General features: G+C 48.9%; 1 protein-coding gene and 2 long non-coding RNA genes across 3 annotated transcripts; 2 read left to right on the top strand and 1 right to left on the bottom strand.

Annotated features, from left to right (window-relative positions):
- The first annotated feature begins 33,924 nt into the window (after positions 1-33,924).
- Positions 33,925-71,839, top strand: LOC147600158 (uncharacterized). The gene is made up of 2 exons (XR_015258897.1): positions 33,925-34,055; positions 71,528-71,839. It is a non-coding gene; the product is annotated as an uncharacterized LOC147600158 (long non-coding RNA).
- Positions 71,840-76,599: 4,760 nt separating this feature from the next.
- Positions 76,600-112,794, bottom strand: KCNJ3 (potassium inwardly rectifying channel subfamily J member 3). The gene is made up of 3 exons (XM_086750953.1): positions 112,117-112,794; positions 108,564-108,780; positions 76,600-78,266 (listed from the first exon to the last, which is right to left on the bottom strand). The coding sequence occupies exons 1-3, from the start codon at positions 112,792-112,794 to the stop codon at positions 77,683-77,685; spliced, it is 1,479 nt and encodes a 492-aa protein (XP_086607079.1). The 3' UTR covers positions 76,600-77,682.
- A 541-nt stretch (positions 112,795-113,335) lies between these two features.
- On the top strand, positions 113,336-117,863 carry LOC147600159 (uncharacterized). The gene is made up of 3 exons (XR_015258921.1): positions 113,336-113,606; positions 116,697-116,849; positions 117,557-117,863. It is a non-coding gene; the product is annotated as an uncharacterized LOC147600159 (long non-coding RNA).
- The last annotated feature ends 4,033 nt before the right edge of the window (positions 117,864-121,896 follow it).

The raw sequence follows: 121,896 nt of genomic DNA on the forward strand, positions 1-121,896 counted from the left end.
AAGAGGTTCTCCTGGGGCAGTACCAGAAGCGGCAGTTTCTGAGGGCTTTGGCTCTTTTCCCTTCTGTGTCGGATGCTCCAGCACACGTGCAGTTTTATTTTGCTTTTACAATCCTCCTCCTCACAGTCTGGGCATGACAGCTATGTCAGGAGGTAAAAGACAGAAGCCGTAATTTAAACTGATGTCTTCTGTTTGATAGCGTAAGCCACTAAAGCAGATGCTGATAATCAAGATAATCAAATCAAGATACTGAGATCTGAGGGTTTCAGACATGCAGACACGTTGAGCTAGATGAGCAGCCCTGGCATTCATTCTGCTGACTTCAGGCTGGCTAGATTTTACAACCTTTTCCAGACAAATTATTGTGGGGCTAGAGAAAAAAAATGTTGTGAATAGTAAGGCTGATTCTCAACAAGGGTCTAAGCTACCCCTGAGCTGGTTAATCTTCTTTGACGTGGCTCAGTGGAGGCAGAGATTCACTTCAGCATTGTCCTCAAAAATGCTGGGGAAAAAAAATAAATAAAAAGATGCTTTTCACAGTGGCTAGAAGTAGAAGGTTTTATGGGTCCTGTGGTGTTCCTGGAGTGTCCTGTGCAGGAAATCGTAATCAAAGAGACTTTGTGTTAGGAACTGGCAACTTCTAGGAACAACTGTTTTGTTCCCAGAAACTCCACTATGTCCATCACACCTGTAGCATTGCGAGCTGCGGAGTCTACTCTCCAGAGGGGAATGGCAAATCCCCCGAGTCACCCACCAGCCAGCAGCTGAGCAGGCCTTGGAGCTGCTCACGGCCATTGCGCCCAGCCCTGGGACACGCAAGAGTTTTTAGACAGAGCCTTAAATGTTCCTTGCTTAGGTTACTAGCATGATATAAAGGAGGTGCTAACCTTGCAAGCACCACAAAGCACAGAACCCTTCCAGTTTTTCACCGGATTCTTCCTCCAGCCTGGCAGGACTTCTCCCAGGCTGGTGCGCAGCAGCTTGAACAAACAAAACACCAGAAGAGTTGTACAAATCTTGGCCTTACCAGTGGATTACGGCCAGTTCATCAGCCTGATTAGTTTAGCACTTTTCCCATGTATCCATCAAGAATGTCTCTTTTTGCCGATGAAGTTTGCTGCCGTGGACCTACTGAAGTACAGGGTGCTATGTCTCTGCATCCAAAGCAATACCACACGGTGCACTTTGAGATCAGGATTTTAGCCAAAAATAATTAATAGCCTGAGTCCAGTAACCCTTATCCCCTGGTTCCCTTCTCACACACGTGCACACACAACCGGTTATGGGAGGAAATGAAATCTTGAGTCGGGCCAAAGTCTTGACTCATGTTTTCATTCCAGTGAATCTCCAGAACTTGTTTTTCCACAGTAGTATAGTTTCATTATTTCATGCTTCGTAAACTACACGTTGGAAATAATGAGTAAGTGAACAGTCTACCCTGTTTACTTGTTCAGCACACAGATATCCAGGATAGTCGTACGGCCAGGGGAAGAACGTGGAGCACGTGGGGAACGCACATCCACGAGAACAGCAAACGAGTAGGGATCTGCTTTGCTCACGGATTTGCCAAGAATGCCTCCGTATAATTATTTATAGCAGTTCAGGAAATGTTCTTTTGTATGTTTTGATGAAATAATGAAGTTTTGCTAACAGGAGAACTGGCTAGAGGACTTATCTCCTGGCTGAGAAGGGGCCACGAAACGTGGCGGACTGGCCCTGGCAGACCTCCCTCGGCAGTGATATCGGAGGGGAAAGGCATAAAGGCCAGATGCTCTGCTGACGCAGACTAGAGTCGTTCCGCAGCCTTCAGCACTGCAACTCAAACCAGGCAAAGGACTGGATACAGGTCTGGTTTACATTTTAACACTCCTTTGGTTTATGTGCAAGTTCAGAGACCTTTCATGCTCTGCCTGGTGGAGTTCCCCCTCCCAACTAGGACTGACAGAGACAATGTTGTCATCTTGGTTGCATGGCATATCAAATCTAGAGGAAGTCATTAATTTAGGATCCTAAAGCTTGAAAAAGAAGACAAAAAATAATATTGCATATGTCGTTCTTATCCCTGTTGTTATTTAAAAAAAAAACAAACAACACTATAACATGAGTTTAGGAGAGTTTATGTTAAATGAACTTTGTGACTAGACCTATAAAACAAAACTTTTGGTATCTGCAAAGTATTACAACCAATGAGAAATGAAATAAAAGCAATCAACAGTCTTCAGCTGCTGGTTCCCTCCCCCCCTGATTTTCCCAGCAGGCTGAGCAGATAGGCAATGAGATGCACCTGCCCATTGCTGATGTGGGGGAAGATCAACGTAGGGCAGCCAACCAGATCTCTGCTTTGCCATCTGATGGGCTGCCAGGTGCACTATAAATGTTATAGACCCAATATCCTGGGCTGTCAAAGCAGGATTTGTTCTTCTGGCTGTTGTCTTAGCACTGGATGAAAGGTACAGTATTGGTGGTGTTCCCATGGAGGTGGTGGGTGGCCAGGAGTGACCTAACCTTTACCATATGAGCTTTTTAATATCACTAGTTAGGAGATTTGATGCAAGTTCTGCCCTTGCTGTTTAATAGCATCTTTCTGTGCTGGTTTAAAAGCAGAGAACAGAATTGAGATGATTTGAAAGCTGTTGTTTCTGAACCTTGATCTCACATTGGAAATCTGTTGGGTTTCAGTGGCAGTTGTGTCTTGAGACTTCTCTCGCGAGTGTGAGTCAAAATTGATTCAGAGGGTTACCACTGAAGCCTTCAGAGGGTCAGAAGGTCGTTTCTCCTAGGTGGCTCTGTAATTCTGACGCTGTTTGTGGTTTTTTCATCCCACAAACCCGATCCCAGATGATGAGCAAAGAAAGACCTGCATAGGAGTAACCTCAAGCACCCTGTTACTCTTCTCCTCAGTGTAGAGAAGTGGTATGTAAAAGATATTTAATGATTTCCTAGTCTTGGCAAAAACCCAAGACAAGCATATGTAATGGTTTTTGAGAGGAATATCTGATACACTAGGCCAAATCAAAGCATGATATTTCATTTCTTCTAACATGCTGCTTTCTTCATATCTTGGTGTTATGTACTGTCTGAAGGTAACCAGAACATTTAACTCTTTAAACTTGAGTGAAGTTTATGATAGCTTATCTAAAAAGCACAAAACAAGTGTACCTCTAAGGCTGTACCCCGAAGAAGGACATTGCCGTTTGTCAATGTCCGCCTGGAGTCCCACTTCAGTGGTCTAGGCTTGGTGTTTCAAGAGGTTGGATGATATTTTGCTGTATTTGTTTGCTATTGCTTTAAGTAAATCAATGGAGTCAAGGTAACCAAGTAGTGAAAAAATCTACAGTCTTACTAAGGTAAATAAATAGGAGTTTCACTTGGGATATTTATTACCTTTATTATCTTTCCTTGAATTGTGGTTGAACTTGAAATGATGAACATAAACTGCAGTAGGCTTCACCGGACTGCAGGCCATTTCTAGCTCTTCTGCTGAGATGCTGAAGCCAAGCCACGGCTGTTCCTTTTCTCTTCAGCCTTTCTGAAATAAGGCTCACAAACCTGGCATAAGTTGGTAGGAGGGGCTTATTTAAAATAAACCATCATCTTGTCTGTGGGCAGAGTGAGCTTTGACCTGAAGTTTTCTGGGTTATAACAGATATGGGAGACAATGGGTTTTTGCTTTGTTCTTCAAGTGAAAGACTGAAATTTAACAGGAAGAAGTCTTATGTAGTGGCTTGGAAATTCTATAAATGTCTTTCAATTGGTCTTCATTGGTGTGCATTGGCTGGACATTGACCTTCTGTCCATGCAGCTGGTGTGGTGTTTTTATGGAAAAATGAGCTCGAAGCACTTGCTGGCTGGTGGGATCTGCCTAGGAGAGATGCAGGGGAAGCATGGGGATGTCCCCCATGGCACAACCCGGGAGCTTCGGTTGGGACAGTGGGCTCCCATGGCGCTCTCATGCCCCTTCCACCATTTTCTGAAAATGAGTTGAACTTGTTGCGTTGAGGCTGGTGTGAAACTTGTCCTGACTTGCCAGGCTTGGAGTTAGGAAGTTCTTGTGCTCAGAAGCAAATCTGTAAGCCAAGGAGATCTCTAACCATGAAGACTGACAGCTGTAAGGGTTTTATATTCAAAACTTGTGAGTTCATAAATATTTACACATTTACATGATCACTACTGGCAGCAGTTTGCCTTTGCTAGCTTAGAGGGGGCTGAAGCTCAGCTCAGCTGCTGGGATGTGAGTAGATTAGCACGGCTGTGAGTGAGGAAAATTGCTCTGGCTCTTCATCTAGACCTCCTCTTCTTAGCTTGGGGGGGCTTTCACTGTGTTTGGTGGAGAGTTGTGTACCCTGAGGCAGGTGGGCACATTCAGGGGTGATGCCTGTGGCTGTGCTGAGCCCCTGGCAAGGAGGTGGTTAATCAATTCATTAGATAAAAGCATGTCCATATATTTTTTTTTTAATTTTTATTTTATTTTTTTTCCCTAAAGAGTAAAGAATTAGCCTCCTAATAATCATAGCTCTTTGAGTGTCTAGGACCATGTTCCTGTGTACCTACACATCGGTAGGTTTTGAAAATGCGTATTCCAATTTAGAAAATGAGGCCTCCACCCACAATGCACATTTCCAGATGTATCGATCTGCCGATATAGACCTGCATGGCTCGTGGTCTTATCCATGTTGGGTGTCTGGAATCAGATAAAGACAAGACAGGCTGGATGATGTAACAAAAAGAACGGGAGAGGGTAATATTTTGACAAAAGCGTCTTTCCAGCGATCCACCTGAGCGAGGTGGAGGTGTTATGGCGTGTCGTGCTCCCCCAAGGTACCGCCGATCTTCAGTCGTCATCCAGAGAGCCAGCGGCGCGCGGGTTCTGGAGAGCGTTTCAGTATGTAGGAGGAAACCCACGTCGTGTTGGAATTTGCATTATGTCATTTTACATGTGGTTATGTCTTGTGCCTAGTGATGCAACATAACCCGGCGTAACCCGAGTTGACTTCACGCAACGGGAGTGTCTCCTGTGCCATTCACCGCAGAGCTGCGGAAGGAGGCGTTCGGGGCTTGGAAACAGATCTTTAATGGGGGATTTGGAGTGGACACCTACTATGATCGTTTGGTTGGTTTTTTTGGGTTTGTTTGGTTGGTTTTTTGTTTCATTTTTGTTTTTTTGTTTGTTTTTTTAAAAAAGGCATTTTGACTTATGGCTCCCCTTTTTGTTTTTTTTTTTTTATTTTACTTACATACAGGATTTTTAGTATTTTTTTTGAGGTATTCACTGTGCAGAGTAAAGTCGTAACTATATTTTCTACTTTATCTCCGTATTTAATTTGTCTGGCAACAGAAAATGGGGTCAAATTATCTAACCTAAGTGTGCTGTTACTGGCGACTGGGATGGGCTGCTGGTGTTGGAGGGAGAGCGCAGAGCATCCCTCTGTGCTGTTGAGCATCCCCTCCATCGCTGAGCATCATCCTCTGGCTGCATCTTTGTCATCCCTCCTGGGAATAACACCCTGGGCAATGCACGTTCGAGTGGGCACCCCGCGCTTGGGGTGCCTTCGGCCCTGGGGATGGGGCGGTAGCCCTTCCCCTCCTCGCTGCAGGCTCTTCCCCCCGACCCTTCCCCTCCTCGCTGCAGGCTTTCCCCACAACCTTTAAATGTGAAAGGTCGCGATGCTGCAGTGGGAAGCATGCCCAGGCTTGGTGGCGGCTGTGAGCACCAGAGATGCCTATAAATAAATAAATTAAAAATTAGAATAGCTTCTGATTATAAGGGACAACTCCGTGTGAATCTTAATTACTGTAATTGGCTCTCAGTTACTATGGTGATTGGTGGGCGCTCCAGAGATGCCTTTGATGGGTGATAGATGTTTACTTGTAGGCGAATTGTGGCTGGTAGAGCGCAGCAGCCCCATCAGAAAACCAACGTTTACCCAAAACTTGTACCGGGTGCGGGAAGGTACGCTGCATGCTGACGGCCACTGTAAAAAAGCCAACATTCCGGCTGTCGTTTGCTGTTCCGGGCAGAAACTCTGCGATGGCTCCGTGGGCGCAGCCGTCCCCTCTCTGAGGGTGGCCAGTGCTCCGGGCGGCACGCGCCACGCTGCCCGCGTGAATGCCGGGGTGGTGCTGCTTATTAACCGGCGTCAGCACGAATGATTAACCGGCTGGTCAAGATGAGATGTTTTATTTGTTTTGTCTGAGGAGCCACCCCCAATCGCTGCTCCTGAAATAAGGAATTACTGCCCGGGGGGAGCTGCCGGGGTGAGGATTTTGGCCTGCACTGGGAAGTTCCCAAGCAGCAGAACCTAAAATGTCATTTTCTTATAAGTAGGGATTCCTGTGCACAATCCCTCATTCCCTCACTCCATTCCTCTAAGGCAGAGCATGAACACACAATACTGTTTTTAAGCAGAAATGAAGTTTTTAATGAAAAGCAAACAGAACGCAAGAGTGGTACTTTTACTGTTAAAATAATTCCCAACACAGTCTGACAGCAGCTAATTCCATACGTGGTTTTTATTTGCGTGCAGCCCGTGACAAATCTTGAAGTAAAAATAAAAATCTTCAGAGTGCCTGCACAGAACTGGTGTTATCCTGAGCTGAACCGCAGTTAATAAAGGGGCACCAAACGATGCCGCGGCAATGAAAACTCCGATTTGCGGCGTTCGGCGGAGTGAATGCCATCAGCCCGCGGGAACGGCCGCCGGTTTCGCTTGCAGTATCAGGGCTGCTTAATTTCTGCTAGGGCTGTGAAAAGCTGTAAATAAATAACGCAAAACCATCCGGATGATTTTAAAGGCAAGCAGAAGATTTTTTTTTTCTTTTTTTTTTTTTTTTTTTTTTCTGCAGAGAGATTGACAGTGGTGTTAGCGAAAAGGAAAAAGTTCTGACTGCAGCTTGTAGGGTAACCAGGGATTTGAATCCTGGGTGACCCTTTGAAACAGAAAGCAGAAATGGCAATTGTACAAGTTTGTTGCTGGATCACAAGTTTTTACGTAAATAAAATCAGGTATTAGCAGCAGTGAGTTATGTCGAGCGCAGACACTTTCATTATTCGTGGATAATCGGCTGGAGTGGGGATGCTCCTGTCGCCGGGATCAGGCAGCCGCCTTGTTTCTGTTCTCACTTACAAACTGCACGGGGGAAGCCTGACAACTCAACACCGTGTGGTTTTCCATCATGCTTGCACCGAGTGATCAAAATAAAGATTTAAAAGAAGGAATTGAGCAACGTGTCTCGTCTTGAAAGCATCTTAACCTTGCTGAGCTCTGCAGGGATCTTTGTTTGGGCTGGCACAAACTGCCTGCTAAAAATCCACCAGAATCAGAATCTATTTCTTCTAGAAATTGCAATTATTAGAAAAGCGAAAGTCGCTTTTTTTCTTTCTTCTGCTTTCTAGCCCTGCCAATAGACAGCTTTTGACGTTTTTCCCCTTTCCAGACGCTGTCCCAGCTCCCGTGTCCCACCCGAGCCTGGGCGACGGGAGCGAGTTCACCCACGCGGCCCCATTTGCCTTCGCAGGAGGAGCCTTGACAAGAGAGATTGCTCTCTCCTGCACACCCTTCATCATTTCAAAGTTTATTCCAAAGGCTTAACTCCGTCGCTGCCTCCCCCCGGCCCCAGCCGCGCTCCTGTTGTGGCAGCCGAAGGTACGGACACACAGCATCTGCTGGGGGCTGGGGAAGGGCTGCCGAATCGCGGGGGTTAACGGCACACATCACAAACCGCAGCACAAAAGATACTGAAGAGAGGAGGGGAAGGGGGAAAAAAAAAGCAAGCCCAATAAATCAGCCGCCTGCGGAACGGCAGGAGACGCCGCTGCGGCCGCGCGGTCCGCGGGTGCCCAAACTCCTTGCGCTCGAAAATCCCGCGAAGGCAAGCGGCGCGGTGCAGAGGGATTTGCAGTGATTGTTGTTGGCGTCTCTGCCACCTGCGCGTGTTTCCGTACATCCCAGGCGCGGGAGTACACATATTTGTGTGTTTGCCGTACGCACGTATCGCAGAGGGAGGCATTGCTGTTGAGATCGCTGAAATTCTGCTTTTAGCCAGACGTCGAGTCGCAGCGATGCTCGCCCACAATTGAAACCGAATTGTGAAGTCATTCAGATTTAGTTGTGACTTTTATTCTGTTTTCTTGAATGAAATAATTGAGCTTAGTCCCTGATTATTATTATAGGGCAGGAAAGCGATGATTATAGAGGCAGCGCTGGAAAACAAAGGCGCCTTTATGTGCTCAATCCACTTGAGGAGAAGGGTTTTCTGACTACTGACCTGGTCTGGTTGCTCTTTTAAAAGGACTCATTTTTATTTTATTTTTAAATAGGAATGTCAGATAATCTGATTTATAATATGGAGCATTAGTGGAACAGAAGCATAAAAATGCCCTGTGCATGCTGTGCGTGCTGTTGCACCACGTCATCTTCTCGTTAATTAGTGCAGAGCTGCCGGCCGATCGCAAGCACTAACAACCTCTGCTAAAAATCAAACGCACTGTGTCCTGCACAGCTTTAGCATCTAAACCGAACTTTTTCTTTGAGATGGTCACCGATACACAGAAAGATAAGCACCCTCTGCTTTATTTTTTTTTTCCTCCCCCTTTATTTTATTTTATTTCCAGAACAACGACTGCCAGAATACAGCAAGCAATGTTTTAAGGGGGGAAAAAAAATCCTGGCTGTAAATGTGCACAATATTCCACATTATATACATGTCATTTCTGAGCACCATTGGAACGATGCAGTGTCAAATCTGTATGACAGATTGAGGTGAAAGCTGGGAAGAGAGAGCCTGCGAAGAAACAGCCCTGACTGAGTCAGGCACCCTATAGAATTTATCCTGCAGGCTATAAGTAACCGGTTTCCTCACATAAAAGGAGGAGAGGAAGAGGGATAATTGTCCACTAATTTGGGGCTGGGTGGCCGCCGGTCTAACAATGCCACCTAGCGCTGCGGGACCCCCACCCAGCCCGGAGCCCCCAGCCCAGCCTGGGCCGTGTCGCCCCGGCCCCCAGCCCACCCCTGTCCCCCCCAAAAAAGGAGGGCATTTGCCTGCCCACACCCTGCTATGCATGGGGGGTTTCCCCAAAAAGGGGATCTGTGCTCACACCAGCCTTGGCTGTGCTTCTCTGGGCTGGCAAAGAATAAAATAAATAAAACCACCAAAAACTTCTCAAAGAACTGATTTTTGGGACGAGATTCCCACTGTGAGGCAGCATAAATTACCAGTTCATACAGAGATTTTCTGCCTTTATGGGTCAGTAAGTACCCCGAGCCCTTCTCTCGAATTAGGAGCCTCAAAAGAAGGCAAAACAATGCTTTTTTTTTTTTTTTAACACATTGTTAATTGAAGTGTAATTTGTGTGCATGCTCGCACTTCCTCCTGTGTGCGCGGGATTTGCAAGTCGGCACAAGTGATGTTTGTCAGGAGATTTATTTGGGACTGAAAGGGGGGAATCACACTGGGAATAAAGGGAAGATGGCCAGTGGACCTCGCTGCCAAGGAGCGTGGGGGCTGCAAAGCGGTCTGCAACTTTCCTCCGTCAGTATTTTCTACTAGTTTAAAAAATGCTTAAATTTTCTGATTCCCTTTAGTAATTTTTTCCTTTGCTCCTGCTCAGTAGCAAAAATCTTATGATAAAACATCCAGGCTTTGCAGATGTGGAAAACGACTCCCGACTGACCTCCCCTGGGAGGAGGAGAAGTCCCCGGCTCCCCGGGCGAGGAGAACCGTTAACGCCTGGCCTCCGCATCCCGCTGGGGCTCAGCCCGGCCCAAAGAGGAGGGGGTCTGAACGGAGCCTGGGTGCAGATGGGGACAGCACCAGAGGCATCCGCGCGCCACGTGTATTGTACAAGAGGATTAAAAAAAATTATCTTTGTTAAAGCACAACAGTATCCTCATCCCAAATTCTGGGCAATTTGGGCCAAAGCAGGCCACCACTGGTTACATTTTTTGAATTCTGGGCTCCTCCGGCGGTTGGCGTGGTGGATGGAGGTGGTTGGCGCCGTGGATGGAGGAACCGCCCTCGATGAGCGGTTTCGGTGCCCACCCCAGCGCTACCCTGCCGCTGCCAGGGCATCGCGTGGCCCCTACCCCTGCCCGCGGCTCCGCTCGGCACGCCCCCGTCCGGGGAGCAGGATTGCACCACTGCCACCGAGCCGCTGCCGGGGACGCTCGTGCACGATGCAGGCCGAGACCGGTTCCCTGGCCGGAAGTGAGCCCCGCAAACCTTGCCCTGTGTTTGCTATGGAAATGAAAGAAAAAGAAAAAAAATCTACAGGCACCAGCAAGCGTGGGAGGGCAGGGAGGAGCAGGAGCGAGCAGCTCACGTCCGCAGCGGAGTGGCTTTTCCTATTGTCGTGTTTTTAAATTATTTTTTAGCAACAACAACCTATAGCTGGGGCTGTTACACGCGGTGACGTAGCGTGCCCCCTCGTTAACGCAGACGTACCTGTGGCCGGCAGCAAGGCTCTCCCGGTGCCGCAGGCAGCGCGGCCGCCTCTTCCTCTGGGCCAGGTTTTGGGAACGGGGCCGCGGCTGGGCCCAGCTTCCAGCGCACGGGCTTGGTTGAAAACCCAAGCCTTTCCTTTGTTTAAGTTAATTTTTTTTTTTTTAAAGAATTTACAATATTGATATGTGTTGAAAACTTGAACAAGCAGCACCGGGCTTTGTTTTTTGGGTTTTTGTTTGTTTGTTTGTTTGTGTGGTTTTCTGGTTTTTGGTTTTTTTTTTTTTTTTTTTTTTGTGGTGGGGTGGCGGCGTTTTGTTCTGTTTTTACCAAAATCTGTAGCGTTTGAAGCAACCATTCTGGCAAGGCTGAAACATGTCATTCCTCTCAGGAAGGCTTGTACACCCAAACACTTTTACACAGGGAGCAAACAAAGGAAGTTTTTTGCTTTTTTTGGTGCCATCTTACGAGGCCGGGTGCTGCCCTGCGCCGTGGGGCTGGTGAAACGCAGCTGTGGCTTCGGATGTACTGGGTGATGTGGGGGCAGAGCAGGGCGACTCGGAGGGTGTCCCGGGAAATCTACCTGGGTCTCATCAGAGAGAGGCAACGAAAACCAGCAGGTCCCTACAAGACTTCTTGATTTCATCCAGATGGCATTTTTCTGTTGGAAAAATGTAGCATTTAAAAAAAAAAAATTAAAATCCTGATTAGTCCTGTAAATACTAACGGTTCACAAGCTCTCTCCAAATTCCTGCCACTCGTGCACGTCCGCGCGCTGCCGCTGAGCTCTTCCGGTGAATATTGTGCAAATCATCTCTACAGAAGTGATGCGAACGCATCGAAACCTTCTCCGGCGTGCTCTTCTGCAAAGCGGCACCAGCTGAGTGCGCGGCAGCGTTATTTAAAATATTCTTGGAAGGAATAAATCATGGGCTCTATTAATCCATCCCGAGGTCAGGGTGAGGACGTAGCCGGAGCCGTGTTTGTGGGGGCTACGGTGACTTCTTTTGGCTGTCTTGGAGGAGCTGGAAACAGCCCGGAGTTTGTATTGCTATTATTTATTATTTTATGAAGGACTTCAGAGGTACTGCTTCCTCGGAGAGGTGGATGGATAAAACGATGCTTAGAAGTGCCCTTAAATTAATTAATGTAGCTGTAACAACTTTATTACAGAAACAGCGAGCGAAAGGCTGATACGTACCGTTGCTTATCACGGAACACTTCAGCTACAGCTGTAATTGTTTATGTGAGCATCAATCTTTCCTACAGGTTTGGACTTGGTTCAATTCTGCAGAACCTTTACTTCCCTGTGGTTTTTTGTTGGGTATTTTATTTTATTTTTTTTTTTCCTATCCCTACCATTAACTAACCCGGAGAAGGCTGACAAAGCTCTCCCCTCTCGCCATACACAGCTCGGCAGCCCGGTGATCACGGATGTGCAGCCGGGGAGGTGCGAACCCAGACAAGCGATGTTCACTCACCCGCTGCGTTTGGCACAAACCAGTGGTCGTCCTGCACGCCAACTGTCGCAGGGCGGATCCAGGACGCTATTTCCTAGAAAAAATATTCATCATTTGCAAGAAAAGTAATTTTGATTAAGTTTGACGTTCAAGTGAATGGCCTTGAATAGATGGAAGAAGGCGAAGACGCATTAAACACAGTGCTAGGATCGTAGGCAGCAGGCCAATAATGTTAGCCGTTGTATTTGGTGGATATATCCACTCGAAGGCTAGAGTCCTTGCCGTTCCTGGTCAAAACTGGGGCTGAGGTGGGCTGGACACCCGCTAGCAGCTTGGCAGAAAACTAGAAGCAGATAAATGTAGTAACATGTAATACGTTTGATCTAAACTCATTTTATTAATAAGTTAATATTTACGATCAATGAGAGGCGCTGGCACTTCTTTGTCAGCGCTCACCGCGCCGCAGCCACGTGTCGTTATTAATTTACCGATACCTGCGTATTTTTAGAGCCCTGGTTTTTCTCCCCCTTGCACAATGCTTGTGCTGGGGGTGGACCGATCGCCGTGCCTGCCTGGTGTCACGGGTTCGTGTGGTGGCACCGCGCCAGTGTCGCAGGCTGTAGCCCAAGCCTCAGGGCAACTGCGCGTGCACAGTGCTCGGAGTCCCGTCTTTAACGGCTTCTTTTGCTGGCTGAGTGATGACCAGCACTGGGTCCACATTCACAAGATCCTTTGGAGTCAGGGTGCGTGCTGGTGAGCACCGCTGCTGGAATGGGTGCCGGGGCGGGCGACATCCCCCAGCACTGCCGTTATCCCAGGGTACCGCCCATCTGTGTAACCATCTCCTTGGCACCTTGGCATGCTTCCCGGCTTTCCTCTGCTTCTTGTTCTATCAGCTTACCCACCAGACCCTTTGCGCTCGATGTTACCTCCATGGCCTCTCCGGCCCGGCCTTCCTGGCCAGATCTCTTCCCTTGGCGGTGTCCGGGGTCAGTAGGAAACTTCCGGACCAGCTCTGTGGGCTTTCGTCGGGTGCTGGCGGCTTTTTCCCCACCACGTTTTCACACCTGGTTTGACCACTTCTCGAGGTACTTCAGTGGCCACATCTTGTGGGCTTACGACCAACTGTGTGCCCGACGGCTCCCAGTACAGAGGTTCATCCTCGGCTTTGTGAACTCCGTCGTGCTGAGTAGGTCCGGAGGGTTGAGGCTGGTGGGATCTGTGTATTGCACAGCTCTTCTCAAGCAGTGCACAAACATCAAAGAAAAAATGTTATTTAACTTTTTATAGCACCCTGTGCTTTTGCTCTGTAATGATATTTGTTTGTTGCCTCCATTTATTCTCATCAAATCAATCGTGAAGGACAGCGCAGGGATGGAGCGGGGGCTGCCTGCAGCGCCCGCCGGCCGCATTCCTGGTGCTGCAGCTCCATCTAGGCACGGCCCGCGGAGGGGCTCGGACACGGACACGGACACGGGTGGGAGGGGAAGCGGCCCTGCAGGGGCCCGGCCTGGGCTCAGAGTCCTACGCAGGATGGGATGTGGGATGCAGTGGGATGCCGCAGGATGCGACGGGATGTGGGACGCGGGATGCTGCATGATATGGGATGCAATGGGATGCAATGGGATGCAGGATGCTGTGGGACGGGGCCATGGGGTCCCAGCGCATCCCCAGCCACCAGCTGGCTTTCCCCTCCCCGCAGTCGCAGCGGTCTCATCACCCACTTCTAGTTGAATACAAATTGCTGGAATTAGTCCATATCTCCTTTTTGTTTTCCTTTTCCAAGTTTGTGGAAGTTTTCTGAAATACCAAGCTGTGAGAAAGCTGTGCGATGTCGCACACTCGGGTAGGCACAGAAACAAGCTGCTGGATCTTTTTTATCCTCCTAATGTTACAGATTTTTAGAAAGAGTTTCTTCCAGACTGTGAAGAGAGAAATTAAGAAGCCCTTCTCATCTGCGTCAGAAACGCACAGGCACAGAGTGTTGGCAGGGGCTGCGCAAGTCGTTACCGCTGATCGCTTTTTTGCAGCAATGTAATTAGCGTGTTTAGCAGATCACTGCAAGATTTAAATTCAGATGTCTTATAGAAAAATTGTATCGGGTGCTGCTACAGCGCCGGAGTAAAGGACAATTTAACCCCCCGTCCATCCATGCTGGCATTTTCACCGCCAGTTCCCGCTCCCTGGGTCTGAATTTCTTTTGCTCGGTGGAATAAACATGTAAACAATCTACTCTGTAAGGCGCTGTGAAACTTTCTATACATTAAATGATGTAATTCAGTTTAAATATCAGTTCATTATCTGTTGCTCGGTAATATCTTTATCACTGGCAGCTGATGGGAGCTGATTACGACGAGTCGCAGCTCACTCTTATTAATTGCCGTTGATTAACGCGGTTTGGTGTTACAGATCCCCGTTCTCTGCCGCTCGATTTTGCTGGTTTTCAGCAGCTCTGAATCCAAGGTACGTGGGGAAATACCTCCCTCTAGTGCCAACGTCCGCCTTTCTTTGTGGAATCAAGCACAGGGTCTTCGATGGCGCCCAGGCTTCTCGGGTCTGGTCTGGAGAGCGCTGAGATTGTTTTTGATGCTATCTTCTCAGGCTGGACTCATACAGCCCGTCCTGAAAGGGCTAATGCTGCTTTGAAGTAAAATGCCACGAACTTGAAAGGCCAAGGGCAACGAAGGGAATGGGGATGCGTACGGAGAGAGTTATCGGAGATTAGCGTTGCACGTCAAGGAACGAGAAATACAGGACACCAGAGCGGATCTGGAGGGAGAGAACTGGTGTTCTGTTTCAGGCAATCGGAATTACAGTTTAATGTTTTCCCAAACCAGTCACTTCCCTAAGTAACTTAAGGAACCGGCTGGGAGGAAACACAGGACTTTCCCAAGAGCTCACCGTGGCCGAGGGGGGAACTGGTGGCACTGGGGATGGGTGGGCTGCTGGCACCTCTGCCCGTGGAAACCCTCAGGCAGCAAAGCGTTAGGTCTGCAGCTCAGCAGCCCTCCCAGCAAACGAGAAGCCACTCCTCAGCGGGATGCGGGCACCCTGTGCTTGCTCACATCCCTGCCCAGTTCTCGATTGAGCAAAGCCCTCAGACAGTAACCACCCCAGATGGTGCCAGTCCAGCCTGCTGGGCTGGGCTTACAAAAACCCTGCGGCAAAAACTGTGGACACTGCATGTCTTAAACTTGACATGGCTTACAAACTTTTGGTATGTTCGTTTAAAAAGTTCTAATATATGTGGGAGTTAGGAAAAAAAGGGAAGGGGATGATTGTAGATGACTGTAGAGCGACTCTTGCCTGGCATTAATTTCCAAAGTTATTTCTTGCTCAGGATGAAAATGCTTGCTATGTTAGCACTCTAAGTGAAGTGTCTCAAATGTGCATTTAATTTGGATTTAATAACGCCATTTTTCCTTCCGAAAACTCAGTCAATTATTGAAAGCGTTTCTTGAGGTTTAGCAATTATTTAAGAGGTGCATTTACAGTAAAGTGATTAACTCAAATGGCATGTTCATGGAAATAGTACATTTAAAACAAATTTAAATATTTGTTAGCAGAAGAAAATATTTTATACTGCTATAATTTGATCTTCGCCATCATTGTCTCTAAAACTTTTTAGTACCATTTAGCAACCTGATGGAGAATTTCCAAGAGCCTTGGGGAAAAGGCTTTTGGGGATATAATACTAATAGGTGCTTTTATATGTGATACAAGTAATACAGAATTAGGGAAAAAAAAAAACAAACCATGATTGGATTCAACTATAACCAGCTGTCCTTGGCTTTTTTCTAAATTGTTGAGTTTTTTTCCTTATAGGAAAAAAAACCAATTAAATGAGAAAATATGAAGAAAAGGTAGAGAAAAAAACAATCAATAAAAATCTCAATAATTAGTTTTACAACTATTGGACACTCATGAGCAGACAATGACCCTTTTTCTGAATGGTCATTTCCTTTTATCTTCTTTCCGCCATTTGCCCAGTATAGGAGACAAGGCCTGGGCTGAGCGGAAAAGTTGGTACGTTTTCCTAAAATCTCTGTGTCGTGCCCATTCCTTTGGAGGCCTGCGGCCGAGAGCCCCACTCTCTCGAGAGCGCTTGCCAGAGGGGCGGCCCCGGCCTGGCCAGGGAGGGGCCCACTGAGAGCCCCTGGGTTTATTCCTCTCCTTTTGGGGTTCGACCTTCCGTTGTGTTTGCTCTGTGCCATCACGAGTCCTCCTTCATCACTGGTGGGGTTCAGGCTCCTCCAGAGAGCCGCCCGCGTGGAAACAGAGCGGGCAGAAGCAGTGCAATCGCATTTTTGAGCTGAGGCGCAGGAAGAGCCGTTAGCAGGAGGCCAGCGTGCCCTGAGCGAGGGGGACGGCAGGAGGGGAGGCCGGCTGCGGTAAAGCAGGCATGAAACGACCTATTAGGGAGATTAAAATCAACCCACTTCAGCACAATGGGTGTCGTTACAGCATTACATTTATTGGGCTTTACATTTATTATTAACAGAGATATTTCTCACCACTGCCTGCAGACCTAAATGAATTTCTCTCCTTTATCCTTCTAATTCCGGCATGCCTTCTCTTATGGTGTCTTCTGCTGATTAAAAACAAAAAAAAAACTCTTGCTGACAGAATTAAAATAGGTGTCTCAAATTGCTCCCCAAAATTACCTCAATTGGTGCAGAGAGGGACGCTGAGTTCCCAGTTGAAGTTTTAAGGGAAGCACCAAGCTGCAGCTGAAACCATCATGGTCCAGCGGTGGGGCGAGCTGCAGAACTCAGATGTGCACGTGGGATGAGTGGACAAGGAACCCAGCACTGCCTTAGCAAGGAGGGTTGGGACATCACAGATGGCAGACGTTGACTCGAAAGTAGTGTTGGGACGTCATGGATGGCAGACATTGACTTTAAAGGAGAGTTGGGATATCAACAGGTGTTGACTTTAAAGGAGGGTTGGGACGTCATGGACAGCAGACGTTGACTTGAAAGTGTGAGGCGTCTGTGAGGACTGACTCCCAGGAGCTGTAGGACAAAGCAAGCCTGGGACCAAGGGCCCGCAGGAGGCCGCCTGTCAGAAAGTACAAAGGGTTTTCAACCCACAGGGGCTGGTGTTCAATGTAGATAAGCCGCAGTGCAGCCCGGCGTTGGACCTTGAGGGGATGCGGCACTGAGGGAGCGGATGGGGCGCTGGGGACAGCCGTGCCCACCAAACCACCGCAGCCAGTCCTCTCCATCAGTCCGAGCCTACCCAGAGGCAGCTCTTCACCAAAAACCCAGCCAAGCCTGTTGTATCGGCTCTGTCCCTGCCGTCAGCAACCCCGAGGGTATCTGGTGATTCCTAAGGGAAGAAATATTCATAAAATAATTTTTTTCTCCATTCTCACAGCTATGGCACAGCGTTGCAGGTACCTCAGTGCACACACGTGAGCCATTCTGATGCTGTTCCATGTGCTAAAGACCAAAGCTGAGTCAGGCAGCGCGAGCAGCACGTGGCTCGGCATCTTGGTTGTGCTGCCCACGCTGCTTCCCTGCCCTTGTTCCATGGAAATGACCGTGGGTTGGGGGTTGCTGCTGCTAGGAGCTCACTAATCCGTTCAAATGGCAGTGACTAATTACAGAAGCAGCACAAGCAGAGTTGGAAAGAGTTCCTTACCCTGTTTGAGGGTTCATTGGAAAATACTGAATTATTCACCCGGAGCTGGGCAGTTGCACCTGTAATACCCAGCAGCTTGATCCCAAAAGGTTTTTTTTCTTTTTTTTTTTTTTTTTTTTTTTTTTTTTTCCCCGAATGCTGCATCTCATAGCAGAAATGTGTAATGGGTTCACTTGGGATAACCTGCGCAGGACTTCCCAGCCTGGAAGCGGACAGTGTTGTTAGCTTTCTGGGAATGGGGTAGGTGCCACAAAATATCCTCTGTGGTGGCTCTGGAGCCTCTGGGGCTGGTGACAACCCCAAGCCCCTGCGGCAGCCCCGGGAAGATGGACTTTCCGAAACACTCGTGGGCCATTGTGTGGCCCCGGGGTGCCTTCAGAGCCCAGCGAGGGACGTGTCTGCTCGCACGGACCTGGAAGGAAAAGGCGTTCAGTGAGGGCGAGGACCCCCGAGCTCCCCTGGGGCGATGTCAGAGCATCTCTGGCTTCACCGGCCACCGGTGCTGAGCCGACCTTGGGTCCAGCCGTGCGCCTTGGCCCCGTGTGAGGGCTGCTGCCCACCACCATGCCTCTGCCCATGGGGCAGGAGACCTTCCCGGGGGCCGGGCTGGCTGTCCCTCACCCGCTGATGGGGACAGTGGGGCCAGGGTGTCCCCCCATAGCAACCCACTGAGGGGAGCTCTAACCACAGCGATAAACCCTGAGCTGGGAAGGGATTATTTTTTTTTTTTTGTCCACATTTTTTATATATTTGGATTAATATTTTAGTCTTTAGAGGACTCTGCAAATTATGTATATATTTGTACAGCCAGTTTTTCAAGAAATCTTGGGTGGTGTTTCCTTGTTTGTTTTGTTTTCCCCTCTCTCTTTCAGCGTAGAATTTAAAGACGATGCCGTTTGGGAGTTTTCAACTTTATGTGAACAATAAAGCAGCAAATCTGGAGGATGATCCTATCTGAGGCTCCCCAGAGCAGAGGCAACATGCAGTTCAAATAGCTTCACTTAGCAATATTTAGGCCGTGACCCTCCAAACGTAACCCTCATGATTTTCCATCCACCACCGTGCGGAGGGAAGGGCGCTGGGTTGGGCTGCGGAGGGGCTCCTGGGTGGGGATACCTTCTCCTTGGGGCATCGCTCGTGGAGCTCCTCTCCTTGCACAGAGCAAGGGCGTGCCTCCGCCCTTACGGGGCAGGAAGGACTTTCCTTCTGGTTTGAGGGTTGGTTGCAGTGGGGTGTTTATTTACATTTATTATGTGTGGTACCCAGAACAAGATGCGGCTCAGTGTCTGGTGTTAGAAAAGAAAAAGGCTTCCTGTATAGTTTCAAGGTGACATTGGAAACTTTCCCAACGTATTAAAAGTGTGTGTAGGAAGAAACAGAACAAAGTCTGCCTGTTCACAAGCTCTGGCTGACCATGAAGAACTGTGTGGTGTTTAAAAAATCCTGTTCTTCCCCCAGTGAGTCATGAGAGCTCTCGATATGCATGGAAACATTTTTAAGAAGGTTCAGGGTTTGAAGCTGGTTAGGTGTAGCCATGCTAGCATGTGAGCTGCTCAGAGTCAGAAATGCTGTGCTGTAGGGCTTTCATTTTTGCTCTACATGCTTATTTTTAGAGAGCAATTTGGAAACAGTGTCGGTTTTATGCTGGTTTCACGTGGGGGGTTTTTCAGAGGATGCTTCTCCAGGTCTGCCGCACGCGCACCACGGCACTGCAGCCCTGGCCCCCGTGCCGGGGTGCACGGACCCTGGCTCCTGGCATCCCCTGCAGCCACCCTGGCCCCTCCTTGGCAGCAAAGCACCAACCCCTCACAGCATTTTGGGTACCAGATCTATTTTCCCTGCTCCAGCTGGCCGCTGGATGCTTTGTCCCGCTAGCTGGGGGCAAGGCAGTGCAGGCTCATTCCAACTGGGAACTGGTTAGCCTGACCTCTGAGAGCAGGAAAGATGATTAAAATCAACGGAGAGCAGAAACCTGACCCTAGGGTTCCTCAAACACCATTTTCTCTTGTGTTGTGGTGAGCCAGCGTGCATCCTGCAGACCCTGCGTGCGTGTTTTGAATTTACTTTCTCCATCATTTATGTAAATCTTCAGTGTCGGTCCTTGTACTGGTTTGCAAAACCCTTGTCACCTCGCTGCCTGGAGAGCCTGATCCTGCCTGGCAGCATCTCTCCTGCCAAAGGGCTTGCTGAGGCTGGGAATGGAGAGAACCAACACCCGAAATTCCCCAAAATCTCAACATTCCCTTTGAGACATTTGCTGGTCCCGAAGCAACGGTACCAGCTCATCGCAGGTATCTACAAAAGCAAAGAGAGAGACCAGCCCGTTGCAGCAGCAAGGAGAGGAGCAACACTGGGGATGCTACAGGCTCAGCCTCTTGGCTTACCTGGTACTAGAAACTGAACTGCACCCCTGAATATCCCCATCTCATACTTCAGTGATCAACAGCCAAATCTGCGCATTGTTGGTTGAGAAGGAGATTATGGGCGCGACGTTGCTGCCAGCGCAGAGCCCTGGGGTTGCTTGCCAATATCTCTGTAGGTAACCGGGCACGGGATTAACCCGTGATAACGCAGCCGGGCTCACGGGACAATAACTTATGGATTTGCTCTGAATGTTAGCAATTTGAACAGTCTGCAAAATGGCAGAACTCAACCTGTTCGGGGAAGGTTTCAGAAAATGCCTGGAAAGGACAACTACCAAATGTACATAAATGAGGACCAAGGAGGCATCCCAAGAGAACTCCATTTCAGAGCTCTCCCCTGGCTGGCGTTCGCTGGCGTGTCCTTGCGGGGTGACTTCTGGCCGCTCGCAGGGCTGGCACGGCCGCAAGCGCCCGCGTTCCCAGCTGGGTGTTGAAATGGCTGGGGAACACGTGCAATAAATAGCACATATTAAGGCACCCCGTGTTACGCTGCAGTCAGTAGCAGAGCCCGGTGTGAAGTCCTCCCGCCCGGTTTCAGACTCCATAGCAGCCCAGGGCTGCCTGCACACATTTTTTAATAGAGATATATTGATAAATATAAAGGAAAGGGTATTAAGGGCCCAGAAGAAGCCAGAGTAGATTAAGAAATGCCGCACTAAAATTATCTGTGCAACCCCTTGTACGTACAGGGCTTGGCACCGGCTGCAGCTCCAGGCTCCCGCGTTATCTTTCCGGCTGCTGTACCCGCTGGTCCGCACAAAGTGGCGCAGAGATAAGCGGCCAGGTCCTTCACACGGAGGACATCTTCCCGTCAGCGCTTGGCTGGCGTCGGGTGATCTCTCGTGGCCTTCAGGTTACTGGGAGAAGGGGACGGGAAGTAAGAAAACGGCCCATTTCTTGGGGGAACCCCCCTGCACCCTTTCCGGAGGGTCCGGCGCAGGCGCGGATGGCCGGGCAGGTTGCACTACCAGAGGACGGGGCTTCTGCTGTCAGGTTGGGCAGCCAGAGCCCCCAGAGCTGCAGGGGGGTGAAACAGAACTGGGAGTTACTGTGCCAGCTCCGTGGGCTGGAAATCTGGTTGAGACCTCCTTGACCCATGAAATGTTATTGATGGTCATAGTTGAAAATTCAATTTATTCTGGTGGAACAGCTTAAAAATGGCATCTTCTTTCCTCTAGTCCAGAGGGTTTTTGCATACTGTAAAATGTGTTACTCATTTTACAGGGCCATATTTTACAAAAAGCAAGAAAAGTTTTGGTTCTCTGAGGACCAAATTTTGCTTCCAGTTTTCCTTTGCTCTTGCTAGGTTTGGCCAGAACAAGGATCTCTGATCTCCCCAGGACCGGTCTAAGGGGTAGAAGTTACCTTCAAACCCTTACCCTTACTGCAGGTAATGCCTTTCTTGTAGGGCTCACTTTTAATTTTAAATTTTGAATTTCCTTTTTAAATTTGGAGGCGGTTGTTCTCTTGAGTCAGAAGTGCTTCATCATCAGTCAGCAGAAACGAAGCTCGGTACAGCAAGAACAGCTGAGTCTGTCTCACCATCCCCGGAGCGCCGCGTTGCCGGGTCGGCGGGAAAGCAGCGTGGGCAAAAGCCGGCACGCTGAACTAGGAATTTTCCACTTGAAGTACCTTGTTTCTAAGAGCATGGTTTGGCTGTGGAGTACTTGCGTTATCCCACGTTAAAGATGGATTTTTGTTTCATTAATTTTGCTGGGAATTGCACCAGGCTCTGCAGAAGCTGGAGCTGCCCTTTTGCATCTTCTGCCTTTTCTGGTAATGCACTTGTAATTAAGCCTTATCTAAACTGCTCAAGAGCAGTTCTCAAAATTATTTACAGGGCATCACATGCTTCCTTACGGGCTATTTTTGTCGTCGGTATCCATGTACAAGCCGTTTTCTGCTCCGTGTGCGGTCCGTAGCCAGGGTGACCCAGCTGGGGCCAGGGACACGGTGGCCGTGCTGAGGGGACATTCAGTGTGAAGCCCAGGACACTTCCCCAAAGGCCTGGCAGGAGCGGTGCCAGCTGGGGCGTAACCGGCCAGCAATCCCAGCTAAGGAAGGGCTAAGAAAGGAGATTTTATTTCTTTGTGGCCGTTTCTTCCACGCAGGAGCCATGTCCAAATCCCGTTACTGGAACAGCTGCATGACAGCAGTCACCCTCAGTTACAGCTTCACTTTCCCTAATCTTTCGTGGCCTTCCAAGTGACCTTTGCAAAGCAATTTTTACGGAGAATAGCTTCTTTACCTTTTCTGTCCTGCCGCCATGCCCCTGCAGATGGCTCTCAGCCTGGCAAAGGGGTGGCTCTGGCTCCTGGTCGCCCTTTTCCGGGGACCCAAAGGGGACGATGCGGTCCCCCTCGCCACATCGGCCCCTTCACCCCAGAAATGCTGGGCTTCCCCTTAGACAGCTAGTCTTGTCTTGGAGGTCATATTAATGTTGCTCCTTTTGTTGAAAACTAGTGTTAATTAAAGCGTTAATGTAAAGTAAGAAAAAAGTCCCCGAACAGCAGTTGCCTGGTTAATTGTATAACTCCATCCCAACTTGCCTACAAAAGGGTACATCCCCATCCCACTGCAATTCACAGAAATTCCTGGGAGGTTTAGATTGGATATCAGGAAACACCTCTTTCCAGAAAGAGTGGTCAGGCACTGGAACAGGCTGCCCAGGACAGTGGTGGAGTCACCATCCCTGGAGGTGTTCAACGAGTGTGTAGACGTGGCACTGCAGGACGTGGTTTAGTGGGCATGGTGGTGTTGGGTTGACAGTTGGACTTGATGATCTTGGAGATTCCTTAAAGATTCTTGATTCTATGGTGGAAAAAATGACAGAAGTCAGCTTCCCAAAGACATTGAAGACGTTTGCAGTGCTTTGGGGTGTGGAAGCTGGGACAAGCTGATGGATCATGGCTTGTCTGAGTCCTCTCCTGTTCAGCACAAGGACGTACGGCCATCCCTCTGCCCGGGGACAGGGAGGGGAGCAGAGCCGGCAGCTCAAGGCAGAGCTGCCAACCAGTGCTCTTCACCAAAACCCCAAATACTCTCGTTCAAGGCTCTTTTGCAGTGTTGTAGTTTGCCAAATATACTTTTTCTATAGTGAGTAATATTGATGAACTTCATCTGACTGTGACTAAAATAACATTTAAAATGTGCTATACATAGACTTTTTTTTTTTTTAGTTACTGACTGGAGCAGTGGTTTCACAGGGGGTTGGTGGAAGGATGCTGGAGCTTCTGAACTCTTACCATGCACTCCCCGTTGGTGCCTGTGTTGATGCGTTCACTAAAGGGACCTCCCGGCCGGGCGCTGCCACACCACGCGCGTGTGGTGGCCAAGGCGTTGAGAAAGGCTCTGAAGGGGCTTTGGGCTGGGTTTGTCAGAAGGCACAGGCCAGCCTTAGGTGGGACGAGCACCGCAGGGAGCTGTGCTTCGGTCGCTACAGAGAGGCCGTTTCAATAACAACAGTTCTGGGAAGGACAAAAGGGGCGGCAGCTCTTCATGTGTATTTATGGTGCTGCAAACGCGTGGCAGATGGCACTGCTTTTGTGTCTTCACACTTTCAGCGATGTTTAATTACAGGCCTATAAATAGCTGGGTTTATGACTTATGGTCAGATGCTCTTTCATCATGGTAGGAAAATAAGTAATAACAAGCACATCCAGAGAATGGCTTTTTTTTTTTTTCCCCCCCTTCTCTTCAGGCAAGTGGGCCTGTAAGCGTGACAGAGGATTTTCAGAAATGGGGATTTTTGCCAAATTTCTGCTGCACTCTGCTCTTCTCCAGCCATCCAAATGATTTGATTACAGCGGAAGGTTCACAGACCAACCAGAAAAATTATTACGCAGAAAAATTCTGGGTTTGATGAGATAATAGCTGGGCCTGTGCACCCTTGGGTCTTACCTGAAGATAACCTGTGTGGCAAAGCGAGAACAAGCTGGATATAAATCTAGTGCTTTGTTTGTAAAACGCCATTGAAGACTTCCCTGGTCTGCCTTCGCTCTGTAAAAGAATGGATAAATTCCTTATTGCCTGATCCCGTTAAATCTCATTCAAATGAACCCAGCAGCTTGGCTTTTGTCAGTGAAAATTGCAGCCTCCTTGCTATAATATAATTTTGAAGGAAAATTGTAATTGATAGCTTCTCTATGCTCACAGCCATGTGGAAAATATGTTTTTTCTCAGAGAAAAAAACCTTGGGACAGGAAAGAGCAAGAGAGTGGAAGCAGATCTCCAGGTCAGGAGTGGGCAGAGGGCAATCAGCCCCAGAACACCTCCTGCTTTGCTCTTCCTCCTCTGCCATCTGAAGATCAAATAACTGTAATTAGGGGAAATAACAGTCAAAGCAGCCTCTTCTCTGGAGACATCTCAGCTTTGTCAAAAATAATACTTGTGCTTCACAGGGAGGCTCATTGCGGCAGCAAACGCGACGGTGCTGGGGCAGGCGGGGGCTGCCGGGGGCGATGCTGGAGAAGTGGGCTTGTGCGCTGTGAATGCGCTGTTAGAGGTGAAATGAGCAGCGCTCGCACAAGGCACAAAGAAAATCAGCTGCTGGAATAAAAGTGATGTAACGCTTCTTTCTGAAAAAGCGGGGAGAAAGAAACAAGTTTAAGTTAAACGGGAAGCCAAATATAAAACTAATTTAAGCCCAACATTGAACTTTTCAAGCTGCTTATTTCTCATCGCTGTGTAAATCTGAACGTTGGGTAAAGCACGTGTAAAATCAGCTGTCCTGCTTCGGTGGTGACAGACCGGACCAAGGATACAATGCGTTGGCGCACCAAAGGTCCGGTGCAAACCACGGGGCTGGTGGTTGTCCCAAAGGCGATGCTTCGGCATCACGCATCCCTCGCGCTCTCCCGGACCAGAGCCTGACTGGCCCCTCGTGTTTGGTGCAGGGTAACACGTGCTGAGAGTAGGAACAGGTAACAGCAGAGAGGGAGATGTGCAGTTTAATGGAAATGTCCTCTGAGCCATGAATGGCAACACGCAATTTTTGAGATTTTTATCTATGAGTTTACCCATGTTTATGGAAGTCTCAAAACCTGAAACAAAAATGACTGAGTTACAGTTTCTAAGCAAGTTTAATTTTATGTTCTGTGTTTCACTGCAGGTAGCCACAAAATGTTTCCCAGTGAGAAAGGAGCACGAGGCAGGGCAGGACTGTGAGAAGTGCAAAACGAGAAGTTTCCCGTTGAGCTCTTACCTGAGGCTTTGCTTCTCCATGGGCAAATATTGCCGTGCAGCCTATTATGTGCTCATCTTTCAGTGTCTACAAAACTGATGATAACTCACATTGGAGAGAAGGTCATTACTGCTCAAGAGCGTTCACGTTCTCAGTGATGCGTTGGTAGGAAAGATCACAGGAAAATAACGAATTCTCATACCAACTTGCGATGACAGTGAATAAGGCACAGACCACGTGAAGGATGATGTTCCTACAACATGCAATGCCTCGTGCTGCACATGCCACCATATAAGGTGGATGAGAAATAACGAGGTCTCTAATGACGTCTTCTCAAAGGCTGCTGTTGCAAACTGATGGGGTCTTCACAGGGCAAAGTGCGAGGCCATGGATTCTGCTAATAGCTTAGCAAAGCACAGTGCGTTGGCTTAATTTGTTGGTCAGACTTAGTCGATACTTGACTTGTAGATATTGACTGTAGAGTAATTACGCTAAATCCTTTGTCAGAAGCAGGAAGCTTTAACAGGAGGCTGTAATTATAAATTGTCGGCAGCCAGGTCTGGCTTAGGGAGCCCTACCGACGCCGGAAGTATGGTCTCCTCTTGCCCTACACGTCTGGTCTCCTTCCTGCAGTGGCCAGTATTGAAGATCCGTCCAACTGAGTATCTTTATGATGTTGATTCATTTATATTGTTTTGATTTCTTCTGTTCATAGATCTCTCAGATTTATTTTGTTTTCTTCTATTTTTTTTTTTTTTTGGACGATGTAGGTTTTTTACTATCAGTAGTCACCTAGCAGCTGGTGCTTGGCTAACTCTGTGACCATCATTTTCTGCACTTATCTTCCTATTCCGGAGAGAATCTCCTTCACTTCTGGTCTAGTACAGAGACGATGTGTTTATCAGAGCATTGCAAGAAATCATATGAACTACTCCACAGGGAGGAACAGCTGAAGATTCAAATATTATATTTAGTGAAGGTCTGGCTTGGATAGCAACCTACTACTTAAAACTCCTAAATCTGTGTTTACGAGTGCTAAGTCTGTGTGATGGACCTAAGCCATCCCCCGGCAAGGTGTTGCCTTCGTTTCCATACCCATTGCCTCACTGGGACTTACTTAGACAGTGCCCAGCACCCTTCCATTATGTCTTTGGTTTTTAGTGAACATGCACTAAGAAGTGGCACTGTTGTGCTAAAATAAAACCCCTTTAAATGCCAGAGGTCTGCTTTGTGCCCTGTTGGGTACCCAGCCTCTGATAAAGTAGAAACAGGGAGGAAGGGTCGACTTTGAGTGCCATCAGTACAAATTGCAAACTGGATTTCTTCTGTTCAGTTGCTAGTGGAGCAGCATGACCCGTTGGAAAGGTCATGTTTGAGGATGAGCTTCAGCAGAAGACTACAGCTCGTGAGTATAATGAAAGAATCATAGAACCATAGAAGGGTTAGAGTTGGAAGGGACCTTCAAAGGTCATCTAGTCCAACCCCCCTGCAAGGAGCAGGGACATTCCCGACTAGATCAGGTTATCTGTAGGAGGAAATAGAAATTGCTGAAAATCCTTGAAAGACAGGACAGCAACCATCAATATTTGATTTGATGAAATAAATTTATTTTCTGGAGTTTGTTACACATGAAAACTAACCAGAAGTTTATCTGCTTCCTCAATATTTTATTTCTTTTAAATAAGAAAAAAAAATTACAGTGCCTTTTATAGAGTTATATTGCCCACCTCTTAGTGCCTGTCTTAGTCTATGGCAGCTCTAGCACGGTTTGCGACCTCCACTTTGAAGACCGCTGCTCGCACCCTGTCAGTACGTGCGCTGCTATTTTAGGTAGCTCAGAGTGAATATTCAGCTCGATTTCATGTCAGTGTAGGACAGATCGAAACCAGAACAACCTTCACCAACAAATGCATCGACGCGGCTCGGTGCTCGACAAAATGGGTGTTTGTCTGAAGCGGCTGCGTAGAACAGCTGAGAGCCGGGAACAAAGGAAAAATGTAAAACATCTCTGTAGTGATTAAAGTGACTTTGAAATCTTAAAGTAGTCTCCTGCTAATTACAAGAGGCCACAAATTGCATTGGCCTCCAAACCTGTAATTCAGAGAGAGGAAGCACTGCAGGACGTGTTCAAGGCGGTACGAGCTAGAACATAACGTTTATAGTTAAGGAAGCTGAAATGGAGCAGTAGTAAATACAAATATATCAGATATACAAAGATGCGCTAGCCTCACGCACACAGAGATAAGGAAAGACTCGCTCTGCTGACCTCCTGCGCTGGCTGAAGCGCGAGTTGGGTGGATGCTCTGGGAAGCCCCGGCTCTCCAGGAGGTGTGGGTGCAGCCTGACACCCCAAACGCACGCGCCAAAGCCGTCACACCCGCTCCCAAAGCACAGCAATTCCTAACAATGGAAGCTGCGCACTTTCTAAACAAGATAAAAGCTTTGTGAGCAAGGTATAATTGAGTTACTAAAGAGTAAGGACACATAAAAAGAATTTATAGTATTATTTTCATGTAATTTCCCTGCGCCGAGGTATCGGCGTGTCCTTCCCTAGGAGTCATGCTGCTTTCAGACACGCGCCTTTTTAGACACAACCTTGGTCAGGTACGGCACTTTGCAAAGCAGAGAGGAGAAAAGCAAGGACGTACGATGCTGAAATTCAGAGGTCAGGAGAACCTCAACTTCTACATGATAGAGAGGTGGGTTTAAAAATGATAGAGACCAAATGAAAAAAAAAACCCCAGCATTAATAGAATAAATAAATGTTAAAAATAAACTAAAAATAAGTTTTAGAAAGAGATGTGGTTTTTTTGAACTTGACATTTTAAGGTGTCGTCTCTGCTGTACCGTGGAGGGGAGATGACAAACTTGCCCTACTCTGTACTTCTCTCCAGGTTTTGTAGCAGCTCAGTATTGCCCAGTAGAGTTGAGCACAACGCAAGCGAGACAAGAAATTGCTGGCAACTTGACAATACAAATGAACGCCCCAGCCATGAATCGACTTGGGAAGCAAATTTTGATACCAGATTGCACATTGAATTGACGTCCTAAATAAGCATTTAACAAATAATTACAACGGATAGCTGTTGCTGGTTTGCTCAATAGCGTGAATTGTTAATAGCTGTATTATTTGCTGGAAAATTGATTGTGCTAAGCGTGCGCGGTGCAAAGAAAGGCACAAAGCCGGGGTGGCCGGGGGTCGGTAGCGCAGCATTCCGTGAGCAATGTCGCAGTCTAAAAAAATGACGGTACCTAGAGGAGAAGGGTTTCTCGCTGGAAATGAAGGCAATCAAAGGAAGGCAGGGGAAAGGAAGGTTGCATGCAGCCAACCCGTGCACCGCTGCTGTGTCATCAGGCACCACGCTTAATAACGAATGTGCCTGTTAAGCAGGGTATCTGGGGAGGGAAAGGATGGCTAACATGTGATGGCATCACGTAAATAACCGTGGCTTATTCTCGTGTACAGAGGCTGGAAGATGGGTCAGTAGTGTTTAGAAGTGACATGTTGCTATCGCTGCATCTGCCAAGCCATCCCCATCATCGACTTCAGGCTCTGCTCATCCTCTGCTTCTTGATCTCTTTCCAATGCAAAAGCACTTTAGTCTGATATTATATTTAGTACAACATATTTAATACAAAGATATTTGATCTAGATATTAACAAGTTCTGTTTTGCAGCAAAGCAATCTCGCTTTGATTGGATTTGATTGGTTAGTGCTTTCCCTTAGAGAAATTCTATTAATCGCCTTGTTAAAATAATTTGGAATGCTAATTGGTAATGTTTTTGTATTTTGAAGGCACAGCCCAAACCTGCATGTCTTGCTGTCCCTGCTGATGAGCTGATCTCTCTGGCTCGGCAGCGTTTCAAGGGCAGGGTGTTTTGGTTAGAGAAAAACAGCCTGATTCTCTTTTTCCTAGAAAAATCAGACTTCTAATTGCTCTCAAAAGTAATTACTATGCTGGGTTTATCAGCATGGCCAGTTGACATTTCAGCTGCGGCTCTGGCTCCGGCTCTGACATTAATGACATCTCATGGAAATGCTAACGTGCTTGTAAGAGATATTCCCGCTTATTAAACCATCTCCCTGATTTGCAGAGTCTGTTGTTGAAAACATGTATTGCCCTGACCAAAGATAAATGTATTTTACCTGCTTTATATGGCTCTGCTGCTAATCAAAATTAATCAGGGCCAGATTTTTTACTAGGGTTTTTTTTTTATTGTGGATAAAATCAGGCTAAAGAGGAGACCCTAATCTTTAAGGTATGTATGTTCATTTCATGCAGGGTTACTTTTAAATGTATATGGCTGGATTTTCCCCTGGTTGTTTTAGCAATAAATTTGATAGATGTAGCACCTAAAAACTGCTAGATGAGAACCAAAAATGCACCTGGCCCACTCGCAGACGATGTGCGACCACTTCACAGGTTCCGGTAAGTTCAGTTGTGTGAATTCCCTCAGTGTCGTTAAAGGACTTGGGTGGGATCTGAGAGCAGGATGTTATTTTATGGGTGTTAGCTTAAAGGAAAATTCCTAACGCATTCCAAAAGGCAAGTGTTGCCATCAAACTTAGAAGGATGCAAATCCCAAATGATGGCACCTACCATCTTACACAGTACGATGGTACACTACGATATGATGATACCTACCATCACATCCAATGCAATTACAGAACGGAACATATTTCCTCATGAAATAATTTAAACATTTTTTTTCCTCCTGTAAACTTGCAAGTTCTCAGCGGGAATGAACAATGAAGCAGATGATCTGACAGCAGCTCTGTCCAGGTGAACCTCACCGCTGATCCCGCCAGTGGGAACACAGAGCCTGCTTCTCACAGGGCAGCTCAGCAGAAAAGAATTGCCCGCAGCGGAGAACAGACACATGCGCCAGTTTAGGATATCATGGGGTTCCTTACTGTAGGGGAATCAATTTTTATTCAGTCGTGCAGCAAGGTGGAGGAAACTGTAATGATTTCCTATAGTTTAGCTGTTTCTCTCCTACTGTTTTCTGCCGTGGAGGAATTATCATATTGTGTGCTGGAGCCGGCAAACCTCGCAGCAGAATCATTAAAAGTGGAGTTGCTCCAAAAGAATTTGTGTCACCTGATCTAATTAAGTGGTCAGGGCCCATTTAAAAAATACATATCTATTTTTTCAGGTGAAATGAAACATAATTCACTAAAATGGTTTGTTTGTTTGAGTTGGAATTGTCTGGGTTTGGAGTACATTTTGTTGTATGAGTCAAATCTCAACTAAATCTATAGGGATTTTTGCTAAGTATCTGATTTTATTGCTCCTAAAATATTTTTTTTTATTCTACTAAAACATGTTCTGATTTTAAAAATAATCAGGTTTTGAGAATTTTTTTCTTTCTCTGGCGACATAGCTGGGTGGCCATTCTGTTTTCTACTAACCACTAAGTCCACCAGCATCATGCATAAAATGCAAACAGAAAATAGAAATAGTCCTTATATATACATATAAATTATTATATCTATATAATAAATAGATATATATGCACATATCCCTTAATGTAGCCGTGTAGAGGGATGTCTAAACAGCACAAGATGAAGCAGCGTTGTCACGGCAGCGTTGCGTTATGTGGGATTTGGGAACTACTAGTTCCTGGTGTCTGGCAGCTCCTGGCAACTGCTACAGCTGTCTCTGGCAGCTGTCATCCAGAGATTTTGGTGGGGCTGACCACTAAATCCCTTTTGGGAAAGAGAACAATACTTGAAACAATGTATCTTTGATTGTTAATTACCATAGAATCACAGAATGGCTTAGGTTGGAAGAGGCCTTTGACGAGGCTGCGACGGGCCCAGCGCCTCCTGGCAGGGTGATGCTCCATGCAGGCCGTCCCTCTCTTCTGCGACCTGTCGGAGTCGTGGATTCCAGACTAGCAAGCCTTGGAAAGGTTCGAGAAGTGAAATACAGCATGTGTCAAGAGTTTAATTAAACAGGGAACGATGCAAAGTCCCTCAGTTCATTTAAACAGTAACTCAAGGGGGTCTTCTCTTACAACAGGTAATTATAAAAACATTTCCTTTATGTATTCCAAAGGAAAAAAAATGAGTGTACTCATCTATCACCTGGTTAATACGAAGGTTTGTAATAAATATGAACAAGTAATTACCAGGGTGAAACATGATTGATATCTTCTCAACTCTTTAATCATGAAAATGAGTCTTTCAGAAATCAATCTTGCTAGGTGCTTCAAAGCAGAAATATCTCAAAACGTTAATTACCTCACTCCAGTGTAAAAATATCTGTACAGTACAACTACAAACCTGAAGATGAAAGAATGGGATCTGCTAAACAAAAACCCAGCAGCGCACGGGTTAGCCAGCCTTCTTTGTACCAGCTTGGATCAGGGGCAGCAAACGTGCTGGATTTAAAGGGGATAAAATGCGTTTCTGAACGCAGACCTCACAGCGACTAGTGATCTGCAGTGTGCCCTTCAGCTCCTAAAAATGGAGAGCAACAGAGAAGGACGTCGTTAACCCGGCCAGGAAGCCAATGACTCCACACCCTTTCTGCTTTGCTGCCAACCACCCCAAGCCAAGCTCAGGGAAGTCAGGGACGGGATTAAGTGTCCCGTGCTGCCAGCCCGGCCCTGGGATCCCGCAGAGTAGAGACATCCTAGAAGCACGCTTTGATCCTAAATCGCAGCTGAGGAAGGCTTTTTGGCCATCTACTTTTTAATTTTTTTTTTTAATTAAAAGTTTTAGTGTTTGTACTTCTTTCCTAGTAAGACATATTCAATATAAATTTAAATACAAGTGTATAAATGCTTTACATGGATCACAACGAAGAATTGCACACACAGCTATTCTGCAAAAAAAAAATCATACCTGGATTATTTTTCCCCCTCAGTGAAAAAAGGTGGCTATATAAAAAATATGGAAGTCCTGAAACGTGACTTGCAGAACACTAATATTACCTATTCATGACATAGCACACCACGCTATCGCCTCCGCTTGCTTTATTGCAAAAAGGCGACAGGGCAAAGGCCAGCTGCCAAACACACTTGCAAGCTGTACCCCTGAACTCCGTACCCGAAGCCCTGCTCCTGCTCCATTTCGTTCGCTGACACTGTGTTTACGGGGCCGCTTTTAAGGTCTTGTAGCATGGGCTGTCGCAGACCAGGGTGAATTTTGCAAATACGGGGGAAACAGAGCATCGATCTCTTCTGGGGCTGCTGGCTGCCTTCCTTCTTTATTGCCGTTATGATGAAATGCTTTAAGAGGTCTATTTTTCCTATTACTCAGTTAACAGAAACCATAAAGTCTATTTTAAATTACACTATTATCTACTTCTTTTACTCTTGTCTGGAGAACAAATGCTTTCAAGTCGCAGACGTAAATTAAAAATTTCACCGCAGCTTCCCAAACGCTGTCTGATTTCTGTTTCCAGCTTCCTCAGCGCTCAGCGCGGGAGCCTCACGCGTGTTCAACACACCTCCTCGACGTTGTTATTGCCCAGGGAGATCCATCTCCGGCATCTGTGTCACCAGTCCTCGGAGGTGCTGCTGGAAAAGGAAAATTTCGCTGCGCAGAGCTGCCGCGGGGGCCCCCTTGGCAAGGCGCACCTCGAAGCCGTGCCAGCGTCCTTCGGGTTCATTGCTCAGCCACAGCAGCGCCCAGATTTTGCCATTTCTCCATCCCAGCAGAAATCTCTATATTAGCAGCTTTAACCAGCTGAACCTTTCTTTTACGTCCTTTTCCTCCCCATTTTGGTGCGGAGAAAGCCTAATTAAAGTTGGCTCCAACTGCGGCTGGCTGGCGCTGGAATTCGGAGTGGCTGCCACGGTCGCTGGTGGAGCCGTGGGCACCCAGCCGTCCCCACGTCCCTGCTCCCGGCCGGTCCCTACCTCTCTGTGCCACCACAGGGCTGAGTGTCCCCTGCCCCGGAGGTCCTGTGGTGACACCAGCCTCAGCAGGAGCTGCTGCAATGCCGTGGGACACAGCGGCGTCCTCTCCGGGGATGCGCAAGCTTAAAAACATTCCTTCTAGCACTGCAGACAGGGGATCCACGCGTTGTCGGTTCAATCACACAGCTATTCCCCAAATGACCTTAAAAGAAATTATATTTTGCTCTTCTGGCTGGAAGACGCAGCATCCCGCGTGGGAATAAACCAGCTCCAGCACGCGGCAGCGGAGCAGAGGGGAGCAGAGTCTCCGGTGGGGAAGCTGGAGCCGCAACCCAGCTCTGCAGGGCTTTGGTGGGCATCCCTGAAAACATTGTCGTACTCACTACTACCGCAAAATAACAACAATAAATCCTGTCATTACACCTCTGGTGTGGAAGAGGAGTGAGTGTGATACCGGTACCACAGCCAGGGGTGGTGGAAGGGGCTGGGGTCGGGGACTCATTTCATCCCTGAACCCCTTGAGGTGTTGCTTGGCCTCCATCCCACCTACTGCGTTGGAGCAAAGGGTGCCCAGCGCGACCCTCCATGGCACACGCCAACAAACAGCAACCGGGGAGCCCCATCCCCGGGCAGAGCCGTGCCGGCGGGGGCTGCAGGCCCGGGGAGCACCCAGCCTGGCAGCCAGCCTGGCGCAGGAGGGAGCCCAGTGAGCCCCGGGCTGGGCCGATGGACCTGATGGGTCCGGAGGAGGTGACAGATGTGGTGGCTCCCATCTGGAAACCGCTCAGCTTCAGGGGCCGCGCTTTGGGGTTTTGAGCTGGCAGCTCAGGCATCACGAAGGGAACAGGGCTATATTTAGAGCTATGAATAATTCCGCGTTACGAACGGAAGAAGATGTCGTGCGAGACCCGCACAGAAAGGCACTCTGTGTGCGAGTACTTTCCTCCACTTGGGCGTTGGGTTTCCTTTGGGAAACAGGACTTTTGTTCATTTTTGCATGATTCATCCATATGCAAAAAAACCTCTATAAAGGTAAAAACCTCTTATTCTCATACATAGCTAATGAGCAGAGAAGTTATAAATACTTCATGATATTTAGATATTTCGTACATTCATGGCTTAGCACTTCTTAGTCTTGCGTTTTTCTCCTTCCAGTCTTATCTCAGCCGTTTCCCCGGGAGTACAGGGGCTGTGCTTGGAAAGCATGAATGTACTTAATTTATAAGACGTCAGCTAAAAAAATATCGCTCAGGATTGCCGGGGAGAATTGTTTAATGTGTGTATCAAAACTAAAGAATTGAAATGAGAGGTATGATGACTTTGCAGTTAATTCACTGAGAAATATTTTATGTAACGGAATGAAGTTACGGCCCGTCAGGAGAGAGATGTCAGGAGAGATTACAAGAGACTTGGCTAGCTAAATTCAACGTTGTCTGTCGTTCATAAGTCAGCTTCCCATGACAGAAGATGTATTTCGGGATTTCTCTTAGCTGTAAAAAAGTAGGAACGGCATCATAAATCAGGCCACAGGTTCCTGAAGTCTGACTTGCCGTGATCGCTTCGCACAGCGATGATTTGTTCTAGAAAACACTGAATGCAAACGATGTTCCCACGGTGCCCGTGGAGACCTTGCAGCCAGCCTCTCCCGAATCACCGCGCACGGGAACCAGTGTGGCTCCGACCTTTCAGCCTTGAGAGACGTTGTCTGATTTCGCTTAGTGAAAATAAAAAGTTTTAAGAAATCTCTTCCCAAGGCCCATTGTTCTGGTTTTAATTTTTCACTCTCGTAGTATCCTCATGCCCAGCACAGACAGGAAAGGGTTACTGCTCATTAGCTAATTAGCTGATTAGCTGAAATGCTAATTAGGAGCACATGCCTCTCTTTAAATTCAGGCCCAGGGGTAGAAGTTGTCCTGGAAGGGGCAGTCTGGGGCAGCTGGGCTTGGTTTGAGCATCATCCTTGCTGCTGGCATAGGGAGAAGGTAAGTGTGGGGTGTCTGTGGGATGTGAGGGGGTGGCAGTGTGGTTTTGGGAAGGGGCTTGGGTGGCTAGAGGTGGGGTTAGTTCTGCTCAGTGTGGCCTGGGAGCTGGGGGTGATAGTGAAGGTGCTGCAGGCCCTAGATCCATGCAAGGAGGTGAACCTCGTGGTGGTTTCTTCTAAAGCTGTCCCCTTCTGGCTTGTCTAATGTTTGAGATGAAACCCTTCCAATGGCTTTTGGTTCTGAGAAGAAGTGCTGTGTGCCTCAGTGGTACTGGGAAGCACTCAGGAGATGGAATCCTGTGTGTAAAGTTCTGTTAGAGCTATGAGAGCCTTGCAGTGTAGCTTCATGGCTTCATCACCGAGTTTGCAGACTTGCTTCACAACGCAGTTACATTCACTTTTTGGGTGGTTATTTGTGTTGTCTTGAACGTGATTGGAGCTCTGCTGCAAACCAAGTGAACTCAGCTGACGATGCTCTGCTGTCACAGAGGTGTTGGCAGGTTGGACGGGAGGTGAGGTGTGAGCGATGCGGATGGCCGGTGTCTGAGGGCGCTGGTGGAGGTTGAGTAACTTCTTGAGTGAGGGTGACATCCCATAGCTCTAGTCCTCTGGAGAGCAGGCAGAGCTGGAAGTGGCTGTCTTGCCCGTGTCACGTGTTGGATGGAGCACTCGTGGTGCCTTCAGGTCAGTGTTTGCTATGAGTCTGAGGGAAGCGATGATGGAAGGAAAGCCTGAGAGAGTGGAAGGCCCTGCCAATGTAGTTTACCTGCTTGTGTTGGGAAACCTCATCTTTGTGAGGTTGTAGGTTTTTGGGGTTTTTTTTGCCTTGTTTTTTCTTTAAAAACAAAAGGAAATATCAGTTTTTTTTCTTAACGTGTTCAAGTAAGTATCTGGGTGTGAAATACCTGTATACCTCAAGTTACATCTGTCTCGCAAGAGCTTAAATGTACTTGGCCTCCTTTTCTTCTAAACCATGTTCAACACTTTCCTCTCCCTAGAAACTCTTCATTTTAAGATGAGCAGGCTATGAGTGCAGCTGTGGTGTGTGGGGTCCCTCGTCTTTTTACAAACAACAGAATTACCACCAGGATATTTGAGCAGGATTGCAGGAAGTGTTGCTTTCTTACAAAGGCTTCTTTTTAAGGAAAATCCATCAGAGCCGTCTAACTGCTGACAGAAACTCAGCTTTTGCAGTGTGGCGGCAGGTTTGAGGGTGACTGCTCAGGGGCGTGCTGCAGTTTGGGGAGGTGCGGATGGAGACTTAGGGGTAGAGCAGCTGCTGGAGGTGAGGCTATCCCAGTGCCCTTCCCACGCCGCTGGCCCTTCGGCTGCGGGATCTACTACGGGCTTGGTCTTGTCAGGACCTGACTGGAGTTGAACTTTCATGTAGAAACTTTCACATCTGTAGAAACCCTACGGCTGGCTGGCTGGCTCCTCTCCTGTTGTCTGGACCAGGAGTGTGACGTGAAGGGCGTGTTTATGGAACCTTGAGCAGTTCCAACCCCTGGTACTGGATAAACACATCTGTTCGTACAGCTTCCCCAACCTGTATTAAAGGATTGCTTAACCCTCACACAGATGGCTTTGAAAAAAAAAAAACTGAAAAATCTCATTATTTTGTAGCATATGGAATCATTCACATCAAAAATGACTTGTCTAGAATATTTGCTGAAATTTCCAGGTATAAGTGGAAAACATAATTACCAGCTTCGTGTAACAAAAAAAAAAAAACCACCAAAAAACCACTGTTCCACTGTTTAGGCTAGAGGAGATTCAATCTGTTGAAGTACATTTCAATCTCCATCTGATGCGAAGTAGCTATCTGCATTGCAGATAAAGCCGTATTTGCATGCAGACCTGGATGTTGTCATCTCTCTTTCTGCAATTGTTTTGATTTGAAGTTCCTTGTACAGACTCATTAGCTGCCTAGAATATCTTAGTCTGTAAGTATCTCTCTGGAGGCGATATTCAAGATCTCTTGAGGACCTTTGATTATTTTTACACAAGTGTTTTTCCTGCTTTGATGGAGCTTACAGTCTTGGTCAACTTGATTTAATCTAAAACAAATGTAGCCAGTGTAACTTAACAGGGAGGTGTGAGAAAGGTGGGAGAGGGGAAGGATTGTAGGTTTAATTTCCAAGCAATGCAAATACAGTTGAATATACCTGGGGAGTCTGAATAAAAGTGCTTTGGACAGTTTATAGGCTTTAAAAACAAACAGAAGAACTCTCCTTCTCCATCTCATAACCTTTCCATCCTATGTGCTTCATCATTTGAAGAGCCCAGAATCTGCAATTAAGCCCAGAAGGACTTTAACCCTTTGCTGTTAAGGCAGGCTCCTTCTGAAATGTCAGTACATGTGCATAAAGATTTTTCTGAATACTTAAATGGAAATTAGGGAGTGAGTTTTCTATTTCTGTGATGGTATTGGGTTCCTTGATCTTGCACTCACAAGAAAAACAGACACATTGGTTTTGGATAAACCTCCGCTTCTAAAATGAATGACTCCAAGCGTATTGCCCATAATTCACGGCTGATTTATTCCACTTTCCCACTATTTGGACATACATGCTAACCGAGCTTAAAGTTGGTTGTGCGCGTAGACCAGAGGCCTAGGTATTAGAGGGGTTGTCTGGGTTTGTGGTTTGGTTAACCTGAGCAGTGAGAAAATAATTGAAATAGTTAAAGTATTTGAAATGGTTAATTAATAGTTAAAATCATTAACTATCCCACTGTTAAGTGATCCACATCCTTTCATGTTTACGAATTGAATGCATTTCTGTGGTCTTGGCTACACAGAGTAACCAAACGGACAGATCATCAATTTAGCCAGTGTTGAGGTTTGTTAGCAACACTGGGTAAGCTATACTTGGACATCTTCTGGCTCTCAAAATGGTCCACAAACTACTTAAAATGTCTATCTTAAAATGTGAACCTGCATATATTCCCCTTCTCTTCAGGTTCAGTACTCTTGACACCAATTACGGAAACAAATATAAGCTGGATTCATGTTTTCATGGCGAAGTTAGATATCTTTCTATGTTTCTAGTGACGGGTTGGTGTGAGGATGCTGGGGCCTTACCTCAGAGCCTCTCGTGCCTGCCCGAGCTGCTGTGTCACACCCCGTGGATGCAGGCATTGCTGGTGCTGGCTAAGGGAGGAGCCATTCTGCCTCTCCCTTGCCATGTTCTCCAGGTGTCAACGCTGTAAGGAGATAAGAGGAATGAGGACATGCTCTTTGGGTTAAAATCCCCTGTCAGCAGCTTCTGTAACAAGAATTTTTCCCCTTGTCTTCCTCTGTGATTAACTCCGGACTGTAAATGTTGCCTACAAATACTCAGAGCATCAGCTCGCCTCCTGGGCTCTGTGCTGAACTGTGGCGTGTCGCAAACCGTTAACGGAGGCAGGCGGCACACGTACACAACTGTTCTGGAGAACGTTGGTAATCGGATCAGCCCGGAAAATGCTGGCAGGGCTGTGTCCGTTAGCAGGTAGCTCTTTAGCTGAGTAACGAGGGTCTGTTTGTTAGAACAGCCCTTTGATTCAGAGTATGATGCTTCCCGGTGAACATCCCCTCTACAAACAGGAGCAGTGCTGGAGCAAATGGGATGGCTCATTAGTGCCAGAAGGGATTAAAGCAACTGCAGAGGTTAATTGCAGTGAAACCCTTTTGTGGTGAGCTCCATGGTACGTGAGAGCAGGTGGGGACTGGGGATTCCTAGTGAGCTCTGGGACTGGTTTCAAGGGAGCTGCCTCTGCAACCCAAACCTGAAATGAGCCGTGCCCACAAGACGCCCTTCTCAGTACTCAGGACAATACATGGATTGATGTCTAGTCACTTAAACGAGGCTGAAATGCCTCTTATGCTAATGGATTTTCTGGTTTATTATGTATGTATTCATGTGAAAAATGTTGTTTTATGATATTTTGACATGATGGGTCTAAGTGAGAGCTGCGGATCTCGGGAGCTTATTTAGTCCTGAGCAGGTGGCTGATTCTGCTGCTAAAAACCAGCTCATTAATGGTTCAAATTAAAAAAGGAACCAAACACCCCCCACTCCTGTCCCCCCCACCTGCCCCGCTGTAATCACGTGTCTTGAGCAGGACCCCCAGGATGGTTGATCAGACCTCTCAAGGCCATGCCAGCAGGACCAAGCTACTCGGCACCTTCTTGTCTTTCCAAGGATGAAGGTGCTGCACACTCTATCCTGGTGTTTGGCCACTCTCTTGGCGAGAGGGTTTTTTCCCCAATATCCAACCCGTCTCCTATACCCTGTTTTTCCTGCTCCCCCTTGTCCTCTCGCTGTGTACCTCGGGAGGGATCTGGCCTCATCTTCCCCTGCCCTCCCCTCCAGCAGTGGAGGACACAGCGAGGTTCTGTGCTTGCTCCCAGGCCACACAACCATCTTGGTGGGGATGGGCTGCTCAAGAAACGCAGATGAAAGCTAGAGCAGACTCCCTAAATACAGTCTACAATGTACATGTAGATGTTTATCCCTCTGCCTTCGTGTCTTTGGAAGATTTGTGCCTGTTCTTTCTTTAACCAAAACCAAAAATTCTCAACAAGCCTGAAATCACTGGGGCCCTGGACCGCTCCACTCTGCTAAAAACCTGGTGTAAGTGAGACAAAGTGCAAGTGAAGCACATCAGCACTATGGCAACATTTCCCCCCCTCCTGCCCCCACCTTGATGCTGTATTTTCCATGCATGGTCAAAGGCGGCATCTGAGCTCCGCACAGCTTTGTATTTTGTGCTGAGCAGCAAGTATGGGAAGCTCAAAACAACTTGGCATGCGTTTTCAGCAGGATTTGGTTAAAATAGTGAGGAACTTGATGTAGGCTGCTATTATTCACTCTGTTTCTAGTCGGCTTGCCATCTATGAAATGAAGGTAATGTGCTAATCACTATCAGCTGAAGCTAACAGACCTTACAAAGGAAGCAGTAATTTCTGCTGACTGCAAAGGGCTATTATCCCTCAGATGAAGACCAGCTAGCTGCAGCTAATGAACTCTATCCCACGTAATGTGCAGGATGAACTCTTACTACAGCTATACAGAGAGCTGTGGTTAATCTTCTAATAATTAAATGAATGATATTATTCCCAATAGCATGTAATTTTGTGGTCAAGCAGATAATTATCCTTCTTGCCTGAAACAGTAAGAATCTTTGGTGTAAATCAGCATGTACACTTATTGACTTCAAGAATGGATGGCAACTCATTTCTCTCTGTCCTTGCTTATCCGTGAACCAAAGCTGTGTGGCTCTGAGTTGGGTTTCTCCACGGCTTCTGGTGCTCGTGGTAAAGCTTGTCAGATTGACCTCAGTCCTGTCTTATTTGTGCTATTCCTGATGGACCCAACCCTCCTTCCCTCTCTGTTTATTCTTTCCCTCAGCAGCCATTTTCTCCTGGACATAAATTCTTAAAAATCTATATAATTATTAAGGTCTTTATCATCTGTGGTAATAACTCTTTCCTTAAGAACCCTATCTGTGGAAGTTACTCATTGTGAGAGCTCTGGCACTTAGACACCACTGTGTCTCAGATGCAAGATGCTTCCAAGGGTTACGGAAATGCTTTGAGGAACATGAATGTACTACTGAAATGTAGAACTTTGGATCTTTTTGAGCAAAAAGGAGGAGGTGGGGCCAGGGAAGTGACTGAGCAGACAAACTGAAAGCAGCAGCAGCAGCCAAGCTTTGATACCAAGAACCAACCAAGTGCCCAGTGAGAGGATGCCCATGGTGGAACAGGCACGGTGCACCAACGGGACTTATGGACATCTGGGAAAACGCTATCACTTCGTGATAATTCTATATGGGCTAGACACACAGGAATTGCTTTGGAAAACTGGTGTTAGACTAGCTTTTGGCAAAATGGAGCCTGAAACAGCTGAAATTCAGGACTGGAGTACTTTGCTACTCACCACATACAAATTGTGGAGGTGGTTGATGACAGCTATGTACGTGCCTTGCATGGGATGGGTGTGTGCTTCGTACCTGTGAATGGGGCAGGGAGAGGAGGGTGGAGGCACTGCTTTGAGCCTTGGCTTGGGGAATATCGTAGAAGGCTACTGCTTTGGCAGCTCAGTTTGGGGAGCAGGCGTAGAGCAGGAGCTGCTGGATGAGTTCACCCTGGTTTGCAAAGCCAGAGGTCATACCCACTGCCGTGGCCATGGGAGATGCTCCCAGAGCTGCCTGTCACTTCCTTGCCTACAGCTGGGCTTGGGCCTCCATTCTTCAGGATTTCGGCTTCAGTGCACCTTTGCCGTGTCAGATCGGGACCTGGAAAGTCAGGCTGCCCTTCACAAACGCAGCTCCCACACGCCACAAAGAGCCAAGTTCTCTTTCTACATTCTGTGCTAATTCAACAGAAAGGAGAAAAAGGCAAATGGCTGGTTTGAGGTGCTCTGTCTGGCTGATAAACTCTCCCTGGGTGCAGGTGTCGTGCTTGCTGATGCACTGTGAGCAACGATGTGTGTTCCCTGCTGCGGAGCAGGGGGCTGGGAGAGCAAAGAGCCTTCCCCTTACAGGAGCTGGCTGGAGGGGAAGGGGAGGGACATGCCATTTGGCTCCAAAAGGAGTCACCCCCTGATTAAACAGCTGTTTCAGACCTCCTACATTTGAAATCAGCAGTCAGACTCTAACCACATGTCCCACCGTGGCTCACGGGGAATCCCACCACTTCCGAGGCTCGCTGGCTTTGCTCCTCCCCATTTCAACCTGACTTTAAGAGCACTTGCTCTTCAGGAGGTGCTGAAAATGTATGCCTCCTTGCACTATGCAGTTTGGTCTCGTTGACCTAATTGGTTTGGTTTTAGTTAGGCAACCGCTGACTTAATCCTTATTAAAATTTTATGCTGCTTATAAATAAGAAATGGGTTTCTAATAATAATCCCTTTCTTTGCTTAACTAAGGTATTTTTGTTTAATGACTGCTGAGTGTTTCCTGGTTTGTTTTTTAACGCCTTATCTTAATGATTATATAGTTTAAGAGATTACACTCAGGAGGAGGAATAATTTCCTTGTGCCAGTTAGAGTCTCTGGAGACCGTGCCGTGAGTGGCGATGCATGAGGTGTCACCAAGGGCTCTCCCCGCTAATGAGTTGCAAATGCACCCAATGAGTTATTGAGGGAATGTGGTGAAAAAGAGAGGCCAGAAAATAAGGGTAAATACAACCTAGGGCGGCTCAGCAAACGGTCTAGCAAGGGATCGAGCTGCTGCGTTTATGAGTAAATCAAAGGGAGGGAGAACCAAAGAGGGAAAGCTAGCACCTTGAACTAAGGGATTGTACCAGTCAAACACTGTAGAGCGTTGCCTAACATCTCCCAACAACCCTTCTCATGAGCAGCAGGCACACCATTGCATGGTTCTGCTGCTTATTTTATTTAATTCCCTTTTAAAAATACAACTCTGCTTTAGAAACAGATAACTAGAAGATAACACTTCTGTAAATCTATCAATGTAAACACTAAGAAAATTTAAAAAAAAAAAGAGGAAAAAAGAGAACTTGCAATTAAACCATAGGTAAAGCAGCTATTTTTCCGTGGCTAGAAGTGTGGCATGTTCCCACAGACCTGGCCAGCTGCGGTGGCTGTTCCTCTGAGGAATGTCAGCTCAGGTTTCCACGTGCGCAGGGGTGGATTGATCTCATACAAGGTGCGAGAGAAGCACAGGGCTGGGCTGGTGGGCTGATAAGATGCCTGCCCATGCTGGCCTTAGCTGCAGAAGCTGTGCCCGTGGCTCCAGGCTGGTGCTGAAAGCCTGGAAAGATGAAATTTGGGTAGCGCCGACATTGGCATTGTGGTATATCTCCCCCATTAACACAAATGCTGATGGTGATGCTATGATACAGCTGATGCTCTGAGCTGTAGGATCCAGAGCAGTAACTTGTTCTCCTACCTGGAAAGAAGAAATTTTGCTTTTTCTAAAAAACCTGAACACCAGATGTACAAAATGGAACATTCTGAACTTTGTAAAGGCAGACTCTACCTCCCTGTAGCACACTTTATCATCTCTGTTAATTATACTGTTATTTCCACAATCTCCGTTCCCACTGGAGAAACACTGAAGACTTTGAATAATACTGTCTAGTCTCTGTATTTCCAAAAATCCTATTATGGTTTTAACCTGACCTCAAATGATCTCTGGTTGGTTCACGTTAGGCACGTACTGGGAAAAAAATATAATCTTTCTCATCATATATTTTATTTGCTTACTTCTCTCCCCAAATTCATAAAACCATAAACTGGTTGGTTAGCTGCTCTGGTGCACAGCCAGGTCACGGCCCGTGAGATGGGGGTGGGGTCTCTGCTGTCCAAAGCCGCTTGTTTGGGGTTTGTTTAATGCTCATCAGGCAAGTGGTGACATGGTGAGCCAGTGCTGGGCTCAGGAAACTTTTTTTTTTTTAATAGCGGAACAAAATCCAAGAAAATACTTCAAAAATCTCAGTTAATCTTCGGTTTTGAAGTAGGAGTTGTTAAAGGCATTATTGCTGCTCTCAGGATATTTTTAATAGAATCTGTTGCACCTTGTATTCCCACTGTGGTACTCATTTGGCAAATTCCTGAGCTAAGATTTAAAGGTGATTTTGATAACTTTTTGCTGACTTCACCGTTTCCTCAGGGTGCAGGCACCCAGGTCTGTAAACTGGCAACCTCTGGAGCTCATCAATGGGTACCAGAGATGAACTTTTTTAGGATTAAAGAGAGTCTTTTTTCTTTTCCTAACAACAGAAAAAGCTCAACAACAAATGAATAAAATCCTGGACTAATATTTTTAACTGAGAAATAGCCACAGGAGGTTACCAGCCTGCAAATCCCACAGCAGGGTTCCCTTAGCAGAATAACTCCCACACTGTGCAGCGGCAGAGCTTCAGCCGTGCGTGCTGTTATGTTGCCTTTAGAATAAGGTAATATTCAGCCATATTAGAGTGAAATAGCCTACAATGTGGCTTGAACGTTGAACAAAATAAACCCTGTTTCCCACAAAAAAAAGACAATTCTATCATTTTTTCCATAAAAGTTCAAGGCTTCAGATGGTTTGAAGGCAATATAAACACAGGCAGTGTCTTGCTTTTCTGCCTTTCAAATGCAAAAATGTTGGTTCAACCACAATCCCACCTGCAGCAATGCTCAGGAGGCTTTAACCCCTGGGCAGCTCATGAATGCTGTCCTCCTTCATCTCTGCCCATCCCTGACACTGACAATGTTTCCAAGTTTTGTTTTTTTTTTTCCATAAATGTGAATTATTTTTTCTTTTTTACCAAGTGCCATCTGCCCAAAGTCAGTGTGGGTAGGATGTCTGTGTATTTGTCACATCTCCCCCATGGATTTCAGCTGGAACACAGTGAGACCTGATGTGATGCTGCTTTGTGGTGGGAAACAACCCTTTCTAAGCCAGGTGAATGTGAAGGCAAGAAATAATCTGGGGCCTGGGGATTCCCAGCAGGTCCCTTGGCCCTTGGTGGGGGCTGCAGCCTTCTGTGCCTGCTGAGCTGCTGATGAATGCCAGGGTTTCGCCTCGAATGCTTATCCTGTGATAGAATCACAGAACGGTTTGGGTGGGAAGGGACCTTCAAAGGCCACCCAGTCCAACCTCCCCTGCAAGGAGCAGGGACATCTCCAACCAGATCAGGTTGCTCAGAGCCCTGTCCAACCTGGCCTTGTGACGGAAAGTGCTATTCCCCTCTCCCAGCGATAGTCCTAATGCCAAACTTGACACGTACCTGGCAAAGCCCGGTGATTAGGGGACATGTTTGGGAGAGCTGGCCCCTTTTGGACATCTCTAATTGTACCCGGGAAGGAATTGTACTGACCAAAATATCTCTTTCCCAGTCCAAGAACATGGCTGGGCGGTTGCTTTCCAAAGAAGTGACTCATCTCTGCACCGCAAGAATAGCGTTTTGATGTTTTTCTATTTTTAAATGTAACTTTCACAGAAATGTGTAATTAAGAATTACCAAATGTAAGGAATATTTTCCCCAGAAAATACAAATACTTGAATCCTTTTGGTGGGGAAGACTATCAACTAAAAATTTTCCCTTGGTCTCTGAGTTGACTGGAGAGAGTACTTAGGCTTCTGTGTTCCCATCTTAAATTTATTTTCGAGCTCTTAAAAGTTTACCGAATTATTTGCCTTATATTATTATCTATATTAGAAGAATATGGCAAATGAAGACGGGTGTGAGTGGAGCCCTGCCCAGCACGCTGCGTGATGCTGTACACTCCCACTTTGCTCTTGGCAGGCGTTTACCCGCGTGATGCCCAGGGAGCCTGGGCACCGCTGAGCACAAACGCTTTCTGCCCCCGTGCCAGGAAATTTCTGCGTAAGCAGGCTGGCTCCTGCCAGCCAGACCCCTACGGGTGAACGTCCCTTTCCTTTCCTTTCCATCCCCCCCCACCAGCTTCACGGTGTGCAACCGTTAATTAAAAGTTGTGTGCGTCAGAGCTGGGCGACTCTGGGGGATGTGGGCAGGCTGGGGCAGCAGATGCTGCCGGACTCGCTCACGGTCAGGTGGGTGGCGACCAGAGGAGACAAGAGCAGAGCCACCCACGTGCTTTAAAGACGTGTTTGCAAATGGAGGAGTAATACAGAATACACAGCGAGCATGCGGCGGTCCTGTCTGAGAGAGCTGCTGCCTCCAGCAGAGGTTGCTGGAAGCTCTTCCAGCATCATTTTGAAGGACAACTGTGCTTTGAGGTTCTTGAGCTTCTCTAGTGTTGTGTTCCAGAAAGGGTTTGGGTGCAGTGGCTTTGTTTGGGCCCTGCTCCTCAGGATTTGCATTCAACTCCAGCTGCAGAAAGCCCCATGGGACCGAACGACCACAAAACCCACGCGCGTGAGCTTGTGGCACAGCCTCACGTCCTCGTGGGAGTGGCTGGAAAGCTGGGGCCAGCCCTGGGGAAAACCTGGCCCAGGTTTGAATTCCTGCTCCTTTCTTTTAGAATCTGAGAATTAACTCACTCAAATCTATGGGATATTTGCTTTGAGTGTAAGAATATGGCTTTTCTTTTTTTTTTAAGATAACATCTCAGCAGCAACTTTATTTTCTTATTGCAGACGTTTAACCAAATGATTGTGCTGAATGAGGTCGGGAATTCTGAAACTTGGTACAGCTGGTGAATCTTTGCATATAAAAAGGAGGGAAGATTTAGCTGTAGCATTTTGCTAACAAAACATGAGAAGCCGAAGAGACTTGGTGTCATTTTTCAGAATTTGGTTATTCTCCAGTCCTTCTCAACGCATCTCTCCCACAGGCCATGCAAACTTCCAGGGCCTGCACCTCCACCCTGTAAATTAGTTTAGTGATGGCTGCATTCACATTTCACCTGTTTTTTCCTAAAGGAGCAAATGCTCAGAAGGTTTATGAAGTGCTCATGCTCTCACAGGAGGGATTTTGAGCACCCACTGCTGATCCTGAATTTGGTGCAGAAATGCCCTTATGCAAAACGAAGGCCCCAGGAAAATAAAGCAGCAATTTTCAGACTTCTCCAGATTGGTTGGTGTAATTCAGCATGTAGAACAGGAGCAGCACTTCTAAAGGAAAACAAGTATTATAATTAAGAGTAAGGATTACATATTCCAATTTTGAAAATACAGTAATTGCAATAATGATGTAAATAATAAAATGAATTAAGAAATGGCTCCCAATCCCGATGTCCCCAGAAATTCAGCCCAAAAGACTGCAGGAGTAATAACTGCTGTCGTTTTTCTCTAATTTGTTAGATTATGAACCTATTTCTACAGGGAAAAGTAAGGAGACGATGCTGTCGAGCAAATGACAGCAAAGGCACCTGAAATGAGTGAGCAGGATATCTAAAATGGTCAGTGTCACAGAGACGACAGTAATATGAGAAACAGGAGACGTAAAATTCATGTGAAGCCCAAGGGAAGATGCAGAGGAAGAACAGGAGCTGTCATCCTCTGGAGTGGACTTGCACAACTCATTGCCCCAGCAGATTTGTTTGAAAGCCAAATTTTATAAATGGTTTAAAATAAGTATATAAAAAGCAAACAAACTGAGGTTGCTCAGCCTCAGTCTTTGAGCTCCTGGTGAAGCTTTTGGGGCAGCTGGTAGGAAAGAGAGGGTGAATATTTGGGGAAGGCCAATGGAAAATAAACCTTTAGTTGGCTTTATGTACAGAGGGCATCAAAAGTTGTGGCATTTGACTTCATCCTAGTTCTTCATTTATTTTCTCAAAGGCCAAAGTTGGGTTGGAAATACATTTCAGGGCTGGAACAGCTTTCAGCAAGAGCACATCACGAGCCTGTAGGTACAGTGTGGGTGAGCTCCCTGAGAGCACACGGTGTGGTTGGTGCTGCTCGAGTAGATGGTGGAGACCCAGAGGAGCCCTTGGACATCCCTCTGTGATGGTGGGGGATGGCATGGGAGGGAAGAAGTGGGCAAAACTTGAGATAGCCTTGCAGGAGAGATGCAAGAAGCTCACTTCATGGTTTATATGTGTCCCAGGTATTCATTTCGGGTGGGACCTTCCTCTTGGGAAGGCCCTGCTCATGTTACACGGTAGTCATAATTAAAAAGAAAAAAAGGTAATCCCATTTTTGGGGGAAGATGTGCATGTCAAGTGCAGTTGTAGTCAATAGTGCTCTCAATTGCTACTTTAACTCTTATTTTATCTGGTGCTGATAGACTAATAATATTTCTTCTTCTTTATTTCCTGGGCTTATGACTATTCATTAAGTGAATTTTAACTGCTGACAAAAAAAAAAATCAATGTTGCTTTGATGCATACATGGCCTATCAGAAAATGGAAAACATGAATGCTGAAGGAGTCCAAGGAGATATACTGAGCTATCTGAGCAGGGTCTCTGGGATACAGAATCATCCATTGATATCTTACGTTTTGCTTTGCTAGCAAGCCTCAGGAACTTCAATACGTGGCCTGTATCTTGACTAAGAGGTATTATTGCTGATAACTCTGGCATTTTTGGAGGAGTTCTTTCTTTCTCCTGCCCCAGTACTGTGTGTTTTCATGCGCGTGGTCTCTTTGTGCCTATCACCCCAAAGGTCTGGTGGTGGTGGTCCCCAGACCCTCGGGCTGTCCATGGCCATGTGGCTGCAGAAGGCTGAGGAGCACTTCACTCTTGCTAAACATTCTGACTGCACAAACTCAAGCATTTATTTTTTTATACCAATGCCTTGTTTTACTCCATAGCACTAAAATCTGGTGCAGCGAAGGGCCAAAGGGAGCAGCAATCCCCGTGGAAGAAATGTCACTGCAGGCAGGGTCCCTCACTGGCTTTTGGGCTGGGTACTACGAAGCGTGATTTTCCAAAGGGAGATCTGGAATCTAGTGAAGGGCACGAACACAGGACTTGCATCACATGCCAAATATGCCCCTGTATAAATGAGCGCAGTTCGCTGCAGTACTTCACGCTAATGGAACGTTAAACACTGTCCTCTTAAAGCAAGGTTGTTTCTATGGCAACCGGACACAATCGCTGGGACCTGGCGTGTCTCTGCTCCGCGCGCTGATGGTGGGAATTCTGTTCTGCTCGTTCTAGCACTTAAGCAAGCAGTGTGCTGCAGTCAGTGCAAGGGAGGGTGACAATCCTGGAGCTCCAAACCTTTTCTCTTACACGCTCTCCCCGTTTGCTCATGAGAATTGTCTGATTTTTGGATGTAGAAACTTGAAATTCCATCGGGGGCCGATGGTTAGTTGTGTGTTTGAGGTCTCTGTTGCACCTTGCCATCATCCATCTGGTGCCCCAGTCCCTGCAGCTGCAGACCTCAGGCCCTCTGGCCACCGCTGCCTGCGCTAGCCTCCAAAATGCCCAAAGCTCATTTAAACACAGCGAGGCGAAAATGCTTGCAATAGCCCTCTGTTTGCCACGCGCGTTGGCTTCTGGGTTCAAGACCGACCCAAAACAGCTTGAAAATGTCTGTAGACTGCAGGTGATGGTGCTGGACTTGGAGCTGGTGGTCCCTGTTCAAAAGGGAAAAGTAGAAATGATTATTGAATGGCTTAAAAGTTCCTGGTGATGAGACTGAGCTAATTAATGAGTGCAGTATCCATGATGCGCAGTAAGAACAAAACTATAATTGTTGATTACAAAAAAGCCTTTAATGAGATTTTGGGGCTGTAACGTGGCCACAATGGCACCAAATGCGGTTCCAGGTGCATTGTCCTTCATCACTTTTTTAACAATAATGATACGGAATATGTGTGTGACTACTCTTCCTCTTAAAAACTTGGCAACAGAAAAAAATCCTTCCCTACTTTCTGTGGCTTTTGAAATACGCTTTAATCAGGATTACTGAAGGGCTGTGTATGAAATACAGCACGCCCGTAACGAGGAGTTATAGATGTGGAGCCAGGCTTTGATAAATCGCCGCTCCCCTTTCTCAGAGGGCTGAAGAACGCATGCAGTGTGTAACTATAACGGGTTCTCCCTACGGTGGGTGCTTTATGGTCTTGAAATGGAATGTGAATTACCTGCAAATACCTAATGAGCCTCAGCCCATGACCTGCATTAAACAAGGCAAATAAATCTTTCCCGAATAGCAGGATTTAAGTGCCTGCTGGAGTAGAGAGCACTCACGCAGCTGGCAAAGTTGAACGTGTGGTCATACATATATCTATCTACATGTATCTATATATATATCTATCTCAGCCTCTGTGCTCGCTCTTAACTCGAATTACTCGTGCTAACTGCAGTGTGGCTTGGGTGCCAATGGTGGAGCTTGTCTTTGGGGTTTTTCTCTTTAATGTAAGATGTAAGGTTTTTCTGGTGGCTTGGGATTTTTGATTTTTTGCATAAATGCATTTCCATCAGTGGTCACAGTCAGCACTACTCTGCAGTGAAGCCGGTCCTCGATGCCTTGCGGATGCGGCCCCCTGCTCCACCAGAGAGGTGGGAGACCGACGGCAAAGCCACGAGGTTATGCAACCTCCTTACAAACAGTCACTAATTAGGCTCATCCGTAAGCCACAAATCTCAGTGGATTATAATTATCCAGCATATCTAATGCAGCTTGTTGTCTCCACGTCTTGGCCTTTTTTTCCTCTCTTTTCCAAACCTTTTACTGAATCAGGACAGACCTGTCTCTATAGAAACAGATTCTGGGATTTCTGCAGTTATTTCTAAGTGTTTCATTTAATAAATGTTCTGAAATGTAAAGGCGGGGGAAGACATAGTGAGGAATAGGGAATGATCAGTTATGAAGATCTCAAATTGATGAATTAAGGGGAAGTTTCACCCTAACAGAGGTTGGGAAAGGGGAAACAAAAATAGAATCATAGAATCTTTAAGGTTGGAAAAGACCTCCAAGATCATGAAGTCCAACCGTCAACCTAACACCAATATATAGGTGAGTGGGTTTATATATATAATGAGGATGGGTTTATATATATACACTTCATCAATATTTTAATATACTTGAAAGAATGGGAGTCTTTAAATGACGTTTCAATCAACAGTGACCATCTGAAATAACCAAAATTTAATGGAAAATAAACACAAATTTAAAAGATCATCAGTCACTGACAGATTTATCTCTGCTGTTGGTGTTTCCCCTCTCTGAAGACAACAGTTCAATGTTGCTTTGGTCAAACCCTCTGCTCCTTATATCACACCGTGTGTTGTCTCGAGTACTATCAGTTGTGGATTGCCTGCTCGCTTCCCAGAAAACGCCAAGGTTCGTTTCCACACTCTGCCGCGGGGGGAGCATGTACCAAACGCTCATTTTTCTTGGGAAGCGGAGTTAAACCGACCGGCTGTTGGCTCAGCCTTGGGGATGCCCCCGCTCTGCAACGGGAGGCTGGAGGGGAAGATCTGCGAGGACTGGGACCAGAGGGGCTCCTTCTCCAGTGGGACCCCACTGGGACTGTCCCTGCCGCTCTCGCCCTCCCCAGCACGGCAGCAGCCGTAATTCCACGTAGCGATTTTATCTCCTTGGAAAATACTTGGCTAGCACCTCATCTATCCTCCCTCTGGGAGCAGATGCCATACAAATATACATTTCTTTGGCTTAAGTTCCTAGGAAATTATTTTAAAGTGTGAATTGACTATATCTTGATTTAGATTTATTTTTTTAGGGCAATCTTTTAGCAAGTAATAGAAATTCTAATAAATGCTTGTACAGTCTATACTTTCAAACTACCATGGAAAAAAAATTAATGCACTATTCTAGCTATGACATTAGCAGGTGCTGTGTAGGCAGTTGTTTTACAGAAACAGTAGCAATCTCTTTAATAGCATGATGAAAAGTGAAATAAAAAATAGTGTTTTTACTGCAGCAAATGACTAATTTTTCAAAGTCTTTGTATGCTGCGTTCACTTTTGCAGACAGAAACATCTTCTCGTCAGAAGACTTTGTTATTGACAAAAATGTCTAAAATAAACCAGTTAGTAAATATTTAAAGTATTCATATAAAGTTCAGTCTAGAAAGTCATTTCACCCTGAAGTGTGGTCTGTTTCATCTGGAGTAATGCAAGTGCCTTGTTCTCGCTGGGTTCTTCAGTGAGAAGCAGGTCCCATCCAAAATAGCTCATGGGAGCAGAAACCCTTCACCTTTCCTGGGGTAAGAAATAAAGCAGCCATTTAACTTCAGTTTTGGCTCTACCAGACTCTGAGGAGCTGGTGCTGCCTTTCACCCCCAAGTGACCACACCAGCCTGCGTGCCTGCCAACTGCCTTGTCCTGATGTCCCTCTTTCCCAAAAAGGCTTTTGGGGAGACAAAATGAAAATCCATGTATTTATTGATAAGGAAGTAAGCTGGGGAAAAGAAATATTGCAGTTAGAAATGGGTGAAAAAACCAAACCAACCTATTGATTGTGAGTGCTTTTTAAAAGAAATTTCTAGAAAAGTCTAAAGACAATTCAGAAAACAGCAAACCAAGGAACTCCAAAGCCTTCCCGACCCCGTAGGGATCTCAACAGCACGTACGCAGCAGTCTGGAAGTCCTTGGTCTGAGCTATTTCTCAAATTACTGTTATTATTCTGGGGATGGGAGTTGATGATGTGGCCATCGGAGCCTGTTTCAGGGAGGATGAAGGGCTCCTCTCGCGCCAACCCGCCTCTCTGATCCGCCTGCCCAGAGCTGTGGGCTATCTTGGTCCAGCCGGCATCTCCGCCCAGCTTGGGTGGTTTCACTTGCTCCTTCCTGAAAGCTGTGATTTCTCTCAGAGCAAGTGAGCTCATAGAGAGTATACTGTAAGTTTTGAGATGAAGTTTCTTCTCCTAGAAAATGTATCCATCTATCAGAATAATTTACCAGGAGAAAATTGCCCTTGCTATCAAACCCGTGTCTGTATTTCAGTCCTGAAATTATCTAGCTCGCAGCCACGCGTCACCTTGTTCTTGTTTGCGGAGCTGAAGAGCCTTTCCCCTCCCGTGAAGCTCTTTGCCTTCCCTTGGATGAAATCTGGGAGGCTTTTACGACAAAGCCAGTTTTTCTAAAATTAGAAGTCATCCTAAGCCAGCTTCCTTCTGGCGCTCCTTTAGATACATCACCTTCTGCTGCAAGCCAAAAAACCTGCAGACGACTTCGCTTCAGAAATCTGATTTTGCTCTCTATTAGGGGGTGCTATAATCCCGTTGTGCTCTGTAACCTCTTGGAGACTTGTGTAGACTTTGAGGTGCAAACCTGCTGAGGCATAGCCTGTAATTGCTTCTGGCTGGTTTGGGGCATTTCAGGGCTTAACTTTATATACTTGTGTTCTGGTTTTGTTGGGGGGGGGGGGGGCGGGGCTTAAGGTGGCAGCTTCTGTAGGAAACTGCTGGAAGTTGCTCCCCTTTGTTCAGTGGACTTGGCCATTTTTTTAAGTAGAGTCTGTTTTGCCCGTGACGGTAACTTTAAGGATTTCTCCCTGTCCTTATCTCAAACCTCGAGCCGTTTTTCTTATATCATCTCCCCCTGTTCTCTCGGAGGGTGGGGGGAGAGAGAGAGAGACTGTGTAGTCTGGTCCCGATCGGGGCTGAACTACGTCAACTTGGTTTCTATATTATAACATAAAAATAGTTGCTAATGGATAATACTCCCAGTTTTTATCTCTGATTTGCTGGCAAGCTCCAGTAGATGAGACTTACCACCAGCACCGTTTTTCCGCAATGCCGTGGTTGAGGGTTGAGCTGCTCTCTTCTCCGTGACAGCTCTATCTCAGCAGCTCAGTAACAAGTTCTTGGTGTAAAAGCCTCTCCTTTCTCAAATGGCTGGACATTTGTAGAACAGGAGGAGGTTTATTCATATTATTCATTGGTGCCATCAGTGTACTAGCTCCTCACTGCACGTGATAGGATAGCATTGGCCAAATAACACCCTTCCTAAGAACATTTTTGGTGTCTAGAGGCACTCTCATCCTGCTGGGACACCCCCAGGCTGGGAAGCCTTTGCCTCTGAAATAGATGTTGAAAATTGCCCGGATATCCTCTCTGACTCCGGTATTTGTGGAAATCGCCAGGATTGGCTCCTATGGTGATTAGCTAATGGCTAGCCGGAAACCACTGTCTGAGTGAACGTGGTGTTAACAGTGGTTTTCTGGGAACTCTGGTGCTTTCAGCAGAACTTGCGTGTACAGTCAGTGCGATGAAGGCACATCTTCAGAAGGGACTAATGCCTGTGGCAGCACCACAGTAACACGTTTACCTTTCTTGATGTCACTTTGACATCCAAAATTGAAATCCTAGTTTATTTATATTTTGCTACATTGTACTGAATATTTTACTTTCCATTAAGAAAAAAAAACACATTTCCATAATAAATTTATTTCTTACTGGACAATTTTTTCCTTGGCTCTCACAGAAAACATTAACACCTCTTCAGATTTTTTGTTTGTTTGTTCTCTGGAGGATATCTCATTCTTCATGTTTTTGTAATGGACTTTGTTCACTTTATTACATGTACTGGGATTTTGTTCACAAGCCCTAAAAAATTCCTCCAGGGATGATGGTGGTGATAACATAACTCCAGAATAGCATAATGTAGTTTGTTAAACTGTCTTCAGTTTGCTACAAAACAAAAAGAGTGAGGTTTTTTCAAAGGAACTTCCAAAAGACAGGTCTTAGGACTAAAGTCCTGCTCTGGACATCCACGATGTGCCATCTCGTTCAAGCTTTGGCAGTTCCAGCCTGAAATGACCCTGGGCAGGTGCTTCTGGCTTGGTAGGCTGCGACAGCAGAACTTGGGTGTTTCGCTTCCTCTTAAATACTTCAGTGCATTGATGTCTGCAGGGAATTAAAAATGTACTTGTGATGTCCCAGTCTATTCTGGGGAAAATGTTGCTCTTTCTTTGCCATCTCCTTTACATGCTTAGATTTTTAAAAAACAACGCGTGGAGTTACCACCATGCATGCAAAATGGCATGGGCTCTGCCCTGGAGCAGATTCCTGAATAGCCTTGACTTCAAGCCGGGCTCTTAATTGTGAGCGTGGGGTTCTGGTGGCTCAGAGCACCTGCGGAGGTAAGAAATGACAATGCTGGGCGAGTTGCAGGCGGGTAGTTTTATGTTCTAATTACTGTCCTGTCTGCTGGTTTTCCCCATAATCCTTACGATGACGGTTTCTGTTGACTGTGCGTCCTGCAGATTTTTCTGTATCCTCTGTTTCAAGCAGAACTTCCACAGAAACTTCCAAGGCTGCCATAGCCAGAGATGCACTGGTTTATCCTCCTTTGGCATGATAGCATAACAATGAAAATGCGGTCGAGTCATTGTAGTAAAAGCAAGAATTTATCTTTTTAGAAGTAAAGCTTTTTCTAAGTGTGCAGTCCATACAGAAAACAAGGATGTTAATGAGATTTCTTTTGGATCCATCTCAATGGTGGAGAACCTCTCTCCTGCCCAAACAGTTTCACCTGTTTCTCACATCTGGAATCCAGTGGTAACTAAAGACATGAATGAAGTTCTCTCCACATCTCTCATGGAAGTCAGTGTTTCCTCTCTAAATTAAATTTTCCAGTATGCATTTTAAAAGGAAACACTCCATTTTTGTCTGGCACTTGCAGGCTCCATTAGAACTTGCAAGCTAACATTGCCTTCCCCAAAGGAAACAAATTTTGTTTGTATGCATCTAACAAAGCTTGAAAGGACAAGTAAATAGGCTTTGGCCTCATATACATTAGCACCTTTTACTATTCCAGACATTACCACATAATAGCTTCATAAAATTCAATTAGATATAATTTGTGCAACTGGAGCAGGCACAGTAGATGCAAATGACCAATAAACTAAAAGATTTAAGATCATCCTTCTTCGAAGTGATGGATCTTGTGGAGTCGAGTTCTTCAACAACCCGTTACATGTAGAAGGAAAAAGATGCATGGTTAATGTCGGCTTCACTCCTCACAGCTCCTTAGAGAAAAGGAAATAAGAACGGAAAAAATGAAGTTAAACAAGTCTTCTCATACACTGCCTTAGTCATTATTATTTTTACCAAAATATATAAACCATCCCTGAAAATGTGTATTCTGTTGTATCCCATAAATAAAAATGGGGGATAATGTATATTAATGTGCCCTGGAAATGAGGGGAAATAAAACTCGGAACAGATCTTTACAGCTGGCAGTGGGAAGTCCAAATCGTACATCAGGGTTTCGATACTTATTGCAGACGTGCGCCAGGGCGCTGGCCGTGACAAATACCCCGCCAAGCTCCCTGAGGAGGCTGTAACAGGCCACAGGCAGGAAACTCCAGCTCGTAAAGCATCTAGGACGAAAATCTTAAGTCTTGGGCTTTCTAGGTAACAGACCTACTTTTAGCAATAAAACTACTTTACATTTATTTTTACTGAGAAATTGTGCTCAAGTTCCCTTATGACACTCGGCCAGGGTCAGTGGCGAGCCTGTGCCTGTTCTGCCCTGAGAACTCAAGTCATTAAGACGTCAGGGGGAAATGGTAAAGAAATATTTCGACTAGGAAAAGCGTATGTATTTTTAACAAATACGCTCTATTCCAGCCAGCAGAATCAATTCCCAGTTATACCTCCACACTCCAAATATGACTCACAGAAAATCCATAATTAACTTCTTACTCTACTCCAACCTCACTTTCCTACCCGGGGCCAAAGCTGTTAGATAGAGAAAGAAATCTCCAATGGAAACGCCTGACGGAGGCACACGGAAAAGCTCTGAAGGCAAGCAAGTGCCTGCCAGGTTTGTAACGGCTCCCTCGAGGTCAAGCCCATGTTTCTGGTGGGTAAGAAACAAATCCTTGAGAAGCCTGGTTAAACTAAAAATCGTAGAGAATAAGCTCTTTGGCTCTCCGCCCGCTGTAGTTCTGTTCTGCTGGCTGCTCAAATTGGGGGGTGGAGGGAGGGAAGGGGCTCAGGAGATGGTGCAGAAATCAGGAATGCTGAGAGCGCAGACGTGAAGTCATTGAGGAGCCTTCCTCAACATCTGCCATCACCATGAAACCAGCGGTTATTGAGGTTGCACAGCTCTCCTGGAGGTTCCATCATCGAGAAGCCCACGCAGGGCTACTCCTATCCCATCGCCCACGTTATTGACTATGGCTAAGCTTACTGGTAATACCAAAAATATTTTGCTTTCCCTGAGAAATTCCAGGGCTGTGTTTGCAGCTTTATTGAAAACTAACGAGCGCATCAGTAGGGCACAGCTCTTTTGTCAGTTGGACGTATTGCACCAGCAAAGCCCAGTGCTGGTGTGGCAAGCTGGAGGGACGAAATGTAAAATACCAGTTCAAAGTTATTTCAGGTGTGTTTTTTGGCACATGTAAGTGTGACAGACGGTTTGAGTGGGTATGCAGTGGGCTGGTGTTGGAGGTCTGTCAAGGACTAAGCGCAGCTGTAATCATCTGGCTCAACAGGGTTTTTAAGGTTTATTGAGGATTCTCTTTCCCTAGTCCCCAAACACAGGCTTTCTAGACTCCTCTGAAGCTTACACTCAAATTTCAGTATGAAGGTTGTTGCAAGGAATATCATCTTGCACCTGTACAAATTTGCACATGGGAACTTTACATTATTTTTCCCTCCATTACAGTAAGAGCGAGGAACTGCTTTTAAGCTATGAGAAGAACAAAAGGAACTTGATGACCCAAGTATTTTACTTTTCCAGCCCTAAGTGGTCATATTCCAGAAGATCTATCAGTGATGCATGGTTGTATTTTGATAGAGCAGATGGGAATTTTGCACCTTTAGGTGCGTCACCACTGGTGAATTCACTATGGTTTTTTTCCTGCTGTTGTAATTTTTAAAGGGCACCTTATTTTCACCGAAGTAACTCATATGCCAAGCACAGTGAAAATTTTTCTGTGACACCAATGGTGCAATACTTCCATTGCTCACTAACGCACACATTATATTGAAAACGCGTTAAATTGTGCGACAAAGGAGGAAAGAGGAATGTCCCAGGGTGGTCTCCTGCCTGAGAGCACCTCATCCCGTTGCGTTTGCTGTTAGAGTAAAACCAATGCCCTGTGTGAAGTTAAAAATCTGCTGCTACGTGTGGATTTCCACGTTCCTGGGTCAGCAGCTGGGTGTGGGTTGGGGAGTTGGTGCTCGGCTCTGTCCGGATGCCCCCAGCCGCCCCTGAGCCGGAAAACACAGAGGGGTCAAATCCCCAAGGGAGCTCTTCAGTTGTTGTTGGAGCGTGAACGGTGGTAAAGGCAGGGAGGCCACACCTTATGCTGAATGGATGCTGTGTGTCTAAAGATAATGGGAAGAAAAAGCCTTTTTCAGCAGAAACATGGCTTCTTCCTTCCTGTGTTCAGTGCTGGGTGCAATTAGTGCCCACCCTGGTCAGTGCTGGATCTGCCTTGACAGCCAGAGATTTGGGTTAAATTGCTTATCTTGCAGCTGGACTGCGTATTCCATGTCGTTAGGCTACGCTGCTGAATTTTCACCAGGAAAGGCTTTGTCCTGATGTGTTTGTGCACGCTTCCTTCCAACCCAGGCCTGCAGCCCAGCCCCACCGCTGGCGAATGGTCCTTCTGTCCTTCTGAGCCCCGTAGAGTAAATAAACAGCAAAACCGAGTTTTCACTATTTAACTGACGTTCAAAACGAAGTCAGGCTCTCGTTGCAGCCAGCGGCCAGCGCGTTCCCTGGCAACAAGCCTTGACCTCCTCCCCGATGATATTTCTTGCAGTCGATGTTGAGGAGCGGCGGAGCACTGGCCTGCGGCAGGCTGCTGGAGAAGGTTCCCCACACCGCGACCGGCTCTGCCGCTTGCCCATCGTCGTGTTCCATGGCTTCGGCCCCATCTCTGTGCGTTTAGCACCGGCATGGATGGTCCCGCTTGGCTCCTTGGTGCTGTTCGGGTCCTTTCAAGTTGTGGGAAAATTTCTAAGGGGTTTATGGTAACAAACTTCGTAACGAATTTTGGGAGGGAGGAAGGAGAGTAATAGAGGAAAGGGGCTGCACAGGTTCTGCCTCCCATCCCGTGGCGGTTCTGCTTGCCCGCTCCTGCCCGCTGCCGTCTCCCTCTCCCGTGCTGCTCCTTGGGGGCTGGGGAAGAAAATTTCAAACGTCAGCGTTTTGCTTGTACTCTTCCAGAATATGAGTTCTTATTAAAACAGAGCTTAAGTACTTAGAGGGAAAGCAGTCATCAAAATTTCATTTAATATGATAACGATTATAAATTAATAACAGTAGCTCAGCTGTTTTGGGAGGATTTGGGATTGTCTTTTATTTTTTTAATTGCAAAGTTTAAAAAAAGCATGGAACTGGTGCGGACTGGGCAAAGTCTGGTGGTGGGGCTCGGGCGGGGTCTTTGGTGCCCCCCTGGGCTCAGGCGAGGTTTGGGTCTGGGGTCAGTGGGAGGGTCTGTAGCAGGGGTCAGGGTTCGCACCGAGGGATTTGCGGGGTGGTTTCGCAGCTGGCCTGAGCGCAATGAGCACGGCAGGGCTGCGAGATTTCTGGAGTAGCTGTTGTTTGGCTCAGAAATGAGCACTGGGACAGTGTGGACAGAGTGGCTTTGTTATTTCTGACCTTTACATCAGTAAATCTGGGAGGAGGAAAACAACAACAGGCTGAGAGAGTTGTGGCTGTTCAGCCTGGAGAAGAGGAGGCTCCGGGGAGACCTGACAGCGGTCTTCCAGTGCCTAAAGGGGGCCTACAAGAAAGATGGGGAGAGGCTGTTCAGTAGGGCCTGTTGTGATAGGACAAGAGGTAATGGTTTTAAAATAGAGGGGGGTAGATTTAGATTGGCTATTAGGAAAAAAATTTTTACAATGAGGGTTGTAGAACACTGGAACAGGTTGCCCAGAGAGGCGATGGAAGCCCCATCCCTGGAAACATTCCAGGCCAGGTTGGCCAGGGCTCTGAGCAACCTGATCCGGTTGGAGATGTCCCTGCTCCTGGCAGGGGGGTTGGGCTGGGTGGGCTTTGACAGTCCCTTCCCACCCAAACCATTCTGTGATTCTAACAAATAAAATTCTGCGGGTTTTGGGTTCTTGATGATGCTATTTGAGGAGGAAGGACTCTTTGTGGGAGCTGGCTGCTGGAAAAGGCACAATCCAAAAAGGAAAAGAAAGGATGTGAAAGAAAACAATAAGTTAAGGCAGCGACAGCAAGAGGCGGGATGTAAGGGCTGCGGTGTGCTCTGGGGACATCTGAAGGGATGCGCTGAATGGAAATCAAAAGGTTCATTGTGAAAACAATAGCTTTTTTCTGTTGCTTATTTGGAGAATGGATAATGCAATCTTCAGAGAGCTTTTTGTAAATGGCAAAATATATTTTTGGGCAAAAGAGAAGGAGGGACCGCATATGGGCAATAAGCAGGCGGCAGATGGGATGCAAGGGGCTGGGCCCGGCCTGACCGCGCGTCCTTCTGCCATCAGCATGCTCGGGTCAGCAGCACGGGGTGGTTTATGGGTTTCCTAAAGGGAAAAAAACCAACATCTTGTGTATACACACAACCCAGTTGTACTGCAAATGCCTTTCTACTCCTGCCTTCCTGCAGGTCCCTGTAGAGCGATAACCAACCCTCGCCTTCTTGCCGCTCTTTGTCCTGGGCTGCAACTCATGTTAGCTGCCCCGTGCTGCAGGCTTCCTTGTCTCTCAGAAGTCCCAAAGTAATTTTTTTTGGGACACTGCTTTGGCATAAGCAGCCCTGGGACGCAATGTCCCACTCCGATGCTGGGTCCCAAATGGCATTTAGGGTGCAGCCAGCACCCACTTCATCCCTTGTCCTAATGTTGAAGTGCCCGCGGTGTTTGCCATCCCTAAGGTCATCACACAGCTGCCCTCCCTTTTTTCTTCCTTCTCTCCTTCGGTTCCCTATCAGCTGAATTCTGTCCCCATTTATTTCGCTCGTTCAGCTCGTCCTGAACACGGCACCGCAACAGCGATAGGCTGCTTCCCTGAGATTTCATGTGAAATAACACGGAGGCCACTTCCTGACTTTAATCTTAAACTCTTTGATCTTACTCACACACCGCGCTACAACTTAATGAGTTTCAGTCTATGCTATGTCCCTTTTTGTTTCAGTAAATAATGTCTTTTGGAGCGCCTATAACCAGAATTCTTACCCACAGATGTAGGACCCAACCAGCAGCCTTCGCTCACACAAGTTTCTTTAAGCTAAAGTGAATTTTTGTCCAAGTGAGGACTTCAGATTTCAGCTACAAAACATCAGGCTCCAACTTTCATTCCTTTTTCCAGACAATGATGTTTTTTGGCAAGAGCAGGAGCCGTCGGCGCCGTGTGAGGGTTGCGCTGCAGTACGCTAACAAAGCAACGTGTGTTTTTAAAAATATTGATACCTGTTCCTGTTACCCGGTGGCGTCGCCCGCGCTGTGCGGTGCAGGTTCTCAGCAGCTGCCGTGAAGAAAGCGGCAGGAACTCTTTAAATCCAGTGCCAGATAAGCCTGGCTTGCTCATAGTGCTCTTTAGGGGAGTAGATGACATATTTTATTTTTTTTTAATCTGTAAATACACTTAGGATGCTGAGGGTCAGGGCAACAATACTGCTAGGAAGAAAAAGGAAAAAAAAAAAGACAGAAAACCTGACCACGGAGCTGATCGGCTTGGAGCAGCGCAGGGGAGGGCCCCACGATGATGGGGAAATATGAATTTTCAAGGACAGACCGTCTGCGTCCCTGCGTTTTTACATGACGAGGTGCTTGCAGAGGCTGGGTGATACCGTTGTCTTCAAGACGACGTTTATATGCTGAACAAACGCAATAAAGGTTTATTTAAAATACCGCAATGCTGCTTCCGTCGAAACAGATCAATTTAATGGTTATTTAGTAGAAATAAATTCAGTCTGGCACAACGGAAACAGCAGCAGGAGAATCTAAATATAGCAGCTGCAGGCTCTGGCGTACCGTGGTTTGGTTTTTTTTCCTAACTGCTGTGTTGTTTTTTAATGGGGTGGGAGACGCTGTCAATGCTGGGACAGTGGGATTGCTCCTGTAGACTCCCCACCGGCCCAGCCTCAGAGTGGTGGGGGCGTGGGAGGAGAACAGATTTGGGAAGAAAATGGTCAAAACCAGTTGCTTCACAGAGAAGATGTGTCCTGGAGGAGCTGATCAGCCTGAGTGGGCGTAGGGATGGAGGAGGCAACCTCAACGGGGATGGAATGGTTAGTCGAATAAAAGATAGAAAGACTTTCTTAAAAAGTCTTCTAAATTAGAATTATTTTTCTTTTTTAGTATTTGTAATTTACTGGCTATAAACACACTAACAATCAGAATTGTTCAGGTTGGAAAAGACCTTTAAGATCATTGAGTCCAACCGTAAACCCAACACTGCCAAGTCCACCGCTAAACCACGTCCTGAAGCACCACATCTACACGGCTTTTAAATGCCTCCAGGGTATTTAAAATAATATTTAAAATAAAATAATGTAGGGATAGTTTAGGTAAGGAAGCTGCTAAATTAACTGTGAGGTGGCTACGTGAAGAGCACGTGCCTGTGGCTGGCGGATGCTGGTACCCAGGGCCGCGGGCTGGCCCCGTTCCTCGGCCTGCTAATGGGCACGCTCTGCCATCTCCTGCCTTGGGTCCTCTGTTTCTGCACTTGATTTTTTTTTTTTTTTTCTGTAAAATGCTTAAATTGTCCCTAATGCTCCAAACTGCTGCAGGACGTGGCTGGCAGCAAACGACTGCTGCACCGCTCCGGGCTGTCTGGCGAGGGACCGCTGAGGAACGAGGAACGCCAGCGTTTGCTCTGCGGCGTGGGCGACGGCGTTGACCACATCTGCTCCTGTCTGAGAGCACAAACCCCACCCCGCGCCCATGTCGGTAAGGGAAAGGCAGCTGCAAGAACAAAAAGCACATTTTATTTTTATATTCCCATTTTTCCACTGAGGGTGGTTGAGCAGTGTCCCAGGTTGCCCAGAGAGGTGGTGGATGCCCCATCCCTGGAAACATCCCAGGCCAGGTTGGCCGGGGCTCTGAGCAACCTGATCCGGTTGGAGATGTCCCTGCTCCTGGCAGGGGGGTTGGACTAGATGGCCCTCAAAGGTCCCTTTGAACCCAAACAATTCTGTGATTTTATTTCTTTCTGAGTGCCCCAATCTGCACACGGACAGACCCGTCCTGCACCAGAAGCACCTGGACTGCAGTTGCAGCAGAGCCCCTAAAGGCAGTGGTTCCAGCCCATTAAGCTAAATTAATTTTGTATTATCATTACTACGTTACCTATTGGAAGAACAATTCTCCCTTCTTTGTGAAGGATGGATTTTATTTCTGCCAAAACATTTGCAGCTCAATGAACAGAATTAATTTATAATTTGGCAGTTAATGTGTCCGCAAGCTCTCATGAAAGAAAAAAAAAACTTATTAAACTTAATCGGGTTTTAGGTTTTCATTATTTCTGCTCTAATAAACACAGGAAAGCATACCGCAGGAGTGCGGAGGCTTCCGAAGGGAGGGCTGCGAGGGTCCGGCACCGGCACCCCGAGCGAGGGGTAACCCCTGAGGGGCTGGGACGGCTTCCCACCAGTAACTCCCGCATTCCGAATTACTGGAGCCAGCTCAGTGCGACCCCTTCCCCGTTCTGCTGTGCACATGTATGCACGGACACATACGTGTGTGGTTTTATGTCTGTGGAAGAATATGCTTGTAGCAAACAGATTCTATTTTTATATCTTATATATATTAACAATCTAGTTACATATAAATATATATTTAATATATATATATAAAAAGCTGATGCTGTTTGCTAGCATTGCTCCTTTCCCAAGCAGCTGTTGATGTTCAGGACCTTGCTAATTAGTTTCACAGTCAGAGCTGAAATTAATGATGCAGAGTCAGATATTTTAAATTCTCGCTTTTTCTCCCGTTTTTCTCTTTTCCCCCTGCCCAGACACCTGATGTGCTACCTGAGGTGGGTATTTGGGTGTGCGGGGCGCAGCCCGTGGGCACCTCTCCAGCCCGGAGAGCAGGCAGGGTCCTGATGTGGTGAGGGGCGCGCAGGGCCAGGAGGGATGCGGTGGCCCGGTGCTAATGGAGAAGAGACCTTTCTGAGAAGAGTAGAAAAACTATTGTATCTTTTTTTTTTTCCCCTAAGTATTTTGCAGCCTATGAATATTTTTAAAGCGATCCTCTGCCTCACATCTCTCTTGGATGGCTGCAGTGTGGTTGGCCGTTGCCACGGCAGCGCTCAGCATCTGCTCCTGCCCAAGGAGCCGCGTGCTGGTCTCCATCTGCCGCCACCGTGGCCCAGGGCTCCCCGTGCCAGCCCAGGACCCCGCACTCCACCCGGCGCGTTTTGAAGGAGGTTTTTTTTTCCTTCTCCTCTTCCTGTGTCGCAAAATCTTTCTGTGCCAACGCATTCATTTAGAGTCGCTTCTCAAGCCGCCCTCCTGCAGCGCAGACCGAACGTCACGATCTCAGCGCCCGCCGTGACTTACAGGTCTCGGGTGCCTACGGAGAGTGGTAGGGTAGGGATGAGGGGGATCCTGAGCTCTGCAGAGCTCAGAATGATGCAGATGTGGTGCATGTAGGTATAAATACCATCATATGTCTATGTGTACATAGGCACACCCACAGTTATTAAAAGCCATACATTAATGACTTTTAATAAATTTTTACATTGATTTTCCTCCTTTATGAAGAAATGGGAGAAAGTATGAGATGTTATAGGTAATTTTAGGTAATAAAAAGATATTTTTTGGGTGATCTACTGCTCAAAGAGAAATATATTACTTAGCGTTAAACTGAGGAGGGACGTGCTTTTTGCGGGAGAGTGGTGCTGGTGGAGTTGGGGAAGCGGTGCAAGTGCCCAGGGTGGTGAAACAGGGTTTTCACAAGACAAAATGCTTCCATTTTCCCACAAAAACTTTGTTACGCAGCTTCATCCCAGTTCTTGCTGGAGGGACGCGAGTGTTGCTGGATCTTGTGCAGCCCAGATCGTTCAGTAAATACATTTGAAGTTGCTTTCATATTGCCATCCCCTAAAACATTTTATAAAAAGCTGACCTGCCATTTTCGAGGATGGGTTAAGGAATGAAAATATGAAACAGGAAAAAAAAAAAAGGCAGCAAACCTCCTCATCCCAGGCGTCCCACCAAACCACCGCTTCACGCCATTCGCATGTCCAACAAGTCAAGCTGGAGCGGCGCCAGCCTGGCAGGCTCGGCGGCCATGGGGAGGGTTTCTAACGACGGCGATGGGAAAGAATGAAGCGCCCAACGAGGCAGTTTGGGGAGATCGTGCTGCTGGTCCCGCCACAGCAGCATCATTACTGGGACCTGGGAATCCCATCCCAGTGACCATGGCCACTGCTCAGAGATGCTCAGACATGCTGAGAAAACAAACACAGTGGGATGATTTTTTTACAGCTGTAGCAAATCCTTAGTAAAATGTGTGTTGCTATAAAAATCTCCCACCTCACAGGGAAACGGGGATGGCTAGCGTGCTCAGAGTGCAGCCCCAACCGCTCTTTTGGAAGAACGGTTTCGGAAAAACCATTCCCTAATCCAGGTCTCCCCTGGAAACCCTGGGAAGCTCTTTCTTCCCGGATACCTGTGGGACCGAGGAGGATAATCTCCTTTTTGTTCCTGCTCTGCGCGGAATAATTAATTTCAGGACGCAAAATGGAAAACACTGAGGGGGGAAGAAAAGGGGAGCTGTTACCATGGCACCGCAGGAGGGGCTGGCTCCATCCTTCCCGGCGCACGCTGCCTGTCTCGGCAGGACCGGCTCACTCAGCACGGCTCGAAAAAAAAGTCTGCGATTCAGCCTCGAAAGCCGCTGCGAGGGCTGGCGGTTGGATTTCTCTCTTCTCTCCCTGCAGTGTTGCAGCGGTCAAGGGCTTGTGCCCGGTTGCTGCGCGGCTGCAGCGGGCAGGGTGCCAGGGCTGCGCGAGGATAAATTCCCATCCATAAATAAGGGATATGCATGAAAATTCTGTACTATGAATAAAATACATTATACCAGTCTCTTAGCTGCCATAGTGCGTAGGTCGCACACGCATCGCTAACAAACCACACTCCTGCTTTTCCGTAAGCGCACGTACCGTGCTCGCTGCTCCTCCGCTGCGCCTTTTAAAACTTCCATCTGGTATATTAGCATTTCTTCTAATTAACGTCAGCTCGAATCACAGCCACCTACATAAAAACACAGCCCCGCACAAAATACGGGGAAAAGCTCTTTTACCGACAGCGCCAACATTTCGCGTTGGCCTGGCTGCGCGTGGCAATGCGCCCCACAGAAGCTTTTATGGAGAGGAGGAAAAACTGGGAAGTACGCGTAACGGTTCATCAACAGGAAACGCTTGCTACTGCTTTCCCCTGCTCACAGGCCGGGATGAGAATAAGAAAACTGGGAAAGGGTTTTAGGAAGTCTAACAAGGGTTCAGTAGGTTTTATTGATTATTGATCACTTTTCCCACGCGTGTCCCGCCTTCCCGCCCTGAATACGTGATTTATACACAATAATGTTGACTTACAAGATCTTAGCAAAATATTTGTGAGAAACACCCAGGTAGGACCAAAGAACGGGCACCTTGTAGATGTAAAGGCGGGAAAGGGTGCCGGTGCTCAGCTGTCCTCTCCTGCGCATGTGCCAAACGCCACCAGCAACTCTGTGCTGGGCCTCGACGTACTGTTCCTCAGAGGGATGAGCTTTAATCAAAATTCCAGAGGACAGAGTCTCAGAAGGTTGTTCCTGTGGCTGACTGCTGCCTCTAAACCCCCTGGGAACGGTTTGGCTTTTTCTGGACGGCTGATGTTGGTTTATCTACGTGAACAGATGCAGCAGCTTGTATTTACAATTGTCATTAACAACAACATTTTCCAAAGCAAAGTCCTCCATTGGAACAGTTAAACATTAAATTTTAAAGACTGGCTAGATGTTATGCATCATGAGAAACCTGTGCCTCACACCTGATGTGTGGGGGATCTTTGGCAAGCCTAACTTTGAGGGAGACCTCATTGCTCTCTACAACTGCCTGACAGGAGGGTCTAGGGAGGTGGGTGTTGGTCTTTTCTCCCAAATAATTTGTGATAAGATGAGAGGAAATGGCCTCAAGTTGTGGCAGGGGAGGTTTAGGCTGGAAATGAGGAAACACTTCTTTACTGGAAGAGTGGTCAGGCTCTGGAACGAGCTGTCCAGGGAAGTGGTGGAGTCACCATCCCTGGAGGTGTTCAAAGAATGTGTAGACGTGGCACTGCAGGACGTGGTTTAGAGGGCATGGTGGTGTTGGGTTAATGGTTGGACTTGATGGTCCTGGAGATCTCTTCTAACCTTAAAGATTCCATGATTTTATGATTTGAGGAGAAATATGCCATTTGAGGTGGGGATACTCCTCCAGCACGCTGGCTTTGTTTGCTGCTTTGTTTTGGCTTTTGGCTGTAGTTGAGAGAGTTCATCTTTGTGCCTAACTCCGCGGACACTTCTCATCAAAATATTGAACTGCTCTGTAAAAGTGTGGTTTTCCAGTTGTGCCATGACTTTCATACTTCAGGGACTGAGCAACAATGTGATTCTCTTTTCTATTATTTATCTCTTATTTCTCCAAGTGAGACAAGTGGTAAGCTAGCGTTTGGAAGCGCAGCACATTTAAATATTGCGCTGCTACCTCTCTCCAAAGGGCAATCCTCCCGAGCGCTGCGCTGCGGTTTCTCCTATCAGGACAGAGGGATCTAAACACGCATTTGCAATATTAAAGATTTAGCAGAGGCGCGATGATACCCGCTGTGGCTGCCAGTAGCGATGTGAATCATCAGAGGATAGGAGGATAACAATTGGGTTTTCACTCCAGCAAAACCCACATTCCAGGATTTTAGATACCGGTAAGAATGACTTCAGTTCCCAGTGGCAGTTACATGTGTGTAAGGATTTGAAAGTATTTTTGTTTTAAAATCTACCAACTCCACACAATGTGGAAAGCTCTTCTGGTGGAAGCCCAGCTCCTGCTGGTAGTTCCAGTTCTTCCAGATTGATGTGGGAGCTGAATTTGGAAATGGCGGATTTCAGCGCTAAGGACAAAAGGGGAATAATTTAGAAATTTTTTTTTTATTAAAAAAATAACATTATGTTCCCCCAGTAATGTTACAGCTTTTCAAACTCATGTCTGCGTCAGCCTCCTTTTTTATTACTATGTAGGGCATCTATGGATTTTCCAGTTTCTGATCTGCCCGTGACAACCGGATATTTCTGGCTCTGCAAGACTAAAATTGAAAAACATTTTTTTTCTTTTCTTTCTTTTTTTTTTCTCCCTTATAGTAATCCCTGTGTCCCTGGCATCAGTATGGTGGTTATTATTAACGGCGCTGGCACAGCCTATACCTTTCCTGTGCGGTTTCCCACAGTGATTTTTCACGGGCTGAAGCCTGTGATCTTGTCCGTAAGTCCCAGCTGATGACCTGCGGGGAACGAGACGCTGTATTTTTGCCGCCAATAACGGAGACCTTGCAGAAAACAGGCAGCTGAAGGCAGCCAGGACCACAGCCCGTGTACACTGATCTATCACCATAGAAACAGATAATCCACAAACGGTCCATTTCTACAAAACCAGTTTACACGACGGAGCAGCGCTGCCTTATTAAACAGCACTGTGCGCTTGGTATTGAATGCATCTGAGGGGAAAAAACATCTGGAAAAAGATCTTTATAACTCACCCCAGCACCTACAGATGGGTGATGCGGGGCGTACAGCTGGGCAGGCCAGCCCTGCGACCGACCAGGTGGAATTTACTCACACCAACCGTCCGCTGGTGACAACAGGGACATAGCAAATCCCCGTGATGATCCCGTATATGGATTTCTACAAACAAGACCCAAGAAACTCCAGGAGGAGAGCAGCTCAGATGGGAAGCTCCTGGTGCGGTGGATGGGACAGGGTGGGCAGCCTGCCCCGAGGCAGAGCCTGGGGAAATGCCAGCTGTCTCCCTCTGCAGCCCGGAGAACAGTGGTTTTTCCAATTATTTGTCACATGCTAACTCTTAAAAATTTGGGAAGGAAGTTCAGCTCTCATTAAAAATATCCTATCTACGTTAAATCTATTTCTCGACTCTTCAGAAGCAGTCTATGTGCTCCAAACTACTTAAAAGGCACTGGAGCAGAGAGCTGGAAGTGTAATTCAAGTTGTCGTCTCCTAAATCCCTTCCATTTTCATACAAAGATTTGTGGAAGCAGCAGCAACCTGGCTCCCACAGCAGTTGGCCTAACCAGACTAACTGAACTGTCCACCACAGCAATAATTACGTTCATGTTTGCTTATTTATATCAAAGTGAGGAGCTTCACTGGAGACGTCCATGCCGCATGTCCTGCCAGAGTGGAAGACCCAACGGCTGCTTCTCTCCTGTGCGAATATTTTTTTCCTCTCATTGTAAAAAAAAAAAAAGGTCTTGATGAAGCAGAGTCAGTGGTGTGCTCTGTGCTGTATCTGGGGTTGCTCACCTGCAATACGATAACAAGCAGGACAGAAGATGGAACCGCATCGTGAGGACACACTGACTCGGTGCACCAGCCCGTCCACCTGCCCAGCTCCCTGCCATCGAGGGAGGCAACAAGGAAAATATCAAAATAGGGGTTTTTTTCACTTCTTAAAAAATATGAGAATAGTTAATTCCCAGAGCAAGAAGTTTTATGGAAAAGAAAAAAAAACAAACAAAACCCAACAAAGAGGAACTGAAGGGTTCTCAACGAGCCAGCTGCACAGCGTTTCAGATGTTTCTACCCCAGGAAGGAGTTTCCAGTTGGAGCCGCAGGAAAACACTGCAGCACCTGCTCCCATGCCCTGGGGCTGTGCTCTGCCGCTTACCCAGGACTCCCCTTTCTCCTTTTTTTTTTTTTTTAAGAAAAATTTCAAAATTTCAGGTGTATCTATGTGACTACAAGTTCCTTTCCGGACTCATTTGAGTATTCTCTTTTTAGCTGCTCCACACCCAGACCCTGTAGAGCCTGCAGTCCCTGGCACTCACGCCACGCCTCAGCAGAAGGATGCGAATGCCTCACAATCATATTATCGTGCAGGGGTTTTCAGCCCGGGGCGGAATGATGTGCAACGCTTGGAGAGCGCCCGAGCACTTCCAACTCAAGAAAAAGCAGCCTGAACAGAGAGGACAGGGACTGACAGCTAAATCAGCATTTTTATTTTTATTTTTTTTGCACATCCAGTTGTTTCTAGGTTAAGATTTTGATATCTAGATTTAAGAAGACAATAAATTGTCCTCACGCCACCTAGACCTACAAGCACTTAAAAAACATTCTTCCGCTGTTGTCTTTCTGCTCCGTTAATGTTGGCGCTGAAGTATGGGAGCAATATCTGACATTTCTTACGGAGTGTGCCATTTCCTGAGGGCTAAGCAAACGCAGGATGTGTGCACAGGGGAAAATATCATATGAAATACATAAATTATGCAACGGTGTTGAGTTATCGGTGTGGAGGCCTCGTGGCCTAGGTGAACATTGTGTGTGGGCAGAACTGTAAATCACCGTGCAGGGCCCACAGTGGAGCTGACACGTGGCACCCTGATTTTATAAGAGATACTGTAGAAATGCTATATAAAAATTAAGAATACGTCTTGTCAAATAAAATGTTTCTTGCTTTTTTTTCATATTGAACTATAAATTTTGCAATAGGAAGGGGCCGTTGAGTTTTTTGAATGTTTCTGAAGAGACGCGACCTCTCCTTGGAGAATGCAGCCCGTGTTTCTGGCCCCGCGGCATCACTAGATGTCGGCGAGACAGCTGGTGGTGTTAGGACACTGCTGCTGAACCAGGAGAACCTGGGTCTTGAGCAGGGTAATTAAAAATAGGAGGGCATTGGATCCCCAGGATCCACTCATCATGGCCTGCCGTGCATAGAGCATTCAGATTTTGGCCAATGAGTAGATTCCCAAAGCTGAACCCAGTCCTAACCCTGCAGCCATCGTGCATCGTTTTTTCTCTTCCATTTTAAAATCTTTCAAGTTGAAAGGGCCGACCTATTTTTAGCGCCTCACATAAGGCAGTTCGTGTGTCATCCAGCTGCAGCCCAGTATTTAAAAAATTACTCTCTTGAGAGTCAGCCGAAGTCTGCTGCTTTCTGATTTTTCAGAAGGAGGAAAGGCACGGCCATCTGAAGTTCCAGGGACCCAGGGCAATGCAGTGACCTCGCCGTGCAGTGTTCAACCGCCTGGCCCCGGCTCTCCTGCCTCACATACCATCAAAAGTCCGTTAAAGAGAAATCGATTGTCTTCACCTAGAGCTTTTCATCCACTTACGCCACAGGGAACGGCTGAAGCAGAATAAATGACTGCATTCCATAAACATCAATGGGGAACTATGCGCTCTTCGGATGCACATTTGTATTTTAGGATTTGATAATCTCGTTGCTGAGGCGGTAAGATTGAACAACTTTGGTAGAAAGATGGAAGAGACAGAGGTGTTTATGAGATCTTTTTTTGTTTGTTTGTTTGTTTGTTTCTGAACTCATCGCCTGGCATGCTTTTGGCACCTGCCACCGCTGCTGCGATGCTTCATGCCACGTCGCTGCCGTTCCCACCCTCCGCATCCCATGGAGGTGGCAGGAGCGTGGTGGTGCGTCACCTTCCCGTGCAGCTGCCCTGGTCACCAGCAGGCATGGGGATGGCTGCGGCCAGCTCAGCGCACGCGTGCAGCAAACCTTGCGCTTAGCGCGCCGTTAAACCAACGCGGGTCAGGCACCTAAAGGCATGGCTGAACTGCAATCAGTCAGACAAAACATTCCTACGTGGACTCTCTAGCATTCCACATTCACTTTCAAATTTCCTCAATGTACAAGCATTGATATTTTTTTTTCTTATTAACAGGGAGAATTTTGTGACTAAAGGAACAAGGTATGGTCAATTAATATATTTGAGGAAATGTGTTGAGAGTTTTCCCCAATTTGCATTAAATGAAAGGTATAAATTTGTAATATATTCATTAAAGGAAGAACAAAATACTTTGATTTATCATCTCAAAGGGCAGCTTTGCTAATTTATTTTTAAAATTAACTTAATTTTGCTATAAAGTGTGGATTTATCAACATTGTCACTTTTAGTATAAAGGATTTTGTATAGTTCCTTCTTGGAGCGGGGTGTAAGGTCATGTTTATATCAATCCTAAGCATCACGCCCACAGAGGACTTAATTTTCTCCCTGTGTTGGGCCATGCATTAATTTGGCTTTTCTTCTCTTTGTTACTGACAGAGCGTCCAAGAATGCTGAAGGAAACGATGCCTGGAGCGTTCCCAGGGAAAGTCTGGAGGATGCCAAGAGAAAAGTCTCCCCAGGTTACTCCAACAGCGAGCGATGCTGCCGTGCCCGCGCTCTCCCTCGCTTTTCCTCTTTCGCACGCTCGTCCATCTGTCACGAGCTCTCCATCGCATGCAGTTGGTGTGGAACCAGTCCAAAGACTCAACTGCCAAGGCAGTGCCCAAAAAGCTTAGCTAAACCTACAAACATTTTAGACAGAAGTAAATGGAAATGAAAATGGGGAATAAATCTGAATTAGCAAACAACTATTTTGCGTGCTCTTACCTATGGTATTATAGACACACAGACATCACAGATAGATTGTATATTTTCTGAGGAATGTATGTGTAATTATGTGCACACTGAATATTTTCTGACCTGTATGTTGCCTTACCTCGAAGCTCTACTGAGCCCACAGCATTTGGAGTCACTGACACATCCTCATGTCGTGCTCATGCTGTTCCTCAAACCTCCACCAGCTTGGCAAAGCCCATTACTGGGGTGAATGGAGACGGGCACTGGAAGGCGAGCTGCTGCCTGGGGCTGCGCTGGCTATGGCGAGTGCCGGTGGACCACCCCGCGGGGGCTGACAAGCAGTTTCAAAGACAAATTACATAACTGGTTGTCATGTGTGCTGTTCTGCTCCCTTCTCATTAGCCTCTCCCATCTAATGGGAGGAAAGTGATGGCAGCCTGGGTGGTTTCACTGAGTTGCCCAACTGCCATGACTATAAGCTGAGCTTAATAGTGAGAAAACGCTCATGGCATTGGGGTTATCATCCTTCATCGTTTGGTGATGCCCACAGTCCATGAGCTTTATGAACAGACCTATTGGCTTGGGAGAGGACTCTACATGGTGACAACACTTGGGTCAAGTGAGTCTTCCTGGTTTAGTGGTGTTGGGTTGATGGTTGGACTTGATGAGCTGGGAGGTCTTTTCCAACCTTAATGATTCTACGTGTCTCCCACCCCCGGGAGGTGCAGGTGTCTATTTCTGATGTGGGTCTCTCATGGGTGAAACAGTCAGAGACGTCTCAGCCAGTGGATAGGTAGTTAATGTCTATAGCCAAAACATAAATAGATAGCTGTGAAACGGGAGAAACCCATTTCCCTGCCTTCCTCATGAAGAAGGGCAGCCGGGTGGGAGTGACAAGGCGCCTGACCCTCCCCAGCCTGTACCCAAGTGATGGGGTTAAAGCCCATTGCTCTCCCTCAGCCGTGGTTGGTCGGGTCAGCTGTGGTGGCTGCATCCAGGAGGATGCTTACCAGCCTCATGACCTGTCAGGTCTCAGACCACATCCCCCGTGGCAGAACTTGTGGGTAGAGCGACGGCAGAGCCGGTTGGGACAGACCACCCCTTCTGTCACTGCAGCTTTGGGGACAATGCTGTCCACAGACCTGCTTGATCCCTCAGAAGGAGCTCGCCTGGCTCCAGTGGTCATGAGAAGCAACTCGATGGCTGCATCCAGGCAGTGCCCTGCGAGCTGCGGTGGGATAGGATGGGACAGAATGGGATGGGATGGGATGGTACGGGATGGAGTGGGAGGTCATACACAGCCCAACACAGCAGCGAGGGCCTTCCAGCTTCCGACGGCTGAGGCACAGATGTTTGTCTTGGGAATAATAATTCAAGTGCATTTTTGCAGCAATCAGTGAGTGCTTGGAAGCGGTGTAAACAGATTAACGAACCCAGTATTGCTCTCAGGCTAAATGGTACTTATAACCGCGCAGAAACTGGGCTGCTGTAAAAGGCGGAGTGTGTGCTCTCACTCTCTGCCCCTCTCTTTCTCTTTCTGGCTCTTGCCCTTTTTTCTTCCCTTTCATGAAGTGGAAATATGAGAAGTGTAGCTGTACATCACATCAAACCCATGAAACTGGTAATTCTGTCATCACATCGGCTCCTCGGTTCCCCGAGGCCGCCCTCCACCAGCCGGGATATCCGCGAGCTGGTCCAGGTGATGCCAGCGGTGCTGCGCCGGGGGATGTGGAGATGGCAGCGAGAGGAAAGCGCTGAAGAGAAACCAGGTGCGTGAGCATGCAAGGACATCTCCAGCCTTTACTCTCCCATCACTTCCAGCAGTATGGACAAAATATACCAAAATACATAGGGACAAGCACATGGTGACCAGTGACGTGAGGTCTGGACTTGGAGCGAGAGGAGGAGTTAACAGGAAAAACAAAATATGGTTCTGCTCTAGCAACCTTCCTTCAGCTGCTGCTTGAGGCGAAGGCATTAAAAAGTCAGCTATTGTCCTGCATCTTTTGTTATTTTTTTATTATTTGTATTTTCTTAGCGGAGAACTTATTTTGCACATCCGTAGTGGTGATACCCAGCCATTAATGGGGCAATTTAGAGTTAAAAAAAACCAAAGAGGAAGGTCTGCTGTAACAGGGAGAGATCTGACAGCCTCTACTGCGTCCTGGAGCTTTAATTCCTGGGGCTGGATGGATAAAAATTCCTACTTCATGGAGAGAGAGCGCTCCCCAGTCTCTGTGCTGCAGAGAAAACAGCATTTCATAAACCAAGGAAAAGCTCACAAATTCAGCAGGATGTGGGCTCTGGGGCCGCCCAAACTGCAGAGCCCATCGGTTTGCAGCACGTCGCTCGGGCTCGGCTCTTCGCAGGAAGGCTCCTGACTCAGCATTTTGGGGCTGGGCTCAGCCAGACCCCCACCCACCCAGCACCCTGAAAGCGCAGCTCAGCTAAACTCGGGCTTGGGTTTCGCTGCTTTCAGGAGCAATCAAGGGCTTGCTGCTTTTTGCACCCACTAAATGTGAAACCAGAAGCCCTTGACCACATCGTCATTTATTCAAGCAATACAAAGTGGCGTGGATAAAAGACAGACACATTTAAACCCAACTACTTTTGAAAGTTTAATAGAGCTTTAGATAAAACTGAGCTTGCAGTATTAATGAATACAAGAGTTTCTCCTTTTGTATAATTCAAATAAACTTGTACATTTATACAGTTATAGCCTGCATGCCCGAAAAAAATGTGTTTAGTTTGTTCCAGTTTCAGTCTGTACAATTTACAGGATAATTCAAGCATCAACTCAGCAGCAGAGAACACAGACCGGCTGTGCAATCAGACAGGGACCTTTCCTTAGCATAAGCATCAGGGCTGGGCTAAAATGTTAATTAGGAGGGGAAAAAAAAAAAAAAAAAGTGGCCACACCAATAAAAATTAAATATTAACCAGAAAAAACTTCCTCAAGTGAAGAACTAAAGGAAGTTATATCATCCATGGTTGTACGTTCACTCCTATTAGTAAAAACGCAGCCATTGTCACCCGAACACGCGCAACGCCTTGCGGTACAAGCCACAAGCCTCGGAAAGCTTGCGTCCAGCAAGGACAGGCGCGTATTTTGATTTAAAAAAAAAAAATCAAACTTGTCAGGTAATCACAACTTCATATTCTCCAATGGCACTGATGAATAAAAGCGAGGATACCGCTGCAGCTCCTAACCCAATCTCGCACACAGATTCAGCTCAACGTTTCCCAGAGGAAACCTCCCCGGGCTCTCCTGAAGGCAGGACCTTGCGGACACCCTGCCAGGCAACGGGAAGCCCCATGGTTTTTGTGAGGGAGGACACTGGTGGCCCTGGGGCTGGTGAAACGCCATTGCTGGTACTCTGGGGACACGGCAAACGTACTTTTCCATAAAGAAAAGTCAACCGGACCATGAGCCATCCCCAAGCTGAGCGCATCAGTGACCCAGGCAAAGACGGGCAGCCGCCCAGGTGGGACCTCGATGTCCCAGGGAGGGGGACCCCCACCTTGCAGCTCCACTTCCATACCAGAGCCACAAAACTGAGGGCACCAGCACCACACGGCAGTGCGTGGGTTGGGTCACGCTCCAGCAGCATCCCGGGAAGGAGGCAGCAGTCCTCCACCCACCCTGAATAAACCAAATGTGGTTTTTTTGAGGAGAGGTCAAGCTGCTGGAGACCCTTCTTTCACAAACCAGACCCATCTGCCGAAGGCTGCTGGCAGGACTCACCACTGGCCAAGTGTTCACCACGCTGATCAACGTTCTCGGCGCTCTGGTGCGGACACGGGGATGTTTTTACTGTTCACACCCGGCAACCGTACATGGCTGTTTTTGCTAGTCAAGGACCAGTAGAAGAGCTACACGTGGTACAAAAATCAGCGGTATTTTACAAGACAACCTGAGGAAGTGTTAGGAAATGGGGGAGAAGTCGTCCAGATTTTTCCTTGCTGCAGCAGCAATTTGCTCACCGCGCACGTAGAGCGCAGGATCAGCACACGGGGAGCAGCGCACGCCCTTCCCTTCGACAGAAACGTGCGGAGGATTGCAGTACAGCCAAAGGTGTAAAAAGCATGCAGTACCACTCAAAAATCCTGACAGACGATGGAAAGAAACTCTGAAAGTCAGCAGAGTCCTTGGGTGGAGACCTGACAGGTCCTGCACCGCAACTTCCAGGGAAGGCGCTGTGCCGCAGCGGTGTCTGAGCCAACCCTCCAGCAGCTGGAGTTTCGGAATGCTTGTTCCATGCCAACATTTACAACAAAACCAGTTCTCTTCCTCAAAGATCATCAGGTCTGTTGTTATGAGTTAGGTAGCAGCCTGGTCCAGAGCCCACCAGTCAGAAGCGTCCGTCCATGACGGGCACCTCCTGACCCACGCGTGTCCGCGCCTGGGGCCACCCGGCCACGGTCTCAAGGGTTGCACACACAAACGATGCCACGCCGAGCCCTTTTCCTGGCTGCCATGGGCGGGGCCTTTCACATCCGGCTCTCTGCCGCTGCTGCCCATCGCTCCGTCTCACGCAGACCTCCTCCTCCAAGAAGATGGAACCCATCGTGACCTGGCCCCCAAATGCAGATCCCAGACCACAGGTGTCCACAGCACCGCAACAGCTGAGCTCCAGCGTTTGGGGGAGGGTTCGGGGCGCCACGGGGTGCTCCAGCACCGCAAGGCACGGTGGCGGGGGTACCCGCGCAGCACCCAGCCCTCCCGCAGCAGAACAAGATGGATCAAGGAAACCCAAACACAAGCACAGCAGGATATCAAACCAGACATTTATACAAAGTATTACTCATTTTGAAACCCACAGGGTCAACGTCAGTTAAGAACATGTTTAAACATCATTTTCACCATAGAGAAAGCAGTAAGGAGCACGACCGCGGCTCACGCAACCACCACCTGCATCGCTGCCAGCCCAACGGGGCCACCAAAGCAAGAGGGAGCGAAATCCGGGAATTAGGGGGAATCGTGGCTCTGCCTTCGGGGTGCAGTTCGTCCAGAAGAAACGCCTGCTTGGCTTCACGGAGACATTCAGCTGGTTTCGTGTTTAGCTCTTCTAGCAACATGAGAAATGAAGCACGTCCTACTTACTTATTTAAAACGGTTTTCTTGCACGTATATTATAAATCATGAAGATTTAAAAAAAAATTTTTGCTAATCCTATCTAAAGTGTAAATTTTACTCATTTATTTATTGTTTTGCCTAGGCTTATTAATACAAGTCTCTTCTCTAGATGATGCCTTATGAAACACACGTTAATTTTTTTCCGGTAGCCTAGACGCAGGAAGAGAAACCCCAAGAAAATGTTAAAGCAAAATAGAAACCAGCAGTGAATTTAAGGCTAGAAAATTTGGTGTTAGAAATTAACGAATACACCTGCTTTTAAGAAAAAAAGACATGCACCGTAACTACTTTGTTGAACAAAACAGCACAACCCACATCAGAAAACAAAATAAATTTCAAATCAAATTATAACGTACCCTGAAAGTCACCCACCCGCGTGTTGTACCTACTACTCTTAAGAAATACAGGGGAAGGCGGCCCCTTCCCGCGTTTTTCAGGATATACAGTATAAATACAGCAGGAGTCATGCCTTAAAACTATGCAAAAATTGCACACTATTATTGCATGCGTGTTGTGATACTACATGCCAAGGAACAGCAGCTCGCCCATCGTCCCGTCCTCCCTACTCACAGGGCAGCCACCGCGACCGAGGGGACGCTCCCGCCTCCCGGCGCGCCGGGGACCACAGAGTTCGGCGGGGGCCGGCTCTCCCGCCCGCCCGCGCGGCCCTTGCCGGTAGCGGTTCCAGCTCTAAAGGACGGCTGGAAGTCCCGCCGGGTTATGTAAACCGATCCGAATTCATTTTCCGCAGTTTGGGTGGAAGGTTTCCTTCCATCCTGCCGCCGCCTGAGAGCTTCTGCAGCTTGGGCGGCAGGTCGGCCACCGACTGGCTGATGGGATCCGACATCATCTTTGTGGTTTTAGACACCAGTTTCTCCTCCGAATTCCCGGGGACCGAGCTGATCCGCTGGAGTTTCATGGGTAAATCCCCCATGCTGTAGGCCTTCTCAGAGGTGGTGGAACTCATCCTGAGGAGTTTTTTGGGGAAGTCTTCCCTCCCAGTTATTTTCTGCAGTTTCGAAGGTAGTTTTGTGCCAACTTCGTCGAGACCATCCAGGCACTCCACCGAGTTATTCCTCTCCTTGCTGTTGCTCACAGCGGGCGCTATCAAGGGAGAGGACATGAGCAGCATCTCCTCCTGCTCCTTCACGCTGTACGGTGGGGTGGGGACCTCAAACGTCGCGTGGAACTGGGAGTAATCGACTTTGAAGAAGCCCTCTTCCAAGGAGATAACGGGGAAGAACCGATGACCCCAGAGCACCTCGTCCTCGGTGTAGGATGTCCTGGCTTGGCACGTCATCCCTGCAACGAGCAAGGGAGAAAAGCTTTCACCAGTTACGGACAACTGTGGATGCACATACATCTTGGGGGTTTTTGAACATTTCAATTAAACATATTTTATGTTTTAAGCGTATAAAAGAAAAGGCATTGGCACGCCTCCCGTTTAGACACGGTAGCTATTAAATGGTCAATGGAAGGAGCACAACTGAATAATTCACATCTACTATTAGGGACACTTTTGAACGTGCTGCTGACAAAGGGAAATGGTTGGACTTGACGATCTTGGAGGTCATTTCCAACCTTGATTCTATGACTTAATGAAACACAGGGCTAACTGATAACCCCGGTATTAAATTAGCAAGAGCTGCTAATTGTAATGGAAAGTTGGACTTGTTAGGACCTTAAAGTATGACCAAGTTATGCCATATTTTCATCATTTTGATGAAGGACCCTACACTTTATGCACAGCATGCACACACCAAGCCTGCGTTTGTGCACGCCAACCCACCAGCGAGCAGAAGGTATGTCCTATGAAATACATTTATTCCTCTTTAAGGGCTTCAACCAGCAACCTGCTCACAGATCCATCGCTGCCAGGCTGAGACCCAAGCTTCAAAAAATTAGCAGGGAAGAAGAAACGTGACTAAGAGGCAGACCACTGCCCATCCTCTTCCTCCACTGCCCAGACTTGGCCATCCTGGTGACACATCTGACCTTAGAAACCAGAGGGAAACCATGACCGTGGGTGGAGGCGTCCAAAAGAAATCCTGCTGCTTCTTTTTTATTTTTTTAAACGTTACCTGCAGCAATCTGTAAATAGAAATGCCATTTTATCCCAGCGTAGCAAACTGGAAATACGACAGGCGGTTTCCAGGACGCTAACCCTACCTCTGCCAACACATCCTCTGCTCAGCTGGCAAGAACGCCTTTAAGTCAGGAGAACATTATAAACAACTTTGGAAGGTGTGAGAACGATAGCAGGGCTGTGGCGAGGAGGAGCGGTGGATGGATACGCACCTGGTGACACACAGCCAGAAAAATAAAATTTTATTACACTTACGTTACTGCTAATGGAATCGGAGTTTTAGTTTTGCATAGCGATTTCCACTGCTGGTACATCGGAGTGTATCACAAAACATAAAACTCAGTTTTCTGTTTTATCTTTTAGGAGAAAAATATGAAGCCAGGGTTTTTTTGCACTGAACGCCGCTCCCACCGCCCGCGGCGGCGCCCGGCCGGAGCTCACAGGGGCGGGAGCGCACCGAGCGATCCTACCCCCTCCCCACAGCCCCTGCCAGGCACGCAGCTCGCGCTTCACACTCCGCTTTCACCCGGTCACCACGCCTTCCAGTTCTGCTCACCGGTGAAGTGGAAGCAATCACACACCTAATGGGTTTAGAAAAAAAAATTGCAATTTTTATAAAAAAATGGCAATTAGAGTGGGTTCTTCTCCCATCTGCGTCCTTACTCCGCAGCTGTTCATCAGCCGTACCTGCGCCGCGGAAGCCAGACCTTTTCCCCTCCGCTTCTTCAGACCCGACCTCTGAGGGAGACCTCGTTAGCGACCCGACGCGTCTAATAATGCATGCAAACGGTGGGAGCCGCATACAGAATTACTGGGCCTACGGCGCCTGCGAGGCAGATGGCTGGGTAACTCCGGTGACCTACGCTGTAGATAACAAATTGCCAAAAACGCAAATCTCTCTGGATGGAAAAGTTGGTAATTGTTGCGTTGGCAACACAAAAAAAAAAAAAAAAAAAGAATGAAGCTTTATTGTGAAGGCATGCTATCGAAATGCCATGGCGGTGTAACAAGGTGGGGAGCAGAGGGGTCAGCAATGCTGCCAGGGCTCCGGGGACGGGGACCAGCGCACGGGACCGGCCGGTACCTGCATCTCCATCCCCGTCTCCATCCGCATCCCCGTCTCCATCTCCATCTGCATCCCCATCCACATCCGCACCCACAAGAGCTGTCACCCTGCCATCTCCCAAACCTGCTGCTGCCAGAGGCTTTCAAAGGGGGTTATCTTCTACCTGCTTCCTATCGAAAGATGCATTAGCTGAACCTGAGGAAGATCAGCTTCACATTTTGTTCCATTCATGTAACCCTTTGCAAGCCCACAGGAGAGACAAATATTTGCAGGTATATAATTTTTTCTGTAAAATCAATTTATCCTGTTCACTGACAAACCCGAGGGTGCAAATTATTTAACAGCCTCTCAGGATGAACAGCAGCGATTAACACGCTCGTTGTCACAGGGAATACCTGTCACGCTCAGCAGACGATGCTAAGAGGTGCCGACGTGCTTGGTAAGCCCTTGGACACCAAATCAATTGCGAAAGGCACGTGATGACCGGAGAGAGAATCCACGTCCTTGCGCAGGACAAGCATCAGCTCTTCACAAGCCTCCTAACGCATGGTCCATCCTTGAGGGGGTCCCAGCCGGCAACGGCGCTCAGGAAAGGCATGGTCATTGGGGTCCAGGACAGTGACACGTCCCGTGCCAGGAGCACCTCATGTCACTCAGGGCACCCTGAAAGCTGTGAGCAAGGGTACAACTACCCACAGCCGAGGCGGGTCCGTACGTCGCGTGCAGCATCGGCACGGCGGGGGAAACGCGTGGCCCACAGCTCGGCTCTCCGCTTGCACCACGAGCCGCGTCTTCAGCAGGGTGCCTGGACAGGAAAGCACCAAACCCCAAATCCGCGAGTATTTCCCCATTTTCCCCCAGAAAAAGCAGAGGCACCTCCCTGCGACCCGCCTCTGACAGCCCTTCTTGATGCCTACCTCGGGGTTATGTCCCATTAATTTATGCTCAGATAAATACAGGCCTTTTCTTTTAATGCAGATGTGGGTTCTTTCCAGGCCTGTTAAAATTTTACCAAGTTGTCCATATTATTAATATTCATTCGCAGTATGAATTTTAAACTCTCGTTTGGAAGCAAATACGCTGTATGCAGTGCGTATAATTAAAAAGCCATGAAATTGCCGCAGTAAAAGGCTTCGACGCATTTTGTGCATCACTCCTAACACAGACCTCCACCGCGCAGCACTCTCCAGAGCCGTTACCGGCCACGGGTCGCAAAGCTCTGCCTGCGTGCCACCACATCTGAAAAACGGGTACCCTTATGCCTATATTCCAGCAGAAAACCCACGCCGGATGTCCAATTGAAAACCCTCTCCATTATTTAAAAAAACAAAGACTGCAAAACCATTGCTCACTGCGTCGAAGGGAAGCAATGTTCACCCAGGAAGCACTGTTCCTCAGGAGGACATTTTGTCACAAACCTTGCTCCTGGGTATTTGGGATCACCCCTACCCAGGTTATCACTCACTGCTTCCAGGAATTACATCCTTCCTTCCACAGAAATCAGGAGTTGACCCTTTTTGCAAACTTGTAAGAACCATAGAACCTTAAGGTTGGAAGAGACCTCCAGGATCACCAAGTCCAACTGTCAACCCAACACCACCATGCCTACTAAACCATGTCCTGAAGAATAACAAGCTTAAAGGAAGGCAAGGGCAAAGTTTTGGGACCCTTCTCCTCATGGGCAGAAGCTGAAATGGCATCAGGGCTTCAGTGTTAGAGATGATTAGAAAGTTTATGATGGATTAAATTCAGGACCCACCCGTCCTGATCAGGCATCCCTCTGCACAGCCCAGTACATCATGCCCCAGTCCATAACACAGGAAAATCCCAGTCATGGGTATTTAGGAAAATTTTCCATTAATTCCTTAAACAAAGGACAGCAGAGCAGCTCTGGAGGACGAGCACAGGTTAAACCGATGCATTTCTTCCCTCAAGTTTGATGTGAAAGTATCTTGTATTGGTTTTTAAGTAATCGTGCCGTCTCCTTTCAGTGTTTGCTCCATCTGAAGCAAGTGCCATCGCTGGAGAAAAATGCATGTCTGTCATATCCTAAGTTATTAATTACAAGTCGTTATTTCTAGTGAGGTAGAACTCCTGGTTTTGGAGCCCTAGCTGAGCTGAAAAAGCGGATGCAATTATCCCACCCCCAGCCAAGCAGCAGACTACTTAAGCTTTTATTTTAATCTGTCTCCGGCTACAGCAGGTCCCACTCATATTCCGTTTCCAGGAAAGACCAGTGAGAAGCAGGGATGTGCAAACGCTCAGACCCAGCTGATGGGGTCGGAGCAAGGTGAGGGACAACAGCTGTTGCCACCAAACTCCCAAAAACCCAGCGTCATCGTGCATCGCCCAAAGTCCTGTCCCACCTCTGTTGGCCGCGACGTCCCCATCGCCGCAGGCATCGGATGTCGCTGAATGAGGACAAACTGCCCTTGGTCCCCAGGCTGGCTCTGAGAGCCTGAGCTCCGGGACAGTCCGTACCACAGTTAGTGCTGGCTTTAGACAGAACGGTCGCGTCCTAAAGCGCCCAGGTACGCACTCCCTCCTGACGCGGAACGGCGAAGAGACCAAGCTTCCTACGGCGGCGACTCGCTGCCAGCGCAGCTGAGAGCTGCCTCCCCGAATTAATAAGGGGGCAGATGGAGGACAAAAAAAATCTGTAAATAAGCGCTTTGACTAATTCCACCCTATAATAACCCTCAAATTATTTCTAAATTTCTAAAGTACCCAGATGGAGTTGGCTGTACTCAGGCAATTTCTAGAACTGGTAATATACTGCCTTGGAAAAACTGACAGGCGTGCTGGTACTTACACGGCCCTCTTACATTTCATGACAGGAGCTGGCCAATGGTTGGCAAATCACAGACCACTGATTTGCTTTAACACCCCCCTCGCGCAAGTCTTCAGCAGCAACGCAGGCACACTCGGGCTACGTGGCTCTTTCTCTCTCTAGGGTAATGCCAGAAATTTCCCATTAAATCTTTTAGTGTTCCTGGGTTGTCATTTGCTGGGTGCAGGGATACCAGGAGGTGTCCTTCCCAACACAAAAACATGGAAAAGTTAATCTCAACCAGTGGGGGAAAGACATAATTATTTTGGCATTACGGGGACTCAACAGCACGTCGTCCCAACGGCACCAAATCGGGCATCTCGGCATCCCACCCGCCAGGACAGGAGAAAAGAGACATCCTCCAGCAGAAGTTACCGGCAAAAATGCACAAATACGCTCACGTTTCATCAGATTTTTTTTCTTTTTTTCTCATTAAGAGCTAGGGCCCTGCACATTAAAACACCTGGTCCTGAGCCGGCCCAAGAGGCTGCCCATGCAGCCAAGCATCAAATCCCTTCACGCACTCCACTTCGCGTTTTGGGGAGGTCTTTGCCTCCTTAAACCCACAGTTTAGCTGTAAAGCCTCGAAAACATTAAACAGTGTTAAAAAAATAATCAGCTAGCGATGTCAAATCAATTACTCTGAATTAAACTAAACTACAACTTCAATCTCAGGCCATAAGGGCAAGAGTCAAACGATGGGAGGCTGAGATGCCGACAGACGTCCGAGTTCGGGGATTTATGGAACTGAGGATAGTTTGAAGCGCAATAGAACTCGCCATCCGTTCGTGGTTGCCAGCCTCTGCCGTGCAGCGGAGCCACGGAGCTGGAGGAGGGAAGTGAGAAGGGGATGAGGGCACTGGCGAGAAGAAGAAAACAGTGCGGGTTTTGGTAATTGTGGGTAACCTGAGATTTTTCTTTCTGTAACGAGCGAACGGACACGCCGCCCATGTTGCTCGTTAAGCTTATCTCTGGTTTCTTACATCGCGACACAAATAAATCCTGGGATGGGATACAAAGCAAAGCTGTGGCCGACAGATCAGCTCCACAAGAGCCGTGTCCCTTTTTTGTAACAGAAAGAAAAAGTGTGAAAAAAACGTGAACAAACACACAATGAGGCTCAAGTGAGAGCAGCATTTCTCTTGAAATTCAAGTCTGCGGCGGGCCCTTGGAGAACACTTTGTGCTCCATCACCGCTCGTTACCGAAATACAGAAATTGCCCCCGGAGAAGGAGGTCGGGGACCGATCAAACTGAGCACGTACGCAAAAAGGGAGCGGCGGGAGCAGAGCTGCTCGAGGAGAGCAGCGCACATCGGACTTCTGTCGAACATTTTAATTTCTCCTGGCGCTAAGCAGGCTCCTGCTCTGCCACCTGATTTAGTGGCACTGTTTGTGCTCCGGTGCTATAAATACCTCCCGGTTCATCCACACTGCGCCGTTCTCCCGGGAGCTCTCTTGACACTTAAAACCCCGCGGTGACAGCCAAGGTATTTTTCTCCTCAGCCCATCCTCTTTTCGGGGCAATTTCTCATCTGCCGTACCCACGTCGCTGTCTGACACCCTGCAGACAGCTCATCCCATCCTGACGCGTACCGGGAGCACAGCCACCCATCATTAGCGCACATCCCAGCAGGCTTCCCAAACGCCAGGAATCCCGGGAAAAGAGGAAGGCACCATGCATACATTAACAGTTCCCACGCAAAGGAATGCAACAGGCCGCTGCCAGGTCGGCCAACCTCCCCTCGCTGTACGAGCCACCTACCAAAAAAAAGGGGAAAAAAATAAAATTGCCCTCCTGTGCTCGGCCCGCAGACATCTGCAGCAGTGTTTTCCATTCTTTTTTTTAAAAAAAAAAGGGCCAGAATCTCAGTTATCTGAACCAAACCCTCTAACGCACAGGTAACGCAGTGACAGAAACGGATGCTATCTGAGAACCTGGCCTGCTATTTCTCTTAGTTATTTTTTTTTTGTTTAAACCCAAACCCCCATATTGTTCTGAAAGACTCCAAGCCATTCCCCTCTACCTACGTGCAGGAGCGTGTCAGGGCCCATTTCAGCCCCCTCAGCTCCTTTCTCTGAGCAGATTTGTATTTTTTTTTGCGGAGCCATCTGCCACATTCCCGTCTTTTTGCATCATTTCCCTCCTGCCGGGATGTTATCGCACAAGCAGCCGCAGCACCGATGTGGAAGCATCCAATTCCCCGCGCCGCGCGCGCTGCCGGCGCAGGAGGAAGGGGGACGGTGACGGGGAGAGGCAGCGCACCCTCTCTCCCCGGACGGGGACGCTTACAGGATGCTCGCAGACAGAGCGATGCTCTGACACGAAATTGAGTCGCCTGGCCACAAAGCGCAGCGGGTGCTCCCCAGCGCTCCCTCCAGCCCCAAGTATTCCGCAATTTTTACCGATGACGCAGCCCTGTGAGAACTTTCCTTATGCTAAGAGCTCAGAAAAACGTTCCGAACCTCGCGGCGGACAACGACCGGCGTTCTGCACGGCGGTGCACCTGGCAAGGGGACATCTTCAATAGCCCAGTAACTCTTGCCAGCTCTGGGCTCCCCACACCACGAGCGTTTGGTTGGACATCAGTCTGGGCTCAATCCCTATCACAAGAGACACGGGAAAAAAGGATTGGTTAAATCGCAATAAAATTGTTTGGGGTGAGAGGATGCCTGGAGTGAAACGTGAGAGAAGTCTGCCAATCAGTCAGTCAGAAAAGGGGAAAAATAAAGACATTTAAAATAAATTATCCTCTGCGAATGAGAACATTTTAATTATGAGGCAAGAAACGCAAACCCAAACCCCAGCCCTTCCCTTTGAACACACGATTTCTCCAGCAGCCCTACGCTTCTCTGAACACCCACCCAGCCATATGCCGCTGTGCACCGAAATAGAGCACGTCTTTCATCCTCACAGCTCTGGCAGGCCTAAAAAAACACCCTGAAGAAGTATTTCATATTAGAGACCGGCTTCCTGGGATGGAAAAGCCATGTCTGTTCACATCGAGAAGCACCGTTTGCCGGTGCCACACTACACGGTCGCACCGCGTCTCCCAACCGCTGCCTGCGGAGAGAGGAGGGAGCGCGGCGCAGCGCGGCGAGCTGCTGCGGCACCGGCTCCATCCCAGCTCCCCTGCCTGCGCCCACCGCACGGGAAAAGGCTCTCAGGGCGCCTGGAGACTTGTTTAAATACACCATAAACCCAGCTGAAAATAACGTGCCATTTGGTATGAACTGTACCAACAGGAGGATGAAATACAGCACAGAGATGTGTTCGGAAATAAACTTTCCTGATTTAGTGTTGTTGGTCTAATACACCTAATAATTTGTTGAATATCTTCATACAATCACAGAATCACAGGAGGGTTTGGGTGGGAAGGGACCATTGAAGCCCACCCAGCCCAACCCCCTGCAAGGAGCAGGGACATCTCCAACCGGATCAGGTTGCTCAGAGCCCCGGCCAACCTGGCCTGGAATGTTTCCAGGGATGGGGCATCCACCGCCTCTCTGGGCAACCTGGGACAGTGCTCCACCACCCTCAGGGTAAAAATATTTTTCCTTTCCTTTCACAACACTAAACACTTAAAGGCAATCAATCCATCCCCAGAACTGCTGCAAGCAAACCTCTTCCAGTACCCAAGGGGCCTACAAGAAAACTTGGGAAGGACTTTCAACAAGAGCCTGTAGTGACAGGACAAGGGTGACGGCTTTAAACTGGACAAGGGTAGGTTTAGACTGGATATAAGGAAGAAATTCTTCCCGGTGAGGGTGGTGAGGCCGTGGCACAGGCTGCCCAGAGGAGCTGTGGGTGCCCCGTCCCTGGCAGTGCCCAAGGCCGGGCTGGACGGGGCTGTGACCCTGACCAGGTGTCCCTGACTAGGGCAAGGAGGCTGGGACTGGACGGGCTTTACGGTCCCTTCCACCCCAAACCGTTCTGTGATTCTGTGACTTCTGCTCCTGACCTGCAGCCCCAGCTGGCCCGTGGCTGCTTCAAACAGAAAATTCACCATTCGACCCCCCCCGTACAGACCCTGAGCCTCCCGTGGAAGAGGCAAAACCTGACTCACTGTCCTCTCTTGGTGCACTAGTATTGAAAAATAACGGTGACCACCACCGCCCTAGCACTCCTGTGTGTCTCAGGCCTAGATCCAGGCGTGACGGAGGTCCTCAGCTGCTGGGAACCAGGGGACAGCCCCCAAAGGAGGGGGCTGCGAAGGAAAAGGGGACTGCCTAACTGCCGGCAACCCCAACAACCCCAACCCACCACCTCCTGCCCCGAGGGACCATTCTGCTCCTTTCCGCTACGCAGATAAATTATGACGTTGTGTTTAAACCCGCTTTTCTAGCTACAGCTCTTCCAGCCATGTCTATCCAAGGGAGCCTGTCTTGCGCTTGAAGCATTGGCAGCTCCCAGCTCCATCGCCAGCATCTCCCAGCCCGCTACAGCTTCTGTCACGAATTTAAAATTAACGCAGGCTGCTTCACGCAGGCTCCCTTGAACTAAACATAGCGTTCGCCGCACAGCCCTCGGGTTTGGCTGACAAACATTTCCTGCAAACACGTCAGGCGCACACAATTTCTGAGGGGAAAAAAAACCAAAACAACTTGATGGTTTAGTTAGTGCTGGGGGAAATGAGTATCAGGCTGGACCTGGACAAACTCTGGGCTGGAAAAGCCTCTTCAGGAAACCAGACACCTTGCTGCACCACATATATCATACAGAAATATCGTGGCGTAGCGTTGCGTGCCCCTTGGCAGGAGACGGCCTCACAGGTTGCTGCGAGCGCCAGCATCAATTATTTTTTTAATTTCCAGACTTACACTTCAGCTACAGCAAAGCCCCAGGAGCACTGGCACAGCTTTTCAGAAGCGACCCCCGAGAAGGCTGGGAGGAACGGGATGCTGGGGGAGAAGCCACCGCCCCGCCAGGTGCCCACCCAAAATACGCAGTTTTACATAGCGCTCGCAGTGCCGGCAGCTCCCACGGAAAACAAACACAGCTGCACGAAGGCGAGGGGAAAATCGGGTGGTATAGCCTTGCAAATACACGGGCGCTCACCAGGCTGCATTTCCTGAGAGCAGTTTTGGGTTTTCATCAAAACCGCGTGCGTATCTGCCTCCAGAAACGCCTCTGAGGTTTCAAAACAATCAAGAACTTTAGCAAGGAGAGCACCTGGAAAACCAGGATTTTCTCATCCTTATGCAGCGATTCGTTGTCAGTGATGCAGGCAGTTCCCGAATACGCGTGAGCGTACCCATCCAGCCAAGGTATTTACATTTTGGGAGGTAACGCGCGCTCCTTCAGGTTCCTCTCCCTCCCCGGCGTGTCGTACACGCTTCACCGCGGCCTCCGTGCGAGCGGAGACAACGCCGCCGTGCTGCCTTTGATCAGGACAGCTCACTCCTTGGCGTAAGTCAGTCAGATGCTACATCTCTCGGCTGCTAGAGGGGAGGAGAAACGATGCTCACGCTCGTACCTTCCGTGCAAAAAAGCTCTGCCTGGGTGTGAGCCCCCGACACCAGCGCACGCCGCTGCCCGCCTTCGCCATCAGCCGCGCAGGCGGCTCAGCCTGACTCACTGGGAATGCTGCTGAAATATAAAGCTGAAATGGTAATATTTTTTAAATGACCATTTTTAGCATTAATTAACAGGAACGCCGTTCCTTTAATTTTCCCAAGAGCCATGGCTGAGCCCCAGGCACCCGGCGGGATGTAAGTGGATTTCACTCGTCCCATCCGAGCAGCCCCATCTGGCCAAGGAGAGCAGGGAATAAGTCGCCCACGATCTTGGGTTTTCAGCCTCGGAAGACGGGGCTCGCTCAGCAGAACACCACCACGCTGGTCCCTCTCCAAGGACAGCTTCTGAACCCTGGCCTGGCCACTGACTGTTATCTGTAAGGCAAAAGATGCTTTTCTTGGAAAAACCACGGGACTGGCTCATGTCCCCCCTGCTTCTCAGAAGAAAGCGTGCGAAGCTCTGCAGCTACCATCACACGGATGCTGGCTACGTGAAGCCACGCACCGTGCTTTCTTAACAACAACGGCAATTTGCAAACGGACGGAGCGCAGACTCACGCTCTCTCGCCTCTGACGGCGCAGCCTTGGCAGCCTCGGGTGAAAGCCTGGCGAAGAGCTCGGGTGGGCGATCGCCCCTTTCCCACGCGGAGATGCTCCACCACCTGGGGTGAAGGACCTCAAGAGATACAGGGACCACTCGGCAGCTGCTTTCTTCTCCTTGAATTAAAGTACGGGGGCGACTTTTACCAATGTAAAGGAGATGTAAAAAAGCCTTACCACTTGTGACCAATAAACACCGGGTCTTTCCAAGAGTTTGAGACGTAAAAATCAGCCTGCCCAAATCCAAGGTCTCCCCTTCCTACGTGGTGAGCGGAGCATCTTCCCGTTACCTCCCCAACCAACTGAGCCCTCGCTCTGCTAAACTCAGGCTTCCCTGCGGACAAGCCTCTAAAAAAGCCACTCCATGCCTTCGGTAATTTTGTGTTGGGTTTTTTCCCCTTGACTGCTCTCCACAGATTACACAGGTGCACTCATATCACCAGGTGCACGACGTTTCAGAGCTGTCTCTGCATCTGCAGCATCACCAAACCTCTCCCGTATTAAAACAAAAAATAAAAATCCCCAAATAAAACAGGACCAGCAGTTCCTGATGCGAAGGCAAGGCAGGCAGACAAGGCTCGGAGCTACTGAACGCCGTTTTCTTCACACGGCCCCATCTCCCATCACGGTTTACATACAAAGCGTGCAGATAATATAGCAGAAATAATTCCCCGCGGCGTGCGCAGGAGTGAGACCATTAGAGCAGTCAGCAAAGGTTAATTAGCGCCTGTATATATTGCAGTGTGATGTCACGCAGCGTACTTGTTATTTCCATGGGCGCCCCGGGAGAATAAATAAGCCCAGCTCAGAGCTGAACTGTGCAAATAACCATATGCCTCTGAGCAGTTTCTAATTTTATACCCAAACCTTCTTCCTCACACGCAAATGGCACTGATATTAACTCTCACCGGGCCAGATAAAAATCCCTAAGTCTGGGCCTTTTTGGCGTTTTGGGAAAACCGTGACTTTGCTTTCTGAAAATTTCAAAAGCCATTCTGTATTTTTGCCGCTTCCTTGTGAATTTTGTGTGATACTCTTTTTCACTTCCGATCCTAAACGGCAGTGTAGTGCTTTTGCTCTGGGAAAAGACTGGGGCTGCGGCGGTGCCTCCGTATTTTCCTACGGGATGAGGCTGGAGGAGTTCTTATGAAGCGCTGAGACGTTTAGAAGGCAATTACCATGAAAAGCCTGTTCCCCATCACCATCATAATCTGATAACGGCATATTGATTGCATTATTATTATTATTATTGTTAATTTTAATCACTTTCTAAGATGAGCCTAGCTACATCTTAAAATTCCTGGCTTCAGGCGAGAGTCACGCACTGACGTGACCAGACATGCTCCGAAGCGTATTTCTTCTCCTTTCCACACCAGTGTCTGTCTGTCTTCTTCATTGTTCTCTATTTCTCCCCTCTGCGCGCTGAGATACAAGCCCCATTTTGTGCATTTTCACCCCTCTCTCTCAGCTGGGTGCCATGCTCCCAAGCCCAAACAGACAGATGAGGTCCTCTGCCGCTGGCCTGCTGCTGCTCTCCCATTGCGGCCCCTCGTCCAAAATGCGACGGACGTGTCCGGGTCACGGACAGCGCTGAACACCAGCGCGAGCATCGCACCACATAGCACTGGAAAATCCCGAAGTCCTGCTCCATCCCACTCTGCTGCGCTCACCGCCTCAGGCTCCTGCCCTCCCTCCGTTACCACCAAACCATCTCACATCTCTAATTTCTTAGAACTTTCCAAGGAGCAGCCAATGCTGCTCATTTATTATTTCCCTCAACCTCCTCACGGTCCCCAGGCAGGAAGGCGACGGCCACCCCACCCCAGCACCCAGCGTTCGCCACCTCAGCACCTTCCACAACCTCCTGGGAAACCCTGGGCTTGGCACCCGGAGTCCCCAAAATCCAGCTGCTCCAAACCGCACCCGCGCCAGCCCCACCTCCGCGCTCGCGATCGCGGCAGCCGCAGTTCCTGCGCTACCTGCGAGTCGTTAATTATTTTGTTTGTGTTTATTGATGTTCTCAGGTTGATCAGTTTGGCGCTAATGAGCCGTTTACTCTCAATTAGAAGCCTCTCTCAGAACGGAGCGCTAATTCCAGCGAGTTTTGCTGATGAATTAATTACGCCATGAGCTCAGCCTTCTGCAGGAGCCTCTCCTCCCCTCAGAGCCAGGTCCCCTGAGCCCAGGCACCCTGATTTCCATTATTTACCGTAACGCCGCTGCCAGCGACACGTTCGCAAGGGTTATATATATCCGCAAACACGCGTCGACTGGAAAGATGGAACGGCTTCACGGGCATCGTGGATCACGCAACGCCTTGAGGCATGTCTGTGAGGCAGGTTTTAAAGTCTTAAGCTTTTCCATGTTTAAAAAAACCCTAAAAATCAATTTTTTATTACGTATGAGGCACTTGGTATAAAGCATAAATACGAATTTCCCCACCTTAACCACCCGCCCAGGTCTGGCTGCTGGGCGGTACTGCGAGAAACCGCCACAAGCGGAGAAACCTCGCGCTGCCGTGCCTGCCTGAAAGGAAATACCAAATACAAATCCTTGCTGTTCCACCACGCAGCATTAAGTCAGCAGTGTTCCACTGTGGGAAATTTCACCCCCACCGCCGTGTGCATTTAAAGCACCTGCAGCACAATGAGGAAAGGGAAAGGAGCTCCAGCGAAACGCTGGGAAGACGCTCAGCCCAACGGTTTGCGTCCCGCTAGATGATCACGGCTGATACATGTGAAGCATCACGCTACCAAATTAAACGGCAAAAATGAACGAATAATTAATAGGGTTCTGAAGGGCGGTTTGGAAGACAGCTGTATGCAGACAGGGGCTGTGGGGTCTGCTCGCTGCCCAGCGCTCGGACTCCGACCCTTGGAGCGAGCGCCCCACTGCCCCAAAGTTGAGGTTGCCCTCAAAGTTGAGGTTTTGAGTGCAACTTTGCAGACAAGCAGCTTTTACCAAGGTAGCACCGAAGGTCTCCTCCGTGCTCAGAGGCACGCGTGAGCCAGGAGCCGCTCCACGCCGCAGCAGCGCTCTCGGCACAACGCGCCGGGCGCCTGGGACAATGGCCGGGGGATGACGGCCGGTTTGTGGGCGCCCAGCTGCGAGAGGTGAACCCCCAGACAGCCCCAGAGGACACCCACAACCCCAGCCCCTTCCAGCGAGGTTTCCACAATGCAGACATCAGCATCCCCAAGAGCTGAAATTGCCGCTCCGAGGCACAAAATACCTGGGAGCAAGCTCTGTGTTAACATGGAAGGTGACAAACCGGAGACAAGGAACTAAGGAAAAAAACCTAATTATTGTGCTGCAGAAGGCAGCTGAGGAGCAAAAGCTGCGAGATACGCTTGGCTTGGTCGTGTCATGACAGCATGCAAAGCAGGTTTACACGGAAAACAGCGGAAAGGATTTAATAATTCAAACAAGACAGAAGGTTCAGCTACTCAGAGATTCAGGGAAAGGCAGACAAAGTCTGCGTCAGAAAACTGCCAGCCCAGAGGCACCAGCCCCTCGCCCACCCCTCGGCTGCTCAGGGGCCCGGCGCAGTGTCACCTCGACACCGCTCCGCGTTCCACGAGGGCTTTGTCACGAGTGGAACTCATGTAAACATAAATAGCTCTTCAAGGGCAGAAAAAATTCAAAGAGCGACTTGCTGGTGAACGTGGATTGCTGAAGAATAATTCCTATGGAAGGCGTTCCAGAGTTTGTGGGAAAAGATACGGCAATAACGCACGCCATGGGATGGAGATCCATCTAGTTATTGGATATCAAAAGCTCATTTTAACTATTCACCCCGCTGGGCAACAGCCACGTAAATGGGAAATGCTGGGGGCAAGCGGGGTTCCAGCTTCGCGTGTGCGAAGCCTCTCTACGCTGCTCTGCAAAGCCAGGAGGTGAAGAACAGAGCTGTGTTCTCACAGGCGACCCAGAGGAAAGGCAGATGTCACGAGAGAACAGAAAATGCATCCCCACACGGCAACACCAGTAGTACCACTCGGAAACGTGATTTCCCATTAGGAGCAATGGGAATGACACGATTTGAACAATAAATCTTAATGCCAGGGCAAGCTGCTTCAGAAACACCGCAATCGGCGCGTTCTTCCAGCACAAAATTGGGCTCATTGTGTTAAGAAAAATATTTTTGCAATCGAGTTTGTGGTGTATTATTCCCCCCACTCCTTTTGGTTTTAAATATTCTTCTAATATTGGTAGATCCCTGCCCCAGGTTGCCCAGAGAGGCGGTGGGTGCCCCATCCCTGGAAACATCCCAGGCCAGGTTGGCCGGGGCTCTGAGCAACCTGATCCGGTTGGAGATGTCCCTGCTCCTGGCAGGGGGGTTGGGCTGGGTGGGCTTTAACGGCCCCTTCCCACCCAAACCATCCCGTGATTCTATGATTCTAACTCTCTTCTCCCTTTTTCTTACGCCACTTCCTTCCTTTACCAGCAAAATACTTACTGGCACGCTCAAGCCCCAGTCTGGCAGGAAAACTGCAAGAGAGAGATTCAGAAGATGACATCAGGGACCAGCTAGCTCAGGACTGACCGCCTCACGGCCCCAGGGCTCCCTCGAACACCCACCACTCTGGATATTCTTTGGGTAAGGACACAGCACTAACCGGGGAGAATTCAGTGGGGCATCCACCCCTCTGCGGCTGGTCGGTCACCGCTAAAAAATCGGAGTATTTGAAAGTAAAGCCTCCTCTGTCATAGCCTCAGCCTTGGAATAACAAAACAGAGCAAAAATAGTTTCCTTTTCACAAACCTTTGATGACCTATCTTGTTACTTTTCATAGAACCACACCATAGTATCATAGAATTGTTAAGGTTGGAGAAGACCTCCAAGATCATCGAGTCCAACCATCAACCCAGCACCACCACGGCCACTAACCCACGTCCTGGAGTAATTACTGGAACTTCCACCGAGTTTCGTGTGTGCTGTATTTCTCTGAGAACTCACAAATACTTATTGGCAAAGCGCGTTAGGCGTGACACGGGGCACAGACACCTCCACGGCTGCGCGACCTCCAGACCACTTTTGACCCCTTCACTGCCTATTCCCCAGGGTGAGGGTTCCCAAATTACGGCTCGTGCACCTCCAGCGCTGCTACAGCCGTTATCGCCGCAGCTGCGAGCCTGGGGGAAATGCAGTTTTTAACGCGGGAAGTAAAATTACAGCTCCAGGAGCGAGGCGGAAGGGGATGACGGGCAGAACGGGCCCAGGCGGTCGATGGGCTGGGAGCGTTGGCCTGCGGCTCTCCGCGTGGAAAGGAAACGGGATTCAGCCCTGAAATGAGCACATTACTGATTCACAGCTCCTCCTTAATGAGGAGCCGAGGAAATCTTGTTAGAAAAATTGTTGCTCCTCGTGTTTACTACATTTATTTCTGCATTTCTGCCTTCTCTTTCCTTCGAGCTGCTCAAATTAAACATGTCGGGATTCCCAGCGAGGCCAGGGTGCCCGACCCACACCGGAGCAGCCGCGGGATCCCGCAGCACCTCAGAGTCATCACTCCCACAAACATTCCCTAAAATCCACCCACGGAAAGGCTGCAGACACCACTCCCCACAGCAGCAGTGCCAAGGTCGGTCCCAGCATCCCGTCCTCACGGCTTTACCCAAAAAGCGAGCCCCCTAGGCCAGCCGCAGCCCCGGGCTCGGGCTGAGGGCAGGCGGGCAGGGCAGCGCTCGCCCCTCCGAAATTCTGCCCGTTTCTCAGCCCCAACTGCTATCCACACCTATGTATTCCTCCTCCAACCCAGCACCCTGCAACTCACAGTACCGCCTCGTCACCAAAAATAGCTGCTCCAGCGCCTGTGCTGGGGGAACCCATTAGCGTGAATGACTTAAGGAGGTGATTACTTTTTTAAACCTTTGCCTTTTTAATAGGTAAGTAGGCTTTTTACATCGTTTTCTTAGCTCAAGCTAGGTCGTTAATTTTTTTTATATTTTTTTTAAGCTGGTAGAAGCCCTGATGGCTCTGCAGGAGCAGAGTCGACTGCAGATGATGCACATTACAAAAAAGAGTTGCTGTCGTGCTTTAAGCCCAGTCAGCATTAAGCCCAGTCAGCAACTGAGTACCACGCAGCGGCTTGCTCACCCTCCCCAGGGGATGAGGTGATAATTGGAAAGAAGGAAAACTTGTGGGCTGAGATAAAGACAGTTTACTAGGACAGCAAAGGAAGAGATAATACATATATAAAAAAATAATTATAATAGTAATAATACATAGGGATAATAAAATACACAAAACAAATGATGCACAATTTCTTACCACCCAATGATCCAATGACTGATACAGCCTGCGCCAAGCAGTGACCACGGAACAAAACCAAAAGTGACCCCAGAGCAATCCCCAGCAACAAGAGAAAAGGTGAGAGCTGCCTCCCAGCCAGCTCCATCTTGTACACCAAGCACAACGTTTACGGGATGGAATCCTTCCTTTGGCCAGTCTGGGCCAGTGGTACTGGCCGTACCCCTCCCAGCCTCCTGCACATCAGTCAGACCTGGGAAGCTGGAAAAGTCCTTGGTCTCTTCAGCAACAGCTGATAACATCAGTGGATTATCAACACTCTGCACCAAATCCCAATACCAAATCCAAAATGCAGCAGCTACTGGGAAGAAAATTAGCTCCATCCCAGTCGAAACCAGGACAGTTGCCAATCAGCATCCCCAGTTAGCCCTCAGCACATTTAGGGGTATTTCCCCTCCCTCACATCCCGATGTTGCTGTGCCCCATGAGCAGGGACCTTCCACCCGCCCACATCCGCACGCGTGCCGACGCTCCCTGCGCTTACACCGGGCTGCAAAAATGTTTGTACCCAGGTCACACCTCCTGATTGATGTCCTGTCACCAACACACACATCCCCCTAATTGCTAGTGATATTTAATGCATGTCACATTCAACTCTTTTTTTTTTTTGTCTTAGCTATGTCAAGGAGTTGAATTTCTGTCAATATACAAATTCTGCAAGCACGTTTGCTGCCGGCAGAACAAAAAAAAAATCCACAAAAGAAAAAAGCAGTTCCACCACCAGACACTAACGCAGTCTATGAAGTCCGTTTATCCAGAGATTTATTGATTGTGGGACTGGAGTTGGTTCAGCGTGTTATCTGGGTGAGACTGGGGCACAGTCCTGGTCTAGGAACCACCCACCGTTCATTCAGCTTCTGGATTTGCTTTATGCCTGTGCTCCACCCATTGTGTTAAAATTTTTTCTGCTGTTAGAGATTGGTTTCATGTCTTTCCTAGGAGTCTTTGTGCTGAGGCTTTGTCACAAGCGATAAAGATTCAAGGAAACACTGTATGAAGAAGATGCTAAGACCTTGGCAATGAATTTTGTGTTCCACCAGCCCAGGTCACTCACAGCCCCGTCCAACCCAGCCTGGGACACTGCCAGGGATGGGGCATCCACCCCATGTGGGTGTCATCTCGCCAGCGGAGCTTCGCTGGAAAAAATCAGATGAGGCACCTAATAGCACATCAGTTACCCAATTACTGTATCTCTCGACGATTCTGGATGCAGCAGCAGTTACAGGACAATGATCAAAGAGCCCCCTGAGGTCCCTACAATCATGCGTTGCCTTGGCACACTGCATGTTGAACTCTCAAAAGTCAATATATTGCATAAAGCCCCTCAATAACTAACTGGCCCGCAGCAACGCGTGCCGTCACCCGAGCAGGGCACGCAGAGGTGCCATCTTCTATTTCCTCCACGTAAGTAACCCAAACCAGTAATTCCCACCAAAACCCATCTACGCTGCAGGCACTGAGTATCAAACAACCAGCAAGGCTCTTCCTAACTTTCACTAAGAAATGGATTGTTAGACATCAGACAATGTTTTTGAAGAAAATCGACACTTTCTGGAACTTCTGAGGCGAATCCCATCAGCTTCTGAATGTCTTTCCACAGAAATACATCAGAAATTGTGCTTCACGATACACAACGCCTTGCAGTATTTTGGGATCCTCAGGCAATTAAGAAACTCTTTAGCAAGTAATTCGTGACAGCAGAGGGAAATCAGATCAGATTAAGAAAAGAATAATATTTTTTTGCAATGTTAATTCTACTTCTTTTGCCACATTTCTGCTAGCAAAAGAGCGGTCTGTACTGGCCAGGGACGTGCAGCTGTGCCCCACGAATGCATCATCCACAAAACACAGATATTTTTTTGTCTACCAACTTGCCAAAATGTATTTCCCTCCAAGCAAAGACCAAGCATGAAAAATTCTAGTCTTAGAAGTTAATTGACTGGAAAGCTATAAATAACGGGGAGCAGAGAATCACCGCTCAAGCCCTGCTGACCCTGTCAGGGAGGAAGGCAGGCAGCCAGTACGGATCCCCCAACAAGAACAAAAGTTCCTAACCTTGATTCAGAAAATGAGAATTTACTGAAAGAAGGGAAAAAAAGGTTCTTTCTCTTCTTTAATAAACTTGTTCTGCAGCTGCAGCTTGCGGTTTATCAGGAATGCATTAACGTTTGAACCCCATCATTTTGCCAACGGGTTTCTTTCTGACTCCAAGGTTAATTCAGCGTAACGAGCCAAGGTAATAATCTTTATTGGCTGCCTCCAATACCAGATCCGTGCTAAACAACCCGGTCAAAGCGCGTCTCGGGAAGGCGGGGTGGTTCCTGCGTGCGGAGAGCCGGCAGACAATTTTATAATAATTTAGTTCATTGCAACTAGGGCTTAGTGATGGGTTCATTTTGTGAACGCACCCAGCTAAAACAGCTCTTTAGCTCAAATCTCACCTTGGCTTGACAAAAAAACCAAAGCAGACATGTAATGGAGCCCCATTACGGATTGTCGGAGGCGTCGGAGGCCAGCGTTATTTGCTCGATCAGCGTAAGGGCCAGCCCGTGCACTCCCCCAAGAGCCCCTCAGCTTAAAAACTACCAACAGGCAAAAGAAAGAAAGAAGTTAGTCGTGAGGAAGAAGTCGGGATCACAGGCCAATGAGGTCTTTTTCAAAAAGGTCCATCAGGTGTTGCTGCCCTGTGATTACAAGAACGGCCCTGCCTTCCCCGAGCGGCGCGCGGCCCAGCCCCATCTCAGCCCATCCCAACGGCCCAGTAACTCACGGAATTTTGAGCAAAGAAACCCCAGATAACCTCTGTAGAAAAAAAAAAATAAGTGTCCTTCAGCACTCTGAACACAGAAATGGTGTTACAAGGGGCCTCTTCTCGAGCTCGCAGAGCGCTGATGGGCGAGGGCTCAGGGTTATGGAATTTGGGTTTTTTCCTCGGATTGCAGTTCACGATGGCTGAGGTGAGGAAGCGCACGAGGAACCGCTTGGAGAGAACTGCGGCCAGCTGCGGCCTTTAGTCAAAGCCTCCCATCATGCGGTGCTCTAAACAAAGAGCGGTGAGCACAAAGGGATCCAGGACACGTAACAGGTATCCGTGGGGAAGACAGCTGGGCTTTTCTTCAAGGTTTTACGCAGAAAGAACATCTGCCAGAGGCAGGTACCCTGCTGAATATTGGTTTTTTAAATAAACAAATAAGCAGTGTCAGTTGGCTGCCGACAAAAAGCACTGACAATATCATTCATAATTTATTGAGGATAACCGTTCAGGGACGGTCTGCATTGCTGGTTGATCCGATACGTTAACTAAGGAGAGGAAACCAGTTACTACTAAAAAATCACATTTAACGATACTTCAAGCCCTGACCCAAACCCTGAGCATCCCCGAAGCCGAGACAACCCACGGCACCACGAGCCATCTCACAGGCACTGGGCTTGGGGATTTCCCTTTCAAAAGATCCACTGAGCTGCACGCCCCAAAACCAAAGGTACTTCAATTTTTTTCGCCATCAAAGCAGAGAAAAGCCAACACCCAACACGCTCTGCCCGGTGTGAGGAGTTCAGCAGAGTCAAGTAGTGGGCGCAGGAGATCGGGCCTGGTCCTCGCACAGGTCAGGCTGAGACAACCACGGCGTTACTGCTGACGGCCATGACCCCCCTCCTCGTTCAGCCAGGCTTTGGGAAGTTTACCAATGACCCAGTCAGGCTGTTACATTTGCGACAAACACAAAATACTCGTTTTCTGAGATGGCACAGTAAATCTCTCCTTGCTTCCCAGCAGCAATCAGGAAACACGCTAGCTCATTACTTTTCTCTTCCAGCTAAGCGTCTCAAAGACCCATTTTTAATTCTGCGAGCCCCATGACCTGTGGTCGTTATTTCCAACACTGAAACAGTTTCCAAATTTAATGCCAACATCCGTACAGGACGTGTAGGAGGGCGATTTTATTTCTCGTGTGCAGGTCCTGCTTTCCCTCCCAAAAAGCAGCACGTTCTTTTTCTAACAGGGCAGCTCTAGGAACTCACACCAGCTCTGATTAGAGACAAACGGGCAACGGGCCGCTGATGTGATCTGCGCTTTCGCCCCGGGGATGCCTCAGCCTCCTCGCCAGGACCATCTCGCAAAGGCACCGCAGGATCTGAGGTGACCCAAACCCCATCGTTCTGCTGGGCAGCTCCCCGGCAGCTACGGATGCAGGGAAAGGCCAGGCTACGCAAACGGTGTTCTCAAGAGCCATGAAGACACGCAAGTCCATGATTAATAAAACGCAGCCCAACAAGACACAGAGTCAGCAGTCAATTCTTTATCTTAACTAAGTTTAATGGGTTTAATTTCATTGTTTCTGCCTTTGCAAACGGTTCTGCCTGCCCCTCCTCCCCCCATCCCTGAGGACTCTTCCCTCCGTCCTTCCCAAGGTAGGAGGTACGTCATCTATACGTTTGGAGACACGTCTTCGTTAACAATTTGCCCTTATTGGTACCGCAAATCTGAAACTCATCCTAGCGCCTTCATGACATCAACAGCTGTGGGAGGGCTTGTGAAATATTGTCACTTCAGTAATTTCAGTATCGACCAAAATACCTGTAAAATTTTTAACAAGTTTTAAAAGTCTACATAAGTGATCACGCAACAGTTAAAGAGAGCATGGAAAGTCTTTGTCAGTAACCAAAGCACACAGGGAATGACCACTTATTTCCTTTTTTTTTGCAAGTCTTTGACAGTTCAGATGCATCCTGCAAACTCCTGAAGAGTCTTTTTGAAGTTTTTCATTAATATTAAAATGAAATTGCCACTGTCGCTCTTCCCGGTAACAATTCTTAGCGAACCCCAAAGGAAATCCCATTCACGTACGATGCGTGGGAAGTTCAGGCTCCCTCCTTCACCCGTTCCACCGCCAGAAGAAATAGGCTCAGAAGAAAATTGCTACTGGGCCAACAAAAGCACTCGTCAGCTGGGAAAATGCCAAGGAAACTCCACGCAACGCAGATACGCAAACCCCTCCGTGACATCCCTGGGCAGATCATTCCTTGTCATCGCACAAGTGCAGAATTTGGGAAAATCCTGCAAGTAACACAACAGTACAGCTGTAGGCCATGGGGCGGGGAGGGGGGGGGGCACGGTACACGGCACGGCCTCACCTGCCCCATGCCCTTCTGAATCAGGACAGGGTACATAAAATTTAACAGCAAGAAAAGCCACCCGAAGACTGAAGGATGCTGATGCTCAGCAGCGACTCTCCAGAATTTCCGAGTAATGAAAAGGTACAAGGAATTTTTTTAATTTGGAAAATAGGAAAAATTCTCATTACGTAAAAGAAACGAGCGCAACAAAGCACAAACTGCTCCAACCCCTTGTTTTGCCTCAGCACCACGCTAGTCAATCCTGCTCTACAACCTGAAGTCAAGCTAGGAAGGCTTCATCGAGCTGGCCACCAGCTGCAAGCCTTTCCCAGGAATTACTGGTACTTCCAGCTTGGCTTTCCACCCCTGGTATCACCAAACCTTCCTGCCACCTTGCCACCCTCATGCTCCTCCGCTGTCTCAGAAGCGGACGGTGCCTGATGCACCCACCGCCCTTCATTCGCCCGGAGGGAGCAAATCGGGTCAAATGGACTTAAATTCCTTCTGTGGCACAGGAACGGGGCTGCTGAATGGGAGAGAACGGGACTGCTCAGGATAATACTATTTTTAAAATTTATTTTACAATAATATTAACAAGCTAGGGGAAAGAAATGAGAAAGACAATATATGAGGAAATGGATAGAAAGTGCAGTGCTTGGAAATAGGAACATATTCGCTGCACCGATATAAAATGAAAGGTTTTCCATTTATTTCCCATTAACTTCTTCAATTAAGATACAAATAGCCATCCTCAGATGAGTATTTCCCTTCTATCATAGAACGGGTTGGAAGGGACCTTTAAAGGTCATCCAGTCCAATCCCCTTGCTCCAACTATTTGGCAGGAATCTCCTCATTTTGGCCATGCTGGCCCCACTTCCACAGCCGGGCAGAGAAAACGTCCCTCCGACCCACGGCGGCTCCAACGCCGGCCCCGGCACAAGCCACGCGCGTGGGAGCCGAATTGGGCATCACGCCCACCTTCCCGCAGACCCGCCACAGCGCCCTGGTGACTCCGACCCCGGGGCTGCTGCAGCCAGAGATTTTTTCTGGCCAGAAATAGGAAAAAAACACTGAATCATTTACACGACTCAGGAGGAGAGGCGGTGACGGTGAGAGGGTGAGAAAAAAAAAAAAAATGAAGACCTCCAATTTATGCTTATTAACTGAAAAAACACAAGGCAGAAGCAGCACAATTTGAGCGCTGTAGAGTTTTCCTCTTCGTTTGCGAATTCCTCGGAGAGGAACAATTCAGGTCTATATTTAGCAAGCAGCATCTCCACCTCCCCGCCTGCTGCTGGGTTTACAGGAGCAAAGAATTCCCTGCCCGGCCCCGCAGCGTGAGAAAGCAAACACCCCGCGCAACCACATCGCCTTCGCTCCCCGAAAAAAAAAAGGAAATCCAACCCTTTTGCCTTCCACACCTTCCCAACCGTCGCTCGCACCACAGCTCCCACCTGCCCGGGGCTCGGCGCGCGCTGCCGCCGCCCTCCAGCCCCCCGGCATCCCCTGTAAGCAAACCCCCGCGGCTCCGGCCGCAGAAGGGACGCAGCTCGCGCGCGCGCGGGGTAATGGGCGCTCGTGTTTTTCTTCTTGGATACGGGGCAGATGTATATCCGAGATCAAGTTTCCGCGCTCCGGAGTTTTCCGGATGACTGCACGTGTCACTCCCCCAGAGATTACCAGCTCGCGCTTAGCCCTCCAACACTCATCCGTGGAAAAAAAACGGAAGGGGATGCGCAGCCGGATGGCACGAGGTCCGTCCGGCTCGGCACAAGACGGCTCGTTCAAGGAGAATGTATTCTGTTTGATTAAGCGTGAACAAGCGCGCTCTGCAAAGACATGACTTCTGATGAATCACCAGTTGTTCAGATGATACGTGGTGAAAGGAAAGCTCCCGCAGAGCTCCAGATTAAAACCGCCGCCGTTTTTCTCTCCTATCCCTCCAAAGAGATCTAAGGGGAAAAAAAAGAAGCAAGCCACGAAGGCTTTCTGCAGTGAAATTCAGCACTTTGGGGATTTGCTGCCGTACGCAGGAGGAGGGATGCGGTTTCCAAAATACAGCGGCTGCACGTTACGTAAGGGATGCAGTCACCAAAACCCAGTTGCGCCTGCTTAGATCCAGCGCACAAACCCGTACGCTTTTGCTATGGTTCCCCAGAACCTTAAATCTTTTCCCTAGCAGTAAAAAAAAAAAAAAAAGCCTTTGTTTCCTGTTTTTTGGTCCAGCCGAGCCCCCAGGCTGTGCGGCACCTAAGCAGCAGCTGCAGGAGGGGCAGAGGGAAGCGGGGCGATGAAGATCCCGCCGTCAGCACATCCTCGCTCTGACAGCGACAAGCGTGTCTGCCTGCGTGACCAACAAACCCTGGCTTTTCCACCAACGGACTTCATACAACGGCAGCACTGGAAGAAGATCGGCTGAACTACTGAGACCACAAGATTTCTACCATGTTTAGGTGATGCATAAAAAAAATTAAACACATGGGCAGGCCCGTACTCCCCCAAACCCGCGCTACCGATGGCCTCACGCCATCCTCGCACCGACAGGCAAACCACGCACGGAGCCATCAGCAGCGCGGCAACGCTGGCACGCACGGTGCCGTGCAGAAGTCCGCTCGGGACCCTGAGCTCCTTGCTCCGCCTCTCCACCCAAATTTCCATCCCGTCAATACGACGAAATTGAGGATACCTTATGAACAGCAAGACCTGGTCTCAAAAACTCCTGCAGGACAGCAGAGAAGGAGAGCGAGAGGATGGACGAGGCGTAATTCATGAAGTCTACCGACCACTGAGCCATGCAATGTTTTGATTCTGGCGAGCTCCTCCATCAACTCCAGAGTATCTTCTATTTTCCCTCTCTTCTCTTCTCTGCCCACAGCCGCACAAAACCCCCACAATCCCAATGGTAAGAGAAAACCAGAAGAAATATATTTTATGCTCCACCTTTAAAGCTAATAAACTTGTACCAAGGTTTCTTTGAAGCTACACGACCTTGAGAATAATGCCCAGGAAAAACATTTTTAAACAGCCCTAAACTATCTACACCAGCTTTCAGAGCTGTGTTACAGCTCTTTCCTCACTCCAGTTGTTTCACTTTTGAAACCATTCCCATCTATCTGTTTCTGGGAGAAACCTTCCTATGGAGTCCCACGGTTTCATCATTCCAGCTATTCATGTTTCCCAAAGCAAAACCAGTGGAATACGCCTTTGATTCCATCTCTATTTACTTAATTAAAAAGCCTGCCAGGCTGTTTGATTTCTTTAATCAGAAAATGATGTTAAAAGGTTTCCAAAGTAGCATTTAATGAGGTTTGAAAATGGATGCACGTACCATTCCTGCCAGGTTTCTGTAAGGTGCCGGTTCTTATCGCCTGCTCACTTTTCAGCAGTTTCAGCAGCTGATCGGTAAGCCGCAGGATAATTCAGCAATTGTACAAGGCTACGTACTCCTGAACGCGCGCAGAGGCAAAGCCCCGGAAGGGGAATCCGGCCTGAGAGCCAAAACTTGCTCTCCCCACGAGCACCGCCGGGAAGGCCTGCTGACAACGGGGCTTACCATTCTCCATCGCTGTAACGGGAAATCAGGACAATGGGCTTTGAAAATAAACGCTCTGAGTGTTCTCCCCAATTATACGTTATCATAATAATGGAGGGGTTGAATATATATTAAAAATAATCCTAAATAATTAGCAATTACCCTTATGAATCATAGCCGTCTTTGAGTTCTGAAAAGCCATTTGAACATCTCAGCTGTGACACCCTCCCGTCGCTGCCTGACCCTCCAAAAAAAAAATTGAAACAATCCAAACCCCAGAGCCAGCGCTGCACATCCTCCCTGGGAAAGCTCCCAGGTTCTGTTGTTGGGACAACCTCTTTAGATATTAGGAAAAAATTTTTTACACTGAGGTTGGTGGAGCACTGTCCCAGGTTGCCCAGAGAGGTGGTGGATGCCCCATCCCTGGAAACATTCCAGGCCAGGTTGGCCGGGGCTGTGAGCAACCTGATGTGGTTGGAGATGTCCCTGCTCCTGGCAGGGGGTTGGACTGGGTGGGCTTCAACGGTCCCTTCCCACCCAAACCCTCCTGTGATTCTGTGATGGATTCTATCTTTTGCTTCCGTTTCCTAAAAGCAAGGGCTGGGACGTGTCAGGTCCATTTCCCACCTAAAGCTGTAATTAGGGAGGGTGAGGAAAACATACAGAAATGTGGATATTCCCAGAAATTAACATTCCAGTGACGAGGCAGTAAATCAACTTAATCAAGTTGGGAGGCATCTACAAGAAATCATTTTTATAGGATTTAATGAGAGAAGGCACTGGAAATGGTGATTTTTATCAGCCAAGTGGGATTTATAAGCAAGAAGATCCTGCTTAAACAACTCATTAGACTTCTCCAAAAAAAATCCCTAACTTTCCCTGCAGACAGTCAAAACAAGATTTATTGTATATATTTACTAATTCTCTAAATCCCTTGCAACATTGCCTATCAAAAGTCAACTGATGAAAGCAGAAAACAAAGTCAAAGGAAAAAAAAAGTTTTCATAAGCACCTGGTGAAGGAAAGCAAGAGGCCTGAAGCCCCCATCAAAAGGCAGCGCTGACTCAACCCCAACGCTACAGGACTCCTAAATCCCTATTTATTACAGACATTAGGGTGAGAAATACTCAATACAAACCAATACCTTGCGTAATTTGTAAGACCCTTGCACCCTGGCCCGCACCAGGAGGACGGGAACAGGAGAGGAACGGGAATAACATGGGAAACGGCAAAGGGAATGGGATCCTTCAGATGACCTACGCTTCAATTGTGCCGTCCCACCGAAACCTAAGGGACACGGCGTGCCTCCCTGTGGCATCGCAGAAACGCCACAATATTGCTAAATATATTTTGAAATCACGATTTATGGCACAGCTCAAGGTTGCAGCATTTCAAAACAGGTCGAGAGCCCTGCATCCACCCCTTCAATCCTTCCAGTGACTTCAATTCTCTCTGATTTCTCATCTGTTGAACCAGAAGTCTGCATTTAATTTTTACAGCTGTTCCTGCCTCCTTCAGCCCCAGACCAAGGGTCACTTCTGTCGTGTCGGCACAGACGGAAGAAAAGAAGCGCTAAGAGTACATCACGAAATAAATATTTTTGTTATTGATTATCATTCACTCACTGTCTAATTCTTGACGGTGGGGCCAGCAGATCTTCCCTTGAAACCCTGCAAGTGGAAGAACTGTGGTGAATATCGAAGCCTTTTCCGTTAAATTCGCTACAAGCCACCCTTAGCAGAGGTTTGGGGCAGGACCCTCCTGCAGCCGTGCGCTGTGGGGATGTGGCAGCGGGAGCAAACCGCGCAGTTCCTCTGCGCCGCGCTCCTGGGGCGGGTGAGGAAACAATTTATCGCCATGGTATTGATGCGCTTCAAGGCAATTTGGAAAAAAAAAAAAAAAAAAAAAAAAAAAAGAAGACAGCAGCTTCAGAAAACTGGCTGTATTATCAGGTAGCTTAATGACTACGTGAAGCCGCGGTATTTTGTTATTTTGCGTTATTTTACCGGATCCTCTGAACTGGTTGTCAAGTCGGGGGATGCGGCACAGAAGTCAAGCAGCACATGGAGTGCTGCGGGAAAGTTTCTCCTAAAGCTGCCGCTCTGCTCAGTGCTCACGTCCCTGCTTGGGCATGGAGACATGGAGCAAAATTAACTGTTTTTATAGGGAAACGTAAGAGCGCATCCCTGCCCGTTCGGCTTTTGGACCTCTTGCCTTTGGAAGGAAACCAAATGCCACGACAGCATCACTGTACAAATTCATCCACCTTCGTGGTCTTCCAGTACCGAAATACAGTCTTCTGAGCTTCAAAAACCAATTCAATTTAATGACACAACATGATGATGATTTTTTCCATGCAGGAACTGATAGGATGGCAACGGAGAGCAGCTCTCCAGGCCGAGAGGTAAAGCTCTTCACCCCGCAGTAAACATCTACTTTGCCCCGGGATGCAGGAGAAACCCATCCCAAGGGCAGGGCTGTGGGACAGACTTGCTCTGGGGAGGCTGCTGTCCTGTCTGCACAGGTTTCCATCACAATTAAATTAAACACGATGCACAGGATGAACGGAACATCAGTGGGGCCGACGCTGGCCACACAAGTTGTCCCTGCGCGTCCATGGTGCCACACGCCATAGAATTGAACTGGTAAAACCTCTCCTGACCTACTCACTGACTTCCCGAGACAAAGAGATAAGCGTAGTTTTTCATTTTTTTTTTTTACACCTCACCAAAAATAGCACGCTGGTTCCCAAACAACTGCCAGTTATTTCTGTTCTTTCCAGGCCAGCAGACATTTCGGGCTTGTATTGCGCTCCTGACATCACAAACACGCCACGGCGAGGGCAGGTGACGGTCGTACACCGAGGAGGAAGAAAGCACAGCCCGGCCTCCTCCCCTCTTTATCTACAGAATACCCAACGGAGCAAGCGGCAAGTTATTTTAGAACATTTCTGACAATCGCCTTCAAATCACTGCTGCTGCTCTGGGGTGGCTGTGGGCTGCTCGACACAAAACGTAAGCTAGCTTAGGTGGAAGGTTTCCACAATGCACTATTTCCACCAAGAGCAGAAACGTGTTTTGCGCAAGATTTACTATCAGTGATGAGGTCGATGTCTCCTGACCTTCCCTCAGCCCAGCTCCAGCCTCACAGCACCCGCCTCAACCTCTCAGGAAATTCCTCCGAGCTAAACCCCCTCTGCCTCAGCAGAGGTATTCAGGTGCATATCCCGTATTTTCCCCGTTTTTCTTGCTATGCAATGCATAACCACCCATGGCACACGTTTGAGGAACGAGATGACCGCGTGCTCCCAGAGCAAGACCTCCGCCCGGCCAAACGTGGTTCAGCTGGAAGGTGGATGACAGGGCAGGTGGACACCGTAACACGGACTCTGCCGGGAGAACTCCGGGATGGAGAGATGGCTCCCGGCTTTCTGCACGTTTCAAACCGACCAAGTGTCCGCCCCTCCTCTCAAAAAAAAAAATAAAAAAAATAAAGGCCTTCTGCCTCCTCGCCGCCACCGGTCCCCCTCCAGGCCTGCTGCCCTCCAGCTCCGTGCTCTCCTCCTCTCTCAGTTTCCCACATCATTAAAGATTTTTTTAGCTTCAAAACCCTTTCATCCCTCCATGCTTCATCAAGATAGAGCACATTTTGCTCTATTTTACCCAATATTCATCTCATCTTATAAAACTAGGTCAGAAAATTTGCAAGCTTATATGAGTTACGCTTTACAGATCCAGAAAATACCTCTTTTTTTTTTTTTTTTTTTTTTCCTCCTGTGGATAATGCCCAAGTCTGAAACATTTACAAACACAAACTCGAAAGTATACAAACATACCACCTTGTTTTCAAATTCTAACGCGTTATTTATAAAATTCCAACCATTTCTGTTTTAAAACAGTTCTGCTAGGCAAAACAAACAAACAACCGAGCAACCTGGGGCGCTTTGGTCTGCGTGTCAGCCCTGAAGCCCTTGCACCGGCCCGCTCTGTTAACAGCGGGGAGGTTTTCCTGAACTATCAGAGGTTTTTTCGTTTTTTCTTTTTTTAAATATCCGAGGTTTTTCTGGAACAGCATGGAGGATTCACCCCCGCAGCCCCGGCCTCTCTGGGTCCCGGGCTCTGGGACGTCGCCTCCCGCAAAGCGGCCCAGCACAGAAACGCCGGGACACCAGCGAACGGACCGCAATGTGACCAAAGATATTCCGAATATCCCCGCCGCGCGCTCCCCTGCGGCACGCAGCGGCCTGGGACGCGCAGGGAGGCACTTGCGGGCGACAGACGCCGTGGGGAGCGCAGCTCGCCTGGCCCCGCGCCGCTGAGCCACCGTGACGCCTCGACGGGAGCAACCGAAACGCCATCACCTCGGTAACAGACACACTGCCGAAAATCACGTGTGCTTTGTGGGAAAACGTGACCTGGGCCATCTTGAGGCATTGGCAAAATCCTCCCGCGCCATCGGATGGACGCCCAATTTTTCCAACGCGGACAGCGGGACCCGTGGGACGACATCGGCTTCGCGGAGCGTTGGCTTTCCCTACTCACCCGTCGTCTCCACGATGCCCTCCAGGATGACGACGATCTCGAACTGCTCCGTTTGCATGCTGCGCTGCGAGAGGTCGTAGAAGGGGCTCTTGGCGTCGATCACGTGGCAGATGGTGAGCGGGGAGACGAGGAAGAGCTGGTCGGCCCCCGTGCTGAAGCCCACGTCCAGCTCCAGCTGATCGAGCGGCAGGAACTCGCCCTCCGGGGTCTGGCGGGACTGGGCGGGCAGCGAGAGGAGAGACAGAGAGAGAGAGACAGGTCAGCGCTGGAGCAGCCATCGCCGGGGCACCGCGACAGCACCCCGCCGGCACCCCACGCCGCCCGGCGCGCGGGGCAAAGCCTGCTTCAGACGCAGCGCCGTCAAATGGGTGGAAATGCCCAAATTCAGCGCCCCGGCTCACGCCCCTCGCTGCGAGCCGGGCTTCGCCGTCCCCAGTCCGTCAGCAGCACTGGGACCAGCGCAGCCCTGCCCAAGCGCTCCCTGCTCGCCTTCCGTTCCGACCTTTCATTTCTCCTCCCCGCGTTACGAACAGGCAGGAACAGAACATTGTAGCCCTTTCTCTTCGTTATTTTCATTAGAGCACTGTCCATTTTTTGCCGTGCAGATTTCAAAAAGAAGTTTGGTATCCGCCCTACCCAGCGTTAAACCACTGCCTGCGATGCGCTTCCATCGTTCCCCACAAAACTTCCCGTACTGAGCAACGCCACTGACTTGAACAGGAGCGCGATTACGTGCACAGGAAAACATCTTTCCTCCAGAGAGAAAAACCAGAGAAAAACCTCAGAGAATCCCAGTCCCCGGGACAAAGCCCGGCGCTGGCAGCTGGGGGGCTGGGAGGGTGCGAGGGGCGCAGCTACGGCCGAGCCGCCCGGGCCCGGGGAGCGAAACCGGCTTACGCGCCTCGCTTAGGATTTGGTTGCTATTTTTAGAGTTTTCCCTGAACGGTGGCTGGATTTGAAGGCGATCTAATCCCAAACAACCAACCGTGTGCCTCGCTGCCCTGGAGTTCTGGCTAAGAAACGCGCTTTCGTTTTCGGGTGTGAGAATTCCGATTTAGCCCACCTGCCTCCGCTGCCCCATCCGAGCACAGGCCGCGCAGCCGCGGACAGAGACGGCAGAGCCGGGAAACATCTAGAGCACATCTGCATAAACCTCCCGCCCGCCGCGTTTTGTTTGCTCTCTCCTCAGAGGGAAGTCTGCTTTTTCAATAAAAGGGCAGAAACACCGGCAAGGCGTTGAACAGCCCCAGGCGAAGGGCTCCGGGGACACCCAGACCCCCCCGCCCCGTCCCGACCCGGCTTGGCTTTGGGACGGGGCAAAACGGCGGCCCCGGGCGCGACCCAGCGAAACGCAACTGGGAACCGCGGGTGCCGGGCTCCGAGACCAAGGGCTGGCGGTGTGGGGGGCTCCTGGGAAGCGCTGGGTCCTCCACTGAGGGCTTCCGCCGCCGCTCCCGTCCAAAACGGTTTGGCTTTACGAGGATGCTCTCCAAGGAAGACCCAGCGGTCCCCGCCCCCGAAACCTCCATCTGAAGTTTTATTCAAGTTCTTTACAATCCTGGAGACTTATTTAAAAAAAAAAGTGGATATTACAATGAATGAGTCTTTGCACCAAGTTGACACTTTCAAGGTTTTTACATTTGTTTTTTTTTTTTCTCCAGTATGGCCTAAGCTTACCGGGGAGAAAAATAATAAAAATTAAAATGAGTGTACTGGGATTTCCAATTTCACAGCTTTTGCAAGCAGAATAACCTTTTACCAAAAAAGCAGCCTGTCAGCAGAAAATCTGTTAGCGCTGCTCAGTGTTACGTGCAACCCAACGCCGAAACACGGAATCAGCAATCCCCCCGCCACGCACCCGTGCTCCCGCCAGCCGGAACGCCCGGCCGTGCACGCAGCAGCCCCGGGGAGCAGCTCTCCCTGCTGCAATCCCGGGGGTTTTTTTTTTTCCTTTTTTTTTTTGCTTTCTTTTTTTTTGGCCAGGAGGCCAAGCGCTGCTCGTTTTTGCAGCGATAGGATGCACCACGCAGCGCCAGCTATAACCGCATCTGCAGAAAAGCCGAATTTTGGCCCCGTCCTGCCGCAAAGCCTCCACCCCGCCAGCGCTCCCGCACAAAACCTGAAGGAACGACGGCGGCGAGGCCGCTCTTCCACAGACGGAAAGCTCGGGAGGTTTTGTGGAGTCACACCAAGTTTTAAGCTCTAACTTTTAAAAATTCCCCCTGCAGCACCTCTGGATCCCAAATGGGCCAATTCAAAAATCCGTCACTTCGACTCTTTCAAGCTCGTCAGGACGCCGGCGAAACGCGACATCCCACCGTGGCGGGGTCACCGGGGCGCCCTCTGAGGAGCGGATCATTACTTACCAGGCTAATTGCGTGTCAATCAATTTCCCCGTCTGAAACCCTCGGGGAGAGCTCGCAGCAGGGGAAAAAAAGGGAAAGAAGGGGAGCGGATGCCTCCGGCCCCGCCGCAGCGCGTGCATCCTTGCCGCCCTCCGTCCCCAGCCACAGCATCGCCCGGGCACCGCGGGAAGGAGGCAAGCGAAATTACAGAGAATTCCTTGAATTCCTCTCCCCCCCCAGCTTGCGGAGCGCAAGTGCTACCCCTCCTTTCGGGCACAGACCTCGGCACGGCTCGGGAGGCAGCGGGGGTCCTGCAGCCCCCACCGACGGCAGCGACCAGCCTGCCTGCCGGGACCCCCCTCAGGAACGCGGATTTGGGCCAAAACATGACAACTCCAGGCGCAATTGCGCTTCGCCGCATCCGGATGCAGCAGAGCGGGGACGAGCATCCCTCTGCGGCGGGGGGAAGCCGGGGGAGCGGGGAAGGAAGCGGGGCAGCCCCCAAGCAGGGTCCCCCGCCCCGGCTGAGCACCCACACCCCCCGCCAGCCGCCAAAACACGCGGGATGCTCTGCGCCGCGCGTCACCCTGGCCGCCCCCTCCCACCCACGCCGCCGTTATTTCAGCTCCCCTACGAACACGCTGCCGCTGCAGCGAGTCCCAAATAAACAATTTTCCCTACAGGGCACGATTTTTTTAAACATCTCACCCTGGCGTTCCGCTTCCCATGAAGTTCACGCACCGAACAAATGAAGTTCTGCCTGACTGGGCTCGCCGTTGCCCAAAAGCACAGAAATTTTGCCAGAAAGGTAAACAGTTTGATTTTAAAACCTGCACCAAGGAATTCAAGCTACAAACTATATCTTTGATGGAGAAAACTGGCACTTCACAGAATCATCGAGCGGTTTGGGTGGGAAGGGACTGTCAAAGCCCACCCAGTCCAACCCCCCTGCCAGGAGCAGGGACATCTCCAACCGGATCAGGTTGCTCAGAGCCCCGTATTTTATAGAAATGCACAAATATGCGCATAAACCAGCATGCGGAAAATAAGCGTTATCCTACAAGGCTACTAGGAAATCGGACGGCTGCGAGTCAATCCGGCCGAGCCCAGAGTGCGTGGCAGGGGGACAGGGGCAGCCCGGGATGGGGTGCTGGGAGAGACCATGGAGGGGGACATCCCCCGGGGTCATCAGCGGGGTCTGCACTTACTTTGAGCAGCTTGCAGCGGATCTGGGCGGAGACCATGTGGCTGTTGCGGAGGTTGCCCACCCGGAACATGAGGGTGAGCTTGCCGTCCCGCATGGAGATGGCGGCGTGCTCGCTGAACATCAGTGTCTCAGCCCTCTTCTTGGGCTGGGACATCTTGATGAACATGCAGCCGATGAGGAAGGCGTCCACGATGGAGCCCAGGATGGACTGGAAGAGGAAGAGGATGATGCCCTCGGGGCACTTGTCGGTGATGTAGCGGTACCCGTAGCCGATGGTGGCCTCGGTCTCGATGAAGAAGAGGAAGGCGGAGGGGAAGTTGTAGACGTTGGCCACGCAGGGGGTGTAGCTGTCGTCGTGGGCCTTGTTCAGGTCGCCCCGCATGTAGGCGATGACCCACCACATGGACGCCATGAAGAGCCAGGCCACCGTGTAGGTGAGGATGAAGATGAAGAGGTTCCAGCGCCACTTGAGGTCCACCAGGGTGGTGAAGAGGTCCGACAGGTACCGGCTGGTCTCGCCCCCCAGGTTGCCGTGCTGCACGTTGCACCGCCCGTTCTTGTCCACGAAGCGCTGCCGCTTCCCGCGTGGGGCGGTGCGGGGCGGCGGCAGCCCCCCGCCGCTGGCCGAGGTGCTCACCACCTGGTACTCGTCCCCCAGCTTCCGCCGCAGCGCCGACATGCTCCGCGCTGCTCCGCGCCCCTCCGCGCCGCCGCCGCCGCCGCCGCCCCCTCCCCGGCCCCGGCCCCGGCCCCGGCGCTCTGCGGGCGCGGAGCCACCGCTCGCCGCGGCCGCCACCCACGCGGAGCCGCCGGCTGGGGCGGCGCGGCCCCCGGGCAGGGCAACGCCTGCCCACCCCCTTCCCCTCCGCGCCGCCCCCCGCGGAACGCCCCCCGCTCCGCCCCCCTGCGCACCGCCTCTGCGCACAGCTCTCCGCGCCCCCCCCCACCCCGCGGAACGCCCGTGCACTGCCCCTCGAGCAACGCCCCTGCGCACAGCCCTCCGCCCCCGCGCACCACTCCACGCACCGCCCCTCGTTCCACCTCCTGCGCACCTCCCCGCGCAATGCCCCCAGCTCTGCCCCCCCCCGCCCCGCCCCGCGCAATGCCCCCAGTTCTGCCCCCCCCGCCCCGCCCCGCGCACTGCCCCGCGGAACGCCCCCTTCACCGCCCCTGCGCACCGCCCCGCGCTCCGCCTCCCGCGCACTACACTGCGCGCAGCTCCCTGCGCTGCATCCTCCACATCTTCCTCACCTTCATCCTCCTTCCGCCCCCCGCCCCGCACCGTGGTGCCCCGGCCCCGCGGAGCCGGCCCCGAGGGGCAGAGGGGAGCCCGGGGGGCGGCGGGGCACCCCGGCCCCTTCGTGGTTCGTTTGATTTTTCATTTTTTTCCCCACCTTTCGGTCGCTCCGCGCCATGACTGGAAGGGAGTCGCTGGGAGCAGCAAAAAGGCCGAGGTGCCAGGAAAGATAACGGGCTGGAACCGAAGGACGGGTGAGAAAAAGCAAAAGCAAAAATTCCGCCGGCTGAACGGCCAAAAATAACGCTGGAAATTTTTTCTTTACGTGTTTGTGGGAAAGCCAGGCCAGCCAGCCGTGCCGCCGCGCATGTTTCCCACGCGCACCGATTCCTGGGTCCTGTGGCGAGATGACACGCAGAGGGGATGCTTAAAATTGGCGGATTTGAGTATTTCTCGATCGCCAACAGCCATTTTTGATCACTCTGAAAACAGCGGGTGTGTTTCAAAAGCATGGAAGAAACCCAAGCTCCCAACCCAAGCTTCTCTGAGCTGGGGGCAGCAGAGAAATCGGTCTGAAAATCCAGATAATATGCATTTTCAAACTGAGAGGAAAAAAAACGAATAAATAAGCCAAACCTGGACATTGGATTCAAGGGTTTTGTAAAAATATGGTGCAGAAATACAGAAGGAGAAGCAACGCGGTGCGAGCCGTACCAGACTGGGATGCGGTTTAGCTTGCCCGAGCTGCCGGCTGGCCGGGACACACGGACGCAGCCGCTCCCTGTCCGCGGGCAATCACGGAAAAAGACTTCCGAACTCGGCTGATGGGGCTGGGTGAAAATAGCCGGTGGCAGCGGCAGGGCATGCCGCGGGGACGGCTCCGGCGCGTTGCCGTGCGTTCTTACAGACCTGAGTTCCGTAGCCCAACGCGATGGGGGAGACTGGGGACGCTGTCCTTCACCCAACGTTTCTCTTCAGCGATCCGCACCGCCGTTGTGTCTCCCGATAACGCCTCCGCTTTCCTGCCGAGGAGCCGTTTACCCTTCCTCCCTTCGGTGCGTCCCGCCGATTCTCCAGATCACCCAGGTCCTCGCCTGCTCCGGCTCCGGGCGCCCACGGGCCCACAGCACCTGCTCCCCGACGCCGCGCCATGAGGCTTCGCAGAGCTGCCGGCCGGGTTGTAGAGCACGTTCCTGATTTTCTAACCATTAGTTTCCCGGGATTTTCCCTCCCACTGTATTTATATTTCAGATTTTTTTTTTTTTTACCAAAGTTTTCTCATCACACATTTAATCTCTGATCCCCTACCTTTCTTTTTCTCCAGCAGCGTACGATATCTGTTAATTTCCCCCCCGTTAACACAAATGCTGGCTGAGGTTCACCCCGCACTGCCCCATCCTCCGGTGGTCCTCTCTGCTCTGGAATTTGTTTTTTCTCCCTGCTTTCCCAGACCGGCCTCTCCTTCCCTGTCTGTAGGCTGGGAGTAGGCAGAGACTTTACGCTATTCATCACACCGACACGGTTCCAGAGCTACAGCAGTCTGAGGGGAGCTATTTCCTTCTAATTACTGAAATTAGAATCAAAATTATTATTGCTTTTGTGGAGACAGGCAGATTGACAATGTTCTGTCATGCATGGCAGGGCAAGGAAATAACGCGAGCGGCAAGGAAAGCGATAGACATTTTATAAATGTCCTCCGGCGTACGAACGACGTGGGTGATAAGAACGCCCCACTCCCAGGAGCGCCCCGGGAAGGGCTCTGTTCTCCTGGCCCACAGCCCCAAACTGGTGGAAGTCCCACACCTGCAACGGAGTCAGGAAGGAAATGCCCGGAACGCTCCTTTCCCTGCCTGAACCACCGCTGATTGATTTTTTTTTTTTTTTTAAATTTTTCTTGGCAATTAGGTGTGCCATTGATACAAACCCTGCCAGCAGGATGGGAGGAGGCGGCACGGTGAAACGCCCCTTCGGGTGCACAACCGCTGAGGAAACCCCTGTGGGGCTCTCCGATTCAAATTCAAACTGGGATTCTGAGCGCTCTTGGGTTGCAGAACAGAAAATTCCACCCTGCGTCATCAAGTCAGTTCATAAGCGAATGCACGCTGAAACCCGGCACGGAGACAACAAACGGCGCAGGCGGCTGAATTTCCATGTCGCGAGTGGCGACCTCACCGCACCTCGGGGTGACCATGGGCGGACTGGATGGGATGCACCACCGGCTTCCTGCTTGGCAGGAAATACTGGGTAGATCCCAGGGAAAACCCAGGTGGCAAAAGATAACGTCAAATACAAGCAGAAAGGTTATGAAATGTCATGGTGGCCTACCTGAGGAGAGCCTTCGGGACTGTGACCTTCAAGAACCGCACCATCATGATCATTCCCAGGGTGATGCTGGAGTCGCCATCCCTGGAGGGATTTAAGAGACATGTGGACGCGGAGCTGAGGGACACGGTTTAGCAGTGGACTTGGTGGTGTTAATGGTTGGACTCGATGACCTGAAAGGACTTCTCCAACTCAAACGATTCTGAGATTCCACGCCACCCCGCTCACGTTCATCTGTTTGAACGCGTGGTATATCTGGAGGCCAAGAAGGAGAACTGGAAATGGAGCCCTGTTGCAGTCCAAGGCCACCGACTGCAGCCAGGGAAGTTGACCCAAGGCCACATTTCCAAACTTTCTGCGCGGCAGTAATTGAAAGCGTTTTGCCTACACCACCGTGTGACAGCAGGAATACGGCAAACGAACCTGTTTGCAGCACAAACCAATCGGGAACCACGGTCACGGCACGGCAAGTTCAGTCAACATCTCCTTATCTTCTCAAATACAAGTCACAACCAACATCAATTCTCATACTTGCTGCATGGCTCGTTTTGGAGAGGCAGGGAGTTATTCCTGGGGGCCTGAGGGCGGGCAGAGCCCCCGGCCACCCACACTGCAGTCGAGCGCTTGTCGCTCTGCTGACCTTGAGGGAACGACTTCTGATTTATGTGCAACTCACTTGGCTCTAAAAGATTTAAAACTCTGACCTGTCAAATGCAAATGGACACAAACATTATTTTTTCCCCTGCTGCTCTGAAGCTCATGTCAGTTTTAACAATTATGGGGAAAACCTGGCGAATTCAGAATGCCGTGCATTCGCTTCCCGTCACTTCCCGAATGTGGACAGACATGTGTCGTAGCCCAATATTTTCTCCTGCCTCACTTTTAATATGAAAAACCCTAAAAACTTGTCTTGACCAATAAGGTAAAAATATTAGTCAAAAGACAGTCTTGACCCACAGAGCGTTTTTTCCAGTGTGGAGAGTTTTCCCCCATCCACGCTGCTTTTATGCCTTTTTTTGCAGGTTTCAGATGAGCTGCTGGCCGTGCCGGGCTCCCCTCGCCGAGGATGGGTTTCCTCCATGAGGAGGGCAGCATCGCTTGGCTGGAGGAGGCGCTAGGCTGCCCCGAGGAGAGCGCCAGCGCTGTTGATCTGACTGCGTGCGTTCATGTTGGCGGTAGGAACCTCTGGTTCAACGATCGATGTCCTTCTGCTGCTTTGTTCTCGTGAGCAATGCAAGGGTTGGATGCTCTAGCAGCCGTTTGGAGAATTGTCCCCAAATCCCGCTTCTCCCGCGCCTCCCTGCGTACGAGTATTTATGGGAAGGACAGTATCCTGCCCTGACGTACGCGAGGCTCTCGTAGATGAGGGGGTTTTTTTCACATTTTGAACTCAAAATGGTTTGGAGTAGAAGTGGTGCCAGACCAACCCTTACGGAGGGATAAGATGGAATGCTCTGGGAAGGCGCTGCATGCACACGCACTAATTACCAGAAAGCATCGCCGGACCCGTATTTCTTCCAGCACTCTGTGCTCAACCTCCCTCGTAAATCAAAATTACGACATCGCCAGCGGAATTCTTGACAGCCATTACACTGTCTGAAATATTTTCTTTCCTGTAAGAAGGGCAGCGTCTTTTGTGCAGGTCCTTGAAAAGCCGCAGCCGGTGTCTCTGCCGAGACGTAGGGCTCAGGGCTGGACTGGAGAGATTAATAACGGAGCGTCGGCAGCGGCTTCCTTGGGCCGTGGATAAGGTGTGAGCAGGATTATTGAATTTACAGACAATACCAAGGGTAGAGGCAGTGCAAGGGGAGGGAGGGCAAAACTGGCATTTAAAATGGTTTGACAAACTGAAATAATAATTTGGATTTTTTTTTTTTTAAAGTGCAATTCAATAAGAAGAAATTCAAAGTGCTAGACCTGAGGAGGAATAATCACCTTCACACCGACAGAGAAAGGAAAGGGCGACGACAATAGTCCCATACAAGAAAGCACGGCACGTACCTACAACTAACTCAAGTTTAGCGCAATAGTTCACCAAAATTCACGGGTAAAGCTGGCAAGTTATAGAAAACTATGGCTGTGTTGATCAGAAAATGCAATCAATCTTCATTTCGGATAAACAATTAAAGCAGAAATGCAGTAAACATCTTTTTCTATGGAGAATAAACGGCCATTAGCTGAGACAAGCACTCGCGCAGTCTCTGAATTTCCCATCTGGGCTATTAGCAAACTAGCATTTTCCCCATTTTTCCTACAAAACAAGTGTAAATCATGACAATAAAATGCTGTTGCTGTCAGATGTTGTTGCTGGGGCTGGAAAACATTTTCCCTCCCGCGGTCCGATCTGCGGGCTGCGGCTCGGCTCAGCCCACCGACCTGCCCGGGCCATTGCTAAACCCTGGCACGCTCCCTCCGGCGATGCCTGCTGACAGCCCTGCTTCAGCCCTTTCTTCTCCCCACGGAGAAAACACGTCTCGGCAGAAAAAATAGAGGAAGTAATTTCATAAAGAGAGACCTGGGCTTTTCTTACAAAAGAAAGCCCCCAGAAGAAAGCAAAAAAAAAAATAAAATACCAACCAACCAATTAAAAACAACAACAACAACAAAAAACAAAACAAAACCAAAAACCCTCTGGAGATTGTTCTTTCCTCACTCCAAAGATGTGATGATGAGTTTAAAAAAAAAAAAACCACACCACAAAAAAAAAAGAAGTATTTCAGTATTTTGATCTGAAGAGGCGGTCAGGCAGTTGGACCAGATGGTCATTGAAGGTCCCTTCCAATTGAACTAGTCTACTCTCTTCTCTTCTACTCCACTCCACTCTATTTTATGTTTTTCCATGGTTTCGGTGCAAGACAAGCAACCTTGAGGAGACCCCATGACGCAGGGACGCACACAGACAGCGAGAAGAACCCAAGAGGTGGCTGTGGGACCTCTGGGACAAAAACAGATCCAAAGAGCAAATACAAGCAACAGCGGTAAGGAGATCTCTGCTCCCAGGGAGGACAGGAGCCCCGAGCAGCGTGGCAGCAGGCACTGTGCTGTGTATTTATTCCAGTAAATTAGTATTAATTAAAGAAACCAAAATGTCCTACTGTCCGCTTTGTGTTATACCCATCCCTGGAGCGAATGAGGGAGGCCTGCTCTGTCCCAGCGTTTCAGCTCGTCTTGCCTTCTTCCTCCACCCAATCTTGAAAAAAATACCTTAATTAAATCAACATACTGCCGTGAAGGCAAGAATGGCAAAGATAACAACTTCTAGTACTAGAGCAAAAGCTCTCTCAGTGGACGGGTGCCGAGGTCAGGAACTGCCTCGAATTATCTCTGGGGCTTGACCGAAGCGCGGGAGCGCGGGGATTGCTGAGGGAGGCAGGCGGCTGCCTGAATAGTAATTCGCTGTTATACTGCGTCTGCTAAATTAGATCGTACAATGCACAGCCGTCTGCAGAAGAAGAGGGGTGTGCAGCTCCAATTTGCACGAGATTAAATATGATCGGAACATTTTAAAGCCCTAGGAAGGAGAGCGTATGACGAGCTTGTATTCCGTTAAAGAAAGGAGGATGGCAAGCAACCTCTGCAAATATCACCCATTTCTGTTACAACAGGCGTAACACCCGTCGGGGTGCCTGGGCCTCCCGAGCCCCTTGAGCAAAGAGACTCCCACTGCCCAACTCGTGTTCCCGTGTCGAACCCCGCTCTCGGCCTGCAGGCATTTCCCACCGCCCCGTATCTCCAGCGGTGACTTTTGGATTTGGCCAAATAAAAATGCGCTTGGCTCGCAGATGGCAGTTTCCCAAGTGAGTCATAGAATCATGGAATCTTTAAGGCTGGAAGAGACTTCCAAGGTCACCAAGTCCAGCTGTCAACCCAACACCACCGTGCCTACTAAACCATGTCCTGGGTCGCACTGTCCGGCACGAGTAACTCCATCCTCGTCCGTTTTCCAGGCATGTTGTTACACGTATGCACGCGTTTGTGACAAGCAGGTAAATGTGGAAAGCTGGATCTGTTTCGTTCTCCAGCAGTGTTGAAGGTAGACCGTAGCGAGGGCCCTAAGGATGCGCCTACGTCCCACCCGCCCCTATTCCCAGTCTGAGCCACCTCCGTTCCCCATGCACCCCCCATCTTAAAGGCTAAAATCTGTGTCCTCCACAGCAACAAAGCCTGTCTGAGACTGCTCCTGCGGCATTGCTGGCCCCGCGCTCCCCGTCAGCCCTTCCACCACTCGCACGGACATTTGCCGGACACAGCAGTGACACCCAACAGGACAAAAAGATCCACAGAGGTGAAAAGAGAGAAGAAAGTGTGTGTTTCCAGCTCCTTGACTTCCCTTGTAAATGTTTTTTCAAAGTCGCAGTGCCAGGGAGTCGACCTGCGGTCACTTGCAGGCTTTTATGAGCTTCCTTTGTGAAGTCTGGAAGCGTTAATTCTTCCCCCGAATAAACTCACACCTCACGAAAATGCGCAGTTAGTTCAGTTTCTGCTGGTGTGCAGGCAGCTAAAAATACACCCAATTATTTCAGCTTGAAATGTCAGCACAGACAGGTCTGGAAGTTATTCCCGTCCCATCACATCTTAAACAAACTGGCCTCGGTCTGCCTCTGGAAGGAAGCTTTGTTTGCTCCTGAAATCTGGGGGAGAAGGGGACGTGAATCCCAGTACGGGTCAGGCTCCTTGGAAAACTTTGTGAGAAGGAGGGGAAAAAAACCTCCTGAGCTTTGTTAGGCTCTGTCCTAAGTCGGATTTCTTGGATGCAATGAGCCGTTCGGGCTGCGGCACTGCCGGGATTGCGAGGATGGGCGCCAGGAAGGCAGGACGGGCTTCTTCCCACCCTGTTCCTCACAGCCAGAGCAAAAATCACTCACATTACACCCACCAAAACATTAAAAAATAAAATAAAAATTTCTTCCTAGGGGCTGCTCTCCCAGGTGCACAGGCGCTCTCTCCGGGGACCAAAACTGCTGTGCAGGGGGAAGAGGAGGGGTCATCCCTTTTTTTTTTCCAGGAAAATCTTTATTCTGCTTCTCTACACCTTGCCCAGCGTTAACACATCCAGGCCGTAACCCGCCCGCTCCGCCACCGTCCCATCGCTGATCTCCCCTGCTCCGGTCTCAGGTGAGGGTCTATCGCCACGTTCCCCATCTCCGTGCCCGCTCCCGAGCCCCGTGACTCAACCTGCCAGCGCGTCCGGTCAACAGTTCTCAGCCGCTTCGCCATTCAGACGATTTTAACCCACATGGCTAAAGACTGGGGATGCCAAGTGTCCACTGGAGCAGAGCCATTTAGAAAGAAAAGGAAAGAAAAAAGCCAAAGTGGAATATTTTCTGAAAAAATTAATTAGGAAAATATATAGTTTAGTACAAGACATTCCTTGGGTACGTACTGTTAACCCAGGAGTCTGCAGGTACGCGCGTTACAGCTTAGGGCCCCGCGGCCGCCGGTGCCGCTGAGGACTCCGGCCGACGAGTACTTCCTGGGAAACTCCTCCCAGTGTGATGGGACAGGGGCCACGTGGATAAATCCCATCCCCAGGAAAGCGGCGCGTATCCCTAACGCCGGCACGAAATTAAGCGCTCAGTTAGAAATCGCCAGAAGTGGCTTACGCAGCTGGCCTCGCTCCCCCTCCTCTCTCCACAGCAGCATTTTTAATTACAAGAGCCTGTGACGTTGTTTTTTTTCCCCCACTCCTGGCTTTTTGAGCAGCGTTTTCTGCAGCGTTTTTGTCCCTTCCTAGTTAATATCTTGCCCCGGGCTTTATTTACCGCACGTAACGCAAACTTTATTCCAGACAGAGAACTATAAATCTGCCCCCGTGTCCCTCTGTCACGCCTGCCATGATGTTATCGGCGTCCTTCAGAAAAGCCAATTGGTTTCTCACCAGACCCCTGGGAGGCAAGCAGATCTTATCCTCCCCTCATTTTACAGGCTGAGGCTTAAGACAGAGAAATTGAGGTCAAAAGCATTTTGAGAGGCCCACTGGAAATATCTGGCGCCACGATCTTTCGCAGTTCTCTGTTCCGTACCGCATTCGGCGCGCTCAGACGCGGGCGCTAGCGACGCCAGCCGCAGCGCTTCAGTTTGACCGGGACATTAAGAAGAAAGCAAGCAAGCAGACCTCTAAAGCACCAAAGTGGCGATACTTCTGAAAAAATGGGGTGCCCAAAACACCCCTGAGACCTCCCTGGGCACACCCCAAAGGCACGGCAGCACCTGGCTGGGCCT

The sequence above is a fragment of the Chlamydotis macqueenii genome, chromosome 6 (assembly GCF_036417535.1).
Source record: "Chlamydotis macqueenii isolate bChlMac1 chromosome 6, bChlMac1.mat, whole genome shotgun sequence".
NCBI classification, from domain to species: Eukaryota; Metazoa; Chordata; class Aves; order Otidiformes; family Otididae; genus Chlamydotis; species Chlamydotis macqueenii.

Bases quoted from the DNA above. Each gene is read 5' to 3' on its own strand.
- KCNJ3 (XM_086750953.1), bottom strand. From the start codon at position 112,794: ATGTCGGCGCTGCGGCGGAAGCTGGGGGACGAGTACCAGGTGGTGAGC. The intron at 108,781-112,116 runs GTAAGTGCAGAC...CTGCCCGCCCAG, and splicing joins TCCGCTGCAAGCTGCTCAAA to TCCCGCCAGACCCCGGAGGG. The intron at 78,267-108,563 runs GTGAGTAGGGAA...TGCTCGTTGCAG, and splicing joins GGGCATCGTGGAGACGACGG to GGATGACGTGCCAAGCCAGG.